Genomic DNA, 142,059 nt, shown 5'->3' with positions numbered 1-142,059 from the left:
ACAGCTCTGAAGGCTCATGGTATCTGCTGCCTGGAAGAAGGCAGAATATAAGCACTGGTCATCCACACTTATCTGAGGTCAAAATTCAGCTCTTTTCTTTCAATTGTCACACAGATAATGAGAAAAAAAAATATAGCCACAACCAGAGCAAGCAGTAAATAACAATAGGTGTCAGATTCCAGAAAGAACAATGATGGAATTTACATCTATTTCACACTGCAGCTGGCATTCCTGACTGCAGGAACTGAAACAGCCCATGAAGGTGAAGAGCCAATTTATGATTTCCTTCAGATGAAGCATCAGGGCTGGTGTTGATGAGGGGTTCAGCTCCAGCAGAGCCATCCCATCACCTGCCAGTCCCTTGGGATCCCAGCAGACCCTCCCTGATCACACAGCAGTGCTCCATCCACGTCTCATATTTGAGCAGGAGCAGCCAGTTCTGCACAGGAGAATCTGTGAAGAATGAGTAACAAAACCTTACAGAAGAGGCAGGAAAGCAAAGATTTCATTTTTCTCCTTCTTCGCGTTTCCTAAGGTAACTGTGGTTTAGCCTTTCGGTTTTCATATTTCAGGGAAGTCCTTAAGCCTAGTTCACAGCAGTCTTTATGGTGAGAGCTCATTCATCAAGAGCAAAATCTCATATGCAAAGTTCATGACAGAGTGGTGAGGTGCAAAGTTGAAAGAGAAGGAAAATAATTTTTCCCATCCCAGAAATCCTTTCAGAATTTCAGAAGCACTCTCAATCACAACAAGATGACCTTAGAAGTGGGATTTGCTTGTTGTTTGGGGGTTCTGTTTGTTTTTACAGGAGCTCAGGAAAAAAAACCAACACTCTAACATCATCATAAACGAGAATTAGGACTCTCTTGGAATGTGAAGACTTTGGGGGTTAAATCCTTCTCAGAGAAGCAGATCAGGTTAGAGCCCACCCCCCTCTAAATCCTAGCCTGAAAAGAAACATTTTATTACAGAAGTTTCACTGAAACTGGCGTGTTCCCACAAAATGTTTCAGTGGTGAGAAATAAAGAGTTCCCTAGTGTAAAGCACTGCCAAAAAATTCCCGATCATTTCTAGCCAGTGAGCGAGGAAATTTGTTATTTTGCCATCAGTGGAGAAGGAAGCTCCTGTCCCAGTGGTGCTGTAAGGTCACGCTTCATCTTGTCCCCAGCAATTTGTGTGTGCACCCACAATTCCAGGTATCTGGAATAATGTAGGGCCATTTTCCAATGCATTTCAGCAGTTTGTATTGCAAATGCCTGTATAAAAACAATAAACATGGCCAGAGAACACAGGCAGAAAGCTACAGTGACCTCTTTTCTATCCTTTTACAGCAATCTCTCTTTCCTGCATACTCTCATACACACCCTCTCATGATGTATGAAGAGACTTTGGAAATAAATCTTTCCAAAATATTTGTTCTTCAAACCTATATGCTTTTAAAAGAGAGGTGGGATCCAGATTTCACCTCTGGCACTTAGCACTTGCCTCTTGCTCATATGTTGGGAAAGGCTGGGAAAGAGAAGCTCTTACTTTGCCTGAAATTGAGTGCAAGGTGACAGCTCACTGATTTGTCAGAATTCAAACTCTTTCTGGAGGACAAACTAATCAACCCACACTAAATCCATCTTTTTCCCAAATTTCCTTTGCTATCCTCAAACAGGCAACACAACACTTGCTGTTATCCGAAAAAAGCAAGTGCTACCAGGGAGGAAAGGCACTTTATGTTACAGAGCAAAGAACTTCTCCACTGGCTGCTCTCAAACAAAATCCAGCTGAGCAAAATAAATCCTGTTTCCTCACTGAAGAAGTCCTCATGTGCTCAAAACAACCCTGAAAGAACTGAAATGCTTTATACAGTTTTTAATTAATTCTATCTAGCCACACAGCAGTCTGAGAAGCTGTGGTGTTATATATATAACCTCCTTACGTTTCACTATTTACATTGTGTTATTCTCTGGCTATTTCCCAACTTTATTCACTCACCCCAGAGATCAATTTAGGCACCAAAATAAAATATGATCTTATCTTTGCACTGCACAGAAAAGCGAAACAAAATTTCTCACGGGAGACAGGGGTTAAGGCACTGGACTGGGTGTCAGAGAAGTGGTGTTCTATTCTTGGCTCTACCACTCACTTGCTGTGGGAGCTTGTAGAGCAAGATACAGAGCAGGAATGGAGACTCCAGCCAAGAAATTTCTCCTCTGTAACTTTTCCTCTTTCATTATGCATGAGAGTGAGTTTTTCCAGCGTCCAAGCACACATCTGAAAGCTGGGGAAACACGATTCTACCAAAATACAGAACCAGCAGAGAAAGAAAATGAGTGGAAAACATCAATTACAAAGTTTTCTTGGGCACCTCTGAAGAACTGAAACAGAATCTCTACTCACACAGTGAAGATAGAGAAGAAATTCAGCCCCAGGTTCAGCAGGCACTGCTCCAAGGACTGCACTGGACCTGCACTGGCTGACTTTGTTCTGCCTTGCTGCTACTCCTTGATCTATTTGCTGCTTCAGACAAGTTTTCTGAGACAGTGAACAACAAAGAACCAGCCCAGGGGCGACAGGGCTTGCTTTGGGAATTTTTACAAAAATAGGAACCTACGCTTTGGTTTTGAAATAAGCAATCTGACTTTAAAAAGTAAAAATAGACTTTAATGGGGTATTTTTTGTTCAAAAGCCATAGCTAAGACTATATCCAGACCTGGAGTAACAAACTGCCTAAATTAAGAATGACAAACTCACAGTTAACTCCTGCTGGAAGCAGTATTTCCTTCCCCAGGAACAGACCAGGCAGTACTTCTTGCTTTAGGCAACAGTTGTGGTCTAATGCACAAAATTGAAACATTTCTCATCATTTTGTGAGACCTGAAGAAGCAGTAAACACAAAGGTCCTCACTTGGCATGGCTGGATCTTGTTCTACCATGCCAGCTAATGACTGAAGGGAGAGATTTTTGCAACTACAGGGTTCTGTGTATAAAATATAAAATGAAACTGATTTATCCTGGCCATATTTATTTTTAATTGCATAGAAAATCTGCCCACATTCTGCTTTGGGCTGTGTTCTAGATGTTCAGTGCACACTCAACTCATTTGCTGACAGTTTTACAGCTGGGTCTCAGACCCTTTAGTCTCACAGAAACAGAAAACTAATCCAGTCATAGAATATTCTTCAATATTAACCTTTTTCTTAAACTTTGTATAAGATATAAGGGAATAGTATATACCTTGTTTTAACATTTTAAGAGTCATATGAAATCAAAGTCTGACCAATAACCTCACAAAAGCAGCTGCTGTGCAGTTTCAATTCTCAAACACAGGTGACCCTGGTTCTATTGTATAATAAAATATACTGTCTTGGCCAACAAGAAGAAAATTTCTTATTCAGTCAATCCCTCAAAATGCCATGTTTTCAGAAACTTTTGGTCTGAGAGTCAGGCACACCTGGACTCTTTTAAGGAGTCCATAGAATATATCCACTCAAAAGTGATTTATTGAAAACATTAGCAGGAAATATTGGTCTCCTTACCTACAAAGTGTTTCTTTCCTCTTCCTTTTTTGATGTCAAACCTCTAATATTTCTGATTTTTCAGAGCCTGTAACAAACTGTCCCAGGCAGTTACTCAGAAAGGCAAACTAGTTTCTTGACACATGAGAAAAATCCTTCCAATTTCATACTTTTAATCTTTTTCTATATTTTAATTGCTGAAATATTATGTAACCGCAGCCTTTAATCTTTAATCTAAGTGCAAGCCACACTTGATATATATAACAATTATTTCTTAATAAAATGTAATTATAAAAAAATCAAGGCAGTCTCGGGGAATGTGCAACTGAAACTGTTAATATACCTGAGGGATTATTTCCACACTTACATATATTAGGCACTGTATAAAACACAAGATTTCTTGGGACATTATCAACAAAGGAGAATTTTTTTTTTTTAAGCCTGCTTTTTACTGATTGCATTATCAAGTTCAATTTTATTAGCTTGAATCTTCTGGGAGGGATATGATTTTAATAATGTATAAAAGGTTTGCCTGGTAGTTGGCTGTTGGCTTTTACTGGCTACTTAATGTAATCTGTAATTACTGGAGCAGCTCCTATGTTGGCCAGTGCTTTAAGGTCACTGGAAAGCTCTGCTGGGTTGTACTTGGTGTACAAGAACATCCCCCTGCTGATTGATGGCTGCACCCTATGGAAATGTTTTCATTTTGCCCTTGAAGCATTCCTTTAAGGAACACTGTCAGTACCTATCCCTCCTTGTCAAGCAGCAGCCTGGGAACAGCCCCATGACCTGCCTTGATACCAACGAGCTCCCAGAAATATCTCCTTTGGCTTTCACATTTGCTTCCCAAATCTTCAGCCAATGATGTACAGATCTCTTAGTTGTTAGAAAAGGCTCATTTAAAATGCGCAATTTACCTTGCACAAACTTTAAGATGGAAAACACTCGAAGCCCTCACCATACCTTTTTTTTGAAAGAGAAATAAAATGTTGCAGGGCATAGCTTTGATAGACTTCTACCTCTGTAAAAATTCTTCCGTCTTGTGTATTTTTTTTTCTTTAAGCTAAAAAGAAAAATCCTGATCTGAAACAGTTGGCCAGAACTTGCAGTTGAGAAAAACACTTAAAACATGATGTGAACAGGCTTCATTACAAGACTAAGCCAAATTTTAAAGTATAAAATAGATGGAACATAGATGGACAACTAAACCACTGTAGTAATCACAGCATCAGCAATTTGTGTTTATGACCCTCACTCGGACATAAACCAGCTTCTTGTCCTGGTGGTGTAAGTTTGCTGCATTAAAAATGGCATTTCTGAGGGAAAAAATCCTTATGGAAAGTCCTCATGATTGGAGAATGAAAAATCAACTTGGTAGAAAAATTAATGATATAAAAAAACTTATTAATGAGGGTTTTTTCTGTATTGCATAACAATTTTTGTACTGTCTAACACTGCTTATAGATTCTGTACATTTATTTCTCGGAAATTGTTCACTGAAAGGTTCCTGTGATGTCACAAGGAAAATCAGGAGAGTCTACCGTCATTTTTCAGAATTTGCCATCTATTTAGTCTCAAATTCACAGTGGTTGCTCTCTCTGAAAGCAATTAGAATATGGACTAATAAGTCTTAGAAATAGAAAGCTATAAAATACTTTATAAATAATATTTTTGTATTAAAAACACCAATAAAGAATCATTATCTTCACTTCCAATAAAACAAAACAAAACAGGCTCCCTGAGAGGCGTTTCAAAGAATTTTTTCAGTATCGAACATCATGGTTTAGTGAGTTGGTTACCTGTTTCCTCAGGGAAATTTATTCATTTCATGTTCACTAAAGAACCTGCTGCTCTGTGGAGTGGAGCATCCTCATCTCCAGTTCTAGCCAACAGGGACTGTGGTTTTTCTGCATCTCACAGCTCACAGGACAAGAGGACAAATTCAATTTAAACTGTAGATAAGAGCCAAAAGGATTTCTTTTCGTAATATCAAATCAACTTAGCTCTTATTGCAAGTTTAAACCTGCTGCAAGACCAACACAGGTGGAAACTAAACACATTGTCCTTCATGTCTAATGAAAGAACAGGGAATTTTAAACATAATTCTCTGTAACTGCTGAATCATTCACATATACACACCAATAAACCTCTGCCTTTGGACAAGTCTTGTGATTGTCCACTGAAAATTAATTTTGTTTTACTCATCAGCTAAGTTGCATTCTTATTATCAGAGAAAAACCCAAACACAACAAACTGCGTAACAAACCATCTAATAATTCTATATACTCCTAGCTAAGTCTGTGGGTCTATCTTTTTGCTGTAAATAAAAACAATTTTAAATCAACATTAATAGAGAAGAAAACCACTATTCAAGACATCAGTGAGAACCCCCGTTACCTGTAAGGCCACTACTGTAATCCCTGATAATTTCTTGGGAGCAGAATCAAAGGACTACAGCATGCAACTTCAATTAAAAAATCCAGCCAGAATAAATAGAGAAAACATGAAAACAGTGATTTTTCTGGCACTCGGTTTGAAAGGAAGAGTTAATACATGAAAAGATCCTATCAGCTCTGACTTGTCTGAGTTATTAATTGAACACCTTCTTGGAAACACGTAGATAAAGACGCGTACCTTAGAGAATACGAGATAAGAGTGAAAGGAAAGGGGGAGAGAAATTAGCAGTTTTGCCTGTTCACTCCCCTAATTGTCAAGCTCAGGCTGTTCAAAGCTGCCTGGAGCAGCGCAATATGGAATGGTAACGAAAGTGTGGGCAGGCGATGCAGCAGATAAAAACTTCATGATTATCCTTAAACGTACTTATCTTTAGACACAGAAGAGGCTGTAAAGCCAGCTGAACGATATAAAGCTGTTCTAAAACAAGACAAATATCTACTCCATGTGTTATAAGCAGTTCAAGCTGCTTCCTGTGATGAAAAACATGGGCTGTACGGTAGACACACTACAGCTAAGCACAATAGATCCCATGATACAGTTGTTTAAAGGAATATTAGAGTGATGAAAGAAGTGATGGAATTCTGCTCTTTAGGAGGTTCAGAACCCGCGAGAAAAAAAGTTTAAGCACAGTAAATGTTGCTGATGCGGGGAGTTTGCGAGCTAGAGGACAGTTTTATGTCCGGGCTCTCCGGAAACAATAGGGCTCGATGGCTTTTTTGCCCCGGGCAGGGGGAGAGCAGGAGAGCGCTGCTCGGCATTTCCCATCCTCCGGGATCCTTCCCACCCTGCTACACAGGATGGAGCCGAGCAGCTCAGAAGGGCACATCTGGAGTCAGCAGCAGTCCTGGGACCAAACCCCCCTCATCACTTCATTTCAGGCAGTTTTCATCCTTTCTGCCTTGTTTTGTCCCCCACGGAGAGCAGTGAAGAGCCCAACTGTACAATTCAGATAATACCAAATACAGTAAAAAGAAAAAAAACCTTATTAAAATACTAATTGCCGCACTAAAATGTTTCCTATGAAATTATCAGAGCTGCCAATATCCCATCATTAATGTACAAAAGTCTGATTATCTTTTCAATAAAAACAGAGGAATTCCAGCCTTTAAACTCGTTATCGTGGCAAACCAGAACGCGATGATAATGCACGAGAACTTCGGTTTGCAGCTGTAAAATTCCCAAAAGTCCTGTGACTTGGTTATAACTTTGTTATAGATGATTACCTTCCTCACTCACACAACTCCCACGTTCGCTTTTGGGAAACAAAGTGTATATTCCACAAAAGCAAGCAATAAATTTATTTAAATAAATGAGAAATATGGAAAGCAATTTATCCTACAACACATTGCTGTGCACTAGAAAGCCTGACGTTTGCACATCTAGTTTCAAATCATACAATGAATTTTTAGAGGCAAAAGTAAAATTCAATATCTGCAAATGCTAGTCTCTGAGACTGTTTTCCATGGGGTCAAATTGTCAAAACACTTTGCCAAGGTGAGTCCTAAACAGGATAGACAGGAAATAAAATTCTTTAATTTGTGCAAAGCTATGTTTTAATTATTTTCTCAACCAAACATAAACTGCAAATTTGAGCAACCTTGAAAGGGAATAAAAATCTAGTGTTTCTTAATCACTTCAGTTTGTCTAGAATATAAATCGAAAAATGCATTTTTAAATACTTTTTACATACACATAACAATTCATTTCAGTGCCTTCTTGTGAGGCTTAAATAACATTTTTTAAGTTTTTGCTTTGAATTGGATTCCATAACAAGAAATTATTTAAATTGCAAACGCTTCCAATTAATAGCAGTGTGTCTGCATTAAAAAAAGAAAAAAAAAAAAAAAAAGAAAAGAAAAAAAAAAAAAAACAACCAAAAAAAACCAAAAAAACCAACCCCAAAACAACCAAGTATTTGCACATAGTTTCACTTAAATTCCTCTCTTTGCACATTAGACTGAGTAATGCAGAGTTCCACCCCAGTGTTTTACAAACGAATGGCTGTTGCCATCTACCGTTGGAAGAATGGGATCAACAGCAAGAGATAACAGCACAGATGAAACGTGAGGAACAAAGGCTTCAGCAGCCTCAGAGGATCAGCTCTTCCTACTGGAATCTTTGAAATACGAAACTCAAATGACCGAAGAGAGGTAGAAAAAAAATCTTCTCCTCCTAAGCCACTGTCATTTTTAGGTCTGATCCAGCTGGGAAGCAAATAAGAACCTAAACTTTGACAACTTCATTTTGTACGGATCTGAGGGTTTGGAAGGCTTCACCCAGAACTGCGGTTACAGTTGAGTACACACAAATTTTTAAAAATTAACTAATAAATCTTAATTTTAAAATACCATTAGGCCCAAGTTACGATCACGCCTCTGCAGCCTGGAAAGTGTAAATGCAGGAGGTAAAATCCCTGTTCCAGGTGCCGGAGCTCAGCCGTGCAATGCAGAGCTCTGGCTGGAAAATGGACCTGACCCGACCCACGGGCAGGGCAGAGTCCCCCAGCATGGGACCAGGAGGCAGAGTGGTTCTCCCAGGCTCTCCTGCCAGAGGTTTAGCACTTCCTGGGGTTGGTTTTTCCAAACTTCTTTTGGATAAAACAACTTCCCAGCTTCGATGTGTTGAGCTGAATGCAGAGAACTGGGCAAAGAAAGTTACTGTATTATTACACAATCTTTGGTCCATGGTTTTTAGTATTTACAAAGATTTGATTGCATGTCTTCACTTTACCATTAAATTACCTGTGTATAAATAATTGAGACATATGCTTCTTCCGTTCCTTTTCCCGATAAATATCCTGAGATACCACATGTTGAAGGTACCCCTTGTTGAGACAATCTACAAACAGAATTAGGGTAGGGTTCTATTAATGTTTGCCAGACCTGTAGGAGGTTAAACAGCCTTTGAATTAAACCATTCTTTACTCTTTGATGATTATTTTTCCTTAAGACACTTTTTGTTGCCTCTAAGCAAGGTCAACTTGAACTGTTTTGTTAGACCCAATATCTCAGTACAGCATTAACTCTGCTCGTGCTGTTCTTACAAACTGTGTGTGCTGTCACCTCTGCCAACAGCTTTGGGAAGTGTTAAGCAGAATTCTCTGTAAGTGAAAAAACTCCAGCTTTTCTACTGGTAATTTCAAATACATGGCAAAGTGTACTTTAAAATTGTACACAAAATCACACCAACATGTGAATCTCTACTTGTCTATCCTCACAAGCCTCTTGCACTGATTTAAATCTTCCTTGGTTTGTTTGTTGTGCACTGACACATCGCATCCAACCCAAATAACCAGGATTGTGTTGAAACTAATGCAGGAAAACTAAAACCTACACTGGGAACAGATTAACGAGAGCAGTGTAAGATAAAATCCTGCTGCTTTCATGTACAGGGAGTGAAAAAGGGCAACGACTGAAAGCAGAGGTCAAGGTAGAGCCAGGAGTGGAGCACAGCTCAGGACAGCACCACAGCTGGAATCTACCCGGCTGAGACCTCATCTGGGAAATGAGCACTTGGAAATGTGGTAAATGGGGGAGGTGTGTCCGACCCCTCGAGGGCCCCAGGTCTGTCAGCTCCCAAAACACCTTCAGAGTTGTTTGCACAGCCACTGTAATGCAACCCCTCCTGCTATCCCACCCTAAAGCATGGGATATGGGATCCCCTAAAGCATTCCATCCATGGTCTGCTGATTTTTTTCTAGGTTCTCCGCAGAAGAGGATCGGTTTTCCCACAGGGACAGAAAGCTCTGGGGTGTTCAGAAACAGCACAGGAGAAGATGACCATGCCAAAGGAAGGCACACAGGAGTGCAGCGAGGCCGCTTCGTCCTAACGGGAGGACACGCAGGGCTGGGTCACCTTTGGCCAGCACTGTCCCTGTACCCAGCCTGATACAGCAAATATCGTCTGACTGACCTCAAATGACAACAATGCCCACCTTAAACAGACCTGAGCCAGCTGTGCTTCAAAGCTCAGCCTAAACATCCGCTACAGAACCTCCCGACCACTCGGTGCTGACTCCTGAGCATCTGGCACTCCACAAGTCACCCAGGATGTGCAGCCCTAAACCCCAAACTAACCGAATGGCAGCTCAGGCTGTGAACCTCAAGAATGCCCTTTCATAACTCTACTCAGCATAAGAGCTCCTCTTCTCCCAAACACAAACAGGATTTTTAAAAGATTTTGAAATTAAACAAATCTGGAGATATTAAGATGAGCACTTATATCCTAGGGACAAAACTGACTCAATGCCAGATGATACAAGATAAAGTTGCTGCTGGGGCCGGTAATTACTGCTGGCTGCCAGGTGACATTTTTTTCCTATCTGCTCTGACAAGAAACACAATATACAATTCCTTTGACACACTTGCAAATGGTTTCAAACACTTCAGGAGCGAAAGAGCTGAGAGCTTCTGTTTGCATTCCTAAAAAGCCACATTAGCACGTTTTTTGGCCTGTTTCACAGGGGCAGGTAGGGCAGCTGTGCAGGCTGCTCAGAAGCAGTAGCAAGCTGTACCTACAGCTCAATTTGTTATCCTCTCTGCAACAATGTTACATTGCAGTTTTCCTTACTTCCATAAATAGAAACAAAAGTAAATAAAGTTCTGAGTTCCTTAGCATTTTCTCTCTGCCGTGTGGATCTGCAGAGCACATACTTTTTAATGACAACAGAAACCTGTCAGTTTCAGCTTATCACCCCTTTCAGAAGGGACAGCTGAAAAATAATTTAAAATGCCACCAAACCAGATATGTTTAGAAGACTTTTTTTTCAGAGAGACAATTGTAAGTCGAGTTTCATTTGAAAAGCAATGTCCTAAGCACATGAAATATCTTGGCTCTGCATGTTTAGTTGAGAGTCTGAAATGAAGTATTTGATGCTAAGTGAAAGCTGTTGCTTGGAAACCAGATAAAACAGTGAAAACACAATCGTTTGAACTAAGAAAGAACATTACCATCAGCAGGGCCAGCACTAGTTTTAGCTGGATCAGATTTATTAAGCAAATTCAGATTCCAGTATCAGAAAGGCCCTAGATATCTTCAAGTGTGGGGGGTCGGCCTCTCCTGTTTCTGTTTATTCTGGCTGCAGAAGGTTTCTTTCAAACAGAACCAAGAAATTAAGTACCCGAGCTCACTTCCATCCTCTGTGCAAAGAAAAAAACAGAAGGCCACAAGATGGCACTGGTCAAACGCTCAGGATATTAACGGAGTCCCAATAAATGAGCACTGATGATGCTCAAGCCCAGTTTGTAGGACTGTGTCTGAGTCCCACACGTGTGCAGGTCTGGTGCACCTACTGGAGGGGCTGATGCCAGGTACAGAAATACCAAAGAGGTTTAGCTATGGTCAGAACTAACAGCAGAGGTAACTGAGCAGCCAATTCCTGCGATGGTGATGGCACAGATGGGCCCTGGGCATTCCTGCCTCAGGCAGACAATGTGCTGGGGCTCAGCACTCTGCAGGCAGGTTTGGTGCTGTGCCCTTGGAACAAAATAGGCAGGTTTGATGCCGTGCCCTGGACAAAGCAGGCATGTTTGGTGCTCTGCCTTTAGCACAAATCAGGCAGGTTTGATGCTGTGCCTTTGGCACACATTGGAGAGTTTTTCCTTCATGGCAATGCCAAAGCTTGAGCACCGGGAGAGGAATTGCTAAGGGAGGACAAGCCACAGCACCTTCCCTTCACAATCCTTGCTCCACACTGCAGAGAAGTGTGTCCCCAGCTCCCCGTGCTCTGTCTCTCACGTTTTCTTGAACTCGATGAATAAAATTCAGCATTTCTGGGCTTCCATCACGGCAGGGCTTTCCTAGATAAGATCTCGGCTGCGGGCGCATCGCATCCCTCCCACCGCCCGCACTCCGCGGGGAGCACAGACAAATCTCGGCGGGGACCGACGCTTCGGGAGCCCCGTTCGGGATCACCCCCCGGCCGGCCCAGCAGAGCCGGGGCCGCCTGCGCTCCCCGATCGCGGGGGGCCGGGCCCTCCCGGCGGGGATGGGGGTCTGGGGGTGTCGGGGCGGCGCCGGCCGCGCACTCCACTTCTCCGGGAGCTGCGGCTGCTCAGCGCCCGGCAGCGCCGCCCCTTTTTGCTCTGCTGGGGTCCCCCGGCTGCCCAGGGTGGGCGGGCCGGCCCTCTGCTCCCGGCCTCCGCCAAGGCTGACAGAGACGAACTCTTCGCGGCGGTAGTGGCGCTGAGCCTGCCGACCGCGGCCTCCACGAGGGGCGAAGGCGGGAGCATCCCCGGTTGCGGAGAAGGGACAGGGACTCCAGGGTGGGCCGGGGTGTGGATCCCCATCGCTGGCTTTTTTTGAGGCCGGAACCCTTTTCCCCTTCCACCCCCCCTTCCCCAGGGCCGCTCCCTGTGCCCGCTGAAAGTCAGCGAGTAAAACAGCGGGCGAGCGTGAGGGGCGCGACCGCCATTAGGGTTAGTTGGCCGCAGGGCCTGCCCACCCCGGCACGGGACGCAAATGTGCCGCGCTCCGTTTCTTATACCCCGTGGCCACGCCTTCCGTGTCCCCATTGGTTAGAGGGGATCCCTCCTCCGCTGCCATTGGCTGCTGCGGGGTGATGGGGCGGGGCGCGGCGGGTGGCGGGAGTTTGGAGCGCGCCGCGTGCTCGCGGGAGCGCGCCTGGAAGGGAGCGCGCCTGGAAGGGAGCGCGCCTGGAAGGGGGCGCGGCTTCCCTGCCCCGCGACCACGGGTCCAGGACGGGACCGGCGACCCTGAGCCGGGCCTAGGGCTTGCAGCGGGATTTGGGGGCTGGTGCCTGGAATTTGGGGTCTGGTCCCTGAGATCTGGGGTCTGGTGCCTGGCTTTTAGGAGCTGATGCCTGGCATTTGGGGGCTAGTGCCAGGATTTGGGGACTGATGCCTGGGATTTGGGGGCTGGTGCTAGGATTTGGGGGCTGATTCCTGGGATTTGGAGACTGGTGCCTGGGATTTGGGTGCTGGTGCCAGGATTTGGGGGCTGGTCTGTGCCTGGGATTTGGGGGCTAGTATCAGGATTTGGAGACTGGTGCCTGGCGCTTGTGAGCTTGAGCCTGCGTTCAGGTCCGTCCCGTCCCACTTGAGGATCCCTGAATGAGGAACCAAGCCATTCCTCTCCCACCATTCCCCCAAAGCAGCGCTGTGCCAGCCCCACTACGCCCCTCCTCCCCTTCCCATGCTGTGTCGGATGATGGGTTTTATTCATCTTTGCCCTGACCTCTTTTGTGCGAGGCTAGGCGGATGCTCCCTGCGGTGCTCCCTGGAGCATTCACCTCGCACCCCTCTGCTGCCTCCTGTTCCTCAGAGAGGCTTTTGTGTGTTTGCTTTTCCACCCTGAGATTTCCATGGAAAAGCAAGGCGTTAGGAGTGTGAAACAACAGTGTAGAGCTCTTAGTCTTCCCAACTTTAGTTGCCCGATTGCTCTGGTAAAGAGCCTCTTAAAAAAGCATTTTATGTCTATTCAGAAAGATGTATTCATGGACTAAGAAGGAATAAATTGTGCTAGATATTATGATTTTTACTGGAGTGCTACGGACACAGGCTTCTCCCTGCATGCTCACAGGTAGCTGTACTCTTGGGTTCTTTTCCAGGAAGTTTAAAGGAAAATCTGTTATAAAAATACATCTATTTTAGAAGCATTTCTGTGCACTGTGTTAGGCTTAGCCTCCCTGTACTCTGTCACAGTAATCTGCATGGGCTGGAAGTCACTGAGGGAAGCAAGAAGCCAAACTGAAATATTCTTAGGAGAAACTCTGACTTTCACCTCAACACCTGGGACCATGCATTCAGCTTAATTCCATGGAAGAGGCCACCAGAAAATACAAGAAAGGACTTGAGTGGAAGTCCTTATGCCAACATGATGACGATTCATTCATGATAGATTTGGAGCAGAACTTGCCAATCCCTGCCAAATCTGTGCCAAAATGAGAAGGGTGAAAGAGGCTTTCAGGACAATTAAAGCCTTGATTCTGAACCATGGAATGTGGAAAGTTTTTTCCGCATTGCTGGGATTCTTAGTCATCCCTTCCTTAAGCCTGAGGCACACACAACATAAATTTTCTTTAATGCCTTGTACAAGCAGCTCCTCAGCTCCCGTGACTTGTGAAGTGCCACTTTCAGAATCCATGCTAGGTTATCTGTGAGCTCACAGCTGTCCAAGTCAAACTGGAAAATACCAAGGGGAAAGCAGCAGCCTTCAGGAGTTGGTGTCACTGATTGTCACTGTGGGTGACACGGTGACCGAGTCTGTCACACAGCCTGTGCTGAGACCTGGAGACAGAGTGGGAGCACAGCCTGGGCTGACACACAGAGCTGGCACGGCAGCCTGCTCAGGGAAGAGCTCTGCCATTTCTTCCCCACAGACTCCCATTTCCCCAGGACATGACAATCCCTGCTTTTCTGGATAAGTACAGGAATCAAACAAAATACATGCACTTTTCCACCCCAGTCTCCATGGCAACACCAACATCTCTGGCATCTCACCAGCATCTTTGGCCGATGAATATTTGGGATGTCCCAGGTAAAGGACATTGGGAATATATCCACTTCAATTATGTGTTTTGTTTTTAAAAAAATACTGGGAATGCATTTGACCTGTTCACAATCCAGGCAACTCAGAGAAGGTTATAGGATGTATCTTTCCAGTAGTTGGAGTTTGGCTCATATTTCCTTCTGCAAAAAGTGAAAAAAACACATTCCCTTCTGTAGCTCCTCCCAAGATCTGTTATTTCAGTTCCTGGTGCACTAGAAAACCTAGGAGGACTAGTCACTTCCCCATTCTCCAGATCCAGCTCTAGGAGAGGCCTGCGGAGCAGACGCTGCCGGCTGTCACACGCTCCCTGCCCGGCTCCCAGCTTTCCCATCCGCTTGTTCACCAGGGCCCTGCCCTGCCAGCATTGCCAAATATTCCCCTTCTCCCTGAAGTTTCTGCTTCCTACTGACGCTGTCACTCCTGGTGTGCCTGGAGAGCGCCGCACTGGGGGTGACCTGCTGGTGCTGCTGGGGGACAGAAGGCGCGGGGAGGCTGCGGGTGCCGGGGGCGTTTGGCGGGGTCCGGAGGGTGCCGGTCCCGGCTGAGCGCGGGGCTCCGGGCGCTGTGCGGGGCAGGAAGGGACGCGGAGGGGACAGAGGGGATAAAGAGGGTGGGACAGCAGGGACAGGCGGGGCAGAAAGATATTAGGGGTATAAATGGAAAAGCGCTCCCAGCGGCGTTTCCGTAGTGTAGTGGTTATCACGTTCGCCTAACACGCGAAAGGTCCCCGGTTCGAAACCGGGCGGAAACACCAGCCAAGGTGGCTCTTTTTTCCTTTTTTTCCGGACCGCAGTACTACTCTCGTCTTCTCAACTTCCTTGCCAGAGTTATTTTATTTTAAGCCGCGGCGCGGCCCGGCAGGAATGTTAAACCCTTTTTACTCCTCGATTTGGCGAGCCGCTCCCGGCGCGGAGGCCGGAACTCGCGTCCCGGAAGCGGCGGCGGCGTCACCGGGACATGGCGGCCTGAGCGCAGCGCGCAGCCCTCTCTCCCCTCCGCAGGTGCGCGGGGGCCGCGGTGCTCGGGCCGGGCGGGGCCGGGGGGCGCGGGGGAACGCGGGGGCGGCGGGGCTGGGCCGGGCCGGGCCGGGCCAGGCGGGAAGGGCGCTGCGGGCGCTGCGGGCTCCGTCCCGTCCGGCGGCGGGGCCGGGCCGGGGGCGCTGCGGGGGTGCGGGTCCCGCGCCCAGTTCGCTGCCGAGGCGACCCAAACCCGAGGCCCGGGGGCCGCGCCGGCACCGAGTGGCGACCGCTCCGGACCGCCGGTGCCGGTGCCCGGCAGCAGCAACCCCGCGGGCTGAGCGTTGGCCGGTCCGAGCCTCCCGGTCCGAGCCTCCGGCCGCTCCCCGGGGCCCGGGTGTGACACGGTGTGACAAGTCCCGGGCTTAGCCGGGCTAATCCCGGGCGGGCCGGGAGCTCACGGCCTCTGCCCGCGCCCCCGCGCTCCGCCGCTGGAACCGCAGCGCCCCGGCCCGAGCAGCTGCCACCAGCTCGCTGTCCCTTGCTGCTGGCACACTGTCCTGAGTGAGCACGGGCACGTCCGGACACTCACTGCTCTGCGATCGTTAACTCTGTTAAGGGGTGAAAAAGGTGAAATCTTGTATATAAATTGATTTTTTTTTAATTTCGCAGATTTGAAAGTGTCTGCAGCGCGTTCTCAAAATGCAGTATTCCCATCACTGTGAGCACCTGCTGGAGAGGCTGAACAAGCAGCGAGAGGCCGGATTCCTCTGTGACTGCACCGTGGTCATCGGGGAATTCCAGTTCAAAGCACACAGGAATGTGCTTGCCTCCTTCAGCGAGTATTTCGGGGCCTTTTACAGAGATGCATCTGACAACAACGTTGTCTTGGATCAGACTCAAGTGAAAGCTGATGGATTCCAAAAGCTTCTGGAATTTATTTATACAGGAAACTTAAACCTTGACAGGTAATATCTAATAAAGGGGAATAGGGAAATCAACTTTGTAGTAAGGCAGAACTGGATTTTTTGTAATAAGGTCTGGAGAAACAAATAGCAGTAGATGTGGTGAATATTAATACCTTGAAGTTCATCTGTTTGTATGCTTTAAAATACTCCATGACATGTGAGTGCCAAAATAAAGGTATGTTGTCTGATATTTCACTGATTGGTAGTTGCAGTCTCCTGCTGTTTCTGTCTGCTTTGGGGGACATTAAACATCCTGCATGAATACCAGGATAGAGAAGGACAAGTGTGTGTCTGGAGGTGAATTGCAGTAGTCCTTTTTTCAAAAACACACAGAAACTGTGAATGTGGTAGAGACTTAAGTCTGAGGGATGGATGGGGATAGACACGGTTTTAAAAGTCACATTTGTTAGAATTTGCATGATCTGTTACTTAAAGTTTTATATTACATTGCCCAAAAGGAATCACAGGAAAAGTGTTTCCCCTCATTACTCCATTGATTTTGTGCCTGTTGTGCTGCTTCACATACAGTGAGGATGCATTTTTCTTTGCAGTGCCTTTTTCTCAGCAAAAGAGATTTATCTCTCATGAGGGAGGTGTGGCTACTTAGAAGTACCAAGTCCAGGATTTTAACTTCTTTCTCAATATGTGATGTCAAATGCAAGCTTAAAAACTGGCTTTTTCTACTCAAGTATGAAATCTCATACTAAACAATTTAAGTACCCAGATGCAGGGTGGCTTTTTTAATTAGCTACAGGCAGTAAGAGCAGCAAAGCTGAAGTTAGTGATTGGTCCTATGCCAATTACATATGAGCAGAGCTGTGCAGAGTTCTTGATGTCCATCTGGGACTGCAGCAGGAGAGTTTCTGGATTTTCTGAGCAGGTGGATCTCTGAAGGAGGAGGAAGGTGGAAGTACCATTCTTGCCCAGAGAGAACTGTCTGACTGTAGGTGACACCTGTCATGTTGTCCTGTGACCTTTCAGGGCATGATGCAACTGCCTGCAAAGTCTGATGTCCTCAGAGGTGGTGGATGGATAAGTGACACCAGGAGGGTACTTTGAACCCAGCACTCACACAGTACAAGATATACTGACACAGTTGTACTCCTATGGAGAGTAATTGTGGCAAGTTATTTATTGCTAGAATAAAGTTGTTTACCATGAATCTCTCTTTAAAGTACTGTAAATCCATAAATGCACTCATGGTACATATTGCCACCTTTTCCAGATCATTTTTTCCTAAACCATCAAGGCATGTGTGGCAGGAGCTGAAAAATAGAGTGTAGTGGTTTAAATGAGGACTTCCTTTTTGTTACTGGTTTCTATGTACAGCTGATACAGAATTAAGGCTATTTGCAAATCGTTTTATAAAATAAGATTAATACCTGCCACAGAAGTGTTGAGGTGAATGCACTGCTAGTGAATTACTTGAGAATTTGGCCAGAAGGTTTATGAAATGGTATTTTATGTGTTTTATTTTCCACTGTTTTATACCTTTGTGCTGTTATTCCTGAGTTGTTTGCCTGGCCTCACCACCTTACAAGTTGACTTTTAACTTACAATTCTACAAGAGGCATATAACTAAAATAAAATCCCCAATTTGAGGGTCTACAGACTCCACTAGGCACAGACCTGCAGTTCAGGAATAATTGACATTTTAGAGCCTTGTGGCACCACAGCACCGAGAAATTAAATGTTGTTGTGTGTTCTCAAAGTTACATTTTCTGATGGTATAACTCTTCTGCAGCCCTGTGTCCATTTGTGATGCAGTTGGTGCAGAACAAATGTTTGCTTTGTCCAGAATGTTTCACCCAAGTCTTGTTTCCTTGCAGCTGGAATGTTAAAGAGATTCACCAGGCTGCCGACTATCTCAAAGTAGAAGAAGTGGTCACTAAATGCAAGATCAAGATGGAGGACTTTGCTTTTATTGCTAATCCCTCTTCCACAGAGACATCCAGTATCACTGGGAATGTTGAAATGAACCAGCAGACCTGCCTCCTGACTCTCCGAGATTACAATAATCGGGAGGAGAAGGAAGATGCTGCAGCTGCAGAGCTGGTTCAACCACAGGCAAAGAAAGCAACTTCAGAAAAGAAATCTCCTCAACCCAAAAAGCGAAAGAAGAATTTCAGCCCCCTCAAAAGCACGGAGAATAAATCCCTGCAATATCAGAATGAAGTGGCTGAGAACACGTCCTTTGAGATGTTTTTAGATGCAAACAAGCTGGCCACCCACATAACAGAGCAGGCTGCCCAGGGCAGTGATAACTCAGAGCTGCAGCTGGCAGCGGTGGTGGAGAGTGAAACGCTGGCAGCACAGGATATCCTGGCCCAGACCATGGCAGCCAAACAGAAACGGGGAAAGCCTCAGCAGAGCTGTGCCCTGAAGGAGCACTGCATGTCCAACATAACCAGTGACAAGGGCACTTACCAGCTGGAGAGCTCGGGGGAGGAGCTGGACCAGAAGTTCTCCAAAGCCAAGCCAGTGTGCACCACCTGTGGGAAGGTGTTCTCCGAAGCGAGCAGCCTCCGTCGGCACATGAGGATACACAAAGGGGTGAAGCCCTACGTGTGCCAGCTCTGTGGGAAGGCCTTCACCCAGTGCAATCAGTTGAAAACACATGTAAGAACTCACACAGGTAAGCCACTGGCCATGTCTCAATGGGTTGTGAAGGCCTGGGATCACACACAGCCTGGGAGTGCAAGACTAGAAAGATTCTGACTTCTTCCTCTGGAAATTTTGTCTGCTGTCACTGTGCATGCAAGGGTAGACCCACCAGTATCCTGAGAATATGAAATGTTTCAGCATTTTTCAGTACTTAATCGTAGTTTCAATAGCTAGAGAGAACTTTATTAGTCTAAGCATCTTGATTTCAGGAAAGACTTCGGACTTAGCTGGCTGTCCTTTAGCTCTGTAGCGTGGTGGAGTGGCCAAAAACTACCATCAGGAGAGCATGAAAAACAAGCTGTACTTGATACAATAATTTCTGTTGCTTTTTTTTAAACTTCAAAACATAATATATGTTTGAGAACAAGAGTGGGGGAAAAAATCAGTCTTATAACTTGTCCCTTAGGGTTTTTAACAAAGGTAGGAGGTTGGCTGAATTACTACAAGATTTAGGATTTTATTTCATAGGTGTGCAGCTGAAATGTGTGATGGTGTTATGATCTCTGCATTCAGTAACATTACCAGGAACTTGTGTCATATCAAGCATCCAAGAGAAATCACTTAGGAGCACTTAAACGTTTTAATTCAGCATGTCTGACTTAAAAAGATGATGAACAACATATTGCTGGAGCCTGAGAAAGTGCAGGACAGAAGTCCTGTGCTTGGCTTTCCATATGTTTTGTATGTTGGAAAGCTCTGAGTAGAGGTCACAGTGTTTCCAGGAAGCTGTGAAAATGTAGATGTTGAGGAACAGCTGCAGGAGAACACCTTGTTCTTCCTGTGACCTAGGGAGAGAGTTTCAAATTCTGTCAGCCAGGGTCTAACCAAAGATTCACACATGAGGTGGAGCTTCATTGCAGAATTCAGGGACAGTGCTGGTAGGAATGCTGGCTGTACTTTGTACCTCTGAGGATATTGTCCTGGGAATTTTTGCAAGAGTGGGGAGAGAATTCCATGGTTTTGGTTGCTCAATGGCATGCTAGATGTCTAATACTTTTATTTTAGAAGTTTTTATGTGCACTCTTTATTCATGAGGTTTGATCGTGGACTGTCACAGAGTGGCGGAGGAGGAAGGCATTTTTGTACTTTCTAGGACTGCAGAGTTGCACAAACCCTCACAGGAGACAGTTCACCACTAAGAGGACATGAATAGTCAGACACTAATGAGGAATTAGGGAGCCCCTAGACTATGTTGAAGACCTGTTGCTGTTGGGACAAGCAAGAAAAAGCAGATGATTTGTTCATTTTAAATATCCAGAATGATAAACAGACATCAAAGTGTCTGAAACTGAAGTGGCAACATTGTTAAAATAATGTCCAGAAGCTGGCACTATTAAAAACATTATTACTTTTTTTTCTTTACCCAAACATAATGTGTTAAAAAATAGTCCTGTTATCCTCTGTGTTCTAGCAAATTCCACTTCAGTGGACTGATGACAGGATTTTCCAAGATGTTATTTGTAAGAAGCATTAGAACAGACACCTGAGCTTTGGTCAGGTCATGGATTGCAAAGCTTTCTTATGTAAATACAGAGAGCACAGGGGTGTTGTTTTTCACCAGGGGAGAAGCCATACAAGTGTGAACTGTGTGACAAAGGCTTTGCCCAGAAGTGCCAGCTGGTGTTCCACAGCCGGATGCACCATGGAGAGGAGAAGCCTTACAAATGTGATGTCTGCAACCTGCAATTTGCAACCTCGAGCAACCTAAAGATCCATGCCAGGTAGGCACAAGTGAGATCCTGCAAATGCTTATTCTTGGGTTTATTTAAACAGGAACATTTACTCCAGTGTGAATAAGAATTACACATGAACGTGATTTCTACTTTTCTCGTGAGACTGCTCTCTCAATGCCTAACAGGATAATTGTATGGATGTACTTGCTCATTAAGGGGGAGATCTGTGCTGGATGAATGTACAGCCTGAGTCTGGTATCCTTGTTTTAAACTTCTTGTAGCACCAAAGAGGAGAGAGTTCTGTGGTGGGAAGTGAGAGGAGTTCTCACGGCCGTCCGTCTGCGTGGGGCTTTTGGCGATTTTGGCAGGAGCAGGAACGATAATCCCACGTTAGGAATCATCATCTTACATTTCAGTACCCTAAAGCGCACAGCATGCTGAGTTCCCATGGTGGATGTCACCTGGGCAGGGTCTGTGCTTCACTTCAGCTGCCGTGGAAATCCCAGAAGTGCCGATCCCACAGGGGCCAGGCCGTGAGTTTCGCTCTGCGGGACCTCACGGCCAGCTCGGTTGTTGCCCGTTTGCCGCAGCCCAGAGCGGCAGCGGGAGGAGCAGGGCACAGAGCCGTGCCTGGCTCAGCCGTGGCCGCCGCTCGTGGCTCAGGGCTGTGTTGTTGTTGCAGGAAGCACAGCGGGGAGAAGCCGTACGTGTGTGACCGCTGCGGGCAGCGCTTTGCCCAGGCCAGCACGCTGACTTACCACGTGCGGCGGCACACCGGCGAGAAGCCCTACGTCTGTGACAGCTGCGGCAAAGCCTTCGCCGTGTCCAGCTCGCTCATCACCCACTCCCGCAAACACACAGGTACGGGCTCCTGGAGAGGGCCAACAACATGGAAATCTGCTCTGAGAGTCATCATCCAGCTCCTTCTCATGGTGTTTTTCCTTTCATTTCAGTTTCGGGAGCACTTTCTCCTCCTGTTGAACATTATCTCTGTTTCATTTTTATTTGTTCTTAATGTGTATTCTGGTTTATGTATTGAAATAACAACGTGCTTGTGTTTCCTTTAGGAGAGAAGCCATATATCTGTGGCATTTGTGAAAAGAGTTTTATTTCCTCTGGAGAGCTCAATAAACATTTTCGGTCCCATACAGGTCAGTTTTCAGACAAGCTGCTTCCTGCACTATAAGTTATAATCTACTTTTACTCTTTTGCCTTTAAAATACATTGTGTTGCTCTGTACTTGAAAGCAGAACAGTTCCTTAATTTATGTATCTTTTGATTAGCATGATGTAAAGAAAATACTCATTAATTTTTTTCATTGCCTTCAGAGTAGTATCTGTGCCACAGTGTAGGTGTTGATGTATGATCGAGGCTTTACTTTAAACGTTTGGGTCCTCTTGCTTTGTTTTAAACTATTATTCTGGAAATAATTATATTCTAATAGAGACACAGACAAAATAAGAGTTACAAAGTTCTATTTCAAAATAGAACATTGAAATCTGTTATCCTATGTCTCCAACGATATTTTTTTTCAACATCAAGATTGTTCTCACTGCCAAATCAATTTTTTTCAGGTGAAAGACCGTTTATCTGTGAAATGTGTGGAAATTCCTACACAGATATAAAAAACCTTAAGAAGCACAAAACAAAAGTTCACACAGGTGAGTTCCTTGTGCAGAGAAAGGTTAAGAAACCACATCAGCTCTTTTGCCTTCCATGCTGAATAAATATTTTTTGCTCATCCAGGTCTAAAATTGAAAAATAAATTTTGGATAGTAGTTGTTTTTAGGGCCAAAAGTATGTGTACCCAGCCTTGTTCAACACTGGCTCCATACTCCTTGTCCTCTGTCCATCCTTGTGTATTGACCATAAATCCCCTGTCATATGGAAGAGGGAATAAATGGTGTCTGTGTACATCTGGATTGGGAGGGAGAGGATGAGAAAATGAGCCATACATAAAGACAGTGTAGAATTTAGGAGGGCCCCAGTGCAGCAGGGAGCCAGTGGTGAGGGCAGAGCAGCACTGAGTGTGGAGAGGGCCTGGCAGAGCTGGAGGGGTGATCTGGGAGAGCTGCCAAGGCAGGCCAGCTCTCATGGAGAGACAGCAGGCAGCCAGGAGTGCCTCAGCACTGAAATAACAGACTTGGAGCATGCTTTGGTAGAGGAAGGATCAGATATCCGATGTGGCTGAGTCAGAGAGCCGTCCAAGAGCAGTGGCTGGCTGCATTCCAGCGGGAAGGCAGCAAGGAACCCACTAACTGGGTTTCAATTAAGAATAGAAAGTAATTTTTCAAGTGTCTGGTTAAAATCTGTAATGTGTCAGGCTGGAATGGAGTTAAGAAATGGAGTTAAGAAACTTCCAAAGAAGTTTACAGACAAATGATACTTTGTACACTGCTGTTGCAGTTAAACCAGCATGCTTGGATGTGGCTCTGATTCTGACACTTTCTGTGGAAAACCTCAAGAAAACTTTCACGATTACATTTTTTCCAAAGATCCTTTGTTCACTGTGATGTTAAAGGTTTGTTATCTTCTGTACCATGCCAAGTAGAGATCAAGTTGGAATGCATCATCCTTCCAGTTGTCACACTACAAGCAGCAGCAGATGTGATTCCCAGTGCTTACACTGTACTTACAGCTGGCCTGGCTTTGCAGCACATGGAAGCACCAATATCCCAGCTGCCCAGGCAGCCTGTGACACACCAGGTGTTGGCTCTGACAGTCATTGGAAATGGAGTTTACAGAATCTGTGAATGAGCTTTTGAACATTTCTTTCTGTTTTTTTGTTGTTTTTGTTTGTTTGTTTGTTTTTGTTGCCACAGGACCTGAAACGTCTCCTGATTCTACTGCACTAGATAATTCTTTCAACGAACAAGAATCCATTCAGAGTCAGAAAAGTCCTTTATCAGAGTCCATAGATGTGAAACCCTCTGAGATGTCTTTAGCACTTCCTCTCCCCATTGGGACTGAAGACCATCAGATGCTGCTCCCTGTGACAGGGAGCCAGTCCCCTTCATCAGAAACATTACTGAGATCTGCTGTGACTGGATATTCAGAACCTCAGTTTATTTTCCTGCAGCAGTTGTACTGACAGAGCAGTGCAGAGCCATCCAGGTAGTTTGGTAGTGAACTTGGAAATGTGTGGTAAGATGAACACAATCAAACAACCAGTCATGCTGTCTGAATTGGACTTGTTCTTTGTTTTTCTCTGTGTAAAGACATCTGTAAGGCATTTCCATTGTGCAGTGCTGAATTGTGCTAATCTGCAATCACATTTCTATTTGTGATTAACACTGATTTCCAGGAGATGATTCCGGCAACACCTGCCTTAAGAATTCTCTGTTACATATGTTAATGTACTTTGGAGTTCTCTTCCCATGTTCCTGCTGATTTGATGTGTCACAATGTCATTTGAGAACAGATATTTTAAGTCATACTTGATAGTGTAGGAAGATTGACCCAGAGGTGTAGGGAAAAATCATAATTTGGATGTATTAATAAGCCTGCACTCCAAGGTGCTAGAATGGTCCATGAAGAAGGCAGGTCAGTGCTCTGCTGAGGTGTTTGCACAGATTTGCTGCTGGCTGCCAGAGGTGCCATCTTCAGGTGGAGCCTGACCAGAGGGAAAGGTTTGAATGTATTTTCCTGACAAGGAAAGTAAAAGAGGGTTAATTTTTGTCTGAAGTGTGGCAAGTGGGAGGGTCCTAATGGCATGAATACTCCTGGGTCTTCTTTCCAACAAATTGCCTTTGTTTGTTTGTTTGTTTGTTTGAAGTGAATCCAGCATTGTTGTATTTTGTCCCAGATTTATTTTTCACGTCCCTAAAACACCCTGGGTTTGGCACACATAGCAACAAAAGGAGAGCTGGGACATGCATGTTGTAGATGAGGCGAAAAGATGCAGTGAGTTAATTAGTGAGGCATGAATCAGAGCTTCATAATCCTTTTTTTTGCTGTAGTGCTGCTTCTTGTGCTAGGTAGGAGGTACAAAAGAGGAAATAAATCCCACCCTTCACTGTGAAAATAATGAGTGAACACTACATGAGGAGGCATTAAAGAATAATACAACAGAGCAGATTGATATTCTTCCAGGCAAGGTTTTTGTAGAGTTTAACTGATTAGTTTTAATTAAAGTTTTTTGTATTGCTTTACCTCTCCTGTCACTTGTCCACAGTAACTGCACAAAACTGGTACCTAGCAAGGCCCAGGTAAAGCCAGGCTTTATTACTAGCAACAGACATATTTAAAAAGCAACATTTTAATGTCTTAAAAGGTAAAGTCATAAAAGACTAGGCGACAATAGAATTACTTTTCTACTCCATTTTGCCAGTTTGTGCCATTAACAATTGTAAGCGTTCTTTATGTAATCATCAAACAGTAATGAAACAGTCATGATACTGTACCAACAATTCATTTAAGGCTATCCTTTGTTGGTTATTTACTTGGTGCTAGCATTTATTTCCACCGATGCCTTGTGTCCAGACTCTGATAAATAGAAGAGCATAGAAGATACCTCTTAACTGATTCTGTTCTATGTGGAGTAATAATTAATCTGCACCTTAATTAAACAGACTTGTGAAAAATTTCTTGAAGGATTTCATTTAAAGAGTCTGAAAATGGTCCCTTGACTCCTGAGTGTGACTATAATTTTTTTTTCTCTTCCTACATGTTTGTATTTGTAAAGTAATAGGCCTTTTGCTGCTTTGTGTTGATTATTTTAGTATGGGGCATGTTTATAACCTGCTGCTTGGTCACATTTTGTGCTTTAATATATGGTAGATTTGCTGATGAAGCCTACCATGGCCAGCAGTAGTACAGCCATGTTCTACAGGAACATCCCTAATGCAGGAATCTCACAATGTCCTCAGTGGAGCCAATTATTGCAGGGCCTTTAATTTCTCTGCTTGTCTGTCACACAGCGCTTATGAACAGCTGATGTTCATAATGCTGGCAAAAGACAAAGGATAAAGTTCTCTGGTATTTTAGTTTTGGCATTTCCCTTTGTCTCCCCTCTTGTCTCTTTCAGCTTCTGTTGCTGGTGTAGCCCCTGAGGGATTTCTGAGCCTTGCAATTTAAGACTGAAGAACCACAAAACCGGGATCTTGACTGTGTGTAGCTTGTACTAAGCTTCTTCTTTGCTGTCTCTCTCTGAAAGTAGAGCAGAAATCTTGGGATAGGCATAGGTTTAGTCATGAATACTGAGAAAGAAAACACCATACAACTGATAACTTGCATATTTAAACAGCTTTGGAAGACAAACTAATGATATGCTGCTGATACCTGAGGAGAAGCAGCTCAGGATAAACGTATCCAGGATAAATGACTGGGAGAGAGAATAGCTCTGGAAAGAAATCTAAACAATAACTACATTCCTACATAGAAAATGCATTCCATAACAGTGTTTGTTTGGACTGGTTTTATATTTCTAAAATTATAGCTTATTACTGTATTCTTAGATTTCAGACTTTTTTAAAAAATACAGTGCTTAGATTTATACAGGATTTGTTTAGATACTTATAACAGTAACAGTTGCTTTATTAGTCATTTAGTTTTCTTTATAGACAAGAAAATATTCATTATTTTTTACAAGACAACAATTTTAACCTTTCTTAATAGAATACACAGGCTTGTAGTTTTGTCTTGGAGCAATAATTTAGTGACCTGCACTCTTGAGTCCCCATCTGAGAATCTTGATTTTTATCCCCATCTTTCGTGAAGATATCTCAGCTGCTGAGGTATGATCTCTACCAACTGTATTCATTTACTAGAATATAGATTTTAAATAAATAAATATCTATAAATATATATATATTTGTAGGTATGTTCAGGCTGTAGGTCTGGACTGTACCTTTTGCCAATAGATGCATGGAAATCTGCTGCACATGTAAGTTCTAGGCTTAAGGGTTCTGGGTTCATTTTGAAGTACAAGGCTTATAACAGTATTGGTACTTTCTGTAAGGGGTTAATATGAGAGAGCATGGAATCTTTTTAGGCATGTGTCCTTGCAAAAGAAAAGAAGGAATTTCAATAATTCTATTAAGAGTAATACAAAGAATATGACATGTTTTGTCACACTGCTGTTTCAGTCAATTTTGCACTGAAGTTGGTGCAAGTTTTGCCTGAATAGCTTATCTGCATCTCTAAATCTCTGAATTGACTGTTTGGAAGTACTTAGGTGAGAATAGCTCCTTGTATATTACCTGTTTACTTCTAAATAAGTGCCTCTGAGTGGGCACAAAGCACGTGACAACCTTTCTGAAATCACGTGCTACAAAACAATTTTCAAGTACAGACAAGTCCCAAATGAAGGATTTCAGGGCTGTGATCCGGGAGAGGCTCAATAAGCCTTGCAGAACTAAGTTCAGATAAGGACTAATTACTGATTTTTTGGTTAAATTATTTTTAAAGTATCTGCCATGTATATAGAATTTTTCCTCTGTTATTTGTATATACCTCAACTCTCAATTTTATAATCCCCTGGGAAGGGAGGGAGTTGTATATATTTAGCCTGAAGTGTTTTATGTTAGACTTTAATAAACTTGTTTTATAATTTTCCCTCACCTTGTGTCTCCTGTTTATAACTGCAAGGGGTAGCAACAAAAGCAGGAGGGAACCAGTCAGACACAACCCCTGTCCCCACTCTGGCATGAGGACCATGGGGGCCCCTGGAGCACACAGTAGGATTTGGGGACCTCTGCTGCACCTCTGCCCTGCTGGATCACTTGCCTTCATTTGCCTCCCCTCTAAAACTGGGGGGGAAAATGCTGCTTTTCAGTGAGGTCTAAAAGCTGAAAAAATGGTCTTCAGTGCAGGATTATGCTTGCTTTAGCTTCTGAATAATTCAGAAGAACATAGCAAAAAAAATCTAGCCTATGTAAATTCTCTCATTCCAAAGAACACAAGATACATCTACTAAGAATTTCAAGGTCAGAGGAAGGAAGAAATAAAAGTCTCTGGCACAGGCCTCTTTAAGCAATGCAGGGTTTTGCACAAATAATTGTTTCAGTTTGCAGGAAGCTGTTTATATGGAATTTGGTAGGAATTACTCTGCACCCCTTTCTTACAAAGGAATATCAAAGAAAATTGTAACACATGAGCTGTTTTTATGGGTGTTGTCAGTAACGAAGAGGGCTTTATGGGCTGAACAAGTTGCTGTTAAACAAGGGTTCAGATAGAGTGCAAATACTTCAAACCATACATCAGCACTTTTAGATGCTCTTTTACCTGATATATTTTGGCTGTGATATTGTTGCCATCTTATCACATCACTAAAACCAAAATACTGCTGTCGGTAGAGTTGGGTACATGTTACCACCTCAGATTAACAAATGTAATTCGTACAAGTAAATTAAGATTTAATTTGAGCAGTGAAATTAGACTGAACTTCATGTACCTGATAAGGGAAAGAAAGATACATGGGAAAAATACCTGTCTGAGTCTTGTAGTGGTGTTCCTAGCAAGAAACTCTGTCACCAGTGTGTCAGTACTGACACTATCAGAGTGTCACCTGCAATGATTCAGAGCAGCAGCACTCGGAAAAGTACCAACACAGGCTTATCTAATTATTTCAAAATTTAGGAATGCTCACAGTGTGCAGATTCTTCTCAAACCACCATGTTTGATGTATCCCCGACTTTAGTTCTCATTGTTGCATCCTTCCTGTTGAACAAGAGTTAAAATACAAGCTCCTCTCTAGAGCTGGGTGTTCACAGGGTATGGACTTTGTGCTCAGCAGGGTAACTGCAGGCTGGGAGGGCCCTGTGCAGGTGTGCAGAACAAACATACCTGCTCTGGGCTTAGCTCTAAGTCCTCTGAGGATACCAGGGGCTCTTGGAGCAAGAGCCTGAGTGTGTTGTGTTTGGGGGTGGGGGCAATGAAAATAACCCAACAAACCAACCAAACAACAACAAACCCCCACCTACACCAGCTCTCGCAACTGTCCTGTCATTTCACCTGGGGAAGAGGTGTCCAAATGTTTTCCTGTTCCTACACAGTGATAATATGGACTCAGAATAGCAGCAGTTACACTGCTGCTTCCCAGCTCTTTTTACTGAAATTACTTTCTTACATTTTTCCCCTCATGCTTTGGTCTTGTCCAAACAGTCACAGATCATTCTGGTACTTTATGCTAATATTTAACAGGCACATTTAGAGAGGCAGAGGATTGCATTAATGAAAGGCTTGGAGCAAACCTCTGCTGTCCTGTTTGGTGACTTTTTCTGTTTAGGAGCATAAATTAACTCCTGCAGGAATGAGCAGAACGAATGGAAAAAAGAAACCAGCAGATTCCACACTTCACAAAGTCTGTCCAAACCATTAAACAATGTTTAACTACCATTACATGCATATGTTGTCTTACTAATGTGTAGGAATTGCCACAGGACTAGAATGATATAAACGTTTTTGGGCAGTTTTCATGAGATGAGAAGAAATGATGGCACCACATTTGGTGGTGGTTTCTATTTGTAGTATAAGAAACAAGTATGTGCTACAATTTAATCAAAATTCCATGTATATCCCAGAAAACTGCATTCACCAGCTTTAAATTCTAGCATGGCTGTGGCTTAATGCTTAAGTTCACTTAGCTTGGTTTAAAAAAAAGTCACTATTGGAAGATCAAAAGGATGCAATTGCTAAGGAAAATGAGAGTACATGGAGAACAGTGCTAACAAATGGATTTACCCAAAGCTCTCAGCTTCAGCAGGAATCTGACTCTGCAGAATACCTGATCTGCTGCCCAGCAGCGGTCCTGGGTGTTGCTTTTGTCGGTGTGCTCTGCCTGGCTACAAACTTTTTCATAGTTACAGACTTTTAATAGACAGAACATTATCTAGCAACAAATTTTGAGTTCATTCGTTTGATATTTTCTCTCTGTTGCCATTTCAAGCAGGTGTAGATTCCTCCTAGACTGAAACCACAAAGAAATGACATGCAGCAAGTGTGGTACTGATAGAACCTATTTTACTAGAAACCAGTAAGAAACTCAGTAAGAAAGCTTTTTCTAGGAAGCTCAGGCACAGGGAGTGCTGCCTCACTCACAAATACTCGGAGATAGTGACGATTTCCAGGCTGGCGTTGGCGGCTCCGGGGGCCACGGCGTCGCAGCGCGGGGCCCAGTAGCGGTGCCTGGCCAGCCCGTGGGACAGCTGTGCCAGGAACACCTCCCCATCCACCTCGTAGGGAACCACATCAGTGCAGCCCAGCTGCAGGCGGCCCATCCCGATCAGCTCCGAGAATGCCTGGGACGAAGAACACCTGGAATTTGACACGTGGTTCTCCCTTTGGACTGCGGGGAAGGCTGTGAGACAGCACGTGGCACTCGGTCCCTTCAGTGTGCTGATCTCCAGGGAGTGTCATTCCAGCACCACCATATTATAATCACATTAAAAAACCCGAATAAATCAAGTGTCTTGTTCACTAATTGCTGTAGTCTTCCCAGCAATGGAAGGACAAATAAGAACAAACAAACCCCAGCCTTCTCAGGTGAGTTCAGAACCAAACACTTACCATGCAGGTGCTTCTATCAAGTTTGTTCCCCCAGATGTAAATATGGGAAAGTTTCACGTTGGATTGGATTGCTTGTGCAAGAGCTACAAGTCCTTTGCCAGTTATATTGTTGCTTACAATGGACAACCTAGAGAACAGAGAAAATGTGTGCCAAACCATAGAATTCCCATCTTTTAGTTAAAAATAAGAATTTAATGATGATTCAGTCTTATTATTACATATATAATACATATATAGAACTTCTTTATTTATAATACAATTATTTGTTTGTATCAAAGCCAGTCCTACTCTAATACCCTTTTCAGGTTGCCAAAGGCAGTTGGCCTCTGGATTTATTCTATTTCTCAAAGCCCTTTCCTGACTCTTGCAGCCAGGTTGTTCACTACTGAGTTCTTCAGTGTCTGTGACTTTGCTGCATGGTGGCCAGGTCTCATCTCTAGTCTGCTTTGAAGCCCAAGCCTTGGCATTTATCCAGGCTAAGCTTTGATCTTTGTGGAGTGGCAGTTATTTTTATATTAGTGAACCTGCAAGGCTTTCAGAGGCACTTCGCAGCCACCACCTCCTCAGTCTGCTACTTAAAACTAATGGCTTCAGGTAACACCTTTGATCAGCTTTTACATCCTGCCGGCAGGGGTTTAACACGGCTGCAAAAGACACCCTGATGGAGAGATTACAGCTCTTCTGGGTTCACCCGGAAGCGAACTTAAACAGAGGATTTTCTTAAGTGTTGAAGATCAGAACCAACAAATATAGTGCCTTATCCCAGCGCGGAATCTGATTATCTCAAAATTCTGAAGACCTACAGCTCTTGTTTTCATTTGTGCACCACAGGGACCTGCACTTCAAAGATGCAGAGAGAATGAAAGGATCAATTGCCTCACCCCTCACCTTCTTAGAGTGACTGTGAAAGCTGTGAGAGCTCTGAGCAGACCTGGGGCTCACCTCCAGCACCCCAGGGTGTCTCTCAGGTCTTGGAGCATCTCACACGGCAGCAGACACGGATGCTTATTAAAGAAACCCCACCCAATCTCTCACAGTTTTTTTTCCCCCAAGAAGGAAAAGTTGTCTAAAACATTTGAAACTTCCCGATTTTCCTATTTTGATCAACGTGAAGACACAGAGCTGTGATGCCATTTCAGCCACTGCAAAGTCCAAGTTTCTTACCTGCAGTCTCTGGGGAAGCTGTGCAAATACTTACACCTGCAAACTCCTGTTCCACGTTGACAAGGCCTCACTCAGGTAAAACGCTCCAACATCTTCTATTCGGTTGGCATTAAGATCCAGGATCTCCAGGGTTTGGTTCCTTTTTAGTAGCTCTCCCAAAAATTTCACACCATCACAGATTATGTTATTACTGAAAAAGAGATGCACATTTTAAATTTTTTTTAAAGTTGTTAAGAGAATGAGTTTCTAATGTGCCACATTTAATCACTCTCACCAGCTAAGGTCAAGGTATCTCAGGCTGGAGTTTTTATACAGGGCCTCACACAGTCGCTCTACACCAAAGCTTTTCATTTCATGCTTGCCCAAGTGTAGTTCCACGAGAGAAGAATTACTCCTCAACATCCGAGCTATATGAACTGTGGTCTCTTCCTAGAAACATACACTCAATTTTATTAAGCTGGGCTTTAGGATAAGATACAGTTGTGCCTCAGTAATAGGGAGATATACAACCAACTGCAAGACCTTGTCATCAATAGTAGTGTTCTATTTTGTATATTGTATAAAAATAACCACAAAACAACATCTTATGGTAAAGCTAAAAATGAAAAAATGAAAAAAAAGAAAAATACTATAGAGATATTTGCAGTTTTACAGTACTGTTTACATCCCTGCAAATATCAGTGAAGCATAGACATTTAGATTATGTCTAACCAGTTTTCCTCCCTGCTATTGCTCTTAAAAAATTGAATGTTTGAGTCAGTCTTTGCTAACATTTGGAAGTATTTTGTAATGATGCTAATTATTTCATACGAGAATTAATTAGTCAAAGCTTTTACTTGATCTTGGAGATCCTTTCCAACCTTAAAGGTTCTGTAAATTGTATGCAAAAGAAACAGGACTTCTATGGGAAAAATTATGTTCTGCCACTCAAAGGCAAAGGAAGTTTGTTCAACGATGCCCTATTTAGTTAAGAAAATAACTGAGTGAATACTGTGAGTCAAAAATAATGGAAAAACCCAGAAACCTCAGAAAATGGTACAGCTGAAGGTGCAAACGATGACAAATAGAGCCTGTGACAGGTCCAGACCAGGTCCTTACTGTTATCAATAGCAGTAGTTGAAATTGACTTCCAAAGCTGGGGTTAGGCAGATCCAGCCCAGCCTTGAAAAAGAAACAACTAAAATCTGTTCAAACTGTTACATTTACCTTTGAGAAGCGAGGAGGATGTGGCTTTCATGACAGTTTAATTCTGTTATCCTTCCATCAGGAAAACACTGATCCTGTCCCAGACACCTGAGAACTGCTGCCAGGCAGGTGACTCCACCTCTACCCAGCTCTGCAGCCAAGACTTGAGCAGCACCAGCCATGCACAGTGAGACAGCAAAACCACTCAGCCCAGCGAATATGGGAATTGCTGCAGTGTCTTTCTACTTTAGGCTCAGATAAACAGCATCCTTTGTGCTCCCCCTCGTTTGCTGCTACCCAGCATGGCTCCCTCAGTTTGCTGAACAGTGCAGGAAACTCCATGTTCTAACAGCAGAAGGAATACTTCTGTCTCCAATACCAACCCCTCTCCATTAGCCCATTATTTAACAAATGTACCAACAAATAAATTTTTAAAAATTGAACCTTCTAGTCAAACAGGGGCAGTCAGTGACTGCACAAAACTTGGCACAGAAAGAGAAAAATAATATTCCTGCAACCATTTTCTTCAGTTTGTAAAGAATTCCAGAGATCTGTGCAGTTCAGATGTCCATAAATACATCAGTATTGACTTGACTTATGCCCCTCTCTCTGAGCTGACTCCACAGTCACTCACACACCTGTTGGCTGGAGAGCAGAGGACGATTTAGGTTTATGGCTTTGAGTGATTTGTTCTGAGTCAGGGCTATGGCTGTTGCTACCAGACATTGCAAGCCCTGGAAATGAAAATGGAAAAGAAACTCTTTAGAGAAACCTGTTCAATGTATAGATCAAGCTAGCAAATTACCATTACTATTATTTCTGCCTTCATCTACTCTGAAGGGATGGGACTACAGCAGGCAGGCAACTGCTTACAGACACATAACAGATCTTCTGATACCACTGCCAACTGCCTATGGAATAGCAGAGTGAAATTAGACTAAGTAGTACAAATGACTTGGCAACTCAAAAAATAAAAAGCAAGAATAACTGATCTCAAAAATACTTGTCCATTCAATTGATCCTGTATTTTGATTTCCCTGATTTATGAGGCAAAATCAGCTTATGTGTGTTTCCCTAACATTTATCCACCAGGTAAATTGATATTTAGTATGAATTGGGCAAATTTAGATTTTTTTTTATATCCTTCTAATTTGTCCTCTTTATTATATTTACGTTACTTTTCAAGTAGACTGATCTGTACCCAAAGCCATCTCATTTTAAATCAACTCTATCAAATCACTACCAAGCACACACATACCAAGCTTTTGAATAAATCCTACACTGCCTACACTTTCCTTGTTCATGTATTCATAACACCTTCACACTTTCTGAGGGGTATTCCCCCTTCTGGCTCAGAAGCAAATCCTAAATTTCCAGGAGACAAATGTAGGCTTTTAAAAGCAATCCACAGTCCACAACCCCCTGAGTCTCCCTGTGCACTGTGGAAGAAGTCTCAGTGCCCAGCTCTAGGAGGAACCACATTGTCCAAGAGTAAATTGAGTGCTTTTCTACTCCATTCAGCACTGCTCTGCTTATGTCCTTTATGGGTCAAGCTCTGAGAGGAGCAGCAGAGCTATGGGATGAGCGACTTTCAGGGGTTACTGCACTGCACACTTTAGAAGGAAAAGATTCTCCAGGGAATGAGAAGTCATTTCTTCAACATGAATTATACAGGACTTAGCTTAACAGAAAGGAACAGCAGAAACAAACGTCAGAAAATGTGCAAGCCAAGCACTTGAATTCCTAGAGAGACACAGTGGCTCTAAAATATCCCCAGTTCTGACTTCACAGGTGCTTCATGCAATGTGCCTTTCCAAGCACACATTGCAATATTATATATTGTGTTACCTCTGGCTGTCACAAAATCAATGACAACAGATGGCATTTCCCCTTAATTAAGCACTGCAGGACCCTTGTAATACCCTTGAAAGACTTATGTCTTATTGCTGATAATTTTACTCACCACATCACAGTCTCCAAGATCCAACTTCTCTAAGGTTGAGTTAATTTTTAGCATTGAAGCAAAGAACATCCCACCTTGGTTTCCCATTTTGTTTCCAGTCATTCTCAGGTGTACAAGACTTTGATTGCTCTGGACAAAATTTAAAAAAAATAAAAATCTATTCCTTTAAGATGACCTGGAAAACAACACTGTCCTGTTTTTTCATGTGAATTCTGCTGGTCGTCACACAGAGACAAAACAACCTTTCAGAAGAATTGTGTCTAAGTGATAACACTGGCTCAGCTCTTGGCTCAGACTCCCCTCAGTGGCACCAAACATGAGTCTGCAAGAAAAAATCCTCTATTTGAAAACTTTTGTTTGTCCCAAGTTCATGAATTTCATCACACTCATGAAAATAATCCAGGCAAATATTTCTGCCTAAATTGGCATTTGAGATGCAAATTGCATTAATACTGATTTAAATCTGGTAAGCCTTGTATGAGCCCAGCACTGTATATCTACTGCAGAGCCTCAGTGTTTTGGAGGCCTGTCAAATTTAGTTAAAATCAGTTCAGGGTTCAAAGACTGTGAAGGAGGAAGAAAGAGCTCATGTGAGCCTCCTTTTACAAGCACAACAAATCTTACACACAAGCCTCATTTCCTTGGGAAACCACATTAAAAATAACAAACTTGGGTTTGTGGTGCTGCTGTAAGGCAAAGTTTTGAAAACATGTCTCAGACATCTTAAATCAAGACAAATATTGATGTCAAAGTACAGGAAAATTTAATTTAATATTTTGGGGGGGAAAGGAAAAAAATGACAGCATTATATATCCTGTAGCATAGCATTTTTCACACAGAAAAACCCAGCTGCAGTAGAAGTCCTTTTTATAGATAATTAAGTGTTAATGGCAGCACAGTGCAACTTTCTCTTGTGTGACATCTGATTTCTGAAGTGTGCCTTGGGAAACCAGGCAATCCCTGTGACACAGCAACATGCTCAATGGAGCAAAGACAGAGGCCCCTTTCAGCCAGCTCTGATGTTGGCAGCACAGCCAGTACTGGTCATCAAAAGCAGAAATATCAAAGGAGATGCCACTGCCTAAATCTGCCAGGCAAATACTCACATGGAGTGCTCCTGCTATCAGCTCTGCCCCACTTGTGCCAATGTCATTGAACATCAGGTTCAGGTACCTCAGAGTGGAGTTTTCCTTGGGAACAAACAAAGCAGGAATGAGAGTTTTTTTCCCAAAACACTGCTGTATTTTCCAATAAAGGAGATACACATACAAAACTCTGCCACTTGCAACATTTCAGGAAGTTCGTGTGTTGGAGAAGTAGTTAAAGAATGCCAAATTATGTCAGGTGATGAGGGCAAGGTATAAAATGTGTCACAGGGAGGGCACTCATGGAGCCTCAGGAACGACCAATTCCCTGGGCTTAGGCCTATAAAACCAGAGTTTATAAAATAGCTGAAAGAGGCTCTGGCACACTTGACAAAACCATTACCTCCTTTGCTGAATTGAACTGTGAGACTAAAAGCCTCATAGCTTATTCCATCTTTCTTTTCTCAGGACACTGCAGCCAAATATCCAAAGGCTTTCTACGAGAAATTTTAAATTTCCACAGAGAATACAATCTGAGGCTCTGGTAGGATGGATTGGGATGTGATAGTCAAAGTTATTGGAATTTTGCCAAACCAGCTCATTCTTGTCCCCAGTACACCATATGTAAATATTACTATAGACAAATAAATTACAAGTTGCTGAAAGATAAATATCTCTTGGCACCTGGAGGAATGTTGCCACAGTCTTTGCTCCAGTATCAGTCAATAAATTATAGGCAAGATCCAAACCTGAAAAAGATGAAGAATCAGGAATGTGACAGATGCATATCTACATTGAATTGATTTCTGAACAAAAAGAAACAAAGATGAACTAAGCCTGAAATCAACACTGATCATGTTTTCTGGTATTAACACAGCAATGTCGAACACACAGGGAAAAATCTTACCTGTGACAAAGGCAGCTTGGCCTAAAACAGAGACAAGAACTCCAAGATCATCATCTGTAACTCTTGGCACAGGCACCAGATGATTATTTCCAGCTAATTTTAACGTGAATCCTTTCGTACTTCTGCAGTAACATAAAAATGTAAGCACGTGGGGAGAAGTAAAATGATAGAAATGAATTCTCTCTCCAGATCAGAGGTGTGCCCGTGCCTGCCCTCTCTGGAGCTCTTGCACAGGGTTATCTGCTGCCACTCCTTTGGTAACACCACAATGTGATCCTGGCAGTACCTCAGCTCTGCCCTTTCTGAAGGCACTGCTCAGCTGCAAGGCCATGCTTGCACTGGAACAACCAGGATGAGGGGAAGGCAGAGGGAAATAAAGACTGTCTCAGAGGTTACCTCACCATCTTGTTTTTACTTGCTCTCTTTATTTATTTATCCTGCCCTCAGGATCAAAACCTAACACAAACCATTTCATTTTCTCAGTTTTTCCCCCCAAAGGATAATTAACTTTGGTCCCAGCACTGTCCATGAGAAGAAGCAATACTCAAACCCTTAATGAGAGAGAATTTGAGTGGTTAATATCTTGGCAGGATTCAGAACAGCTCAGGGAATTTTGACCAGCTGGAAGGTAACGGGATGCAGCTGAGGATTTTTAAACAGGAGTGAGAGACAAAAAAGAGAGTTAGGATGACTGAACACTGGGTTTGGCTTCTTTAGGGGACAGAAAGGCACCATCCTGTACATTTTTCACTTTTTTTGATTTCACTGCTTGTAAAGCTGCCCAGAAAGGATATATAGCTACAACCTTCTGCCAAGATGATGTCAAGATGAGTCAAACCAGAACTTCAGCAGTAAACGTTAAATTTGATTTGTATTTAAGCCTGAAACTGCATGAACTTTCTCATTTTTCAATTCCTCATCCTGCTACCCCATTTAAGCCTTTCAGAAGCATCTGAAGCACTCAGTTTGTTATTTCCTTACATTTCCTCATTTTTATCAGCTTCTTGAAGAACACGAGCAATGAAGGGGTTTTCAGGCTGGCTCAAATTTTGACAGGCCTGCACATAATGCAGGTGAAGATCTGGAAGAACCGACATGACCTGCTGGAAAACAAAACCAAGCGTTACTGCATCGTTTTGGCAGCCTAGCAACAAGGAGGGACCTGCATAACAATACGAGTAGACTCGGTCTGGAAGGGGTTACAACTCGTGGTTTGGAGTAACAGATACAGGAAAAGCATGAGGAAAACGGTGGGTGTGTTTTTGATGTGCTGTAGTTGGTTAGAGCACCGTGCTAATAATACCAAGGCAGGCCATTCACTTCAGAATTGAACTTGATTATTCTTGTGGGTCCCTTCCAGCTCAGCATATTCTGTAACAAACTCAGAGATAAAAGTGTCTGAGCTAACAGAGAAGTGATCCGTGGGGTAGCTGAGCCCTGCAGGCCTTACCTGAGCGATGATCACCTGTCCCCTGTCCCCAGCTCAGCCTGCGGTGAGTTCGGTAACCGGGCTGTCCCGAGCCCGTTCCCAGGGAGGCTGTCCCGAGCCCGTTCCCAGGGAGGCTGTCCCGAGCCCGTTCCCAGGGAGGGTGTCCCGAGCCCGTTCCCAGGGAGGCTGTCCCGGGCTGCCAGGAGCCCCCCGGTGTCCCCTGTGCGGGGCTGAGCCCCCGGTGCTGCCCGGACCCTGCGGACGGGGCAGGGTAGGTTCCCCACCGCACCCCAGAGCACGGAGTTGGTCTCCGAGGAGCCTTTGTAAAACTTTCCATGGTTACATGGATCAGCTGCTCCTTCAAAGAGTCCTGTGCTGGCCCTTTCCAGCAAATAAATCCCTGTCTGGTGATTTCACCACTGCCCTCCTATGCAGGAGAGGGGGGTGGGCTCCGTTTTCCCGCAGTGCAGCACTGCCAGGAGCTGCCTGTGCTGGGTCTGTCTCGTCTCTCCTGCACAAACTTCCCCCAGGTTTGAAGAATCTCCCTGACATGAGAGTGCTCAGACTGCCTGAACTGCCTGAAGAAATTCCCACATCAGCTTTGGCCTTCCCTTTCCCGTGTTTATGTGAGGAGCACCACGTTACACACTGCACCTGCATCTTCCAACCGGTTAAACAGTGTCAGGACACTAGATATGAGTGAAAAACACTTTGATGCTATTCCTAGAGGAATGTGCAGTATGAAAAATGTATTTGTTCCTTTGTTTTAATTTTTTGTCTTATTGATACCTCCCTTTTGCACAATCCAAGTTCTCCATTACAACCAAGTGTTACTTTTCCTTACCACAGTGAGAAGGGACATTCCACTGGTACACACCTGAGCCTGGGCTCCTCATTATTGCTGGCACCTCAGTATTCAGGCAGGGAGAAAAAAGCAAGAACATGGAAACACCGACCTTTGTGTTGAATCATAAAGATGGAATCCTGACTGGAGCAACTGCTGTCGTTTTTTGAATCTTTTTTTTTCTGTGTACACTGGAAAATAAGAGCTGCATTTGCACAGAATCAATATGTTACAAAGTGAGCAAAGGGCAATTTAAAAATGGATGTGATATTGTTAATGTCTTTAACTCCACGAACATTTGCTGTTCATTTGATAATGAACAATTATGCACCCTTGGGCTATGGTAAGTGGAAGAGTATTCATAGACATCCTCATTTTAGGGCTCAGAATACACTTTCCTTTTTATAAAATGCAATGCTTTTTTTTCCAAGTATTTTTTTTTCCACTGGTGAAGTTTTCTTCCTGAGGGTTGCATTTACAGAAGTAGTAATTTATACAAAAGACTCACTCACTTTTAGATTTCATTAATTTAAATTGCTTTCCCCTGCATTGTACATACAAAGAAAATGAAGAAGCAGACTAATGTTTCTGCTAAGAAATAAAATGAAACCCATAAGAAACCTTTCCAGCACAGGAAACAACATAGATGTCTTTGCCAAAATTTCCACCATACTGTGAGGTATAATGTGACATTAATGAGCAGAATATTCTGTGTTCATCTATCAACAGTAATGCAGCTCCACGGAATTTTCTTAGGAGATTTCTTCCCTAAAAACAAAATCCCAAGGATTGCTATTTAATTGACATAATATATCTTTTTAATGACTGTGTCTAGGTACTTGTGGAGGTGAAGGAACTGAAAATTTTAAATCCTTTTGCCTTTCTGAAAATAAATTCAGTATCTTTTCAAAGGAGATCTTTCTCCTGGAGTCATTAGAAAGATTATAGCTGGGACAAGATAAAGAAATTAAATGTCTGCCAGAAGACATAAGCAAATTGCAGGCAGGAGCAATAGAAGGGGCAAGATCTTGTTCTGCTGCAACATGGAAATTCCACGGACTTCAACTGCTCCCAAATGCAGGACTGAAGAGCCTCTTCAGGTACATGGTGCAGCATCAGGCCAGAACTATCAGAACAGGAATAATATCAAAGCTCAGTGTTTAAAACTCATCTTGTCTCTCTGTGTTTAGTAATGATCCCAACAATACAGTTTATAAACCTTACTTAATGCACTTTACCTCCAGAAATGATCAGTACCTTGTTTGGAAGTACAGAGTAGGATTCCAGACAGGCAGAACATAAACTTCTACCAGGACCTGCATTACCATCCAGTCTTACAGAGGTGTAAAAAGCTGCTTGAAAGTATCTCCACACTTTTGCAAAACTGTTCACGGGTGTTTTGACAATCTGCAGTTACAGCACTTTGGATGACTGTAAGCTGTCACTTCCTTAGTGGTACTGCTCATCTCGGAGATGGCCTGGTGACAGTTTGGGATGTGTCTGTGTATGACAGGCTTATTTGAAAGCAGTGGATCTGCAGGATGCAATTTCTGCCATGGTTCTGGTTCTGACACATCATAACACCTTTGTTATTAAAAATAACTATGACAAACATAATATTGCTATAATTCTTGCATACTAAGTTTATGTGCAACCATGTCTTTTCACAGCACTTGACAGACAGCTGTTTGTCCTAGACACACGATGTTTTTGTCTAGTTTTTATTCTGTTTTTATTCAGCTACCCCTTAAGCCCCTGAGTTTCATTTGCAGTGTACATAGACCATCGAGCTGGACTGGGGCCAGCCACTGTGTAGGTTCCAAATGCAGAGTGGGTGGGACCAGAACCCACTGTTTACTTTAACTGGCTGGTCAGAACTGCAGTCCTGCTCTCCCTCCCCTTACCTCAGGGAAGGTGGTGCATCCTGAAGGAGTTGTTGAGGGCAGGGTCTCTGAGACCAACTCTTCCCATAGTTCCATCTCCAAGTAGTGCTCTCTGAATCTGCATCCAGGGTATGGCACTCATTTCTGTTTGGCTCTTGATTGATACTGAAATCTCATTAATATGCTCATTGGCAGGAGAGAGCTGGGACTGCAGCAAAGTAGGACGGCTCTGTTCTGATTTTCCATTTCACTGAGTAACTGAGGCTGTTTGGATTGTTTGGAAATGTCTAATGAAATTTTTTCACCCTAAGTGAAGGCAAAGAGGAACAGAGAGAAGGATGAATCAGAACCTGCCAAGGAAGAAATCATTGGAAGAGATATTTCTGGGCAGATTGGCAGATTCACAAGACATTTAGTAGATGTGATAAAAGGAACAAAAGCTTTTTCAGTGGCACAATTGGCATGACAGAATAAGAGGGCAAAGGAGAGAGCAGGGGGCTCAGGAGCAAAGGAGAGTTTGCCAGCAGTGAGTCTGTCCTATGCTCTTGAGCTGAGAATGAGGAATCCAGCTATGAAATAAAAAGAAACCCCAACAAGAAACTAACACTGAAGTTGAGTTCAGTTAGGAAGATTGCAACAGAAAGTAGACATTAAAGGTAAACTGGAGAGAGAAGTTCAAGTGGGAAAGGATTAATTCAGGGAAATTCTCACAGAACAGACAAAAGATCAATTTCCCAGTTGGATCAAAGGTGGATTTGAGGGGGAAAGTCACATGAAGACAAGTGATAAAGAGAACAGAGGTTCGTGTGATGCTGTTAAACAGACATGATGGTGTTTCCTCATTAGAACAACTGTCCTGGCTTAAGTCACTGCTTGAAAATCTCTTTTGTTAGCCTGAAATGAAGAAGGGGCTCTTTGCTTTATTTCAGAGGTTTAGGATCCCACACAGCAATTCCCTGCTGCCCCTGACCAAGAGCCTCCAGTTCAACTCACATTTCTCAGAGCTGGGGGAGCCAAGTACTTTTCAGTGGAACTGAAAGTAGAACCAGGTAGTCCAGGGTGACTCTTACATGAAATCATGGATTAAATGATCAATAGGTATAGGCACAGCATGGTCAGCTGCTGGTTATAGCCCTGAACAGGCAAAAGCTTATGTTGGAAGGGTCACATGGACTGACAGCTGAATATTGATCAGCATCTGCAAGGGAGAACTCGCTGAGGGGGGCCTTAGCAATTCAGAAAGTGCCACAGAATGATCCTGTTGTGCCTCTCCTCCAGGAGATTGCTGCAGCATGTAGAGATCCTCAGAGCTAATTGAGCAGTACTTTATCCCTCAAGCTGCCTCAGGATTTCTCTAAGACTCCTCACTCAGTGGGCAGATCTAATATCTTTACTTCCTAAAATACCTTACCAATGAATAATCCCACTGCAGTCCTGGAGATCACGTGTGGGTTAACATGCTCCATGACACAAGGGACTGTGCCAGAATTTGGCACTTATTGATTGCTCTGTATCCAAAATGCTTGTTAAAGTAGCAGGACATATCTCTGATTTAATGTACCATAGCTTTTTCCTTGCCCCTAAGACTTGCAAAGACACCAATTAAGTGTTTCTTACCTTGATTTTATGCTGATTCTCTACACAGGACTCATCTACACTGTGAGATGGCATCAAGGGCCAGAGCAGAGGCAGACCAGCTCCTTCTGTATTCTCCTTCCTGGACTAATCTATAATGTTGAGTTGTTGGGATGGATACCAAATCTCAGTTATGATTTAATTAATTCACAAAGAGACAAAAGTTTGGAGGGAGAAGAAACTAAAATTTAAAACATGGAGGTTTCAAGTATTTTCACATTAGAGGTATTTTCTGAGGCCACATTCACACTGCCCACCCACCTGCATTAACACAACCCCAGCCCTTCTCTCCATGGCCAAACCCTCTGACCTCAGCACTGCTCTGTGGGCAGTGGCCTTGGCACTGTATTCACAGTATTCACAACATGAAGATTAAGTAGTGTAAGTATGGCCCAGAGAATCTGAAAGAATGTTATTAAATTGGTGCAGAATGTCAAATAACGGTTTTCTATAATTGTGAAACTACTTCAGGGATTATTAAAAACTTCAGTCTTCTAAGGCAGAGACACATAATGCTAGGTTCATGTGCTGCTCCCAAAAGGCCTTCCCAACACCTCCAACCTTCATCAACAGTCAAAACGAATATTTCTTTTGTTGTCTTGATTAAAGTCTTCAATTTGCTTCCTCTGGGACTCTGAAAGGGCCCATCTTTGCATGCCCAGCTCTGCCAAGGCTGGCAGCTGTGTCAGTGCTGCCAACAACTCCCTGAACCATGGCCCACAGTCCCGGCAGGACGATGGCCGGAGGCTCACATCCAGCTCTGAGAGTTCCTTGAATGCTCTTAAACCTTGGCAGAAAACAGCCCAGCCATCATCAGAGATGTTGTTATTATAACTCAAATCCAGCTTCTGCAACCTGGCTAAATGGCCATCTTGCCTCAGGGATGCTGCAAGAGATAACAGACACAAACACAACTAATAAATCCTGATAACTGCTTTAAAAGTTTCTCAGAGAGAGAATGGTATTTTAATACTTCATTTCAGCAGTCAAACAGCAAGATTTAACTCCTCCTTTTAATAAAACCACTTGGTGCTGACCTCAGAAAGACAGTTTTATAACAGCTGAAGGAGTTTAAAACACTTAAAGCACAGGCAGTTCAAAAGGAACAAAGTATTGACTTTAAAGGTTAAAAGTGTGTGGCAACCTTGCAGTCAGTTGGAAGGAGGTTACATCCAGTGCCAATTGTAAGAGGCAAACAGGCTTTACAGGGAGATTTAGAAAGAGGAAAGCAAAACTAGTTGAGGCTGCATGATTGACTACAACAGCCACCTCTCACTGTGGGAGGGCCAAATATACCCTAAAGGGGTCCTTAACATATGATTGGCAAAGGAGACACCCATCAAGAGTGATGGTCTTTAAAGTGAAAAGTATTCATACTTCACCTCACCAGATTTCACATTCCAGGGCCTTACAGTTGTCACACAGCTATTGCCAATGTCAGATACTCAAACCTCTGAGTCAGGCCCACAGAACCACAAGGATGAATATAAAATTTGCAAGTTTTTAAAAGGATCCTAGAATTTATTCCTTTATCAGGTTCCCATTTTCCAGTATTTCTTAGCAGCTGCTAAGAGATGGGTGAAAACATTTCTGGTTTAATTCTCCCCCAGTAGTCTGACTCCAGAAACCCACCTAATGGATTGGGAGCTGCTAGTGCCTGTATTCCTGGCTGTCAGCACAGACATTTTCTCTAAAGTACTGAGCTGTAAAACAGCATCTGAGCAAAATAAAACTCCTTAGAGGCAGCTTTAAATATTTGATATAAAAAACAGATGCAAACCCTACATTTTCTAAATTTTTAAATTATTAATACATAAAAGTGTGTAAAGATTCTTTGCATTTTAGCCTCTTCAGCTTTTCCACTGGGCATGTCCAGTACACACAGAAAAATGAAAGCCCTTTGTCGGAAAAGTTTTCCATGTTTTCATTTGATATATGCAAAAACATGCTCAGCCCATGGAACAAGCCCCTTCTGAATTGTGGTCTGAATGCCCTGGTTCCTTGAGTGCTAATAAATACCATGTTATACTTACTTAAAAGTGCCAAATCTTCAGCCACCAGGTTACAGCTGCTCAGTCTAAACACTTGAATCTCCGTTGCAAGCTTTAGTGCTCCCAAAAGCAGCTTTAGGTTCCCACCAACGCACTTATTCCAAGAAAGGTCTAATATCTCCAGTTCAGGAAGGTGAAGGGCAGCCTCAGCTGAAAAGATTAAGATCAGCAACTTCTGCTTACTAAGAGAAAACAACATGGCCTCAACAGACACCTCACCTGCAATTCACCCGTAAGTAGGGTCCTAACAGCCTGATTGCTTGTGCTTAGAATGAATTCTTTTATCCCAATAAAAGTCAGACAAAAGAAAATAAGAAGGCTCTGCCTATAGAATCTATCAGGACTCTATGGAGAGGAGTTTTTGTCTTTCTATTCACGGTATTGCCTTGGCCTTGTCACACTGAACTAATTTAATTTAACAGCTTGCTTTTAAACCATTTTATGTCAATTTAAAGACAGCAAATTTTTTTTGCTGTGAACCCACTATTTAAGGTGAGATGCTCTGTATCTTTTGGCAGCTCTTATTTCCACTCTTACATAACTGTAGTGATATAAACATAATACTCTTTCTGGACCTCTGACCAGCTTAGCTTGCTACTCCTTCTGCTGGAGACAGTCAAGTCTTACTCCAGGTTTAATGTCATGAATAAACAGTATGAAATACAAGTGCACAAAACACAGTAACTGAGAGATCCCTCTGTACTAAGATTTCATGTGCCATATGGAACACCTATCAAAGGCCACTAATCCACAGAGATTTGCAATAAGTAGGCAAGAGGCTGAATTTACATATCCTGGGTTAGATTGGACTTTTCTTCACTGTGCAGTATCTTTTCTATCACTACAGTCATTTCCTCCATTGCTCCATGCTGAACTCTACCCCAAAAAGTTTCTACTGAAATTTTCATCTGCAGTGAGGTGAAAAACCCTTAGTCAAAACTTTACCCACTGAGTGAAGTGTAACATCCAGACTATGATTACAGCATAACATAAAATTATGTTTTTCTTTTTTCCCCAAAATTAAGGAGTATGTAAAAGCTCACTATCAGACATAAGACTAAGAGAACTTCATCCTCTCAGGTATAGTAGAGGAAGTCATATAATTCTCTTCCCGTGCAGCCTGGCCCCACAAAGCACTGGTTTCATCACAGGCTTTTTCACTCTGGACCTGAGGTATAATGTAACCGTGATCCTTGGAGTTCAGCCAAAGAAGGGAATGCTTTGTCCTGCAGGGATACACAGAGAATGGGCACATTTTAAAGAAAAATTCCTACCTAGTGATGAAAGGGACTCTTCACCTAAGCCACAGTTGCTGATGGTCACAGATCTCAGCTTCGGTAAAAACCTGAGCCTGCCCAGAAGAGGATCTGATGAGAGTCCTACATTTTTATTCGAGGATAAATTCAGCTCTTGAAGACTGGAAAGTAAAGGTATCACCTGGGCTACAAAAACATGAAATATTTATTAGACAGTCACTGATCCATAACAAATGTGTAGTTGTATATTTGCCTGACATAATTTCTTGTCTTTATAAATCAATCCAAAAGTCAAGGCCAAGTTTTTACACACAAGTTCATGGTGAGTCATGTTTTAGGCCATAAATAGCCCTGTCATTTTCAGTAAAACTGTTTCAGAAGTTAGGTATTCCATACTATGTGGAAGATTGTGAGAACATGGCTTCCTGGAAATTTTCTCAGTGAAACAGGGAATTTCCAAATGTCTTCTTTGCTAACTGAAACTTCTTTGTCTTAATGTTCTATTATAAAATAAATTAAAAATAAATCATGATTGATATTGATAATACTGAGTATTTCTTAAAGCTTCAGTCATGTTCTTTGCCATGGAAAATAGCATGTGGGCAATATGGGCTTTGAGTCATGGGATTTTTTGTTGTCGTTAAGAGTAAAAACAAAGTTATGATAACAAAGAGAGAAAAATAAGCTGTCTCACAAATTGATTGGTAAATGCCTTTTTCTTCATAGTAGTGCTTATAGCTGCATCAATTCAAAGTGGAGAAAGCACACAGCAGCAGCAATGCAAGATCTCCTAAAATCACCCTTTACTTGGTGTGCAGCTCACCAAGGCAGTTTTAAGCAGTTATATTTCCATGCACATACCCACCATGGATCCATCCAACTTAATACCACTGGGGGAACTGTCCCTGGATATTTCCTAAATTATTGATTATCCAAAAAAAGCAGTGCTTGATGACAGTTCCCACATTCCCATTGTGGGTCTGAATCACAGAAATTCAGGTCCTTAGTTCCACATGAGATTAGACACTCTGAGATTTCCTTTGGTTAAGCAAAAAAACCCATTCCATATTGATCAAGAAATCTCTCCCCCACACTACATTTTCAGAGCTGCCTAATGAAAAAAGTACTGAAATCAGCTCTTCTGCCAGGCAGAACCTTTTATGTCTTTGAGATATTTTCAGAAGGCAAAACTGAGATCCTTAATTAATTTCCTCGATGTGTCCTTACACAAAACAGTCATGTCCTCTTCTGTGACACAGCACTGGTGAAGATCAAGGACTTCCAGATTTTTCAAGCTGGCCAAATGAGCTGTTGAGGCTTTAAAGCCACCACCAATCTCTCTGTTACACGAGATGTCTAATTTCCTTAGCTCTGCAAGGTGCTGTAAAGCAGTGTCTGAAATGGAAAAGGGAACAGGCTGGTCACTGGCTGCCACAACAGCCCAGGTCAGGGCTTTGGCATCTATTTACTTCAACGTCAAAGTTTGCACAAGGTAGTGCAGGCAAAGCTCCTGGCTAAGCTTCAGTGTATAATCACAGCAGACACACAGTAATGCAGCAAAGCCTCCCTGTCCATGCAGCTCCATTCTTCTCTGGGAGAGCAGGTGAAGGTGAGGCCAGCTCATCCCCCACATCCAGTCAATCCTCAGCCTTTTGCAGGAATTACTGCTGGATGTGCTCATTAATGCCACTTGTTTTGCCACCTCCACTAGGGAGAGACACAGATAACAAGCCCATTTCGTGTGGCTTCACTGGACGCTCTTTCACTGATAATGGTGAATTTGGGTTTCCTTTGGAAAAAAGGATTAGCTTGTTAGAAGTTAGCTGGTCTGTCTGTGTCCTTGTCTAGGTTCTGTCTGGGGAAAGAGGAAGCATGTCCAGGGAGCCACAGCCCTGAGAGGTGTCTCAGATAAATGGCGTGGAGGGTGACTCTCCCCACTGACTTTCACAAGCTTGAGCTCAGGGCAGATAAATTCAGCTCCTGCTGAAAGGCCCTGTAGTCTTTTACCAATCCTCAAACAGCAAATAATGATTGCCCATTAATACTGCCAAACCATCAGCAAAATCCCACCTCATTGCCTTTCCTAAATGGTTTTCAGATGTACAATTTATTCAGAATGAAAGTTTTCTGAACATAAAGTCTAACCTAAGCCCTGGAGGCTGTCTTGCTTTAATCCACACATGTGCAAGTTTAACTCTTTCAAGCCTGGCACATTTTTCAGATCCTGAGCAATAACCTTCATGCTGCAGCCAATGTTTTTGTTGATAGAGAGATCTAATACTTCGAGGTTTGGGATCACATTTAGAAGTTCAGCTGGGAAAAAAAAAAAGAAAAGAAAACTAGAATTGGTAATTGACTAGAATACATAAAGATGAACCCTAGAAAAATACAGCACCATAATAAACAGGAAGACGTGGCCAGGGTTTGCCTGTCAGTGTGGTTTAGACTTGCTAAGTTCCTGTTCTACCTAAACAACACAGTAAAATAAATAATGGATAGGAATCAAGAAAATCTGTGAAAACATTTATAAAAATTAAAAAATACAAGGACTCTTAGAGAAAAAGACAGAGGAATAAAAGGCAGAAATACAAAGGGAAAGAAAATTTTCTAAAGAAAATACATAGGGATGTCTGTTACATATGGATCTCCTCCTGCAGTGGAGATGAGAGCCATGGGGCTTCTCTTTTCTGAGCAAACACCTTTCAAAACAAACAATGAGATAAAAAGACCACACAGGATTAAGCTGCTATGATCAGAGGACAGTAGGGAAAGTTGGTCAGTGGTTGCCAACTCAGCCTAAATTCCCAATCCTCAGACCTTCTTTACAATCCCATAGCTAATTACATATTCAGCTGCTTAATTTTAAGCAATTAGTGTTGGAAATTCTGGCACACATTTTTTGCTGAAGGTCTCAAAGGATCCAGAAACCCTGGACCACTGAGGCAGCCAGACTGTGGTTTAGGTCTTCTCAACTCTCCCTCATGTGATTAGAGAGAAAAACTTTCTTCTTTGGAAGAAAGTGCATTAAATCCCCACATCATAAATACTGTTATAATGCAGAGCTTGAAATAACTTCTCACTGATACTGAGCTCAATACAGCCATTATCTAATCCTGATAAGTTCATTTTTGTGCAGCATTCTCAGTCCAGCTCAATGGACACACATACCAAGGGATTCTCCATCCTTTGCTGTCAGGTTACAGTCCGTAATTTTCAGGCATTTTAATTTGCATCCTTCCTGAAGTTTTTTTGTCAGCAGTGATAGTTTTCCACCTATGTTGCTGTTCCACGATAAATCCAGTTCTTCAAGTTGAGAAACAATTTCAAATGCTTCTCCTGCAACAAAAGTCTAGAATGATTCATTCCATGTATCAATTTCAGTGCAAACAAAAACACAGGTTTAGTATATATTAAAGAGGAAGGTTAGCTACTTAATACTCAGATTACTTTATGATTAATGTCTTCCCAGGAAAATTGCAAAATAAATGAATTATTGTTTCTGCAGCAATGTTGTATAATATCTTACATTGTCTAAGGAGCAACATAGATCACAAGTCATTGTCACAGTGCACACAAACCTGAAATTTATTCAGGTTCCCAAACTCTCATCAGGCTGTTTGGCCCATGCTGGGACCAGGAAGTCCAGTCTAGAGGGAAATCAATACAAGTGACAAGTCTGAATTTACTGTCCTGTAGAGTTCTGCTCTGTTTTATTTGGCAAATTTCCATCATCCTCTGTGCTATGTCCACAGGTCATTTTGGAGGGAATGAAAGAATTCTTCTCACAACTATTTCTGAAATATGAAAGTTTCATTTCTGACAGGAATTTCTGACTCACTTCATAAGAAACCAAGATGAGCATTGTTTTGACTCTAACTAACTTTCCTATGATTTCAAGGCAGACAGAACTGACTTTTACTATATTCAGAAAAATCAGCCTTTTTGAGACTTGACACACCTGGTGATGTGAACTGTGTTAGTGCTTATTTGAAATACTAACATCCACTGTAAAATCCAGCTTCCTAACTTCCTTTGAAGAGGGGGGAGGCAGAGCATATTTACATAAACTCATTTCCAAGAAAGATCAATTAATCAGACCATATGCAAAAGCAATTTCAAAGTGTCATACACAATTTTTTGATTTAAAGTCTAATAATTGAGAATTCTATTTTAATAGTAACATCTTTCCATGTCTATGTGGTTTTTTCATAATTAATTTTTCACAAAAGATCTATAATAGAAAAATAATTATTTCCTTAAGGGAATATCCGGGATTGAGAGGAAAGAACATGTCTTAACTTTTATTTTTGCATTTATTTTAAATTATTGCCTCAGTGTTGAATATTGAGCAATGCTCTACAGTTGAGAAGTGCAGCATAGCCTGTTTCTGTTTGACATGTGAACTATAGATTTCCAGACACGTTTTCCTCCCAGAAGATAAATAAAGGAATATAACTCCAGGAATGGTTTTTTTTATCACATCTCACAGTCAAGCTCTGAGCAACCACATAGAATAGGTTGATATTATGGTTATATTTCAGACATTGATTTCTAAGCAGGATGTGCTGAGTCCACAAGAGGCCACATTTCTGCAGAGAGATGTGGACAAGGTCACACAGCTAGGATTGGCCTAAATACACAAGCTGCTTTCAAAATCACAGGCAAAATCAATGCAAACTGACTGTTGCCATTCCACGTGTCAAAGGCATCACATTTTGACTGGAAATTCAAGTTCTCAGATCAATTTTGTGTCTATCCCAGCAGAAACTAAACCAGACTGGGAAGGAAGCAGCGCTGAAGGACCTGGAAGAATAAATCAATTGGAAAAATAACAATAAAACTCAGAAAAAAACTCCAAATCTATGAGAAGAGTTGGAAAAAGAATTTTGAATTTGAAAAAATACTAGAAAATTATATACAGATTTCACACTCATCAGAAACAGAGCAGTTATTTTCACCAGCTTTTGTAGAGATGCTTATTTCCTCCCCAAGAGATTGCATGACTCGCTTTTGATCTACCATCATATATGTCATTTTATTTCTGAACCTTTCCTGGAAAAGGCTTGCATATGAATGGCATAAACAAACCCCAGCTTTATAACTCAGACTCATTTTAGAACTTACAAAATAAGTAACTTTTATAATTCTTAATTGATGATGATTGCCTTTCTTTTAAATACAAACCATAGATCCACTCCAGAGTAAACTCCAGGCCCAGAGGTGAGTCTGTGCCAGAACCTGAACGGGCAACAGCACCTTAAAAACCTTTACATGTCATACTTTGCAGAATACAGGCACTCCAAGCAAAGAAGCAAGGAAAGGAATAAGGTTCTCTTAGACTTGAAAAAACGCCAAGTCACAAAGCTCTGAGGCAGCACTGCTGGTTTTAAGTCTTCTCCCCAAAGACCATTGGGGTTTTCATGATGAGCCCTCACCTGTCCTGCAGCTCCAAGACCTAAGCTGACCCAATTGTGATTGACACTGCTACTAGGCAAAAAAATAGTAATCCAAATTAAAAATATTCTTTCCTGAAAATATGACTGGATTCTCTTCCCTTCTGAGTGTGAAAGCTTCACACCCAGAGGAATTAACTCTGCAGAGCTACCTAAAGGTGTAAAGCCACCCAAAAACCCAAGTTTCTACTGTTTCACAGCAGGAGTTTACTTTGCCCAGTGTGGAAGCAGCAGGAGTAGGATGTAGGAAGAGATGAAATGGATTACATTAGCCCCAAGCTGTCTGGAAGTAAATGTAAATGAAATCCTGTACCTAAGGAGATGACATCCTCAGCTGTCAGCCTGCAGTTGTTAAGTCGAAGGACTTTTAACAGGTTCACATGATGAAGATGGACAGTGAGAATTTTCAAAGTCCCTCCAACACAACTATTCCAGGACAGGCTGATCTCTTCCAACTCTGGGAGAAACGGCAGTAAAGAAGCTGTAAGGAAAGAAAAGAAAAAACTTTTAGTTTTGCATGTTTCTGCACACCGTGGATATCAATACATCTTAATATCGATATGTTTTCTACAACCAATACAGAATTATAAAGCCATGACAATTTGTACCTCACTTTTCTTATCTGTATCTTGAGTTTAAGGATATTCATCTGCTTCACAGACTTGTATGATTTCTATATTGATACATATTACATAATTTATATAATTTATTAATTGATATTTCTCAGGGATGTGGGACCATTAGATAAAATGTTAATATGGCCTGCATAAAAGAAAGGGAAGGGAAAAGAGGAGAGAGAATAATAGAACTGGTAAATAAAAATTAAATAAATACATGAAGTGATTAGTTGAATAAAATGTGCATTTACCCAGTTCTGTTATATCTGCTGCACTTAGTGCACAATTATTTAGATCCAGATTCTTGCTGTTGGGTTTCTTTCCCAGTTTCTCCATGAACTGGTTAAATCTCTGCTCACCAGATGGTGTCTCTGCTTCAGAAGTGAGATGTGAAAGTCCATCTGAGCAACAAAGAAATAGGGCCCTGGTTACCTCTGCTAATAAACACAAGGTGTAAAACCTCCCTGAGGCTGCCAGGTGAAGACTTTAGGAAATGAATTAAATCTGTCAATAAAGCAAGCTCTATTTTTCATCAATGTGGACCAACAACTTGACTGATAAGATTGCTATAGATCAAATCAGTACAAAGCTCCTGCTGCATTTTCATACATCTGTATAAGGTAGTTCCTGCTTTTCTGGGCTTTGCAAAGCAAATAATTACAGAAAATAGTAATCGACTCTCAGTAGCTGCCCTCATATCATTTACTCAAACTGACCCAGAATTCTTAGGACAAAGGATGGGGTTCTAAGCTTCACCTTCCATCTCCTTTTGAAAAATAGTTCAATTTTGTCTGGAGTGGATGTAAAGAGTATTCTTGTGTGTGCAAAATAACATCCATGAGGGATTCTCATTCCCTTCCCCTCCCCCTGCCCAGTGCCAAGTGATAGGAAACATCTGCTCCTGCTGTGTTCAGACTGCTTTAGCAGGACAGCAGGACACAGACCCATCTTAAACACAACAAGACAAGTTACTGCTCAAAGCTTGGCTCTGAAACCAAATAAGCTCAGGAACTAATGAGCTGACTTCAGCACTGACTCTCACATTGCAGACCAACAGAGTAGTCACCCAAAAGCTTTACCTTTCCTCAGCAAGATGGATCTAACTCCTTGCTTAGCACCTATCAAATCACAGGGTACATCCTTGATAATGTTCCAATCAGAAGTAAATCCTGGCAAGAGGATAATCCTGGCAAGAGGTAGCAAATATAGGATTTTGGCTAGCAAGGAAACAGCTGATTTTCTATGAAATTAAAATATATACACATACACATGTGTTTCATTGTTGTACCAGCATTACCTTCTGCAGAGAGATTTTGCTTTTCACTCTGATCATCAGCTCCAGCATTGTTTACTTCTGTTTCTTCAATTTCCCTTCTGTCTTTGCCTTCAGAGTTCCCAAAGTCAAAGCCTTTGAAGAATTGTTTGAGGGCTGAAGGCTGCTCTTTCCTTTCTTCAGGAACACACTTCTTTCCTTGGAACTGTTTTATAACAAAGTCAAATGGGGAGCTCTTTGGGTTGTCCTCTTCATGTCTATCCTGGCAGTTCTGGTCATCTTTTAGGGGATCAGCAGACAGAATTAGATTTAGTAATGTTTACTCTTGCTTAACTTTTTTCATGATGGCAGATGCACTGAGAATTTGCCACTGTTGCCTCCACCCAACCGTATATCATAGCCACCATACAGGTGTTCAAGAGCAGAGCACTTACAATCACAAAAAGCTAAGGCACTGTTTAAAATCTGGCATTAATGTGTTGTCGTAGCTGTATTCCTTAGAAATACAAAAATTATACAAACCAATGTACCTCGATGTACATGCACAGCTACTGAGCTGCAGAGCAATCCTGCTTTCCCTGGCTGTGATTTCCTGCTGTAGAGACATTATTTTAAACAAAGAACATACCTGTCTTTTCCATGGGTGCACCTCTGGATCCCTTTCACACTCGTCAGTTTTTACAGCACTTTCAGGGTTTGTGGGATAGGTGAGCAGTGACATGCAAACAAAACCTCACTCCTTTCCTTTATAGGAACTTTCCGTGCAGATTTCTTTTACAAATTTCTGTCTTCATCAGTTTGACAGCAGCAGCTCTGCACAAGATGTGGGCTCTTTCCTGATGCCTCTATTCCTCTGTACTCTATCCCAAAGTCTGCCGTTCCTGGGGCTGAGATCATGTCCCAGCTTAGATCCGATCTCAAGGCAGAAATCAGGAAGTGGCAGCAAAATCTTCGCTACTGCTCCCAAACCACTGCATGTCCCTGAGACAGCTGCTGTTAGAAGAGGCTGAGTCACCGCAGAGATCAGATTACAAGAGTACCTGAAGAAAAGCTCTTTGTTTTCCCACCCCTTTTGTCCATACTGGCCAGCAATAGTGCTGGAGGCTGAGCAGAGCCCTGCTGTCAGCTGGATGTTGCACAGCTCTTAAGAAAAAGGGAGGACGGACATTCCTGATCATTTTAACAGGAGACACAAGAGGAGAAGTCACAATCATCTTCTGGGCAACACCATGATACAACATTACAATACAATCAATCATTGGACACATCTTATATATACCTCAAACTCCAGTACACCTTTCTTTTGTCTGTCTGTCCTAAAGTCAGATTTCCTCAATGGTGAACATCACAATTTCTGTCTTAACCATACTCATGGCCATTTATGCTGAATCTCTTTAGCCTTGGTAATCTTTTTCAGTCTATGAGGTCTTCCCTATCTCAGGCTAAACCAGCCAAACCCTTCTTCCCTCATGTGGCAAACTCTCCATTTCCCTTGTCATTTCCTGCTCACCTTTGTCTGCACCTGGTGCAATATAATTTATACTTCCTTAAGTACAAGGAACCATCCATGGGTCTGTACACACTAAGGACATATGCAAACTGGAGTGATGTTGGTGGGGAATGATAAAGTTGGTAAACAAAACGTACAATTCCTTTGCAAGCAGCTGAGCAGACACCAGCCTGAGGACAGGTTTGAAACTAGGCAAAGGATTCAGACAGGGTGGAACGAGGCACAGGGTGCTGCAAGGAGTCAACAGGGTAAGATGAGAAGAAAAACTTAAAGTGAACGTCATAAAAATCCTCTTGCCCATGAGAGATACCATGCTGGGAAACATGTACAGCAGTTAGAAATACACAAAACCATCGTGATCAATCATCTTTCTCTGTAGGAAAGGAGGGCACACTTCTATTCCCAAACAGAAAAGATGTCCAAGGTTGCTTTAGAGTTTTCTGACACCAGGAGTGGCTGTCCTGTCTCCGTTTCTGAAATCAGCATCTTGCTACAGACCTATATCTGTATCAGGAATTTGTGCTAATTCATGTGTCCAGGCATCTCAGCTATGCAGATGATGGAAAATCCCAGCATTTCTGTTGGTAAATAACTGAATTTGACAGTTATTTGCTTGTGCTTAACAACAGAGTGACTGGGAACGAAGCAGACACCAAGCAACTCGTGTTTGTGAACACGTCCCAGGCTCTCCTGGCCCAAGACTTCTCAATGCCCACGGCAGTTCAATGAGAACGTGGAATGGAAATAATTGATAATCTCTGTCCTGTGAAAATGGGGAAATCCTTAAGCATGTCAAGCACCAATTACAGTGGTTAGGCTGGGCTAACTCACATGAATCTGACATCAGTATTTCAGTTGATGTGCTGCCAATTCAGTTGTTCTTTCACCACTTGAGGCTGTTGAATGACAGTGACAATACCCCAAGGCACTATGACAGTGTCTCTGTAATCCAGTGAGAAGGGAAACACAGTGACCTGGTCTTCTCTTCCTAAAAAGCAAATCTTTACCTTTTCTAACATCAGCCATGAGGGAAGAGGTAACAACAGGATTATCCCCCAAAAAGCAGGATGACAAGAGCAAGGTGGCTGCACTAGGCTGTAAACATGAGCAGCACTTTGCAATAGGCCCAGGCTGTGCTGTGAACATGTGATATATCACGACAGCCAGGCCCAGCTATGCCCTGTTAGCTGCTCTGTCCCTCTCCTCCCTGCCACACTTCTGAACAGGTGTCCTGCTCCTGCCTGTCAGAGCCCTGTGTCTGCTTCCTGCAGCATGTCATGGACAGCACAGGGCAGGCTTAGCTTTTGGAGTTTAAAAATAATAGACGCCTTCCCCTTTCTATCCAGTTAAATGGCCTGTGACCATCTGCCAAGTGCTCAGTGTCACACTTGTTTATATCTACTCTTCCCTCTGTCTAGACCTGGGGCAAGGTTAGGAACAGAACCAATTTTGGAACAAAATAGTTTAAGTTGCATCCCACACAGCATCCATCGGGGAGAGATTAATGTGGATTTTTGTACTTTGCCTCATTGTGACTCCTTAATCCGGCATATATTCCAAAGAAATAATGCCATTAGAGGATTAGTGCCACAAGTTCATTTGAAAAAAAGGATTTGCAAACACTGAAATCCTATATTCTATGTGCTTAATCACTGAGTATCATTTTGGGGATTTCCTCTCCCTTTAGTAGTGTCTCTTTCAATGAAACCCAAGCAAATCAGCAACTCTGTTTTGGATGGCCCTTATTATCCACTAAAGGAAAACAAACCCTCAAGCATCTGGTTAAAATAATACAGAGTCTAAACGCACTGGACTAAACCATCCTTGCTGTCATACGATCACAGTTACATCAGGGAGGCAATCTGCCCAATATTTATATAGAATGTAATGATTTGGGATATTTATCTGTTAGAGATTTTTGATAATCTGAGTCCTGCAGCACTTAATAACATTGTGACCCTTGTTTGCTCCCACAGCAGTTCCCTTCCCCAGCTTTGCCTCTGCAGGATTCTCTTGCTTGGCTGGATTTGTTTGGGGCAGTTGCACGAAGCAAGAAATTGGTGGGGCTGGAAAAATGTTCATTGCCCCATGGTTGACTGTGGCAGTTCCAGGTGTCACTCTTGGGCCCAGAACACACGTGCCAGGAGCTGCTGCCATGGGAAGAGTGGCCTGGTCCAGCACCAGGTTTGCTGCCCTCATCTTTCCCAGCCACATGCATCAAACCATGCTCTCCACAGTTTTCTCCATCCTCTCTCTCCTGCTCTGTCCCTTCCATTCATCCTTGGACTTTGACCACTCATAACTGAGGCAGGGGAATTCAGCCTTGCCCACAGCTGGGAATCCCTCAGCTGGCACTGATGCTGTGTTGCTTGTGTCAAATATCTGCGTCACCCACGAAATTGATGTTGACTTTCTTCATAGCCAGGTGATCCACAGAGCCACAGGGATTTGCTTTAGGACCAGACAAAATCCTTCAGAAGAGACTGCACACACAATGGGCTGGAAGGACCATTCCCCAGGGAATGCCTGCCTGACCTGCACACTTCGCAGGACAAGGCCAGGTTCAAGGCCAGGTTGGATGGGGCTTGGAGCAGCCTGGGAGAGTGGAAGGTGTTCCTGCCCATGGCAAAGGGCTGGAACTGGCTGACTTTAAAGTCCTTTTGAACCCAAACCATTCTGGGATTCTGTGACAGTCCTGCATGAACTGGTTGTGTGCAGAGCTGTGTGACAGCCCCTGTTGTCACTGATTTATAATAGCTGTAAGAATTCCAGACTTTGCATATTCCAGCATGAGCAGCTAAACACAAACAGTAGAACTCTAAACCATATTCTTTTTTTCTAAACCAGAATTTACATTACCTCCTATTAAATAGTAGTGATAATAAGTAGATTTTTCCAACTACTAAGTAATATTGAATATGCATTTTGAATTCCACAAAAATAAAGACTTCTAGATCTATTGCAGCATATATACATTCATACACACAGTGCAGACCCTTCTAACACTCAAGATATCAAGTTACTCCTTTTAAAATGGAGCTACACAAATGCAAACTTAACTTTCAGTCTCTATTACAATAAACTAGACTGATAGAGAAGATTTTCAGTCTGGAAAATTCTTTTTGGTTGAACTTCTGCCAGGATTAATCCCCTTTCAGTTAATCATTTACATGAATGGGCAATCTGCAGAGTTCATGCAAGGCCTGCAGCAAACTATATTAATTACTAGAAACCTAATTCCAAATCAACAGAGTCATAGGATCAGTGTTACCTCCATACGGTACCATCTGGTACAATGGAGCTGGATATTTCAGTAGAACTCCCCATTGCGTTCTGTGGAACCTCAGTCTGAGTGTATGTTGCTTAAGTGTGTGTAACAAGTTTATGCAGCTATAGGAACTGGTTATAAAGCATTTTTAGGGTCATCCTTAATGACAGCATCCAATCCCTGTATTCTAGCTGCTGCTTCAAAAGTTAATTCAAAACAGAGTATTTATTCAACACATTTCTTTTTGAATGTGATACCAGTGATCTCATAGCTTGCCTTTCTCCATTCAAAAATTCCCTAAATCCATATAAAAGGTAATGAAAAAATCATTAAACAAGCAAATGTGTAAATGTCTACCATAAAATGCTTTCATTAAAAGTATTATGTGTACAGTGATTTGCTTCACTACTTATTACTCCAGTTTAAAAGCTATGTCCAGAAATTCCATAAATGACAGGAACATGGCACAGTGCAGCTTCCATTTATATTTAATTTTACCAATACATTTGCTCTTTCAGCAAATGGCCAGTTTGAAAGTTCTGACCAAAACCTATCAGTCTCATTTTGCACCATGTTAGCCAAACAAAAATTCAGGTGTTTGAAACATCAGCTTGTATGTTTTTATATTCAGACCTTCTAAACCATTTGGATCCAATGTCACATAAAACCAAGTATTTTTTCCACAAACAGCGTTTGGTCAATTGACTTTCCAAAGGAATTTTCAAGGGTTAGCCATATTTCATCCCTGAGGTTCAATCGTTGGCTTTTGGAATTGAGATCAGGCACACTAAGCAAAATTGAGTAGCTTCAGTTTTGCCCAAGGTTTGGCTCCAGTTCTCCCTGATTAATTCCCGGACTTCCCTTGGGAATGTGTGTAATCCACCAAGTGTCTCCAAATTCTCTCAAGAACAGCAGTAAATATAATGACTTTCCACTAAACAACCAATCATGTTGCAACTCGTTCCCTTTGCAGTATCTGCTGACCTTGTCAGTGTGAATTTAGTACAGGAGAACACCAAAAGTGTTCTTTTCCGTGTCCTGCAACTCAGGAAGGAGCAAAATCATCTACCCTGACATCAAGAGTTTGGGGAAAAAATTAACTCCCAAGGAGTGTTCCTGCTTGAAGGACATTCTGCACCGCCAGTCCACTACAGTGACACACACAGATTTGCCTATTTCCTTCTCTGGTTGTTTTTCAATCCCTTGTGGACCAAGACCCCACTTGTAAGGCAGTGTGTCACTGTAAAGTCTGGTGTTTGTTTCTAATCCTAGGACACAGCTTCTGTTCAAGCTCATTCTTGAACTGGTCTCAGACTTCCTAACCCACCCATCAGACCACCCCCTCTTCACTTTGCTTGTGGCAACTCTGCTCTTCTAGATTAAACCCTTCTGGGGGAAACATGGAAGGCAGTGAGGTTTAGCTAAAGAATCTGATATGTCTAAACACAGAATTCATGTTGGAAAAAGACAGGCTGACCTCTGATAAATAAGCCATTTATCAAGTTCTTTATCAGTTCACTTCATGATATATCTCCATTAAAGTGGAGATAAGTAGATTTTTATCTTGCTCCAGTAAACATGATAAGAAGAAACAGGGGTTATCACTCTTTCACAGATTCCTCACTTAGGACAGACAGTGTTTAGAAAGAATGGATTAAAACCTGCTTAGGCTCTAGTTTAGCTTCTACAAATCCATTCTAGCACTGCATTTTGATAACCAACATAATTCTTGAACTGTCTATTAATTATTAGACAATTATTAATTATTAGACAATAAAATTGTCTAGTACAACTTTTACCTTCTATTTTTGAAGACTATAAATCCCATAAGCTGATCTATGTCTGCCATTGATTTTGTCAAACGGGAACAAAAGGGTACTTCCTGGTACTTGAGGAATTGAGAAAGATGAGTAACAGTTGACATTTCTTTGGATATTAATTGAGAGAATTTCCTTGTTCTTAATTCATCTTTAGACACATACCCAAACTGCCCAAAACTCATTAATTTCTTCTGTTCATAAAGAATTTCCTACATGTCTCTCTCTCCCTCCTTTGATGCTTTGCCATTTTTCCAAAGGTGAAGACACCCAGCAGGAAGAGGAATGCTGAGGGACACACAGACCACTGTGAGATACAGAAATGCACTCGTGCCTGATGCCTACAACATCCAGTCAAGAACAACTTACTCTTCTCTGGAGCTTTTCACAGTTCACTACAGAACACAGCAATCCTGCTCCTGTGCCAGAATCCAAAGGCTACATGCTAGAGATCTTGCAAAGCAGTGTCTATCTCTCCAAACTTCCCTCATTAGGTAAAACAGGAAAAAAATAAGTATATCACCTTATTATATTGCTGGGTTTGTTTCTACCTCAGGATGTAATTTATGAATTACAAGTGATGAAGGATTAACTAACATCCCATCAGTTGACACAGATATTGGAAGACACTAACATTTCCAAACTTGCCATTTCTAGGCATTGGTTCTGAGAGTCAACTCCTGGCCAGTGAGAATTAAAGAGTAAATTGCCGGCTTGAGCAGTATAACCAACTGATCCCTGTGTTAGCCTCACAATATGCTTAACAGGATTTCCACCTTGCAGTTCCCCCCAATCCCATCGGATACACAGCTCTGGGATATCACACTTCTAGGATAACTCCTTGCCAACTCAAAAGTGCACCCTTTCTAAAAATCAGTATAAATCGGAGACACAACAGGGGAGAGCAAAGCAATTCCAAACCCTGTCTTGTATTTCTTGTTGGAACAGGAAGATTTTAAGTGAATGCATCAAGCATCTTAAAAGCTAACAACGGCTTAGCAGGTTAAATGTGAAATAGGTTTATCAGCTCAGTGTAGTGCTCTTCATGTAATTATGTTTTTACAGCCTGGTTAGGGGATGGTATTGGAGAAGAGCTTGTGATGTCAGAGTGGGGTGGGCTTAGGAGCAGGGATGAGAGCTAATCAAGACAAGTTCAGTTTGTATTTAAAGTAAAGTCAGTGTTAGTTAAGGCAGTTTTTGACATGTTAATCTTGATGTGTTTTAAAACCTGCCAAACACATTACTGAGGCAGCCTGGAAGGAAGACTCATAGAGAAGGGACACACTCTTGGACGTTCATGGTGGCCTCATTGTACCCAAAACTAAGGTCTGCACGGTAGATGTAAGTATACATGAAATAAAAAGTACTGGGTTTTTAATGTAAATGGTCATGAAACACCTGTTAAGTAATAGCAAAAGGTGTGTGATTTTTCAGATTAAATAGGGAAGACTCATCTCACAGCAGAAATGGAGAAGATCAGAGCAAACTTGTTTGTGGCGACTTTATTTAAGAGCAACACTCAAGTGCACAGAGTAAAGTTAGGAATAGGCAGGGTGAGATAGAAAAAGTAAAATATATAATTAACTCTATTCTGATTTCTCAGCAATCTGCTATAGGTTTCTTATGGGTAAATAATTCTGCATATTCAGGTGCAAATACCGTACTTCTTATGACATAACTTGATATTTTTAGAAATATTTAAAGATCTGTTTCACAAACGGAGGATTTTACTTTGGGAAGGCTTATCTTTGCATACTCAGTATTTTTCTAGAAAACTTTGGATTCAGATGGCATTTCTTGTTATATATAAATTCTTGTTATGTATAAATGTTTCCCTGTCTTGTCTATCCATAACAAATATTCTTAAAAGCTAAGTGGTTGTTAATATATTTATCTTAATCGTTGTGCTAATTTTTCTTTTAAAGTAAAACAGAAAAATCTCAATATTTTATAGTTATTTCCTGGTGCAGTGGATTTTCCAAAACAGTGTGCAATCAGAATTAATCAAGGCCATCATCAAAAGATATATTTGGCTGCTTTAGTCTGATGTACTTACATTAGATTTACCCAGTGAAAATTTCGGCTATATGTGTGTAGGCATCATAACAAACTTCAGTGCTGGCAGCTTTATGGAACACCAATGCACACAGTGGGATAAATTTTTTAAAATATCATAAGGTAGTGAGGGTTCCTTACATTATCTGACTATGTGGGCAGAATTAGCATTAGACTGAGGAAGGCTTGGGACTATTACATTGTCTTTGGAGTGAAAAATTCAAGTTCCTTAGTTAGAGAACATGTGACTTTCCAGACCTCCACAGTGCAGCAGAATATGGAAAGAGTAAGAGAGGGAGGCAAATCTAACTCAGGTAATTCTCTCGTGGTCTGATCCTTCAAACTGGAACTGAAGATGTTCAGCCAGTTTGAGATGCTGATTTCTGAGCGTGTTCACAGGGTCAGGTGTGCAGCTTCACATGCTAATCTCATAAGGAGACGTTGTTTGTATTAAAACCTGTGAGTTCATACATGAATTTGGATAATAATAGTGGGTTTAGTATCTGACATCTGTGACAAATATATGTATTCTAACATACCTGCAAATATTTTTTAAGATGTGTATGTGCTGTATTTTGCTTTGTAATAAAGAAACCCGACTTGAAATGGTTAATGATGGAAACTCACATCATCTTGATTTACCTTAGTGGTGAAAGACTCATCAAATGTAGGATTCTGGAAAATCCCAAGGATACTGCTGCAGTATTTAATATCCTAACTGAAAAGGGCAGGTACCAATGATTCAGTACAAATTTTCTAGATTCAAACTCCTAGTTAGCCAGTTAAGTTAAAGAATTCCTAAATTAAAATAGTTTTAAACAGTCTATCTAAAACTTGTTCCTCTTCCCACTACCTGGTTACTTTTGGCACTGAGAGAGTTGTTATTTGCACTGACATTTCATGTAAAAGCACGACACGAATCCCACTAAAATTGAACTGCATTTCATTTGGAAAAATCAGCTTGGCTCTCCAATGATCAAAATGCTTTCTGTCCCATGGTTTCAATTTCCAGTATTCACAAATAAAATTAAAAAGCAACACATTTCTTTTTAATGCTTTAAAAGTAATAATTATCAAAAAGTAAAAAATACAGAGTTTAGTTTCCTTTTAAATGATCCCACTTTTGCCATATTTTGCAATCTCTAGGCTTCTGAAAGTCAAAGAGGATAATGTTTCAAGTGGCATCCCTAATCATGAAATAAATCCACAAGGAAAACAAATGACATCATGCTTTTATCTCTATATATATAACTGATGTAATAGGAAGACCCATCCCTTGTAAACATCTCCCTGTGCCAGTTTGCCAGGATCCAGGGTGGGTGCTCAGTGTTCTGTGACTGCCTGCACACACTTTCTCCACTATTTTCATTAGTTCTTGCTTAGTTATTGCACTTAGTTTTTAATAGAACTTGTTAAAGCTCTCAGAGTGATCCCAGAGGAACCTTTGGGTGCTGCCACAAACACAAATAAATCTCAGCACTGTGGTTGTGCAGGGACCAGTCCCGTGGTCACAGCGCCGAGCTGAGAGGCAGAAGCGCCCAGCGCGGTTCCCACCTCAGCTGCTGTCTGTCCTGGATCTCTGTGCCTCCAGTGCCACATCAAACAGCAGGAATTCAGCTCCTTTTTCCTTCACCGTCTGTCTCTGCCCTCGCTGGGTGTTTGTGCTCAGCACAAAGCATCTCCACCTCCGGGTTTAGCCCATGCCTCAGGCTGAGTGCTTGCCTTAGGGGCACACAGGAATAAATCTTCCCTTGCCCGCAGCCATTCCAAGGGGAACAAGATGAGCTTTTGTTATGAGGCCAGCTTAGTTCCTGAAGGATTGAGTTTGCCAGCACTAAACCTTGCTGAGAACAGCATGTTTAAAAAAGAGTGACTTTCTGCTCACAATTGTACCAATCAGCTGGCTCAAGAACGGGCAGATCCGTGTGTCCCAGTCGGTGTGAAGGCATGCAACACAAACTGCTGGCTGACACACACAGTATAAATATAGTTATTTTCCTTTCTTTAGGGAATGTATCGTTCTCAATCCAGTTTTAGGATTACACTCTAATCTCAGTCTCTGAGCAGTCTGTGCCCACATATCTAGGATTAGAATTTAGACCCACCCACAGTCTCTCCAATGGCACCTTACTCCAACTAAGAATATATATTTCTTGCTCCTGTATGACATAACGATAGCATAATTGATTTTTTCCTTTCCAAAAGTTATTTATTTTGCTAACTGTGGATTCTGGAACAAGTACAATCTCTAGTTTTATGACCCTCAGCATAGACTCAAAGCAAGAACCCTCAATCCTATAACTAATAACATTAAGACTACTAAAAATATTGGCATATTTATCTATTTTTATATATTTCTCAAGCAATCAGGTCAGCTTTTTCTAAAAGGGAAGCCAATGGAAATGCAAATGAGATTATGAATGTCTTCATTCATATGTTTCACACATAAGCATGAATACATGTTCATATTGCATGTTTGACTGATTTAGCTGACACAAATTTACACGAGCATTTTAAACAATATTCAGCTTCTTCCAGTCTGTGGACACTGCTGTAGTTCACTAAATGTTGACTTTAAAGAATGCTAATTCCATGTGTTTGATGTAAATAAAAGCAATATTTGTAAATGAAATCTCAACACATTTAACTCAAATACAAGTATTCCAACAAGTCTATATTATATATGACTAAACTGTATTTTGCCAATGCAATTGATAACATCAACACCTAGACTGCTACAGACATTTTGAAACTGTTGCATGATTAGATTTGCAAATGCTTCTGGTTCATGAAGTTCGTGTCTTGCCACTTCTCATCTAATAAATTGAGACAGAATTAGTCCTGGGTGAGTGGTTCTGCCTGCTGCCAAGAAGGGTTTGCTAAGGGTAAGACTCTAAAGGTAGAGATTAACTTGTCTTCATCCCTGTAATGTGCTGTACAGCCAGGATTTGTGCAATAGGATCAGAGCAGAGCCATATATGAATCTAACACTGGACAGCTGGTGTGTATGAATTTATATGAACCCTGATGCCAGATTTTGAGCTACTCTCAAATCCCAGCTAATAAATGTATCAGAACTGTACTTTCTCTGCTCCCTCACAGATCCTCCTCTGCTGGTGTGGCTTCTAACAATGGATTTGTTATGGAAAATAGTATGAACCTAAACACTAACCTAAATTTGACCCGCAGGTCAGAATCCCAGCTAAGTAACTGAAAAAGGTGTTTTTCCAAATGGAATAACATGGATTAGTCAGGTTCAGTACCTCCACCTGACACAGAGTTACATACAAATCTTTACATTAGGTTATTAAGCTATTTATCCCACCTGATCATTTCAATACTTCACTAATAGGAAATTCAGGGAAATAAAGAAGTCATTTAACACAGATAACACACATACAAAACACGTCCTTTAAATTAAGTTTGAACCATACAGAGATTTTGGCATTCAACTTGCAGAAAGAGGTTAGAATTCTGGTGGAAATAATATCTCAACTTTATATCACAAATACCAGAGTTATTTTTATGTCTCTGAGAAGAAATTCAGGGTAAGTTAGATAGGATTGATTGGAAAACCAATGAAAAAAACCAGAATGATTTCATGAAGCAACTTCACTGAAAACCTCATTAAGGAATCAAACCTTTCTTTTGGCTTATGATAATTCAAAAACTGGGTCAGTGGAAGCAGTAAGCTACAGCTTTAGTGGACCAAAGAACTTTTAAATCATATTATTCCATGAGTTTTTCAATACTGTATTTTTCCCATGTGAAGCCAAAAGACCATACTGTCTGCCTTTGCAAGGATAAATTGTTTATCTGATGCCCATTGTCTGAAATGGTAGTCTGTGAATCTTGGTCATCTGGTGGATAATAATTATCAGTAAATATGGATAACTTTGCTGTAGATTATGCTGTAATCAGTACCCTACATTCTGGGAAAATGCCAACATTTAAAAGAAAACCTTATATTTAAATTGAAGTTGTAAAGAAAGTTCTTACATAGTTTCTGCTTCATCTCTGAAAGGAGGTAGTGTGAGACTGCCTGTCAACAGCCACTGTATCATCCTTCACATCCAACACAAAATCCAGACTTATTTTGGGAACTGCACCAACTACACAGAGAACACCACAGTGATACTGGTGCTACTGGTTTCTAACCACTTACTGCTGCTTGCTTTTGGATAGATGTCTGTCAGAACAGACAGGGTATATGGGATCCCACAGGAGGGATTTGGGCCAGAACAGATGGCTCTTTTCCCAACAGGTTTTCCACGATTCTACAATTTAAAGTTGCATCATATAATTTTAGTCGCCAGTGTGATTTTAGGGGAAGTGTAGAAGTTCTAGGAAGGCCTGATGAAGAAAGTGTCTTTTACTTGTATGTCTTTTTCCCACACAGGGACATTTCTCCAGAAAAAAAATGCATATTTACAACTTTGATTTAAATAGGAGACTGACACATTCTAGCAATTCCTAAAATGCAAAAGTGGTACAACTTTTCAGTCATCTGAGAGAAAAAAAGGTGTCACTATTAAAGCTCACTATTTTTTTCCTGATTTACTAGAATTAAAAGGTTAAAATCTCTTGGGTCTTTTTTCCATTATGGCTATCTGAACATTTGATGGTTTCCTTGCACCTTCATATCACAGAATCACAGAACAATTTGGAATGGAAGGGACCTTCAAGGCCACCTAGTCCCATCCCCCTGCAATAAGCACTGACATCTTCAGGTAGACCAGGTTTCTCTAGTCAGGTGCACCTGACCAAGGCCAAAGGCCAGGCTGTAAGAAGGGCAGCATGAAGTTTAACATTTCAGTTTGTTTTGCAGAGTATTCCGTACAGAGTATCTATCCAAGAAAGAAAAACAACTAAATAGCTCACTGAATAATATGGTATGGCAAATACCATCATCCCAGTTTCCACCTATATTTTGAGCAGCTGAAAAGTTTAGTCCAGCACTAAATCGCTTTAGTACTGAGCTTTAAAATGCTTTAGCAGCTCAGAAGCACTTTGGCAGCTCAAATTCTCTTCATGAGGCACCCAGCATCCTAAATCGCTTTAAGTCTAAAGTATCTTAAAAAAAAAGGCAAATGGAAACATATCCAGCAGCACATGTTCAGATAAAAATGTCAAGAACAAAGGCTGTGGTGCTGGTCTGGGATTTGACAGACTTGTCTGCTGCCAGGGAGACCTGAATCTCTTGGCCAACAAAGAATCCAACGTCTACACTTACAAATGTAAAGCACTTTTTATTTTGAGGGAACACCAGTGGTATGATCTAAGTTCAGCCTCTACTTTCAGTATAAATGGCTGAAATGACTCACTTGTTTACCTTTTGGCAAACTCATTTTGAGACCAAATATCTCCCTCATACAGTAAATTCCTTAAGCACATGAATTAGATTGATATCTATCACTTAAATTATTTTAAGCTCATCAATAGCTCAAAGGCAATAAAAGAAGTTATAATGATAAATCTAATTTATAAATGGTTTGGACATTGAAACACAGGACTTTGCTTTTATCTCATTTTTTGGATGAGGAACAATGCTCCTGTCTTTGCATTTGCCTCACTGTTACCTCTACCAAATGCTGGTTGGACTCTTGGAGCTGTAACTCTCTATCTGCACGATGAGAACATTTCAGTGTTACATTTTCTTCTTTCAGAAGACAGAAAGAATCCATTTTATCAGAGATAAATGGGGATGGAATTTCAACTCATTACTTAAAAAAAATTAAAATCTAATCATTTGCTGTGCAAGTCTAGTGTGAGATCAATGTACAGATGTTCCTGCTGCTGCCTTTGGAGCCAGCCTGCTCCCTCTGCCAACACCTCAATTCAAATTATTCTATACAGGGCAGCTTTTTAACATCCAGGCTCTGGGTTACAGGACTTGTTTCCTTTACAGTTATTAATTATGTATATATTAATTACATGTATTAATTTATAATTAATCTGAATCTTACTGGTTTTATCACTGTTATCATCGCCACAAAACACGTCCTTTTACCTTTTTTACTTCTATTTGGCAGCCTTAAAGGACTGATGATTTGGAACATAATTTCTACCATTTCTTTCCATCTACTTCACTTAATTTACAGTAGACAGGGCTCCAAATGATTACAATTCTGAAATTAAACTAAAGACACCTGCCTTCCTAAGTATGAGCACATAACTGCTCTCAGACACACGTAGGGCTGAAGGCAAAGGCTTGGGCTTAATTACCTCTTTTTAAGCAGGTGTTATTTTCCAGCATCCTGATTTTCCTTGCATTGTAGGATCCAAGGACACTGAAAAATTCAGTGTAAGCAAGGGCAATATTTGCATTGTTGTGAAAACCCACAAGCATGGAAGGGTCCAGCTGTGACTGGCAGGACCACCTGGGAAACAACCTGCATAACCGTCTCTGTTTCTCGTTTTTTTAATTTCTTATTCCCCTCTTTGATGCTCCTGCTTCAGTTCTGTGCATCAGCAGTTGTTGCTGTGTCCCTGCAGCATGACTCCCCGGGAGCACATGAGGAAGATGTCCATCCTGGGGGAACAGGGAACACTGGAGGAAAAGCACCTGTACCGGCTGGCAGGCGGCATGGCAGCAGGAGGTGAGCAGCAAGAAACTGCACGCGTGGTTATAGCACTGCTGGCATCTACAACCTACAAGAAACAGCCAGCAGCAGGTTTGAGGTCTTTAAAAGGTATTTCCAATTTATCTTAGAAGTAACTGCAGAAACATTTTGCTTAATGTAATTAAAAATTAACAAAGAGTGCTCTTGGAATTCAGTATTTGATTAAGACATGTTGAGCATCTGGAAGACAAGTAAATGTCACACAAGAACTCAAACAAAAGCCATAGTTGGACATTATGATGTTCTGGCTCAACATTGTGGGCTTTCTTTTCTAGAGCTGCTTTCTTATGGCAATGCAGGTTCCACCTAGTATGATTTTTCTCGAAACTGTATTCCAAATTAAAACCCTGTAAAGCAGAGTACTCAACATCCACAGCTATCTTCTGTTTCATAGTGTTATGTAAATTATTATTCATTGTAATTTGTCCTTTGATACACTTGACTGAGCACATCCTATTTATTTTTCCTGCAGTTTTATTGAATAAATCTACATTATTTAAACGAAGTAGTTCAGGTGGCAGTGAAAACATGTTTTCAGTTGCTCCTATTAGGGAAAAAAAGCTATGATCTGCACTAGAGGAAACAAAACAAAACGTTTTTTTGTGGTAAGGTCGTAACGCAGCCAGAATCGCTTCCTAACTGACCCCACTGACAGCAGAACTGTGTGTGCTTTGTGTCAGAACTGCGGCAGCGGCAGGAGATGCTAATGAGGAACCAGCTGATGGCAGTAAACCCGCAGCTGATGGGCCCGGGCCAGCAGAGGATGCAGGCGATCCCCGCCCAGTTCGAGCCGCGACTGGTGGACAGGTACTGGGCACCAATTTTCTGTTCCTGCACTGCAGTTAATCACTCTGTGTGTGCTGCCCCTGAGGTTGTAAAGATCATTGGTTATTCTTAACTAAACAATATCCTCTGCATATCTGAATGGTCTTTTTTTTTCTCTCAGAGATCTGCTACCTTCAACTGAAATGATGGCCTCAGCTGACCCCAGACAAATCCACATAGCATCCCACTTGGGATCCACAGTCCCACAGCACCCCAACATGCCAAACCTCTTGTCCAACCGTGTCTACCCAGGCCCAGGTAACAAAGCACCCTCTGTACCCTGAAAAGTGAGACCGTGTGGATCAGAGAGCCAACTGCACCAGCTAGTTTTCCACGTTTATTGGTAGTGTCAATAAAAGTATGTTTTATTTTATTTAGAAAAAGTCTCACTAAAAGAAGGCACCCTGCTTACCAGAGATTCCAAACTGTCCTGGTTGAGATCTAAGCATGTCCATTCTATAGTTCTCAGAGTCTGTCGTATGTTTTTGTTCCCTCATTTTCTTTTTGTACTTTCCAAGCATCTTCCCACCCAAACAAAAGGCTATAGCTAAAAAAATAGCTCATCAACAACACTTTTATACTACATTTTACTCTTCCTCTTATATGAGCATTGGCTGCTTTATACTGATCATATTCTCTAATGGTAATACCACATGCCACTTAATTCATGTAGGGCACATACAAGTCTTTTTTAATAAAGGCTCAAAATTACAGGGCAGACCTCCAAGGGGAAGGCTTGACATCACAACTATGGCACTCATGTCATGCTGCACAAAAATTTGCACATTCTTTATACTAAGTGAGCTTAAGAGTCTCTTTCAGATGAGTGAATGTATTTTCAATGTCACATCAATACAACAAGAAAAAATTCTGATTTCAGCTTCTTTCCTCGCCTTAAAATGGATCTCAAATAAGAGTCCCTCAAGAGGAAATGTAATTTAAAACTACACAGCCTCCAGGCTGAAAGCAGTCTTGAAGGAGCAGGTTTGCTTTGCTCAACTGATGGCTATTCTTTTCTGAGCAGTTATATGTACTTCAAAGGCATTAGTCACCAAATAAAACCACCCTGCTGTCTCCTTCCTTTGTGGTGAATGGCAGTTATTCCTCACTACAAACCTGCTCCTGAAAACACCTGATGATGGACTTCGTGTTCTTTCTACATATTCCAACCAAAACAATGACAACAAATAGGATTTAACTTGAAATCCTATTACCTTCCTGGTGAAGCCCAGAGTTGAAGACTCACAGTTTTTAAAGTGTCTCTGCATTGTTTAGGGGGTTGTGCATTTGCATGAGGAAACAAGTAAATTTTAAAGATTTCTTTTTCCTCCTCCTCTTTAAGGATACAGCTTTCTGCAACCAGAATCCATGGAAGCTGTGGCCAGAAGACAAGAACTGGTTCAAAAGCAAAATATTGCCAGGTAATCATTAGCAAGCTTTGCTCTGAGGTGCATGCCAGGATTAAAGTAGCAAAGTGATTGAGATTGTTTTTCAAGTCACCCAGAGAATCAGAGAGCCCTTGAGTATCAATTAAGGCCTGAAGCTACCAACTTTCTGCTTGCCCTATTTTGCTTTTATTCTTAAAAGAATGTAACAAAAATAAACAAACCCTTTAGCTTGGTTAAGGAAAAGAACAAGCTAGAGCCACAACCCGTGAACTGTGGATCCAAACACCCTGAAGTTACAAAAGTTCAGAAAAAAATTCAAACTTTACAGCTGTGTGATATCACACACAGCCCTTTAAGCCTGTAGCTGGCCCTTGGGATGAGCGGCTGTGTCTCCACCCTACCAGGCTGGACAGCTTTTCTAGTTTGACCAAAGAGTTGAAATATCAGAGTGACTGTAGAAAGCCCAGTTATTTGTACCAGTTTCAGTGTAGTCAGTAGCTGGTTAAGAAACGACCAGTGCCCTCCCTCATGGCCACACCATTCCCACAGAGGAACTCTAACCTCAGCCACTTCACCACTGGGCTGCACTACTCAGTGGTAGTGCCCCTCACACAGAGACTAAGAGGAAAGAACAGCCAAGTTCTGTATATTCATCTGAAAAGAATTATGATGGATGTGTTTTACACACAGGCAAAAGCCCTGAGAGAAATAAGTGAAATAACTAGCAGCAAACATGGCCATCTCATACACCCAGAGCCACATCAAAGCTGGTCCTATCTGTTCAGACTCTTCCCTTAGCCCACCAAACAGTAAAACTCCAGCATGAAACAGCTCACCTACACCTTAAAAACATTTTACCCCAGTTTTTTGTCACCCTGGCAATTTCCAGGTTACTGCAGCATAGGTCACATTTAGGGCTGCATTTGCTCCTTTCAGCTGTTCCAGAAATCAGGAGTTGACAATTTCTTGCACTTGGTGCAGCTGTGCTGCTGAGCACCTGGTGCTCAAATCCTTGTCCTCCAAGGGACTCTGCCTCATCCCAAAGCTCTGTTTGCTGGTCCTGACAGGAACAGACTATCTCAGCTGGAGGAGGAGGAGGCAGGAATGTAGTGTTTTCTGCTGTTTACTGCCACCTCAAGAACTGGATGGGAGTAATGATAATCGGGAAAAACGTACAAGGACACGGTACATAGACAAAACACTTCCTTTGTATCTCTGAAAGCAGAAAATCAATATGTTGGAGGTTGCTTCAAAGATGAAAAGAGGGCAGAGAAAAAGCCCTGAATGGTGTGATCAAATAATTCCTCCTCATATGAAAAGTCTGTATAGATAGCTTTTGCCCAAAGTGCTTTCCTGACAATTTTACACTCTCCTGAATATCAGGCTCTCTGTGACCTGTTATATACTCATTGCAGTGTTAAGAAAGCTATCTTGATGCACTTTAAAGTGCTTTACTTCACAGGCAATTTTCCAACTATTCAGAAATCCCACTGAAAGCTCCTCTAGGAGCTCTACCTTTCTGTTTGATCACTGGCCTGGCTCCAGAAAAAACTGATACCAGCAAAGGTTGGTACAGCAGAGACAAATAAAATTCTACTTGTATTCTCTGTATCCCACTGGCAAGCCCTCCCATCCACTTTGACAGAAGCAGGAAGCTGGCATAGACTCTGGAGCATTCATCCAGAAGGAAGGAGATCAGTTGAACACTTCCCACCAGGATCTCACCCTTTCACAGTCTTAGAACCATGCTCAGGTGCCAGGTACTGTGGAGGGTTACCCAAGAGATTTAGCATTAGCTTACTCTGAATAGATGCACAGGTTCCATAGATAATATAATTCTTGTTCTTTATAATTTGAAATATTGGAATTTTGCAGTTTTCAGTACAAATTTCTGAGTGATAATATAAATCAATTATTTTCTTTAGTCTTCAACCCTTATGACTCTGGAGACTATTTTCCAAATGTGAATATAATCCCCATGCCTGGAATGCCAATATGCAAATTGGCAATTTTGGCACTTTTTTTGTCTGAAGTATTTTCCAGAGCCATCACATGTAAGATAGTTTTTCCCTTTCTTTTAGCTTACTATCTGTTATCTGACAGCACATTAAATACAGCCAGGTTTGCCATTCCATCTGCAGTTTGTTCCCTCTCACACCCAGCAATGTAGTGGAAAGACAAAACAAGCAGTACTCTTGCTTATTCGTTTATCTGAGGTTTTTTTGCTGCTGTAAAGAAAAAAAAGGTGATGAAGGGACCAAGCTGCCCTAACTGCTCATGCTCTGTGTGTCTCTTAGAATGGAAATGGAGATGAATGCTATTTTTCAGCAAAAGGAAATGGAGAAAGCCCATCGGAAAGGACTCCTGGGCCTGGAAGCCCCTTTCCTTTACCACGGGATGCCAGCGAGTCCCATTGCTTTCCGTGGCAGGCACAGACTGCCCGAAGGGCACCTTGCCAACGACCTGTATGTGCATCGTACCAGCCTGGATGAAATCCACGGCAACACCATGCTCATGGCAAGCAGCCCATATCCACCAGTCACCACACTGCAAAGGGAGAGGGGGCGCCGCCCCGGGAGGAGAGCTGGAAATCACAAAACTGCCGAGGGCAGTGCCAACGGCACAAAGAACCAGGCAGATGACAAATCCACGGACTCTGCCTCAGCTGCAGTGGATGATGAGAAAGAAGACAAGAAAGAAGTAGAGGTGGAGACATCAAACAAACACGAGCAAAGCAAAAACCAGACTGAGCCATCTGCAGTTGCCAAGAACTGCAAAGAGTTTGAACAAAGCTTGAGAAAAAACTGTGCTACTCATGAAATTCCTACTGAAACCACCAGCTGCAGCAACACAAATGAAAAGGAAGCCAACAGCTCCTGTGCTGCTTTTGATGACAAGTACCTGTACCCTTCTGCAATCCCATTCTCAGCATTACCATATGGATTTCCAGTGCCCAACAACCCATTGCTACCTTCAGGTTTGTCAGATCTCCAGATTACAGTTAGAGTGACATGATATAATCTGGTTTTATGGATTTGGTCTCTCAATTCTTCCCTCTGTTTTAAGTGAATTTTTGATATGGTAGAATCATTGCAACTAAAAGTAGAATTCTAATGCTGCAAAAGTAATATCTGTATTCAGTTCTTGTTTTAAAAAGGAATTACAATTAAAATAAACAAAATTGCTGAATGAAGCTGGGAGTTAGCTCTCTTCAGTCCACAACTTTTCTGTATGTCCTAACTCACAGTAGGCACTATGGACTAGCAAAGGCTTGGATCTGTTCTACTGAAATATTAGTCAAACTAAAGTAACAGTAAAGTCTAAAGAAGAAAAAGCACTGGACAATGCACTCATTAGAGGAAGTCCTGCAGCATGATTTGTACGTGTAGTGATTGGTAGGTACAGTGCCAGTAGTAAACAAAAGAAGCCACCAAAAAAAACCCTTCAGAACCAGGTTCTGCTCATTACCTGGTGATTTTGTGTCTAAGACTCCTGTATCTACAAGTGACTACATCCTGCTGTTAATATATTAGATTCTGAAATGTGTAAAATTCTCATGATAACAATAATTTCCTCCCGATTTGCCGGAAAAATTCTACCAAGATAATTGCTGTGTTTCCTTCTCAAAGGAGCTCATGGCCTGATCCTGAATGGAGAAGACATTTCCTCCATTGAAGACATTCGCAAATGGACAGTTGATGATGTGCACAACTTCATTGTCAGCCTCCCAGGCTGCTCAGATTATGCCCAGGTGATTATAAACATTCACCACATTTTCGTGACTTTAGGACCATCTAGATTTAAATGTCAGCAAGCAAATGTAAATGTGGGAGGGTAGTCAATTGTCCCAAAATTATAATAGTAATTTTCTTTGTGCAGTTAGTATTTCTTCTTTTTTATTGTTTATGCCTCAGGATTAAGCATGAAAAATAACAATCAAAGTCTATTTTAGCACACTATGACGTGTTTTATCATTTCATCAGATATTTAAAGACCACGCCATTGATGGAGAAACCCTTCCACTGCTAACAGAGGAACATCTCCTGGATACAATGGGATTAAAACTTGGACCAGCATTAAAAATCCGCTCTCAGGTATGATCATTAAATGTATGCCAAGACGGTGAGTCACAGAGACGTGAAAGTGCCAGAAGATGACAGGAGGGAATTTTTCCAAACTGAAGCATTTTTTTTCACTGGTAAGGTAACTTCCACAATATTAGGAGAAAATAAATTACTCCAGCAAAGCTTTCTTTTGCTTCCTTGTTACCTCAGCACACAGGGAGACAGTAAGGAATATGATGGAATATGAAGGAATACATTTTTCAGGAACAGACTGTCCCTCTCTGTTTGCAATTTTCTGCCCTTAATTTCATGCACTAATATCAACTCTCTGTGTGTTTCTGTTGTTGCTGGCTCTTTTCCTTTTCTTTAACCCCTTGTACTCTCTCACTCTTCTCTCATTCCAACCACTTGCCCCACTCCTGGCTGGAAATTTGCCTCCCCTCTGTCCCTGGGTGCTGCTGCACTGTGGGAGCAGGAGGATCCTGCTGTCAGGCCCAACATTCCTAAGTTGGCTATTGACAAGCTCCTTCCATAACCTAGGCCTAGAAAAATATAAGAGAGTGAAAATGGAAAAGTTTTTTTTTCCACAAGAATATTTGAGATGCCTGGGATGTCTCTAGTATTGCTGCACCAGAGTCAGGCTTGATGTTTAATGGCTTTAACGGCAAGAAATAATTGCTGCAATTTTGCCTTTGTCTTTAAAGGTGTCCCGACGCCTGGGCAACGTGTTCTATATGATGAATGTCCCTCTGTCCGTGCCCCTGCCTCCTGCTCCAGGGAAACCCTCGGAGCAGCCCTCTGACATGGCCTCCCCGCTGCACTGCAACAGCAGTGGTGACACACTGGACAGTCCCTGCTCCCAGGACCCAGAAACCTCCCAAGCAGTGGAACAGATCGTTTCAGAAAGCAGGGAAAATCCATGTGACACAGCTGGATCCCAGGCTGACTTCCAGATGATTGCTTTCCAGAAGAGTTGAGCTAAGTCCAGAACATAACATGTTTTTAATAATCCAGGACCCTCTAGTTACAAAGTGTTTGAGAAGAAGCTACAGCCTGAAACCTCTGTAAGGCTGGGGCTGAAGGAAATTAACTGCCAATGCAGCATGAGGAAGTGCAGTGTCTGAAAGGCATTCAGAAATGCAGCTACAGGTTAGTGCAATTACTTTCAAGTGCAATTCATTGAAAATAATACCAGTAGAGTTAACAGGTAAATGGAATCTTTCATTGAAGTCCAGGGTTATCACTGAAAGCTGTCAGAGACTCAGAGTTCACACTGAGAAACTACATGGAAAAGCCACAGCTTCCAAACATAGCTGACTTCTGATTCTGTTGAACAAAATTTATATAGAACATTCATATGAAATTCATTGGGACAGTATGGAACTGCCTACAGAATATAGAGAAATATACCCCAGAGTCAGCAATTTGAGTTAATCCATTGCTACTCCAGAACTAAGCCTTTCTAAGTGCCTGGCAAGGGTATACAGCTCATAAAGATACACAGATTGAACATGAAAATACCATGCGTGACAGCAATTTTAATTATTCCAAAGCATTCTTATCACCAGAGCTGGAATTTGCTTTTCGTGACTTCGAGCTGAGATGAGTCACCAGCCTCTGCCACGAAGGCCAGTCACTGGGACAGTGACATTCCCTGCAGGCAGCAGGCTCAAAGCCACCTGGTTCCTGCCAGCCTCTGCCAGAAAACCCTTCACATTGGCTCACCTGGGCAAACCATGGAAAGCCCTTCCCTCAGCAGCACGTTCAGTGTTCTTCACTTTGAAAGAGGCCATCAGTCTAGCCTGAGAGCTCCCCTTTCTCTGGAAAAATATGGTTTCCCCTCACTTCTGCTACTGATGAGTCATTATCTCACAGCAAACAAGGACATGAAATAGAGCTTTTAGCTAAGGACAAATCCCCAGCATTTATTGTGATTCCTGTATGACTTATCCTTGTTCCCTTTTTAGGGGTTTGGTCCCACATGGGTTTTCCATGCAGACTTTGGAAGTCAGTACACTTCCACTCTCCTCCCTCAAGAACTCTACTCCAATGGACACACAAATATCTTTGACAAAATCAAGTTCTGTAAATTGAGGGTTGATAGATCGTGGACCTGCTGTATGTTGCTACTTTAGATTCTCTCCCCTTAGTTTAATCTGTATGGCCTCAAGTACTGAAACCCCAAGAGGTATGAAGTTGTTTAGATGGTGAATGGCTAAATACAAGGAGGGGAAGTATTTCCATATTCTATTATTTTACTTTAGTCAGAAATAAATTGTTTTATGTCTTTGTTATATTTTTCCACTAGATAATGTGTGATTAGATGTCTGCAGCAGCAACTTCAGACATCCATCTTACCATACTTTGCAGCCTTTGGAAAAATGGCAAATATCTATATTCTTTATAGCATATGAACCAATTTCTAACTTATCTTTTGTACAACTGACAATCATGTTGACAGTGTCACCTACCTGATTAAACTGAGTTAATGACTTGGTTTTCTAATGGCATCCTACCTCCTCTCTGTGTGAAATATTCGACTGAATCCACATGAAACCTTCTCCACCCTGGAAGAGGAATCTCTTGACACTGTTCACGGGAGTCATGCCACGAGATGTCGCTGCGAAGCCACTCGCTCACCTGCTGTCCCTCCGAAGGGAAACGCAGCACACCTGAAGTACCGGGGGCATGTTAAGGGCAACCATATGAAGAAACTTGACTTGTTTTCTAAAGTAACAGAGAAAAGCTTGACTTCAAGTCCCATATGCCAAGGAGGAAGGATTGAAATGCGGTTCTGAAGAGTGTGATTATTTTTGTAAATAGGTCAGACATGAACAATGCCAAAAGCTGAGAAAGTTGGGATGCAACGTGTGCAGTCTTGTATTACTCCTACAATTAAAAAAAACCCCACCATGCATATGATCCTTTGCACATACTGGGCTCTTTTTCCCAAAATGACAAAAGGACTTACTTCATACTTCCTGTAGTGGGGGAGATGTACTGCAGCAGCCAAAATGCAATAAACCCTGAACGGTAAACAGCCGTGAAGTGAAATAGGAAGGAAATGGATTTACCTAAACAGACATAATAGATTCTATTTCTGATGGAGGAAATACCACTGGTAATGAATGTTTCCTCTCCTACAAACACTTCAGAGAAAATCAAAATAAAAGGTAAAATTAATTAATTTTACAGAATTACTGGTTCTACAGAATCAGTATTCAGACCAAAATTTCGAGAGGTTGATGTGTTTTCAGAAATTGTTTATATGTAAACATTGAGACCTTACTAATTCTCATGTTCTTTTCGGACATTTCTTGTTTACTCCAGCTGCAAGGGGGTTCAGGTAGCAATCACAAATACCTAAGAAGGCTGGCAGAACTCTGCTTCCTAATAACTTTCTGGTGCCTGTGCCACCATTGCATTCATTTTTTCTGCAATGCAACTAAAATCCCGATGGGATGCAGATGATGTGTTGTAATACACGTTGCATCATTGTAAATGTTTCATTTAACATCTATTGCTGTTTTACTCCATAGCAGTGATGCAGTTAATGAAGAAGAGAATTTTTAATGCGGTGTTGTAGAAGTTCCTGATTTTGTCTGTATCTACACTAAATGTGTGGGCTCCTAGGGGCAGAGACTTCAATTTTTAATTTTGTTTTTTTAATAGGGTCAATGTTAAAGACAAGATTAATAAAAAGGTAAGAAGAAACATAAGAAACATATGGCAAAATGGTCCTGTATCATAAATAACAGATTTAGGAAAATCCTGAAGAAGAAGAAATGGTTTGTCTTTCCTACAACAACCTGGGTTTCTGGCCTCATGTAGGCTGCAGATGATGATGATGATAATGATGATGATGATATGGAGTACAAACTCACACGGACCTAAATAGATAATTCTCTGATCAATTTCCCAGCTGAAAAATCTCTAAAAAATGCTATAAACACAAAAGTAATGCAGAATTCACACCAGGTCCAAGTCAGACAGTTACTTTAATCCAGCACACAAACAAAAGAACAGGCACATAGGTTCACAAGGTGATGGCATTTCAAACTGACCCACATCCATGCTACAGCCACTTTATAAAACTTTATATTCTAAGACTTTATACAATTGTGAATCCGTCACAGAACAGGTTTCAAAATGATAAATTATCCTTTGAGTGTGAAACAGGAAAAATAACCTGCTCTGTTTTTTAAAATCACCTCTACTATTTAAGCTCTCTATAAATTTCTTGTATTTTCAACTTTCCAACTACCCTCATACAATGTAGATTGGTTGTGCAGTGTTTTGAGTCACCTTTAACATCAGAAACTTTACAGAAAATCATCCAAAACTAGATATAGCTCTTGTTTTGGTACCTTGCCATGGTAATGTTCTACCTAAGCCCTTTATTATTCACTGGAAAATAACAAGTCTACTTTATGAGGCTGAGTGTTCATAGAATTACAGAATGGTTTGAGTTGAAAGGGACCTTAAAGATCATCCAGTTCCAAACCCCTGTGTTCATCAGGGTTCAGCTGCCTCTGATAGTTGGTTTTGATTAGCTCTTCATGCTATCATAAATAGCTGTAGCTTTATTGCTATGGCAATTTCAGTATAATAATACATGCTATACTGAGAAAAAAGCTCACTTCTTTCTCATTTGTTTAGGCTTTGGGGGGTTATTGCAGTTGCCAGGCTCCTTTCTTTCTTTGGGAAGGCTTTGCTCTTCCTATCACCTGTACTGAGGCCAGAAGAACTACTTTGTTGATTTGGCTCTTATGCTGTTCTTTCCTTTACCCCAGTCTGGTTTTTCCAGACAGACATTAGTTCTACAACTATCCCCACGCTCTTCAAAAACCACCAATTTCCCAGTGGGTAAGGATGCAAATCTTTAATTCAGTCCAGAGTAAAGAAGAACCTGTTGTCTATGCTGTATGGAAAATTATGCAGTATTTTTCCCTATAGCACAGCAAAGACATGAATAGACGTTTTGATTTATCAACACTTAAAACCACATATAGCATCTGTGTGTGTGAATTACTGACATAAAGATCAACCAACCAAAATGGCAAAACAGAAAAAGCATCACTGACCATGGAAAAGAAGAAAGCACCAAACCAACTTGGTTCTTTGCTGCAGCCTTAGCTCATCAGCCAATCTTTGCTGATTATCTTTCAGTTCCAAGGTTCCAACAGCTTTGCTAGAGGAGCATTGTGCAGCTGGGATTCATGGGACTCCAGCAATCCCTGAACACTCTGCACTGGAAGATGGTCTATAAAGCACTCACTGGCTTCTAGTTCAACCTGTTAAATGGAGGGATGTAAACTCAAGACTTGCATCCTTACATAAAAAATATTTTAAACTCAAACACTTGTAATCTTAACAACAATTTTATGATTTTATAAAACAATAACAGGTAGGTTTTTTAAGGCTATACCTTAACTATTGTAATTCTTACCTTCCCCTCCTGCCACTGGCAAAAACAGAGATATAAGCAAGCCTTTTTTATACAGACTTTTCCCCAAAATCTCATCCGGTTCTTCCAGAAAATGTACTGATGTATTTATCATTTATGTGTGTTACATCCTCACTGACTCCAGCATGGTCTGATTGACAGTGGTCTTTTGAAAGAGCTCATGTGCCAGCCCATATCAGGAGAGACGTATCCAGTTACTCCACAGTTACTGCTTAAATGAAATTATATTCTTCCAGTGAACAAAGTCGGTATTAGAAATTGGTGCAAATAATTACAGAAGAACCACAGAAATTCTTTTTTAGTACAATTAGGATTTTTGTCAGTTATACTTACCTAATAATTCTGGGTTGCATAGAAATGTAAAGGAACTCACAAGAGTGCAAGTATTTAAGAACATTCTTAGTGAAAGATAATTATGGAGATTTGTCTAATAAACCTTTGTTGTTCTGCTAAATTAAAAGCTAAGTGGCTAACTAAATATTTATAAGCTTTTGAGATGGAAGTGACTCAGGATATGTCTACACTGGAATATGTTTCTGAGTTGTGACTCATGTATTTGTGGGTGGATTTTATCTGAACTTGTCTTGACAGTATGTGATGCTGTGCAGTACAAGGCCCATGTTCTTTATATTCTGAGCCCATTCAGTTGAAGCTGACTGGATGAAAAGGAAGGTCACTCCAGAGCCTGCAGCATGCTCCCATCTGTAGATAATTGAGTTAATGGTTTCTAACAGACTGCAGGGGAAATGCCTTCCTTCCTTCCTTCCTTCCTTCCTTCCTTCCTTCCCTCCTTCCCTCCCACCTTCCTTCCCGCCTTCCTTCCTTCCTTCCTTCCCTCCTTCCCTCCTTCCCTCCCACCTTCCTTCCCGCCTTCCTTCCTTCCCACCTTCCTTCCTTCCTTCCTGTGTGTATTCTCCCCTCCCTCCTCCCAAATCCAGAAAGATTATCTGTGTGTCCAGACTAAAAGTTTCTTGCAAGTTTGTTTGTTCAGAACTGACACTTGCTTTGACTTTGAATTTCTCTCCAGTCTGTTTTGCAGAAGGCCCTGTGACTCCCCAGGTAATTGGTGACATGCCTGCCAGTAATTCCATTGCCAGCATGTGGCCTTGTCTTTCTGGTGTAGCTGTAGCTGTGGTAATCCCACATCATTTTCTGGATCCAGGATGACTGAACCCAAAGCAGTGAGACATAGCACAAAGGCCAATAAATTGACAGGAATAAGTGAATGTAAGGGTATAAGAAAATAAGTACCAGAAAGAGTGAAACACCATCTAATTCAGTGTCCTGCCCCAGGGGCCAAGAGAAGATACCTAAATCAGAGCACAGGAATAAAGCAATAATGAATTCAGAACAATTCCTTTATTTCCAGGGTCCTATCTCACAGATCAACTGAGGTGATGTCTGTATTTAATGGTACCTCATGATTTTTTTTTGTATTTTTTGTTCCATCAATGTATCCAGCTGGTTTTTGAGCCAAGCTTCCAGCATCCATTCTGCTGTGTTAGATCACACAGCTGGGGTAAAGAGGAAAAAGAAGTTAATGAAATGCTGTTGGTTTGGCTTCAGTTGAAAGAGGAAACCACTCCACTTGTATGCAACATCCTTCTCAACAGTAACTCTGAATCTACAATAATCACAATGGCAGTTGGCCCTTTATGGGCTGTGTCTTCACTGCCTGGTGCTGCAATGCTTCTTTCTGCAGCCTGCCCTACAGCTGTGGGGGACAGACAGACATTAACCTTAAACACAAACTGTTTGAACCTTCACTTCTACTCCATGGCTTTCTTGGAATTCAGCCACTTGCTTCTCTCCTGCTCTGCCATTCTGGTGACTGAAAATAAACTTGTTCCATGTGTGACTCAGTCATGATCTGCTCTGTACTCCAGAGTGATAGAAATTCACCATCCAGTGCCTTACACATTCCCTTGCCCATTTTCCATCCCTCAGACCTTTCTTAGAGATCTGCTTGAAGTAATGGGTTTTCTCCCTGTGCTGCTCCATGCCCAACTGTCCTAGGAAGAGCTCCTGCAATTTAGCGTTTCACAAAGATGAATTACAATTTCTGTAGGAAATAAATAAATAAATAAATAAACCAGCTATCCAAGGTGCTTTTCTGCCAGCAAATAGCTTGATGTACTGCAGATAACATATTATGCCAAAAAACACCCTGTAAAATGAAGAGCTGAGCATTAAAGGTGGGTTTGTGAATCAGCAATAGATTCAGAGACAGAGTGCATGGAGGAGTGAGACCTAAGACCTTAAAAGTCCCCAAAAGTAGAAGTATGAGGGATGATGACCCATTGCACCCTTCAGGAGAAGGCCAGAGTGCATCTCCCATAGAGCAGGGAGAGCTTCACAGCTGTGCCTGTGCAGGGAGAGCAGAGGGGTCAGAGCTGCACCGTGCCAAAGCCCTTACTGCAGCCATCGTGTATTATTAGCAATCTGTAAGTTACAGATGGCTGAAACTTCTTCTGCAAGAAAGCCTCCATGTCAGATGTGTTTTTAAGTTACTGTAAGTCAAGCACATGAAATAACTGTTAAAATTATTGCCAACTTAAAGCATGTATTTTTTAATAAATGCACTCTGCCTGCTTTTTACGAGGCATTGTTTTATTGTAACCATAAAAACTTCAATTCCCTCTACCTAGAAGTTCATCTCTTGAATTACACTTTTCTAGTTCACTCACTCTGCAGTCAGTCAGCTTAATTTATAACTTGTATGGATTTTCTGCCCAGCAACAGCAAAAGGAAAACATTCAACAGAAAAAGATGTCGTACCAGAAAGAGCACAAAACCTGGCACTGAAACTGAGGGGCAAATACACTGCTGGAAGCGGTTTTAGGTTCTTATTTGCCCAATTTTCAATCTGAGAGTTCCAAATCGTAGGAACAGAAAGAGCAGCAAGATTTGAGGGGACTGGACAAGACAATGCAGCACTGCACATACTTTTCCATCCCAAAGTGCCAGGGTGTGGTTTGGAAACACAGAGCCAGAATAAATGATTATAGCTTTGCTAACTCCAGTGATCTCATAGCACAAGTATGTGGGACAACCTCTGGCAAAAGGCCCTTCTGCTTTATATAGGTTGCTTTCTGAATCTAACTCTGTAAGTATATGAGGTCTGAGCAATGAGTCTGTTTAAATAAGTACCAGTTAACAAAGATGCTGTATTGAGCATCTTTAAGGCCTTACAATTTAAGTGTATCAAAACTTAAAACACAGACTTTCACAGCCAGAGCTGGAGCAAGGTGAAGGGCTGATGGGGGAGAGGGGCTGAGGGGCTCCTTTCAGTGGTGCGCTGTGACAGGACAAAGAGCAATGGCCATAAAATAAAACACAAGGAGTTCCACCTCAACGTGAGGATTAATTTCTTCACATTGACGGTGGCAGAGCACTCGAACAGACTGTCCAGGTAGGTTGTGAAGTCTCCCTCAGTAGAGACATTCCAAACTCACATGGACACATTCCTGTCACCTGCTCTGGGTGACCGTGCCTTGGCAGAGGAGTTGGACTGGATGATCTCCAGGGGTCCCTTCCGGCTCTAACAATCCAGAGCTTCTGTGAAGGGAGGGCGGTGAGGGGGGGTCGCTGAGGGGCTGAGGAACCGAGGGGAGGCAGTGAGGGCTGAGGGGCTGGTACGGGCTCAGGGAGGTAGTGGGGGTCTGAGGAGGGATTAGGGCTGAGGGAGGTGCAGAGGCGAGATGAAGAGAATGAGGGACCGAGTCGGGCACTGCAGGGCGGTGATGGAGCGAGGGGCTGAGGGAGGGATGAGGCGCTGAGGGACCAAGGCGGGTCTCTGAGGGGCTGAGGGAGGGAGAGAGACACTGAGGGGTCGAGGAGGGTCGCTGAGGCACGGAGAGGGACCGAGGCGGGTCGCCGAGGGGCAGAGGCACAGACAGGGACGGTGAGGGACCGACCCGGGTCGCTGAAGCGCTGAGGGACGGTGAAGGACCGGGGTGGGTCACTGAGGGGCGGCGATGGGCGGTGAGGGACAGTGAAGGAACCGAGGCGGGTCGTTGAAGCGCTGAGGGACGGTGAGGGACCAGGGCGGGTCGCTGACGGACGGCGAGAGACTGGATCGGGTCGCTGAGGGACGGCGAGGAACCGGGCGGGTCGCTGAGGGGCGGGGGGCGGCGATGGGCGGAGGCGCTGCGGGCGCGCCCCCTCCCCGCCCCTCCGCCCGCTCCCGCCGCCTCTCGCGAGGCCGCCGGCCCCCCCCGCGCGCGTCACCGGCGGAGCGGAGGGCGACAACATGGCGGAGCGGCGGCGGCACAGGAAGCGCGTCCAGGTACTCAAGACTCCCCCTCCTCTCTATCTCTCCCTCCCCGCCCGGTGGTTCCCCTTCTCCCTGCTTAGAGCGGCTTCCCCCGCGGCCTTCCCGCCTCACGCTGTTGCGGGGAGGCGGCTGCGGGTGGCCCGCGGTGAGCGAGGAGAGCGCCCCAGTCTTGGGGCACCGGGAGCTCCTCAGGCCGGGGCCGGAGCCCGGGCTGGAAGGTTCTCCTTAAAATTTTCTACCAGATTTGCAAACGCTGTGAAAACAGAGCGGGGAAGCTCAAGTAGGAGCGTTTCGGGGCTGAGGGCGGCCGGCGGGGCCCCCGGCACATCGGAGGCGCCCCCGCTTCATCCCCATGGGCTCTGCGCCCTCAGAAGTTCTTCTTCTCTCCATGTCCAAAATATGACATTTGGAGCTGTTCTCTATTTTTAATCGCCGAGTTGTACTCAGAATCTCCTCCGTTATCAGTGTCGAACAATAGCTTAGTGCGGGTAACACCAAAACACCCGGGAGCTGCACCTTCACCCAGCGTGTCCGGCCCAGGATCGTAAGCAGAAGATGTGGGACAGATGGTAAAAGCATCTTAAAAGCAAACATGCCCCAGCCAGGAAATGATGCGGGAAGGAAAGGAAATTTGTGTCTGGAAAACATAAACAAACAGGCACGCCTATAAATAGACCTAATCAGCTTTGAGATCGTGTTAAAATGTAGTGATAATTGTGTGGTGGCACTGAGGGGCAAACTGAGGGCTGCTTCGGTGTTTTCACTTACCTGGGAGCCTGATGTGTTGAGGTGCAATTTTTACAGGGAGTTTTACGGAGTTTTTAATGCATGTTTTGGGCGTACTTACAGTATCAGTGACCTTAAAGCTCGTTACTGTTATGTGTTATCAACAGCCTAAAGAGTGTTTGTTTGGGGTTTATTGCTCTGCTGTAAGAGCAGATAATATTCACGGGAAAGATCACAGAGCCATTCAACAATGCTTGCTTCATATGTCACCCTTCTGCTTGGCTGCCCTCTCTCCTTTCTCATCCTTCTCTTTCCCAGCCCACTTTCCCTTCCCCCAGGAAGATGGAGATCTACCTGTGCCTGTAAAGGTTCCTTTTTTCCCTTTAATTTGAAGTAGCGAGTCAGGGGGAGAAATGCAAGGAGTAATTAATCAAAATCTTGTTGAACGAGTCCTGTCCATCACAGCATTCAATGAATTACTGCAAAAAATCACAGAATTATTTTCTTTTTGAGATTTTTATAGACTGTCCCTTTCCAAGGATGACAACAGCTCAATAAAGCACCTGTCAAACCCAATTTAAACGTAATCTAATGTTTGTATAACACCCAGGGCTGTGGTCTTGCAGGCAGTTAAGCACATACCTAATTTCCAGCCTGTTAGCAGTAAAAGTGTTTCCCAGATTGTTAGTAATTAAATCGATGTCTGGGTTTTAACACTTAAGGTCGTGGCCTGAATTTGTGACATAATGATGCAGATAAATGTATCTTCATAGGTTCCTAGTGTAGGTCAACAGCAATGGGAAGAGAGTGGACAAAGAATACTGGTGAATGCCCAAGGGGTGTTCTTAATTGGTCAGTGAATGAAACAACTCATATTTTTCTTGGTAGTTGGTTTTGGGTTTCATTTTTCTTAAGCTTTTTGAACTTTACTGGCATATTTGCAGTATTATTATCACGTTTTCCTGGCTCATGCTGCAAGTGTCTTCTTTTAAAATGAAGTGTGGGATTTTTATTCGTAGGTGCTTCAAGTGTTTTAGCAGTGTGTATGTAATTTAAAATTATATTTGCCCCCTAAAGAGATTATTTATCATAGTGCATACAAGTCTAACATCTGAATACCCCGTTGTCATTAAACAGAGCTGTATTTCTTGACAGGAGTGAGAAGTTGGTGAATTTAGCTGTGGAAGAGGCTGATGTAATGTAGTTCAGTTAGAAAAACCATGGGCACAGAACCTGGGTTTGGAATTAATTTTTGTAGGATTTAATGCCTGCCATCAAGTTAGAATCGTGGTAGTTAGGTCAGATAGCTGGACATTAAAAAATGCTCAAAAGTAGTTCAAAGTTCTGTCTAGCCTGCTCCATGTTTTCCATCGGAAGCAGTCACAGGAAGGATCTGGTTTATGGAATGCACTTTCATCAAAAGTCATGTTGCCCAATATGTGTTGCATAGCTTAGACTCTTCCTCTGAAAGTTACAAAAGTTGCAAAAATTTTAACCTCAGAAGTTTGAACGAAGGTATTTCAGAGGTAAAATTCTCCAAGTGTCATTCCTTATGGTAATTTAACTGTAGTCAACACGGAGATGAATTCAGACATGCTGTAGTGAAGAGAGGCTGGTCTGTAGGATGGAGATTGCTTACCCAGTGGCTCCCATGTGATTCAAATGTCTGAAATCAAGAATGCTTGCTGTGTATAAAGGACTTACTGACAGAAAAACAACACATGTTGTCTAATGGCTAGTTTAATCTTTTTATTTTAGACAAAATACATCTCAAAAGATGGGATATGGCTTTGAATGCCTGTTACTCCAGCAACCTGATCAAAGCTATTTCATGTCTTGGAACTATATTTTTTTCCATATGTATCCTGAAATATTCACTTAACCACAAAATGTTCAGTGTTGTTTCCTTTGACAGGCATTGGGCCGGCTAACACGTGGCACTGTGCTGGCAGCTCTGCAGTTTTGACTGTTAAATAGGCATTAAGTTTTCATTACTTTGGCTGCTTTCCACATGCACAGTTTTAGTCTGCCCGTGTCAGGTTTTGGGCTGATCTTTGCGTTGGGATTAACAGCGCTCGTGTCGAACCTTGTTGCTATGTCCTGCACTCCAGAAATGTTAATTAATGCACATAAATACTGCTCCTGAAAAGAGAGAAAACAGCTCCTGGGCAGTTTGGGAGTCAATGTCTCACTGCAAATTGATGGCTGAGGTGGCATCAGTGCCATTAATGACAGGTACTTTCCTGTTGACTTTTTTCCTTTGATTCAAGCTCTGAGATTCTCATGATGCAGGACATCTACTAATCATTAACTTTATTAATGACATAACTAATCATTACAATTAACTGTTGTAGCTCACAATTGGGTCCTTTCATGATTTGGATTCTGCTGGAAGGAAAATGCAACAGCTGCATTGCTGCTCCTGTGCTGCAGTTTTGTGTGAGTGACTCTGAAAAGGATCTGCAGAAAGGAGAACGCAATGGTTTTCCAGTAATGCATATTTTAGTCCAGCTTGCCCATTTGGCTTTATTTTCTTCATAAATTGTAGTAAAGATGAGTGGGATGATAACAAAGGAAAATAGTTAAATTACGTCTGTCTTTGAAAGCTGAGTGGTGTCAGCTGATAGAGGAGGAAGAAACAAAGATCAAGGGAACAAAAAAAAGTGGGAAAATGGGAATTAAAAGTAGCAGCCTGAGTTGTCATTAAACAAGAGAAAGTCTTTTGGAAATCTTGAGTTACATTTTTGGAGGTGGGAAGGGAAAAAGTCAAAACAGCTGGCCTGGGGCTGGAAGTGAAATGAAGCTGGTGTGTTTTGGCTTCAGAATACTGTACATTGCTCCTTGGATCTGTTTTTGAACTCTGTATGTTTGCAGAGTTCTGTATGTTTTGCTCAAAAAAAATTAGCAATAGTTGAAAAGAAAGAGGGAAGAAAACAGATACTTCTGTTTTCATAGGATATATACTGGACTGAAAAACATCTGCTAATCTTTTCTTGTAAAGAAAAGTTAATGTTTTGTGGCCAGCACATGGCCACGGTAATCCAGAAGAACTGGTTTCTCCACATGGCTCTGCCACAGTTTCTTTTAAGAGACCTGGGGCAGTGCTTGCACTGGTCATCAGTCGAGCAAGTTTATGTTTGCTAGTCACTGAAGCAAACAGGGATGTCCAAACACCCTGATGTGTTTGTTTCCCCCTACCCACTCCAGTCGTGCCAATTTGTGTGCTTTGTCTTTGGCACGGTGGTTTATTTTAGGCAAAGTACAAATATCTCAGCAGCACCCGGTCCCCTGCCACAGAACTTCCACTCTGAGGTCCTGACAGTCAACAGGGAAAGGAAAAAGACAATCTTGCAGTTCTGCCCAAGCTGTGATGTGCTCAGCACTTTCACAGAACAGAAGGCTAATGCAGTTGTAGTGTCTTTATAATGAGGAGAGGTGTGTTGAATGGAACCTGTGTCATTTTTGATGTAGCCTCTCAGCTTGAAAAACAGGCACCACATGATAAATGTGCTTAAATTTCTTATTTTCCTTATCTGAAAACTGTATAAACTATTAGGCTTCAGCAGTTTGCTTTGAGGGATGGTGTTCTGAAAATCCAAGAGCATAGAAATCAACTAGATACTTGTTTCATTGAAATAAAAGAGTTTTGATGACCCCTTTGAAACAGAGAAGCTTAAATCCTTGTAATGCATTTGGCTGCACACGTAATAACTTGTCTTGCTAGTGACACTCATCATTTACTTACTTCTGATTTTCCAGAAACCCTGGTTATGTTACCAGGTTGTGGAAGGAAATTTCCTGTCTTGGTCATACCCATCTTCTTGCAGCTGTGACACAAGGAGGGAATTTTCAAACCGGAAATGTGCTCTGCCCTTTTGTCATCCACTGAGTGTTCCAGGAGTAGGAAAACCTGAATAAGTCATGCTTGGGTAGAGCTGAGGGGGGGAGAAGGAAGCTCATGGGCACACTCAGATGTTATTTGTGATGTGTTCAGGCCTGTCTGGTGCTGCAGTCCCAGCTGGAGACTGAATTAAGTGGGAACTACATCCATGCATTGAAGTCCAGAAGGGACTGTGCTGTACTTTGATTTGGAAGATAATGGTAAATTTGATTAGGACTTTTGCTTCACTTTAGTGAGTCTGGAAGGTCCCTGGGTTTGATTGTCCTTTTATGAATTCATATAGGGCAGAATTGTGATTGAGAATTATTCTTAAAAATTTAAAATGTCTTTGCATTTCTAGCAAGTCACTAGGCTGAACACTGCTTTTCCTGTCAGTAGGTGGAGTTCTTCTGTCTAGACAAGTAAGAAATTGGGTTTGATTTTATTTTTAATGACCAGAGTCTGTAATTTACCAGAAATTGTAAATCTCTAAATTTTACATGCTGTCTAGTGACAACATGAGCTACTTTTAAAACTGAACACAAAATTTGGTTGTATTGCAACTTTTAAGTTTTACCCAGGGTAATGAACTTGCCATTGCTTTGGTTGATTTCATTTATTGATGGAATATATTATTTTCTGTCAGTCATCTATTTTCATATTTTAACAGAATCCTCTCTCTGCAAACAAAGGATTGAAAATAGGATGAAAAATGGGGATTAAATTGCAGGGGACACTTTCTCAGAATGGGCTCAGTTAAACCGTCTCTCTCACTGGGAAGCTTTTTTTGTTTGTGCTATTATGAAACTGTCCCTCATGGACAAAGCAATAGAGAGAAAGGAGCAATAAAAAAAATCTCCTGGTGCCAGCCCCTGCCTGTGTAGTGCATCACATGACCCAGCAGGATCATAAATATTTTACGAAGAAGGAGAAAAACCACCTTAGCAGAGGAATTAACACTGATGTGAATATCTGCAGTTTCTCTGGCTGTTTTAACTGTCCGTGCTGTGAAGAACATTCGCCCTGTGAATTGTTCCAAATTTCAGGTACTGACAGGAATTACTAGAAAAGCAGTGTTTCACACACAGTTGCTGCCTGCAGTCCCCAGTCTCCTGGTGCCTTATCCCACATGACTATGATGGGACACAGTCACTTGTTTTATTTCAGTGCATTGGAAGCCCTTTTGTTCCTGTTCAATTACTCTGGTACCAAGTTTGGTGGTTTGGTTTGATTTGCAGTTACCAGTACAACTGCACCATGTAGGAGGACCTGAAATCACAGAACATAAATCACTTGCAAACATGCACTGTCAGGGAATAGTTTTCTTATCTGATGTTCAATACAGATTTTTAAAATTTAAAAATAAAAGGATTGAACATGCAGAAGGAGGTAATATCCATTTGAGGACTGTTAGGATCATCTGGCCTAATTTGGGCAGATGTTTTTGAAACTACCTGGTAAATGAGCATATTTCTGCTTTCATATGGAAGATTTAGACTTTTTTAAAAAGTCTCAGAACTAACGACTATGGAGTCTTTTGGTCATTTGGATACCCCTTGTGTCTATATTATTCTCTTCAAAATTCTTCTCAGATAGGAAAAGCAACAATCTCCTCTAGAAGGATACTCATTAACCAGTTGGTTTTGAAAGTTAGCTGTTCAAACTGTTGAAAATTAACAAATCTTACCATCTGAAGCTTTTATTCTGGTGTAACCACATGTATTTGACCTTGCATTTCCATTTAACATGCTGCTTGTGATATTGTAATTATACATCTTAAGAGCAGTAATGGAAGTTGTATATGTTTATTGACCTTTAGGAAAATTAGGTCTTTAAATAGACTCTGAAACTTTTATTCCTGTAAATGACCAATCTGATTTGTGGTTTATATAATCTATTTCTTCAGGTAACATGAGAGGAACAGGTACAGAAAAGGCACTGCAGTGTGGAAAGCTGTCCTGGTGTTTCTGTGTTACTGATCCACAAGTAGCAGGGGGTGTTGGAGAATTACACCTTATGGATTAGAAGAATTTACAGAAAAGAATTTTGAGGAAGTTAGCATAAGTCAGTTTAATATCCCAACCTATGTTTTTTTCAGATATGTTTTTGTGAAGCAGGAACATTAGAAAGTTCTTCCATTCCCTGCTTGCAAATATTAGATCTTAATTTGCATAACTGAAAATGGCCATCTCCATCCTTCTGCCTTACACATCTCAGAGTTCTGTTACCTCTCTGCAAGGTGGAAGAAGCACAGAATTCGTGAATGTGTGCAGACTAAGGGCTCCCTTCCCATAAAACATTGGTTTTGATGTTTATATTTCATCCTGTTATGTTTTCATGCTGATGTTCTACTCTGTAGATTGGAAGAATCTCCTCAAGGCTACTCTAAAGTCTCATTCTGTAGTTGTGCAATATGCAAAGAAATTTTCTAGCCTAATCTTTCAGCTTCAACATGGTTTTCTCCTTGTCGTGTGAAATCTGCGCTGCTCTGTGTTCTGTCAGAGTGCCTACATTGCTGTCATTTCATACACACTCATTCCTCACCCTGCTTTTCCTTTGTTCCCAGCTTCACAACTGTTTCCGTCCCAGCTGTGTGCCTTAAAGCAGCTCCCCATGAGCTACTTTCCTCCTAGGCCTTCCTTTAGTTTGCTCTTTCTACAGATCTGCTAACCTTAACTTCATCTAACTTGAGATTTGCTACTTTTTTGCTTCATGTAGACAGAAAGTTCTCAGGAAAAAATACTTTACCTATTTTCACGTCCTTTATATTTTATTTGTTATTTACATATTGCCATGAAATAATGAAAACTTTGCAATATCTGATATTTTAAGCCCAAATGGGTGATTTTCTTATGTGTTTAAAACTGTATTAATAATTTTTGACTTTTCCCACTGTAGGAAGTTGGTGAGCCATTCAAGGAGGAGAAGGCTGTTGCTAAATATTTGCGCTTCAACTGTCCAACAAAATCCACCAACATGATGGGCCACCGAGTAGATTATTTTATTGGTAGGGTTGCTTTTAACCAGAGAAGTCTGGTTTCTTCTAACATTGCACTTGGAGGGTGGGAGAGGCTGTTTTATTTTTATTAATGGTATTTTATCTAATAAGTACTGATCTTACAGTTTGGTTTTGAAAACTTATCTAGGTATTAGGAAGCCATAAAATTAATCTCACTAGCCTGGAGTAAATGCAATAAACTTCTCACTCTGTGATTTTAAGGTGTATGATGTCAAGAGGAATATTTCAGAATAGTGACTAGTCTTACTCAAAAGATTGAAAGGATGTGGAACTTCACCTGAACAGACTGGTCATTGTGGTTCAAGGAATGTAGACTACATGTTAAAAATAATGTTAATTTTAATGCATTTTTAATTCAATTTTTTTCCTCTAGCTTCAAAAGCTGTGGATTGCCTCCTGGATTCTAAATGGGCAAAGGCAAAGAAAGGAGAGGAGGCTCTCTTTACAACCCGAGAGTCTGTAGTTGATTACTGCAACAGGTATGACCCAGGCTACTTCTTCAGTGTCATTAATGGCTGTAGTTGTCCAGATGTCACAGTTATTTAGGAACCAATGCAGCTTGGGCTTCGTGCATCCTAAAACATCAGTGCTTGTATGCAAAAACAATCATATTGTATTTATATTGATGAGTTTGAGAGTGGAAATGATGTAGTTTCATTATTTTTCTTCCCAAAATTCACTCAGGCTTTCACTGCACTGCTTGGGGCAGCAAGGTGAAGCAAAGAAGTTTCCTGAGTTTTGACGATATTCGAAGTTAGTAGGGTCAGAGCACTCAAATCTCTCTGTCCCTGCTGTCTGAGGAGCAGAATTCTGTACTGATCTCCCTGTTGAGAATTCAGCTGTGCTCCTTTCAAGGATGTTTCTAGTTGGTGACAACCTTGAGAATAGCAAGTACTACATCCTGGTGCCCTGCTGGCCATGTATTTATATCTTTATATCTCCATACATAAATAGATAATATATGCACTTGCAATAAGGTCTGTTTGTACCTGACAGGAAGGCATAGGTACCACAGTCTCAACAGAGCAGTTCTGTTCAGTGTGCATCACTTACCAGTGATCTCGATCAGCTGTATGTCCACTTCCTTATTTTTGCTATGAAATATGCTGACATGAACTTGAAAATAAATATTGCAGGAATTGCACTAATGGGAAAGATAATTAAATGGATCTGGTGGCTTGCTGTATCCTACATCTGGTGTGTTCATTTATATCTGCAAAATGGTGCCTCAAAAAAGTACAGTTTTTTACCCAGTTTTGAACAGATGAACCAAAAAAAGCAAAGCAACAGGCAAGATACAGGATAAGTAGGTCTGGTGTGTGTAGCTGTAAATAGAGCAGATGATGGTGACCTTGCCTTTCAGTCATGCTGGTCATGATTATGTTAGAGAGATGATCTAGAGTGGTATCTAATAACATAATTGAATATAAATGTTGTTGTCACAACTGCACTTAAATGAATCATTTAACTTTCCTCGTTTTAAGACTCCTGAAAAAGCAGTTCTTTCATCGAGCATTGAAAGTGATGAAAATGAAACCCGACAAGGATACAAAGAAAGAAAAGGAAAAAGGAAAGGCTGAGAGCGGGAAAGAAGAGGAGAAAAAGAGCAAGAAGGAAAGTGGCAAAGATGAAAAAACTAAGAAGGAGAAAGAAAAGGAAAAGAAAAAGGATGGTGAAAAAGATGAGTGTAAGAAGGTAAATACTTTGTGTAAGAGAAGAGACAAAGTTGTAACTAATACATCAACAGATTATTAAGATTGCACTGGCTCAAAAGTTCGTTATTCTAAAATATGCCTTATTTTTTTTTCCTGTTTTCATCTCTAAAATATGCTGCTTTTTTTGTTACCTTTTGAATTGGTGTTATTTTGGTCTAGATCAAAAAAGAGGCTTCTATTGGCCTTTGTGTGTGTATGCACCTTGTCATCTTTTAATGTGGGCTGAGTTCATCAAAACCTGTTTCTCTCCAGTGGCAGCAGGCAGGGAGGCTGTGTACATCAGCTACCATGGAATGACACATGTGCAGCTGCACCAGTGAAACAAACAATTTTGCAGTGTTTGGTAACAGGAATGTTTGGAATGTCACATTTGGTATTTGGGGTCTGTAACTGGCTGTGTAACAGTGCTCCATGACTGCCTGCATCCTGCTTCCTTGCACTTGAGCTTAAACTACTGCTGCTGTACAGGTTTTAATGTGGTTTGAGTTTGTTTTCACTCCTGATTGGTTTTATTACTCATTTATTATTAGCAGAACAGAATTTCTAAAAATCTTGGGAAACGCAGGAGAAACTTGATCAGTGAATGTTTCTTCTACATGCACTGGTCTGAATCAGTGAGAGTTAGTAGGATAGTGGTTCAAAGTTACTTCCCATTCAGACATTCCTAAGTGAAATAATGCCACATCTGGTGAGAGTTACAGTCTTGTCTACAAAGGTCTGGGTGTCAGAAGAAACCTAAGTGGAGAATAAAAGAATTATAAACAGAACAATCCCACTGCAGTCCCAGCCCAGTGTAAGATTACCCAACTCCTGAGGTACTGCAAAATGCTGATTATGAAATTAGCAAACTCCCTCAATCTTCTGTCAGGGGAGGTACATTATTAAATGTATGTTAATTTTTAAACTAATCATTATTTATTGAACAGGTATTTAGTGCATTATGTAAGCCAGTGGGTAGGAACTTGAATGAAACACAGGACCAAAATCACAAAGTTAATTTCTCATAACGAAGTAAGCAAAGAGAAGCAAACAGGAGACAGAGAAGAGGAAGCATGAGATCCAAAAAGAGATTGAGGAGGACAAAGAATAAATGGGCAGAAACTGATTCTGACAGGATGTCCATTTGGTAAATATGGCACTAAAATAGCAATTCTAACAAAGTCAGTGATGGTGAAGTGTTGTTCCCTGTTCTTGATCCCTGTACAGACTTCCTGTTAATACCAACCCAGCTTTGCTAGGCATTTGATGACACAGTCATCCTGAAGTCATAGTCTAATCCTTAGACAATAAAAATGAGATTTCTCTTTATTTATAATTTTCCTTGATTTTTGAGGTACCCAGCTGGCAATAAATAAGAACAGGAGGAAGTAAAATATCTTTACTTGAAAAAAAAACAAAAAAAAATGTGAACATGATGTTAAGCTTGTGAAAAGTAATCAGATTAAATATATTAACAGATACTATAAATTAAATAAAAATATATTATAAAAATAATGTACAATGTTAAATACATCAATTAAAACATTAAATTTTTGTAATTTTTATATATAATGATTTTTATGTGTCTTTTTAATATATAATAATTTTTATATATACTATATTAGGTATAGATAAAGTATTTATGTTTGTCCTCAGGATGACACCCCAGGAACACCCAAGAAAAAGGAAACTAAGAGGAAATTTAAACTTGAGCCTCATGAAGACCAAGTTTTCTTGGATGGAAATGAGGTAAGATTTATAGGTGCTTTTCAACTTGGGGTGTCACCATGCTATTGTCAGACAACAGTTTAATTTACTGGATTTCTGCAAACTCCTTCTTGACACATTGAAAGAAAAATTAATGGCAATGTGATGGCTTATCTTGAAACCAGATTTTGAGATACTTCAGGGAGGTTAAAGACAGGTAAATAGGGGACAGTAACTTTAAAAAAATCGCAAAGAAAACTTCCTTACCAGTAGTTGAGGTGTTGGTGGCCATGAGGGGAAATGTTTGTCCTCAGGGTGGACTCAGGGCCTGGTGCAGCTGACCCTGCCTGGGACAGGAGAGTGGGACAGAGACTCCTCAGGTCCTTCCAGCCCAACTTATCCCACAGCCACTGCCATGCCAAAATTGTGCTAAGCCAAACAAGCCTTCCAGGACACCGTGTTCAGTTGCAGGAGGGGAAATAAAAAATATCTGCCTGGCTTTGTAATCTGAGCAGACAGGTGACCCTATGGCATTCCTGAATGCTCATCCTTTACCACTGAAATTGAGGCCTTAAATACTTCTGTGTGATTTGCTGTTCTGGAAGACAAAGAATTTGATTATTTACCAACTCTGTAATGTACAGAGTCACATTTGTGCTTCTCAAGTTTGGGATAAGTGGTAAGTTCTGCTGTACTGTGTTGATGCTGTGTGTGGCTGTACTGGAGTCTCCCCCAGGATTCTTGTGTTCCTTTGGTTCTAAAATATACATGGCAGCAAATTCTGTAAATAAATCACTCATGCAGAAAATGTGTTTCCCCTTTGTATCTTGATTTTACCTTTCTCAGTTCTTCTACACTTGCTTTGCTCTGTTTCACCCCATCTCACATGGAATCACACCCAGCTCTGATCCTACCTGTCATCTTTACATGAAGTGCCCATTTCAAATGAAGCTGCAGCACAGTATCTGCAATATCACAGTATCTACTGCTTGTCTTAACATCAGTTACTTCTCTGTTTATTTATGAGCTAACACTTTTAAACAACTGTAATTCACAAGAGCTTTTTTTAAGTATTAGCTAATTTAGAGCCAATTCTCCTGGATTGGAGTTTGCATTGGGTTTTTCCCTTTCCTTAATTTTTTTGCACTTACAAACACTGGTTATCACACATTTATTGCCCAGTCTTCAGCTTGCTTGGGCTCACAGAACAGCTGACTGGCAGCAGCTGCACCTGAACACAGTTAACTTTGGCACCCTGTGAGAAGCAGAATGTTAAATGTTTATTGCATCACATGGAAGCACCAGTGCCTTCCAGGTGCCCTTATGGTAGTTGGTATTGACACATCTGTAATGAGGGTTGCTGCTTTCTAGTAATCAGCAGCTTCTTTTCACAGTTAGAAGCTCAGATTCAAACTGTTCAGTTTGCTATGCAAAGAAAAAAATATAGATTTTTCTAGTTCAGAAAATCCTGTACTTTATCAAGAAGTTTTTCACTTATGGCTGAGCAGCTCAGATTCAAATGGATCCACAGTTCTCACACAAACGTTTGTCTCTGAGACTTGCAGCTGTAGATAGAGAGGTAACAGTGCTGTGGGACAGAGGGTACAGTGCCACTGATCTGAGCCCAGCACAGGGCCTGCAGTGAGCATTCCAGCTGCATCTTTTGTTCCAGGTGTTCAGTCTGGTTATTTTCTCTTCAAAGCTCACAGGACTTTTTGTTTCCACTTGGTGGACTTGGGAAACCTCTTACTTTTTTTCTTTTTTTTTTTTGCTTCATGATGAACAACATTAATGAATAAAGAAAGATACAACCAAACCTTGATTCAGTGATATTTCAGAATCTTTCATTTTCCCATCAGTTCTGCTGTCCGATTGTTTTCCTCAGGATTGCATCACCTGTCAGTTACCCTTCCTAGGAATCACGACCCCTTGCCCTGCCCGGGTGCTGACCAGAAGGCCTTTTGTTCAGCACCAAGCATTGCAGCCTGGCAGTGAGTGTTTGGGTGAGGGAATACAGGAGATGTTTATCAGAGAGTTTGTTCTGAGTGTAAACCATGTCATTTCTGTTGTTAGGTCTATGTGTGGATCTATGACCCCGTTCACTTTAAAACTTTTGCCATGGGACTTGTACTTGGTAAGTCAGAGTAGACAGAAGTTGTTTATTTCTGTTGCCTTAAGCTAACCATGAGTAGTTGTCCAGTGGGCACATGTGGGTTATGTAAAATTATGAAATATGTTATGAATGATACATTTCTGATCCTAGAACTTGTATATGTGTAGAATAAGACAAATCAGCTAATTTTATTTTTTTAATCTAAAATAGTACAGATGTTACTTAATCTAAGGCACTTTGAATGAGCAGTAAGCCTGGAACCTTTGTACATGTACCAGGAAAAACTAACGATACTCCCCATGCCTCTGTCCTGCCCTCCCTGCTCAGTGATTGCCGTTATAGCCGCGACCCTGTTCCCGCTCTGGCCAGCCGAGATGCGCGTCGGTGTTTATTACCTCAGCGTGGGCGCCGGCTGCTTTGTCGCCAGTATTCTGCTCCTCGCCGTGGGTGAGTGTCGGCAGGCGGGGTCTGAGAGGCCAGAGGCACAGCCCAGCTCTTCCCGAGCTCGGGGCTGGGCGGTGCCGCTTCCCGGGACGTTGTTCAGCCTCAGCCGGGCGGACCCTGAGCGTGCTTCCCTCCGGCCAGCGGGTGTCACAGTTGTGCCACGGGAAGAGAGCTCGCTCAGGCTCGTGTCACCTCTTGGTGTTTCCTGTGTAGTGCAGATTGGTTTACTACCTCTGCTCGAGCAAAAAAGTGCATAACAAAGCCAGAACTGCACACAGAAATATATTAGAGGCGAGAATGGTGTCACCAGGATTTTAAAGCTTTCTGTGGCAGAGGAGTTAAGAGCTAAATCAGAGATAAGATCCGTGGTTAGTGAGGTGGAGGAGACATGATAAGAACAAACTACTCCACGGTGCTATTGTGGAATGAGGGGTTCCCCCAACAATCCCCAGTCCCTGGCTGGTGGTCGGCATTAGCAGTGAACAGCTCTTAGAGCGTGGTTGTACACTCTGTGTGTCTGTAACAAAATCCAAACTTTCCCTTGCTTTCACACAGCTCGCTGCATCCTTTTCCTTATCATCTGGCTCATCACTGGAGGAAGGCATCACTTCTGGTTCTTGCCAAACCTTACAGCAGATGTGGGATTCATTGACTCCTTCAGGCCCCTGTACACACACGAATACAAAGGACCAAAAGCAGACTTAAAGAAAGAGGAAAAAGCAGAATCCAAAAAGCAGCAAAAATACGACAGCGAGGAGAAATCAGATAGTGAGAAGAAGGAAGAGGAGGATGGAAAAACAGAAGCCACAAGGAACTCGGGAACAGACGGCTCAGGAGGAGAGCGACATTCAGACACTGACAGTGACAGGCGCGAAGATGACAGGTCCCAGCACAGTAGTGGCAATGGAAACGACTTTGAAATGATCACAAAAGAGGAACTGGAACAGCAAACAGATGAAGGGGATTGTGAGGAGGAAGAGGAGGAAGATACCGAAAGTGGGCCTTCACATGGAAAATCATAACTCACTGTGGTTTGGGACTAAGTATGTGCAAATGGTTGGATTTTCTTTGTTGGCTGATCACCAAAACATAAACCGTACAGTAGCATCTTTGTTTGCTGAAATATCTGTGTTACCAAACAGTTTTATATCTAGTTCCTTCATTTTTTTTAACCATTAACTTGATTACCCGGTACTATGTTAATCATTAATATCCATTTACGGAAGTTTTATCAATTTGACAAGTTTTTTATTGATTGATAGATTGCCCCGATTGTCCTCAAACATACCGAAAGACATCATTTTCTGGTACTTACATAACTGGTCAATTAGTTCAGCTTCTCAAACTTGCTTTTGTAAACCAGGTAAAAGTTGAATGACCAAATCTCAGATTATTCCTAGTTATCCTCATCTGATAGTTAGGTAAAGCCCTTCTTAGCCCACAGCCTTCTTGATATTTTTCTTGATTTTGTTTTCAAAAGATTGTGAGAATTTTCCTGAGAAAATTAGTTTTAGCAGAAGTATTTGCTGACAGTAGAGGAGCTGGTAGTGCTGAATTTGGCTGCAGTGTTCTCTGTTTCTCCAGCCTGTGTGCCAGCAACTGAGGAAATCCAAATGGTTTTGTGCATCCAGTGCAGAGAGAGATGTCATCTCCAGCAGGTGAAGAAAGCAGCATGGTTTGGAAGTGATGGCTGTTTTCTTTCTCCTGCTCCATCATAATTTAAAAAAAAATGTATTCTGTACATAATTTACAAATAAAGCAAACCATTTACTTTAACTGCTACTTATTATTTAGAGATTTGATCCAGCATTCAGTTTGTATTATTGAAGCCATGTTGTGGTGTATCTATCAGAGAAATGCAAGTGGAGAGGACCTCACAGAGTATTTGTGTATGATCGGTAGCTGTTCCACAGAAGCTTTAGTTTTGTGCCAACATTCCATGTATTTGAGTAAATTGATCTTTATTAAATGAAAGCAAACACCAGAGCTGTATGGATGCCTTAATGTTAAACCTCTCTGTGCTCCAGACCTGGAGTAGTTTTAGGCTGAAGAGGCAGGAGAGTGTTGGTGTGCTCCCAAAGCTGGGTGGCTCCGAGCTGATGTGAAGTGACCATTAATAACTTTCTGTAAATCCCTGGAGGAGCCAGTGCTGTGTCTCCTGCACGTCCCTTCCCGCTGCCTCTGTGGAGGATGGACTCGAGGTCTTGGCTGACTGAGCATGGAAGAAGTTACAACTCAGCCTCTTTCCTCTCAAGGACTTTATATATTTGATTGTCTTCCCAGCCCATTCAGAGAAGATGAGGGTAAGAGAATTTTTTTTCCTATCCTAAATTGCTTCCCATCCTTCCGACGGCATTTGGGATGAAGATACCAATTTTTCAGATTGTGCAAATATATACATCATCATGGGTGCATTGATAAACAATTCATGGATATGGTGTATTTGCTTCTTAAATCCTGAATAGTTACTCCATAAAGAAACAGATAAATTGGATCACTTTTTTATTAATATAGCAAAAAAATTAAAGGACCCATTAACTAAAGAGATTGACTCCTGGCCACTTGTGTGTTATCAGTGATTAAAAGAGCTAACAAAGTCCTGTTTGTACCTCTGAGTGGGGTGTGTACAATGTGATGGGGAGAGCAGAGCCTGCACTGGGGCATCACAGGGCAGCCAAGCCCTGGACAAGGGACGTTTAAAATTTAATGCAGTGGGTTTCAGTTTTTTCAACTACATTTCCTCCTCCAAGTGAAATAACATTTCCAGGGCTGTGCTGAGCAAATCAAGTGGAAATAGTCAAATAAAAACTAATGTTGCCATCTGCTTCCTGTTCAGGGGGTGTATGCCACGTGGTAGTACTGCCCACCTGGGGACAGGTGTCTGGGTCTCAGAATTAACCATCAGACACTTGTGCTGTCACCTTAACAGAGTTCCAGGCTCCTGCAGCTTAGAAATTGAATTGGCCTTAAGTCCTCACTTGGTCTGCTGTGAACAGCTCTCATCTCTGAGGTGGGGTAAGAAGGATCTGGTCAGTGGTTAAGGAAAGAACTTCATGACTCATTACTCTAAGCTTGTTTTCCTAGAAATATCCCCCAAATACTTCTGAAGCATTTTGGAATAACGTAATGAAAGAAGTGATTACAACATGCCAGTAATAGCAAAATTATGAGTGGAGTTAAGGTACACAACAAACACTTCCAGTCCAAAGAGGAAATCACAAAAGGACTTGGCCATCTTTAGATTTTTGTATCAGGCATTTCAAAGTTTTTCTTAATGATTTTGATTTTTAACTAGGGTCTAGGATGACCTCATGAGAACAAATGTACATATTCTTAGTGAAAAATTATTCAAATAACTACACTACTAAAATGTCCTTCCTGCAATAAAATTTTATAGTGGTCTTATTGATATTCCTCCTAGTATAATTTTCTGAGTTTTTTTTTCTTTGGAGGAAGATATGATTTCTCCTATATATTCTTTTAAATTAAATAATTACTGGTAAAACACAAATGAATATTAATGCAAATCAGTATTTAGCAGAGATATTACACCCAAGTGTGCTCTGCTCTGGTACGGATACAGTAACCTCAGCTCACCTGTTGGGTTCTGGGGTCCTTAAACAGCCAGATCTTCTCTAGCAATTAAGAAGCAAGTAAAAATTATTTGATGAACTTGCTTATTTCTCTATCTGTAGAAAAGTTACAGTAGCAGGGGGATGGTAAGCAATTTTCAAACACTAAAGTTTGTTCATAGCAGCAGATCAGGGGGAGAATTTATGTTCCTCTACTGTGGATCATGCAGCAGATTTTTCTGGTGTTGTATATAAACAATAGGAGATAGATAGATAGATGATAGTTCATTTAGGCCTTTTTCTGTATGAAATAACACTGGCTGAAGTTCACTGAGCATTGTACTGCAGGAAGAAGGGCAGATAAGACTGGAGAATGTCTCAGTTCCTCAGTTCACTCTCATTACACTTTCCTAGGACTCATGAGGGGTGGCAGAAGCTTCTGCCCCATGGAAACACGAAATGTAGACAATGTAAACATGAAGTGTAGAAATGGAAAACACCTCCCAGGCTTGGCTTTTATGTTCCTGCCTGCAACCCCTGGCAGTTCTCACAGTGGCACTGAGCCCTCAGAGCCTTGCCAGGTTCTCTGCAGCTCCTCTGAGGATGCAATTCTTTCCTAACAGATTCACAGGGACAGCAAAGCAATGCTCCAGCCTCACAGCTGGCATGAAAAGCCCTGGGCAACAGAGAAACATCCTCTTCCAGCTGCAGGTGATTGACTGGCAGCAGTTGGACGTCCTGCCAGAATCCCTCCTGGACCTGTTGGCAGAATCAGTTCAAGTGAACTCAGCTTACAGAACAATCCCATTTCCTCTCCTGTGCCCTGCCCTGTGCCTCCCTCAGGCAGGTGCTGAGCTGGGCACCCCTTGCAGTATTCATGCCAAAATTTCTATATCCCACTCCAAACATGAGCACTTTACAAAATAAAATACACCTAAAAAACACCTGGAAAAAATACCACTGTGGAAAATGTAAGTCTCAGTTTGTGCACCCCTGTTTCAATCCCTGGAGAGGACAAAGATCAGCTTCACGTTCACTGGGTGTCCCAAAGCCTAAAAGAGCTTTTGGTTCCCAATGGGCATGACTGTACATGACAGCCCTGCTGTTCGTAACAGGGACTGATCACTGCTCCTTCCCCTCCCTCTCGTCCCCAAAATTTGCCTTATCCTGACTTAGATCAAATTTTCCAATAGGAAAGTTCTATATGTATTATTTCCTTGAGTTCTAGAAAGCTTGTATTTGCCTTACTTATATTGGAGTCTAAACTCTACATAAATTCAGAGTAGATCCACAGATTTGACCCACTACAAAACCAGAGCAGGAGACAGATTCTGGAGATAATTTCCTGCTCACACTCAGTGCTCAGGACCTGAATGTCTTCCCACTGCTCCTTCTGCCCTTTCCCAGCTATTCCTTTCCCTGCTGCTGTGGAAAGGGAGGGCTGTATCCCTGACACCTTGGCTGACATTTCATCCAGCTACTTCTCATACATTTTTAAAACCAAACCTTGAATCAGGCATGTTTGAACACCATTCTTTGTAACACTCTTTGTACAAGAAAGTCTGTATCAAGCATTTCCCAGGATCCAAAGCAGCTGAAATGCAACTTCTCTGGTTTTCAAGCAAGGTTTAGCACAGACAATCGTGCTGGACTCACCTTTTCTTTAGAATGAGGCAGCTCTTCTTAGGAATTACAGTCTGTCCTGGGAAACAGTCTCCACTTACTCACCAGCACTGCTGTGATAGATGAGTTGACTTTTAAATACAGCAGAGATGGATCAATTCTCTTGGACACCTTTAGCGAAGGAGTTGGTGACATTTAACTCTGCTGAGCCAGGCTGACCCCCAGCTCACTCCAGGGCATTCCTCGGGCTGCTGAGGTATTTTGTCTAAATGAGAAGGACTCACCCATTTGATTCTCAACCTTTCTGATCAACCCCTCTCTATAGAATCAGAATCAAACAGGAGATTTTTAGCTCTTCTATTACTGTCAGGATAAGCTGATGTTTGCAAAACACTCAGATGCAAGGCCTAGGACACTGGTTTCTAACAAACTTCTTCAAGTCCAAGGTACTGGATTGTTGAGCATCATTTATTATTGATTCTGACCAAGGGAGTGAGAGCAGAGTGGTGTGAGGTGGTCCAAGGCACTGTGCCCTTCTCACGCAGAGCGCAAGGAGAAGGGTGAAACAATCCTGTCAGTGTAAGTGAACTGAGACTGAAGCAGCTGCTGAATGTTTTCAATAGACTTCCTGGTAATGGCTGGTACAATTTCATTAGGGCTTCTCATTTTATTTAATAAAGCATTGGATTATTTTATTTGTAATTCAGAAACAGGTGCAGGAAAACAAAAGGCACATTTCCTGATAGTGTCCACAAAGAGTCCATTACTGCCTGGCTGACACAGAGGCATTCTCTTTGCCATGTGTATTTTCTTTTTTGTATGTAAAAATAATGATCACAGAAAAAAATTGTTTTGTGATAAAAGATTTCTGAGAGGGGAATTACTTTAGAGTTAGCAACAGCACTGTGCAAACAGTTTCACTGAAAGTTGAAGTAAAGAGGGAACAGTACTGGGTAAACACCGATCCTGCTTCTGATAAAGATCAAAGATTTTCTGCAGGTGGTAACAACCATTAATCCTCGTCATGTACAACAGAAGGCAAACACAGGAAAGGTTCCGTTTGTGATCCCTGAAGTCCCCTGGAGCCTGGATCTAGTGGGGGATGGAGGTGCTTAGGAGAGAGACACTCAGGCACTTTATCTTTGCTAATCAATAAAAACACAGAGCAGAGCCCCAGGTTACTCTCACTGGCCCTCACAGTAAATTCTTATTTTCTCTGTCTGACACGTGAGTGTTCAACCAGCAATTAGGCTGTTTGTAGGGAGTCAGAAGATGGAGTTTTGAATTCTTCACACTGAGGGTGAGATTGAAATTACATTTCTCCCCTTTTTAGCTTAGTTTTAAATGAAAGTGCCACAACAGAATTTGCTTAAATTGAAATCTAGTGAGAAGCAGTAAGATATTAAAAGGTTACAAAAGATTTTTAGCTCTGCTTTGGTGTTTGTGAGCAACACAAAGAGAGTCTGATCACACCCTGCACTCCACGTTGGCTTCTGTCTTAGTTTTGTGTTAAAATGACCAGTAAACCACGAACTGGGTTTTTTAATTACTGGTTCATGTAATTTAATTTCATGCAGTTTTTAGGGCTGTGCTTGTGCCAACTTTCTTCCAGTTCCTTGAAAAACTGTTTGTGTCAAAGACAAAAACTCATTAACACTGCAGTGACATCATGAGCAGCAGGAGAGGTTACAACTTTCCTTGCTTACACCTTGCAGTGACAGCACACAGCAGGGACACAAACCAAGGAAACACCAAGGCTGACACCAGCTCTGCATCTCTGGATTTTCACTGAAAAAGCAGAATTAGAATTGTGGAAAAAGTTGCCTTCAACTTAAAATAACTATGGAAGTGTGCTTCTTCTCAACAAGATCTTCCTAAAAACAAACTTGATTCTTTTAAGATGAGCACCTCAAATGATTGAAATGAGGATCCATCACATATTGTCTGTGCTTTTAAAGGATTCTCGAAAAATAAAATATCTTGCAAATGGGACATTGGTCAAGCATTTTCTTCTTTAAAAGTAAAGTTAATTAAAAATAAAGTTGGTTAAATATTTTACTGATTATATATTCTATTAGTTAAATATTCTATTAAAATTATAAAATCTTCATAAACTTGGTCTCCGAGCCATGCAGCTTTTCAGGACCAGCAGCTCCACAACCACTGGCCATTGCAAAACTCGGGTTGCTAATCCAGTGCTGACAAGGCACAAACCCTAACAGGGCATTAAACAGGCTCAGCTGAGTTACACCCAGTTAAAGGCACAGCCAGGGAAAAGGGAAGGATGCAAGCAAGGCTGTTAGACTGGCACTCACCTCACAGACAGACGTGTTCCAGAGAACACTCCATGGGGACATTCCACTGCCCCTGGCTGTGGGGACCATTCTCCTCCAGAGTGAGTCACCCCCAGCCCCTGGCTGGGAATGGGAATGCTCATAATCATTTGTGCAGGAGTTCACAGTCTGCAGCTTTCCCCACACGTGACACTAAAATGCATAAAAATGCATTTATCTCCTGTCTTTGCCCAAGTGGCTTGAGGTGTCCAAGATGACAACATAAATTGCTTGAAACACACAGAGGTGAGGTTCAAATTTACTCCTCTGCTCAACACAATAAAGGGACATGTGGCAATGAGCTTCTAAAGAACAGCACATCTCAAACAGGAAGAGCGGGGGAAAGTAAAGACTCAGCTCTAACTGCAGAGGAAGCACAGCCCACACTCCTTGAAAAGGAGTTGTATTCATGTTCTGCACCTACCCCTGTCTGAAGGAAACCTCCTGCCCTCATTCAGGCAGCAGCAACATGCAGGGACTCTGCTGGTCCCTATGCTGTTCCTCAGTGACTTCAGAGGCTGCAGTGCCCCATGGGGCTGCAGTGCTGACCTCCAGCACAGCAGGGAGGACAGGGTAGAGCCCAACACCTGTTCAGTGAGGACACTTTGTTCAATTACTGCTTCTTTCAGAAAATTATCAAGTTAGATTTGAAATTACAGGTGGTCTTTTTCTTGTTCCTTTTCCCTACAATGCTACTCTTTCCATTAAGTTGAACAACAGAATCCAAAATGTGAGCAACCAACAGCAGGAAACAGCCCTGAAGAAGGAAGGAAGCCTCTATGCAAATATCCTAGACAACACGGAACCACTGCATGATCTTTTAACAGACAGTTTTTAGAAGAGATTCTCTGTATTATTTTATATACCACTCTCCTCAAAGAGAGGTGCTTGTCAAGTACCTGCAAGTTTTCCTGTGAAGGAAGAGGCAGTCCTTATCCAACATGGAGTGAGCAGCTCCTGACTCACCAAGGACCTGCCAGCACCAAGCCCTGCATTTGATTTCCAGGATATCCCATCTTGTACCATCATTTCTCTGGGATAGAAGATGAAATAGAGCATTCAGGAGCAGAAAACAAGAGTAATCAGTGAGTTAAAACCAAACTTTCAAACAAGCACAAGGTGTTGGAGGGAAAGGGAAGCTGAGAAGTAACTACAGCATGAACAAAGGATGTAATGTGGGCAGAACTGCGCTCTGTGGGCCCTGCTGTGGAACACCTCCAGAAGGCTCACTGAGCACAGAGTTGACACAGTCTGGAGGTCACACACTCATTGGAATTTTTATCAGCAGAAAAATTGCCTAAACTTTCCCGGTCCCTTCCTGGTTCCTCATTCCCACCATCCAGGCATCTCCTCACACAGGGCTGTGCAGCAGTTTCTGCAGTCAGAAATAGAGACATGAGCAGAAACAAACCCAGATATCCAAACAGTTCATTTGCTCCCACCAGGAAAATCACTCTCATTGTGTTGCTCTGGGTTTGAACTAAGAAGAAAACTACCATGAAAGAATCAGTATTCAGATACTTGTGGGAGGACTGGGTGCTCTCAGAAAGTGCAATACTTCTGTCAGGTGTAAACATTTTCTTACTATACTCCAATTTGTGCAACAGTCCTAATAAACACTGTGTGGATAAGTAACTATCATGAATGCTGCTGACGATTGCTTTCAGCTGTCAGGTTTTACAGAATACTGATCTTGTTTTTCAATAAAAAAACCTACACACGTCACATATTTAGAACTCAAAATATTTATCTGCCACTTTTATAAGAATCTGGGCATCCCACTGTGCTGCACTTGGTGCTGGGGTACCATGAGGCTGCTTCACCATGCAACCTGTTCCCCAGGGCACTTATTTTGTGTTATATGTACTGTGTGTCATGTGTGCTGTGTGTGTTATATGTGTTATTCATGTTTATGTGTGCTATATGTTATGTATTACATGTTATGTGTCATGTGTGTTCCATGTTTCCTTAACAGCTGTTATATGTTCTATATCGTCTGTTCCATGTGTTCCATGTGCTGTATGTGTTATATACGTTACGTGGTACCTGTGTTTTGCCCTGTTTCCCCCGACACGAGCCCGCACCGTCGCTCCCCGCCCGCCCGGTCCCGCCCGGTCCCGCCCGGTCCCCGCGCTGGGGCGGGCGGAGGTGGCGGCTCCGCCGGGCGGGAGCGCGGAGCGGCGGCCGCAGGTGGGTGCCGGGGCTGGGCGGGGGGAGCCCGGGTGTCCCCTCGGAGCCCCCCGGGCTGCCTCCCTGGCTCTGGCTCCGAAGAGGAGCAGGAACCCGCCGGGAGCACCGGGCGCAGCGGCGGAGCCCGGCCGGGAGCGGCCGGGACGAGGAGCGGGAGGCGCCGGCAGCCGCGGGGTCCTCTGTGCGCAGGATGGGGGCTGTGCCCACACGGCCCAGCACAGGTGATTCCGCCTTACAATACTATTATTATTATTATCATCATCATCATCTTACTGAACGAGACCCTGTTTGCGTGCAGGCTCCCTCCTTTCTGCGTACACAAGTGCAGCGTCCAGTACCGGAAGACAAAACACACCGGAATTCAGCCGTACGGTAAAGACAGATCAGGCTTCAGAGGATGCACTCGAGCAAATGAAGAGTGAAGCAGCCAGCCCAGGTAGGCTTGTAAACCAACTCCATGGATGCTTCTCAGGTTGTGCTGCCAAGGACTTGTAGTTGCTGTAATTCTGCTCTCAGGACACACTAGCTCAAATGTGCAGTAACACAAATGTTCACTGGCTCTGGCAAACCCGTCATAAAATGCAGATGTCTGCTTAAATTTAAGCAATTTGCTGTTAACACAGAGCCTAAGAGTCAGTTCCTTTTTACAGCTGCCTTGGCTCTTCAGCTCTTCTTTGCTCTCACTGGGATCATAGACACCATTGTGCTTCTTTAAGGAGAGAGAAAATCAGATAAAACTGATTAGATAAAGCTGTCTTGCTCACATACACAGAGCCACCCTATATTGGCTTTCCTTAGGAATTAACACTTGGAAAAGAGTTATCATAAAGAAACCTGTGGAAGTCTGAAGGGAAAACCAGCTGAAGTCTCTGTCATTGTAGCCTAGAGATGAACAAAAAAGCCCAATTCAATAATGAAGCCCTTGTGCTTTGGATTGCCTTGGAGTTCCAAGATTTTTGTAGCAAAAAAAAAGGAGGTAATGCTTGAAAAAGCTTGATGCTTTTTCTGCTTAGGATATTAGTGCAGTCTCAAATTCCTACAGATTCTATGAGCATAATGAACTGTGATGCAGCACCTCCTACAGTGTCTTGTACGATTTCTGTCCTGTAATTTTTTCAGAAAATGCAGGAGCTCTGAAACCTCCATCCCTCTGCCCAGCTGGACAAAAGGACCTCTCCATGCCTTCTAAAGGGAAGGAACATAGTCAACCTTATTTCCTAAACCTTTCCTCGGGTCATTAGCTAGAAAAATAAATTATGTTGACCTTCTAACTCTCAAGAACGTAATTCAAAGAAAACAAAATTTAGGCAGTTGTTGATAATTTAATGATGAGTTAGTGAAGCTCTTTATTCTTCATTAAGGGGCCTGAAAAATTCAGACAAATTGGGTAGTTGCTACGATGGAACTAGTTGGTAGAGCTATACAGAAATACATTTTTACAAATGTTTTTATCTTTTCAGAGATGAAGCACTGCACTCTGTGACTTTTTTTTTTTTTTGCTGTCTTCACCACTGGAGGATGGCTGCCAGACTCTGTGAAAATGGTTCTGCTCAGTACCACTGCACCCACACCAACCAACCTCTTGAAATCAGCTACACGTTAGTCCTGATTATGCTTGGAAAAGTCTTCCTTGATTTCTTCATGTTGCAAATCAAGCCAAAGCCTGTGAAAGTCAGTTTTATGGGATACTTTTGCATTTCAGTGGCACTTCTCGATTTCACAGTGCTGCTGAGTATCTGTTTCATTTTCTGTTTTGAGGATTTTGCACTCTGGGGCATGCGATTCACAGAGTACCATATCTGCCTCTTCACTCAGATCACTTCTCTGACCTATGGGATTTTGCCTTACCCAGTGTATCTTGTGGCTACTCTGGATTATTACACCAGCATCTCCCAAACATCCCAATTCCCTACAAGAGCTCGGAAGTTACTTTATGTATTTGCTGTGGTGTTTATATGGATTTCTGTGATTTTTTGCACTCTCCAAGTTCCTGCTGTCTCTGAAGAGCTGGAAATGCACAATAGAGTTTCCCCTTCCCAGTGCCCTCTCTCTGGCAGCCTGCAGAGCTACTCGGTGTCGTGTGCCATGGTGCTGCTGCTGGGCACGGCTCTGCTGGCTCGCTGGAAGGAGGTGACAACCATGCTGCTGTCTGCCAGGCTCCTCTTCTTTTCCAGCCAGCCGGTGCTGATGTTCCCCTACATACCTAACAACAACACCACTTGCTTTAAGTGGCAGCTCTTGAGCAGGCTCCTCCTGTGTTTCCTTGGCACTTGGGCACCGTTTGTTGTTCTCCAGGTCGTGGTTCTGCTGCTGGGTGTGCAGATCCCAGCCTATGTGGAGATGAACGTGCCCTGGCTGTACTTCATCAACAGCTTTCTCCTGGCTGCAGCCTACTGGTGCCGGTGCCACGATGTGGAGCTGACAGAGGAGGGGTGGTGCACAGACCCCTTTGTCAGCTGGAAATTCTGCTTTGTGCCCTTCAACAATGAAAGCACAGAGCCAGCTCATAAGCCAGGCACAGTAATTGTCATCTGTTAATGAGCTGTCCGCTGCAAAGGCTGCAGAGAAGCAGAACACTGATGTAGCCGGGTCCTTTCAGACAACACAAGGAAACTTCTCCAGAGCTTCATTCCAAGGAAACAAGTCCAGTGTCCAGCAACACTTCAGTGAATATCGCACTGGAGTGCAGGACACCGGCAGCAAGCACTGCACGGCCAAGGAATTCAATTTCAAATTACATGTTTTAAAAAAACACTGCTTACATAGGACAAATTTTCAGTTGAACTTCATGTTTCTGACTAGAATTCTACACTTCCTTTAAGTGGAATTACCTCATGTTTTACAGTACAAAATGCAATAAAGTCTTCAAGGCTGGAGTTACATACAGATGTTGACCTAAGGTTCAAATGACTCTTTGAAGTGTATTTTGTTGTTAAAATGTGGATTTTTGTCAGTTTGACGGAAAGGGTTGCTGTCTGTTCAACAAGAAATAACTTATTTTAGTTGAAATTACAACTCCTACAGAAATAGAAACTTTATATAGTACAAAACCAGTGCAAGATGTGCAAATTCCATAACCACAGGAGAGATGCTGTTTCGTTGTTTCTTTGCTGCTGCTCCTCTGAGGTACATGAACATATTAAAAATTAAATAATTACAGCAACAAGCATCAAGGTTAGCTGCTATACATAAATACATGCCCGAAGTTAAAGAATGGTTTAAATTAAAATATAGCTTATTTTGAAGCGAAAATACTTTAAAATAATTAAATATGAAGTGGGACTACTTTAGCAGGGGAAGAATTAGTCACGCTTCTAGCAAAAATACGCTCAATTTTCAAATTCTTATGAGTTTTACAATGGACTTACACAAAATCAAATTAAGAGAAATAAATGATACACAACCAAAGCAGACAAATGAAATTAGCATTTATTTCTGAAGCACTAAACTCACAATACAATATTGTATTGAAAGAGAAACTAAGTAAATGATGCTGTAGGTTGGTTAATTGTCCCCCAGACCCACAGGGAACAACGATTTCACACAAGAATACCCATTAAGAAAACTCTGCAGATAACAAAAGGTGCAATTACAAGCAAGTTTAAGCAGCATAGTATAAGGTGCTTTGTTTCAGCATTTGTAGGATGGATTTGCCCATTAACAGACAGATTGAAGAAATGTCACTTTTACAGATCATAACATATGAGAGAATCTAAAATTCATTCACATGCTAGTTGGTAATGGGAAAGTGCTTCTTAAAAAAATTATTCACAAAGATCATACTTTTACATAGTTCATGGTGTGCTCTTCAACCGTAAAATTTAAATTTTGGGAAATCATTTATTATATATCAATTATAGAGATAGATTTAATTGCAGAATTTAATACTATATGGGTTAAATTTTCTTATAAAAGAATATTCCAGTATTTCACTCCATAAGAATACACAATCACATCTCAATCATAAATTAATCTTTGATTTCAGAAACATATAAAAATCCAATTACTTTAATTTATTACTTCACCCCACATAGTGCTTCTTTCACCCACAGTCTGTGGTAAATTTCTTTGAGGTTTCTGTGATGCAATCAAAATGGGACAAGCATTTTTCAGCAGTAGAAAATGGTTTTGGGGGAAACCTGTTTAAAAGGCCATCAAAAGGACAGTAAATGATTGAAAACTGGATTTTAAAACTAGTGCAATAAGAGGAGGCAATGCTTAGCAACATAGTTTGAAGTGTTTGGCACGACAAATCATTTCATTTTTTATGCTGGAAAATACTTGGTACTTGGAGGAAATTCTATTTCCATGTTAAAGGTAGGAAAGCACATGCAATGTTAACTGGAAAAACAACCCTAAGTAATCACTCCCTGCTCTCTCAAGCTGTAATTGCTGTTATTTAGTGCTGGAGATGCTATAGAATAAACCATGGCTAAACACAGGGCTTTGACACAGCATTTCTTCAGGTTTTATAGAAACTGGACACCCACGGAAATGGGGCTGACAAAATATTTACAAAACCTAATTCCATTTAAAAATCAGCAAATACATGAAATAGAGGAATGCACCAGGCATTTCAGAATCATGAAATAACTAATCCCTACAGACTCAGCAGGCAGGGGGAAATTCCTCTTTTAAAGTTCGTTCCACACCAGATGAAGGCAAAGCTATTTTCAAGTTCATTTCAGGTGTTTTGCATGATAAGTCTCACCCTTCTGAATCACTAACATGCACAGAACTGGAACTGCAACCAGTTGGGTGAGGCTGCTAACATGTTTTATTTATCAGTATGGTTCAGCTTCCCAAGCCCTAATTAAAGTTTACACAATCCTGTCTGCCCTAACATGCCAGAATTCCTGTAGCTGCTGCAGTGCTCATAGAGCCACTTGAAGTTTTTAACATTTTTTACAGGGAATCCACAACATGCAGCCAAAGGAAATATTAATGAATTGATGTTACATTACTGTATTACTTGTCAAATTTGTTCTTTCTTTTTGTGCAAAAGTGCCAAAGAGCATCAGCTTTTAGGCTGCCACCTCCATCGAGGAGGCAGCAGTGGCACTACAGGTCTCCACCAGCATCCAACTGTGGTGCCTGAGCCTGCCAAGTGACTATTTTAAAATGTATTAATGGTGACTCTCTCTGCAAGCCCACTTTTATCCTTGGCATTCATGGAAGGAGACATCAGCTGTGCAGTGATCTCCATCCTACTGCCTTCCTAACAATTGTGTCTTTTCCTCTGTGCAATTTTTTTTTTTTTTTACCTGGTGCTTCTGGGCAGTCCCAACACTGGTGCCTGTACCATACCTCTCTAGAACAGGGTGACAGTTTCACTGCCAAAGAGGACAGAAGCTCTGCCAGGAAGGTGGAAATATCTGAAATAAAAGAACTACAGATAACCACTTCTAATTTCCTCTGTACAGCACTTCTTGTGCTGTGCCAGCAACTAACGGCCTTACACTATTCAAATACCTTATGGTGCTTAATTCTTATAAGATTATTTGAGATTAATGCTAACAGCTAAGTTGTTAACCCTTTATAGGAGACTTCTGTGCTTTTCTCATTTAAAGAATCTCTTACAAATCAACATTGATTTTAATAAGATATTCTATGTGTTTTCAACTCTAAACAGAATATTTGGCACTCAATGATAAAACCCTTCATCTTTACACACATCTTTCCTGGTCAGTACTGGCTTGTTTATTCTATAACACAAAGACTACTTGGAAAGGGAGTTGGGTGTGCAGAATCCCTCATTGTTCTTTCCAAAAGTGAATTTGCAAAAAGCTGCCAGAGGATGGAAGCATCCTGGCTGGGTAGTGGAGGACAACACAAGCCTCCACAGGCTGCCCAGGATTCACCCACAAAGCAGATCTACCTCATGAATCAAAGACATTTGTGCTTCAAGTCTAATCCCATTATCAGCACAGATACCTTGGTTATTACCCAGCAACAACACCACAAGCCTGTCAACAACCTTATGTACCAAAGCATTGCTTCATAAACACAATTAGAATGCTCCTTCAGTGTTACGTATTGCACTTAAACAGTGTTTATGATCACAATTCGATGAATGCACAATTGTGCTCAAGTTACAATTACTTCTAGATGGAAAAAGTCTTTTAAAATATCATTTTTCTAGCTCCTTACTGTACAGAGTCACTTGGATAATTCAACAGGAATACTTGCTGGAAGTTTAAAGAATTTTAACTTGAGATCTGTTCATAACACTGGCTCCCAGAACTGCACCTCAGAAAAGTTAAATCCATAGCTACAAAAGCTGGACTATGAGCTTACTCTATACCTGCAATTACCAGCATATTCACATCACTGAACTTTGCTTTTTCCCTTCCACTTTGCTGTAAGAGATCAGAAAATACTATGCAACCTTCAAATGAATGAGCAGGTGTTACATGCAGAGGTTACACAAACCTACACAGCAGTTTAGGATGGGGTGTTGAGCACATGTGGAAGTGCTGATCATGAGACCCAGGGGATAAAGCAGGACACAAAATGTTCCAGCTCCCAAGAGAGCAAAATGCCATGCTCAGAAATTGAGTGGGGAAAGAAATGTCAGATTTCCAAAGAGATGAAGATGGTAAAAACAAACCAGGCTGATTCTCATGGATTAGGGTAATGTGTGCTCACTGCCTTGGTGCTCAGTGTCCCAGGCCCTGACTCCATCAGCTCAGACCAGGGACAGCTTCCTGTAAAAGCTTCCTGAAAAACCCACACAGCTGGCACCTGTCTGGAGCATCACGATTTGCAAAGCCATCCAGGGGATGTAACTACACAGAACCTTTCAGGTCTAAATAAACTCTCATGACTAAAGGCAAATGCTTTTAAAATTAAGTTAATTTAGGCTCATCTTAAATGAACTAAGCATTAAATGAATTTGAAATTTCTTTCTCCTCACAGTATTTCTTGTCTGAGACTACAGCTCACTATGCAAGAGTGACTTGAAAACTAATTCCCTATGAACAATTAACACTTTACACTGAAATTATTAATTGATAGATCTGCTCATACCTGTTCCACTCAGCACTGAACAGGAACAGTGTATTTAAAACAAAATACTCTAAAAATACTCTATTAGCTTCTGTCCATCTCTAATAAACTAATTTAGGTGAATATTAAAGAACTATCCTAAATTGATTGTTTTGCACAGTCATTATCTGCAGCCTAAAACAATCAATGAGAAAATACCTGGTTAATGATGACAAATACATTTCTAAGTATATGCTAACAGGACATCTCTATACAATACTGGTGAGAAAATGACCCTGCAAGCTTTTATACATGCTGAGTTTTAATATGAGCAGTCTCAGTACAATCAGAAGAACTCATGTTATAAATTATAGGGATGTCTCATTATTTGCAAAACCAGGACTCAACACAGCTGTCACTGAATTCTTTGATCACTCAGAGCTGTAGATTTGTCACTGTGTAAGAAATCTGTTGAGCTCTTGAGGTGGAAGTTTCTGCATGGATATTGTGATATTAGAATGAGAATATCCATCTGAAACTGGCATTAGTTGTAGCTGCCATGCCAGGCAGTGACACACCACACCCAGCCCAGTCTCACAACAAACTGCTATTCAAATTATACTTCAGTGGTTTTGTACCACTTATTTATTTCCTTACACTTCAAGATACAGAAATGATGCAAAAGCTATCTCAGATCTGCCCAAACAGTTGGTTTTATCCCATCATTTCCTCTTCCTGCCACATCTGCAGTTACAAAGGACTCCATCTGTTCTGTCCAAAAGGCTGGATTCCTTTTTGGACAAAGCACAGGTGGAAGCCAGGGATTAAATACCAGCTTTCACAGGAAAGAAATGAGGAAATGGATGCTTGCAGGACATTAATCTTCTATTTGAAATGTCCCGTTGACAAAAATCTAGCAAACGCTTTACCCTGCATCAAGAACTTCATTTCTGGAAAAAACATGATAAGTTAATGGGTAAAGAATGGATTTACAATGCAGCCTGTTTAAAAACCCTTCAGACATTCTGGTGAGCCAAAACAACTGGCACTTGAAGTCAGTGGAGGTAGCCAAGCTTCCTCAGGGGAATGCCCTGCTCCTGCTGCAAAGCAGGGATGCTGAGTGACATGAGCCAGGTGGATCAGGGGAGGCTGCACACCGATCTTGATCATTCATGTGCAATTCTTTAAAACCCCAAACAAACCCTGACGCTGAGACAAGTGTCACAGTTCTGTTCTACTGGATGAAACCTTGACAGCCACCTTCAGCCCAGTGCTCTGCAAAACGGCCTTGCCCTGAGCTAATGCTGCAGTTTTCATTAAGGAGTAGGTAGGACGGAGAGTGGTGGAGAAAAAGGAAGGGAAAAAGCCATGGAATGTATCTCCCTTCTGAGCTATTCCTATAGAAGCTGAAATACTGCAAACATTACTGTGAGGGGTAGCCTGCAACACCGTAAGTCTCAATACAGAAAGCAAAATCTCAGGAAATAAAGAGAATAAAAAATATTTCTTGTCACATCCTGTGAGAACAAGTGTTAAAATACAATTAAAATCTTTAATACTTCTTTTGCAAGAGGATACGGCCAAACGTATGGGAAAGCCATGGAAAATGGTAGTATAAGCCTGGGAAAACCTCCCCTACCTGTACAGCAAGTGGCCAGTATGTAAAATGGTTCTGGAGGACTGTTACTCTAAGTATTATATTGCTTTTTTGAGCAAATTCTTAAGCTTCCCAAGTAGACTTCAGTTGCACTTGGAAATTTTCCAGCCTATTTTCAGATTCAAGTGTGAATTTTTTAAAAGTTGATTTTATTGACACAACTACACTGGCAAACACTCCCACACAAGTGCACTTCCATCAGTACAGGTTGGTATAGCTGTGTCTGCTTTTAAGTTCCAGTTAATAGCCAAAATCACTGAAGAAGAAAAACTTTCAATATGCACAAGAACCACATTCTAAGCTGTTGCATACATGAATATTTAAAGCATAACTCATTATCTGCGGCTCTCCCAAACCCACAGGGAATGTTACATACCAGACAAACAGGACCAGATGTGCCTTACTGGAGTCTGCTCTGAGCTCCTGGCACCTGGCAGTGATTATGGCTGAACTGGACACAAACACTAGCTGGAGAAGCTCTCCTGAAAGCTGTCTAATAAAGCAAAATTAAAGCAGCCATGAAATTCTCATGCATGTAACACTGATTAACTACAGGTCTAAATAAGACCCCTAAGTCCACATTTTCTAGTACACCTTAAGCCATTATCAAACCACATTTATGTATCCCTACTTTTTACATTGCCTAAGAACAGTACAATCAGAAGACAGATTAAAAATTAGCCAGTGAGATTTCTGTATAAAAATAATAAAACTTTAAGACAAAAGCCAAAGGATAAATATCTAAGATATCTTTAGTCTTCAGTTAGCTCATCAAAACGGAACATATCCTTTAGAACATATGTTACAGATATGCTACACTGTGTATCTTACAGAAATGCTACAAATGGGAACCCACTGTCTCCATCATTTGAATGTCTTTCAAATGAATGTTAGCAAGCGTTGAAACTTCAACTAAGAAGTTTATTTTACAACAGTAACTGAAAACAGAAAAAAAAACAAATTAGAAAGTGCTTAGCGACTTCCCTCCAAAATAAACCCAGGCATCAATTCATCCTCTAAAGCTTTGGTGCCGTTTGGATAAAGGCTCTCACCACATACCAGCGTGCAACTGCAATGTGTTGTCCTAACTTGCAGCTTCAGTGGTTAATGAAAACGTTAATAACATCTGCTATTAGCAAGCTCAAACTGTTGGAATTAAGAACAATGATTCTAACGTCGATCTCCAGAAGGTAATGGTAGAAAATCAGTTAATGGAAACAAAGCAATAGTCTAATTAAAGGAAAATGAAGCACAGATTTTTCTGTAATCCAAATTTACTCTTTAAGGTCATCAGTTAAATAATATACATATTCATCTGTCTATCACAAACCTGCCTTTTAGCCAGTGTATGTGCATTAACTCCTTTTGATCTAGGGCAGCAGTTCTCAAACTTTAGGTCAGTTCCTCTTCTCTTCAGAAATACTGTACAGCCCCCTGAATACCTCCCTACACAACCATATATTATGCAGTGATTTGCATAAAATACAAAAAAAATACATTATTTGCAGACACATACACATACTTAATTCAAATATACACAATGACTATCAGCACACATACCCTTCTTTCCCTAAACAAGAGCTTAGGGATCCAGGTCTGTACATAAGGGGAGTGGAGCTGCAAAAGGGAGGGAACAGAAGGACAAAATACATCAAAGAGCATCCGTACACAGGTGGTGGGGAAGAAGAGGCCAAGAAGATGCTGCTGCCTCAGAGCCCAGGCAGCTTCCAAGAGCATCAGTAACTGGAGAAATGTATTTGTTCCACAGAGTGTGAGAGAGGGAAGATGGAGGGGGACACTAAAATCCCACCATCTGGGTCTGCAGCATCCAAGACAAAATCTCCTGCCAGAGGGACAATGCAGGGCCCTTGGATATTCCTCCCAGGGTTGCCAATGTGGACATTCCTCCTGCTGACCTGCAGCTCCAGGCTCCCTCATGGCAGCAGCAGCTGCTCCTGCACAAGCTGAGGGGGCTCACTGCTCCTTCCTCAGAGTACTGCAAATGCAGCTCACACTGGCCACTGGACAAGGAAAAGGTGCTTTGAAGCTTCCAGTGAGGCAATGGGGATGCACTACAGGGAAAGGCATGTTAGAAGAGGTATCAAGAAGAACATCCGAGCTATGCTGTCCCTTCTCTACCTCCAGTCTCTAAAGCAGTTTGTCTCAACATGATCTGGTCCTGGCTGCAGTTTTCAGCCCCTCACACCCAGGCATTTGGGAACCTGAACCCTGAGTGCTCACATACTTCCTCAGGGTCCACTCTGAACCCTCATTTGAGAACTGCTGGTCTAGCTTAACTAGCAGCATGTGAAACTACAAACCTAACACTTAATGCCCCCTTAGTGCATAGCAGCATTCAAAGAGTAAAGTAACATGTGCTTCAGTTACCTCTGGCAGGAGTGTCAGTAGCCTGATCATGAGGATTTTGATGAGACATCTACATGGTTTATAGAATTTTACAGACTTCAAGAAAATACTATAGTGGCAGAGATGAAGGTAAGCCTACATGAGGAAAACCAGCTGCCAACCCACCCCTTACAAACAATTTGCTCAAGACTAAAACAAACTCAGAGAGCACAACTAAATGCATAGCATTTTACTGGTACTAGTGCTTCCACAGGGCCTGTGGACACTTCTGTTAGTTCAGTCCAAACACTGCTGTATGTGGGAAAAATCTTTCAGAATACAGCAACACAATTTAAATGGTGTCTAGACTGGGGTGGGGACTGGGGTGTTAACCATAACTCATAAGATGAAGTACATGTTGGGGTATATCTAACCTACCACAGCATATTTCACTTCATGTTTTCCCATGAAAAAGTTCAACTCAAAGCATTACTCAGGCTTTACTATAAACCTATTAGTTGTTGAAAACTACAGAGGACACCTGGTATAATCAAAGGAACATTTTAAAGTCTTTACGTGGGGAAAGCCCCACCTACTTAACAAAACATCACAGTAACACTCATGCCACAGTGAAGATGTTGGCATATTACTGTTGGTTCTGTCACTGAGAAACTGTTGTTTAAACCTTCATGTTCACCTCCTAGGATTCTTTCAAGGAATTGATACGTGCACAGATTTTCAATGCAGGTCCAAGCTTAATATTCATTGCACTCATAAGGTGATCCTCCTTCAACAAGAGGAGAGCCTGTCCATCAATTTCTTGTGCTCTAAATTCATCTGCAATATCTTGACAACCTAAAGGCAATAAAAAAATATGATTACTGGTTTAGAAATGTCCATTATTAGATCCAATCATTTTGTCCACATCAGAGCTTTTCAGCTACACATTTCCCAGTGCTCATCCCTTTAGCTTGTTGAATCTAAATTACATACAAGAGTTCAGTATTATTATGGGAATTCTGAAATAATACGAAAGTAATTTTTACTACAGCCTCTAATTACACCGTATTTATTGGAGAACTACTTACTGGGAATTTCAAGTCCCAGTAAAGACAATTTTCATTTCATTAAGAGGAACAACCTCTCATCATTGGAAGAGATTGGGAAAACAGCACTGAAATTGCAATCAGGAACATAATTCAAGTGGGTTCTTTCCAGCAATAAAAAGATACTATTATCTAATTCTATAAAAGACAACTATATTATACTGCTATGTGCAGTGAGAACATCCAAATAGCTAGCATTTCCAAAAGGAGTTAATTCCATCTGTGTGTTACACCACTAAGGTAAGGAAACGAAGTTTTGATGTATGGGCTTTGGCACAACCATTTCATGAAGATATTTATATCATTAGTTATCAGAGTGAATATTCTACACACAGCAGAAACTCACTTCACAAGTGCAACTTTAAAGTGGTTGGACCCTTTTTTTCCATGTTAAACTCCTTTTCTCAACATGAAATACTAGTCTCAGGTTAGTGAAGATCACAACATATAAAAAAGATTCAACATGGGTTGGACTGTCCCAAATAACGGAGGGCCCCTTTCCACTGAAGAACCCCATGGAAATAAACGTTCCTCCAAAGATGTTCTGGACATGTGCTGAGCAGAATCAGCCAGTTGTGTCTGGCTCTATGGCAGCTCTGCTAGATGGATAAATGTCTTCTAACAACATCCATGAGAGCACTCATTGTCAGTTGTTTATTTGAAGCTTCTTTACCCCAGCCATGTTTTTAATGGGGTTTTTTAACACATTTGTGTTCTCAATCCAGCTGTCTCTCCATCTGTCTCACAGCCTTTCAGACACACTTGAATTTGTGCTCCACTTTCCATTCCTGATTTCAATTATTCCTCAAGTAAGCTTATTTTTTGGCATTTTTACATTTTCTCTTTTTAAAAAGTACACTGTTATAGAGATATGAAATTACTGTGAAGAACTTTTCTACCTAGATGACAGCAACTAATTCCCTTGTGTGTTCAGATTTAAATTCCATAAAGAATAGATAGCCTAATTTCCTGGAATAGATAGCTTAATTTCCTGATGGATTTACAAATGTGTACAAGGCAAATGGAAAGGAAACGTGGAAGGAAGTATCAACGCCCAAACCTGAATTCATTTGAATTATTACCGTGTGAGGGTTGTAATATTCAAGGTTGGAAAAAGCTAACTTTTCACAAAGAATAAAGGACTAATTATTTCTTAATGATTTGCCAAACAGACCTCATGCAACAATTAGCACTGACATGATCACAAAGCTTTTCTTATTAAAGTGCTGACAATAGATAGAAGATCTTTAAGTCAAGTATTGAGTATTTCTGGGAAAGGTATCATAGCATGTCTGATTTGAGACCTGAACATTGTGATTGACCACACCATTTACAAAGAATCTGAGAGATCAGGAGAAGTTCTTACATTTAGGAACAAAATTGGTCCTATTGGAATAGGAAACTGGAAGTTTGTTGTTGCCAGTTTTTTCCTTTAAGCAATTTCCATGCAACTTCTTAAATATTTTTTATCAAATTCATTTTTGGAAAAGCAGAGGATGGATGTTGAAGGCATTGCAGCTCCCTTATCCAAGCACATCTGGGTATATTCTCAAGTACTTTTGCAATTGCTTGTGCAATAACTTGGCCAAAAAAAAAAGGGTGGGAAACGGGTGAAAGGTCATTTATCTTGCAACTGAAGAAAGAAAGGAGAACAATTCTGCTCAGCTTAAGCTGTTCTGTCTCTTCCCCCAGAAGAAGCAGCTAACAGTGCAAGTGTCCTGGACATCAACTTCTCCAAAAGGCTCCAGAGGAACTCAGGAAAAGCCTGACAAGGACACAAGTCCACTTCAACTACAGACTGCAGAAAGCTGTAAATGAAAACAGATGTCCCTAATGTTTATGGAAAAGTGACAAATCACCATCTCCTACAGCACAGCAGATGGTCTGCACAGAGTAGATATATAAGTATGCACCAAGTAGATATATAATATAAAATGCCATATGGAAACTAGCTATATTATTTCCAGCATTAACTAATCTTGGAAGTATATGATAAAATATTTTTTCAAGAGAGTGACTTGAGAATATACCGAAAAGAATGAACCCCAAAATTACCAAAAAGCCCAAATGCAGCAATGTAGCAATAAAATTTCTGGCAGGTTGTGAATATAACTTTATATATCTATTGAACTTTTTTTAAAAAGAAGTATTTGATAAACTAGGCATTCATATGGAGAGGAATGAGTAACTATAATAAATTTTCATTACATACAAATAAATGTAAGTTTGTTTAAAACCAAAGATCTCCTTCTTTATAAAATACAAAAAACGAAACCAGATCCAGCAGCTGATGAAATATTGTAAAAGTAATGGTTTCAAAACAGAAACTACATTTTAAGAATCAAATTTTTGGTTTCATACTTGCAAGTGAATTGTGTTTATGTGGCACTTCAATTATTCTAGCACAGAACTACCATTTATTGAGAGCCCATGATTAGTTATTGAATTAACTAGAGCCTCAAATCCATGAAAACAGCAACTGAAAACAGCAGTGACAGAGCTACACTCCGTAACACAGCTCAAGTACAGAAACAGGAATGATCACATCCCAAACCTAAGGAGCTTTGCTTGTTTCTACAGTCATCACTGCAGGTTCTCAGAAGCAGACAGTGTTACTGAATTGTAATAAACTATCAGAAGAAAGTCAAGGATTGCTTTTACTGATTTTAGACATCTCTTATTCAATTCTTTTCCTGACCTACTAAAAAAGACTGCCTGTCATAATGCATGTGTATGACTTAGGAGTGAAGATATATTCCTTACAGGTTAATGGTTTAATGGGATTTAGAAAAAAATGGTATAACATTCCAGAAAAAGCAGAAAATCAGGAACAAATGTAGCCTGGGTTTTAATGGATAAGTATGGTATGACTGCTACTGTGGAGATCTGTGGACACACACACATTTAGAGAGCTAGGAAATTACAGCTTGAGAATTCTTTCTGAGGCCTGAACTTCTCCTGCCTCTCAGGTCCATTCCCAGATTGATAAATTGACTATGGCTTCAGTTAGGAAGGAAGTCTCCCAAGATGATAATATGGTGAAAAACAGAATGGAATTCATAATAAAGATTAACACCTGGTGTTTTTCCCGTGGGACACATCCTGACATACTGTCCCATGGATGTTTTTCCCAATTGTCCAGTGAGCTACTGTCCTGTCTTAGCTGCATGTAACATGCTTTAAATACGGGCTGTCTGTACAATAAAGTTGCCATTTTTTCCCTAAAGAGGTTCATGTGTGTTGCTCTTCTTGCTCTCTCTCTCTCTCTCTCTCTTTCTAACGCAGTAACCACAGAGATCTGCCTTGTTATCTGTAGGGGTTACAGTGTCTGATCAGATAAAATGGCATCCTTGGGAAAAGGTAGGGACTGAAGCTTTAAAGGTTATGATAGTTAGGAAATGATAAATGTCAAATAACCTGAAGATGACATAAAGGTAACTGAATATTGAGCTAAAGGAAAGGCTTGTGAACAAGGAAAAACCAGATTATTTTTTTCTGAGAACAAACTAAGACTAACAGTATGCAGAGTTTCTAGGCAGAAGATCTGAGCAAAGCTATGCAAAATAAATTTTAACTTTAGAGCAGAAACTTGCTTATTCTTTTTTAATGACTTGTCTCATTACAGGTCTTTCAAACTTTTCAGTTGTATCCAGGGAAGTAACACTGTTCTTGCTTTTTCTGTTGAATAAGCAGCAAGGGAGGAAGGAAGAGAAGAAGGAACAAGTGAGGAGGGAAGAGAAGAAAGCAGCGTAACAGGGAGGAAGTGTGTCTGATCTCTCTACTGACCTCTTGAGAGAAGTCAGACTGAAGGAAGGAACAGCTCTAATCTCCATCAGCTGGGATGCAACAGCAGAAGTGGGACTAGTTCTATCAACATGGGATTTGTGCTGAAGGAACAAGCAAGAGGAAAGAAATCACATTCCAGTCTCTATCACCAGCTAACACTGCTGCTGTTACCACACCACCTCCTCATCACAGTGCTGCTATAAAACAAGGAGCTTCACTGTTAAAATCAACAGAGAACAAGTTATTGCCCACTCCATACCAGGCAGAGAATGTATAAAGGCCCAAACTTCATCGACAGTCCACACTGAGGGGTCAGTTTGCACCACTGGTAACAGGTCGATGCTCTCTGGCATTTTCCGCATCCTCAGCTCCCGAAGCTCCCGCTCCCTCTCGCTCTGCCTCCGCAGGCGCGTGGTCATGGCCGTTGGAACTGCGTCTTCATGAGGAGCCAGATCTTCTTCTGCAGATGGATAAGTAATTGGAAGCTGGAAAACGCAGTAACTACAGTATTAGGCTTTATTTGCAATTCCCAAAGCAGTGCCATAGTGTAAAGCAAATATTTCACAGACCTGTCTAAGAAAATGATCTCGTGACGCCCCCTCAGGGCCGCTCGGCCGACGCCCGCGTCGCCCAAGGCTTTGGCTATCTGACTTCCGATTCCAACGACTGGTCTTGTCTGATGGAAACAGCCCAAATTTCTTAGTGCAACTAAGGCTGTGCCTAAAGAAGTAAGATATATTCAATCATGCACTAGTAGTTTTTTTGGACTGAATTCAATCAAGTAACCATAAAATCACAGTGTTGTAGAAATGCTGCTTAATTACAACAACAGCTGTCACAGAAATACAGGAGAAAGGTATCTCAAAGGCCGTTTAATCAAAACCCTCATCTCGCTGTGGGATCAAGTATATCAAGATTACCCCTGGAAGATATCTGTCCTTCCCATTCTTAAAATTTCTCCATGATAGAAATATTTTGCATTTTATAGCATAGTACAGTTCTGCTCTGAAATGTCCACTAAAAACCTAAAATCACATTGTATTTTCTGGTTCCATTTTCTCTACCTAGCTGATACCTACCCAAGGAGAATATAGGCAAAAAATCCCCTGTTAAGATTAAAGGACTAAATCTCTAAGATTATTTTGCTGGTGATATCCCAAGAATCAAAAATATATATTCCCACTACCTAAATGGAAATGTAGCAGAGATATGAGAAAGGTCATGTCCAGACACTGATGTTAAAAAAGAGCTAAGTGACAACTAGAAATGGGAAACCATTCCCCATTTCTAAAACTTACAGTACTAAACATCAACTTTCCAGTTGTTATAATGGAAGACATTGCATTCAGATGTTGACTGCAAATTCTTACTCTCATAACCAGGGGAGATTAATCCATTAACCAGATAAACAATAACTACATAGAGTTACCTTTTGGCACAGGATGTGGAGCAGAATCTTTTTGACCGCAGAAACTTATTGGGATACCCCATTTTTCCACAAAATTCACACTTCAGAAGATCATTTTCAATTTCATCCAGTCCCTCTAAAGAAGGAATGAGGAATAAAGTCAGTTTTAATAAACAAAATTATGTTCACATCTCTCACCTCAAGCAGGCAAAAGATCTTCAAATATTAAACATGTTCAATTAAATACTTTGATTAACAGACAATTATGCAAAACTAAGCAAGGCATAGATTTCATTCTGTCTGGAAAAGATCTTGAGCAAACTGAACCTTAATGAACCTTCAATTAAGTTATTCAATGAACTTAATCAGCTTTTTGTTGAATTTCAAGCCATCCATGAGCAGATCTGCCCCCAAACATAGCAAGCAATTAAAAAAGAAGGGCTACATTACTCATGAATTGCTTCATAAAGAGTTCATTAAGAAAACCAGGCCTTCTACAGTCTAAATGCAACCTCTCCTGTAATGACATAATAAATTAACCTTTTAAAGTACTTTCTTTGAATAAGCAGCTGCTACAACCAAAGGGACTTGTGAAAGCAAAGAAAACACTGAATCTTGAATATATATAACTTTTAATCTATGAAGAAGATAAGCTGCATGTGTAAAGAAAAGGATTATGGCATCTGCAGATTTACATCTTATTGTTACAGAGTATTTCTCTTTATTGGTGAGGGGAGATGGCCTTTTCCTGCTCTACAAAAAGCACTAATGCAGCAGAGATAGAAATACTGAGAAGGGTATTTGAAGGGTGTTTCTACCACACACACAATCATACCCTGCTTTACTACCAGAAAATCAAATCTCCTCTACTCCTGTGCACATGGATGTGTCTCCATGTTGGATGTTTCCTACTAGCTCATCTAATGAGTAGTTACAAATTCTCTACATAAACCTAACACCAGCAGTCAGGAACAATAACTAACCAGTAACACTATGAGCGTTTGGATAATTCCACAAAACAGACAGTCTAGTGTTAATACTGAAAAGAAAACTGAATTAACATCTAATGAAACAAATTAAGGACAAAGTAACTGCTGCAAAGAGTTTTGATATGGAAGAGGGAATAGAACTATTCTAAGAGAACGAAAGAAAGAGTTGCATTAAGACTAAATTGAAGCACATCACCAAACACAGCTCTGGTGTAATAAGGATAAAAGCCGTGGGAAAGAAAACCCAGGAGTGGCTAAAAAATTCTGAACTTTCAAATCTTAGATGAATTTATAGAAAAACATGTGTTTGCAGAATAACTTGGTTTTTCTGTTAGGCCACAGTTTGATTCCAATTTCATAGGACACAGAACTGGAGAGCGGAAATGATTATTTAAATTAAAACTACAAACCTTCTGCAATCATATCCTCTATCTCTGTGTCTGATGAGTTGTCTGCATGTTTTGTGTTCTGCAAGTCTGATTCAACACACACCACACTCATGATCTGACCCTCCACCAGCAATCTCTTCTCTGCAGGCTGTTCCACCAGCAAAGACGAACGACTGACCTAGTGCAATAAAAGAAAAGCAACGGTGAGTAATTAACATTATTCACAACAAGGAATAATTAAAAACAGTATTTGTGACTTAAGAGTTGTAACTGAGAAGATGATCAGTTTCTACTTCATATCAATGAAGCGTAATTATATTGTGCCAAAGCTCATTTCTCAAACAAATTAAGACTCACTCCTGCTCTGCAGAGCTTGCAATTATATTTAACAAAGGAAGAAACACATTATATCTACAGAAATGAAGGAATGGGAAAATGAGATACGTGTTAAATTAGTAAGGCAGGTTTTTAAATTGTCAGTTTGTGATTTAAAATTTTCAACAGTAATTCTTATCAGACACAGCACTAATTACACCTAGCCCAGTTAAGAGCTTGCCAGTGCTTGAAACAACAAATTGTAACATTTTAGAATTTTAACACAGACTCAGCTCTGAGATTTAAATTAAGGTATCACTTAAATTGAGGGATCTAGGAGGCAGACAAATGTAAAAAAGTTATTCCAAATGGTAGCCTAAACACACTCTCTGTAGTTATCTCCAAATATAGCCTACGACTCACCAATCAGTGAAGAAAAAGTCAAAACCAACATCTGAAACATAATTCAAGATCTAAATACCTACTAGCCACAAATAACATCATGCTTACAAAGAGTTAATTTCAAATATGAGTAGTAAAAAATTCCTAGCAACTTTTAGACTTACAGGGAACGGCTCCAACCCCTCCTGAATCACAAAGCCTTCGATGACGTGGGTCAGGATCTGAGGTTTAACAATAGCCTGTGGAGGTTTATTTTCTAGGCTGGGAATGCTATTGGGCATGGATGTGCTGTTGCTCCTTGTTGTTGCAGCCGGAAGCAAAAGAGGTGGTGGTGGAATAGAGACATGGGAAGGATCAGATGGAGATTTAATTACTGAGGCACTGACTGATGATGTCACTGAAGGCAGTCCCCCATGTTCTGCAAAAAATAAAAAAAAAAACATGTTATGTTTTATCACTTATGTCCAACCATTGGCTCAGAATCTGGAAGTAAGAGGTGATAAATCCCCAAGACTCATCTCTGCACCCATCAACCCCTAACACAGGCTCTTCCCTAGGCTTTATAGATTTCACTTATAAAACCAGATGGTTTATCTCAGACTATTCCACAAACCCCCTCCGCATGCAAACATTTTCCTTTATTCTGTACCTGCTAACTACAAACACAATTGGCCATTAATTACTTACACAAATCACAAAACCAAAAGCTACCTTAGTTTGACATTTTTTTCCTCACCTGACAAAGGATCTTCTGAATTAAGAGCCTCTCCATGGCCCAAGGTTATGGCTGGTGGGGACAAAGTGGGTGGTGTAGGTGTTCTTGCCATGTGGACACAATCTGAGTCCTCGGGCATCTCCCCTTCACACACATTCTCCACTTGGCAAATCTGCATCCAACAAACTATTGCTTTAGAGAGATTTCCATTCTATCTTAACACCTTAAAAGAGTTGCATAAATACAGGTTTAAAAATAAATTACCAGTTCAAATATGTTAATATTTTAATAAAATACTAGTTCCCAAAATGCATACCAAACAATGTAACTCTGAGGACATCACAATATCTATGACAGTAAAATTGAAGTATTTTGTTACAAACAGCAATACATAAAGAAGCACAGTTCTCCAATCAAACAGAGCAGAGGACTTGACTTTTTCAGTATCTTTTGTGTATAGTTTACTGTTATTCTTAATTGCACATACATTTGATGTTATTTATATACATCTGCAAAATGCAAGTTTAATGACACGTCTGCAAATTTTTCTATCTTATACAGTAGTGTAATCAAGCTGAGTATTTCAGAAGAGTACACCAAGACTTAGAGGTGTAACTTAATCAAGCATTAGTGGTTATAAGAGATTTTAAAGTCTTTCCCTCGAAAGTATTGAAATAAATTTACATCAATTCCTGACAGTCAGTTTAGCAGATTAAAATGTATAACACCACCCTGTCAAAAGCAAACCTGGCTCCTACTCTTTTGCCCAATTTTTCCATGAAATACCAGAGTTGAGATTACCCTTTTAAAATAAATTAAAAATGAGCAGCACACCTCCTTCCTTAACGTGTTGACAGCCTCAAAAAAGCCTACAAGAGCTGCTGATTTCTTTTGCTCAACTTAATCTCATTAGCATTTTACCACTAAAACCCTGCAATGCCATCTTAAACATCAGCCATATTTGCATATTGTTTGATTTTCCCGTACTTGATTTTAATCCAGTGATTGAAGGCAAAACCTTCAATTACAAACTGCAGGCATCTGAGACAAACACTGAACCAAATTAAATGGTGGTGACGGGAATTGCCAAAATAGCGTCAAAATTCCCCTATTCTTTTATGAAGAGGGTATTTTTAATGGTAATACAAAAGTAATAATCCAGAAACCTATCATCTTATCTATCATTTATCATCTTAATAACCTGATATGCACTTTCCACCTAGTATAGATTGTTCTCCTAATCAAAATCTAGTTGTATTGAGGTAAAAGTTTACAGTACTCATGTCATATTTACAAAAATTCTTTATGTAAGCATTGCCATATATTTACTTACTTTTTTCAACTTCAAAAACATTGTAACTTCATTAAGAAACAAGATTTTAGATCTTAAATTTACACTTCCACGATTCCTGGTTGATATTCTTGACTAAAGACCCATTACAAAAAGCCAACAAAAGAACCCCAAACCAAAACATGAAATGGAAGAAAAACGTTTATTGTTTTCTTAAAACTCAGTTCTGTCATAAATAGGTTTCTTGTCCTCTGACTAGCACCTGATTTAGGTCCCTCTGAAGTCAATGGGCCAGAGTCACAGCTCTAGAGAAGCCCAAGGAAAGAATAAAGGATGCAATGTTATCACTCACCGCTGGAGTTTCAATCGGAACTGACGGCTGCACCTGCAGATTTACTGCGACCGTCTGTGGCGGTGGAAGAGTTTGAAATGGCAGCTGGACCAAAGCCTCTGCAGCAGGAAGTTCTTCCCCAGAAACCAAAGTGTTTTGAACCAAAACCTGGCCCTGGGACAGAATTTCAGGCTGCACTTGTAAAGACTGCACAGACTGCAGGGGCAGCGGTTGAATCTGGGTTGAGGATGCCGAGAGCTGAGGCGGAGCTGCCAGAGGGATGGGAGCGGATTGCACGGCCGGATACTGCTGGTGTGGCGTGGAGGACACGAGCTGCTGGCCCGGGGAAACCAAGCTGGGCGGTTCCACGGCCCCGATGTGCACGGCGGGCGAGGGCGGGAGCGGCAAGTGCGGCGGGAGGCTGAGCCCCTGCGATGGCCGCACGGGGTTGGCGGCAGCCGCCTGGGGAGCGGCCGGCTCGGGCTGCAGGGCCGCCGGCACCAGCGAGCTGGCCTGGGACTGGATAAGGGCTTGAGGGTGAATAATTATGGTGGGTGACTGACTCGGGGAGTGCGACGGCGGCGGGGACACCACCACGGACTGCTGAGCTGACTGGGATGGGGTAGGAGAGAGCGTGAGAGGCGGAGGATGGATGTGGATAGGGGAGCAGTGGGACTGGACGGTGCTGGGAGCCGGGGGCAGCGCATGGCTGGGGAGGGGCAGGCAGTGTTGGGATGGAGGCGGCTCCTGGCCCGGAGGAGTCTGGAGTGCAATGGGCTGGACTTGCTGCTGCTGCTGCTGCAGGATCAGCTGATGATGGGAAATCTTTGGAGGTGGCGAATGAAGTGGGATCTGCTGATGTTTTACTAGAGAATGAGGTTGCAATGGAGAATATGAAGCTGTGAAGGAAGAGAAAAAAAGTGACAATTAGTATTTACTTCTTCAAGTCCTGAAAATATTATAAAATACAAATACCTCAAAAATGCTCACTTTAAAGATCAGCACTTTTTTTTTTTAACACTGCCAGTATTTGTTTAAAAATATCTTCTTTGACAGCACACAGAACACAACAACAATTTATTAGGGGAGTGTTTCAATTTCCAAAGCAAAATGCAGCAATGAATAAATAAATATAGTCATACTTTTTACATGTATGTACTTTCTATAAAGAAGTATCTAAACTTTTTTTTTTTTGCTTTAGGTTTAAGATTATTGTTGAATCAGCCTTATTTAAGAATTTCACACAACTTCAAATGTATTTAACCTTTGCTTTGAAGCAGACTGGAAGAGAAATGATAAGCACAACAGGATTTGCTGATAACTGTTAAGTTAAACTTTAGATAATACTATGTTAAGAAACTAAATAAAACTCCAAGAGTTTAGTATAAATTTAAACCATTGAAAGCATTTGCCTGAACTTGAACACAGCAACTGAGAGGCACAATCCTAAAAATAGTGCAGCTTCCAGAGAAATCACATCACCTTTAAGTGAACCAGTGACTCACCAGTTATTTCTTACAGCACACACACGTGTTTTCCTCCACATGCAAACCTCTTCTTGCTTTGTCCTGTCCACTTGAGAAACAGCTCATTTATGTAGGTTTTTTATTTGTTCTGCTACTAAGGGTGGGTTTTCTCTTACCAATGAGAGTTCTGAGAGCCTTAGGGCTCAATACATCCAGCATGTCTGCCTCCAAGCCCCACTCTTTCTCTAAAAGCTGTCATTAAGCCAAGCTACATTCCACAGAATTCAGACCAACTGTCTAGACTACCGTCACTTTTTCAAAATAAGAAAGCTAAGATGCAAATATGCTGCATGCAGTGTAAGTGCCTCTCTAACCAAGTGCAGGCTATTTGGATTTATCTCAGGACAAAATACTAAAATTCTGAGCATTGTTACCTATGGGTTTATAAAAATACTTGCTATAAGAACATTCTCATGACACAGACAATACAGAAAAAAAGAAATAAACCACCAATACAATGGATTTAGACGGAAGCAAGAAGCTTGAGGTGGTTTCAGCCCATATTTTGCTGCCCAGAAATGGGATGACATGTCCTGACAACAAACATACAGAGACACCAGGAATGAGAATCATGTTTGTGCTGTGACTAAACAGGGTATTGCAGTTCCTATATTGTGCTTGTGTTGTGATTTAAGAACATTCCTGCCTCTGCTTAATCAAAATCCTGTGCAACATCCAATACCAACAAATAAGTGAATTTACTAATAAAATATGAACTCTGTTCATGTGGAATATCTATAATAATTTGGTCAGAGAGCACTGCACTCTGGCAGAACTGTGACATACAAATTAGTTTCTGTAGCTCCACATTCACCCCACCTGGTGTAATCAAGTGGTGTATGCTGGATGTCCGTGTGACCGGCGTGCTCCGACACTCTGGAGCGGGGCTCTCGCCTTTCCTATTGCTCTCTGAGGGATCTGCCTGGCTGCCCTTGGAGCTGCTGACAGCTTTGCTGGGGCACAGGGACTGACTTTGACTGCTGCTCTTTGGTGGGCCATTCTGGGAACTTGACAACACACCCAGCTTCTGACTGCGCAACGTCAAGTTCTGAACCTGGGAAATGAGCAAAACATGAAAAGACCCAAACATTATAAAGAGCTATGATAACTATCAGGCAAAAACAGCAAAAAAACCCCCATTTTGTAATGCTTCTCATCCCATGTGATAACAAGAAGCTAAAAATCTGCATATCAAAGTATCTTTAAAGCCTTAAAATTTAGAGAACGATAGGGATCTTTATTTCAGTGATAAATACAGAAGTCTTTTTTCCCTTACTGGATTTTTAAAATAAATGGAAATTATTAATTTGAATTAAAACTTTCATTTTTCTCTTTTATTGCACCTTCCAAGTAAGTGACACAAGGCATCTTAAGCAAACTTTTATATTTACAGACACTGCAGAAGTGCAGTGGTCTGTGAGTGAGCTTCCAGACATCAACATAAACCAGAGCCTCAGGGTGGTCAGTGGAACCAGAGTCTTCTCTGCTATCTGTGTGTTAACAAAACTGAGACCTTTGGTTCTATATTAACCTCTAAATTAACCAATATTAACCTCCCTTCTCATCATGACACCTCCAATGTCACAGGAAACAAAAGGTTTGCTTTCTGAAATGTAAATCAGTCAGGGATAATTTTCACTGAAGTCTGTTATACCGCAGCCAGATTTTGTATATAATGATCCCAGATCTCCAATCCTACGTGCTGAGCTAAAGCTTCATTTTCAAGGATAATGCCTACCCTTGTAGCACTAATTTACATCATCTTTTACATGAAAAAGAGGACTAATTATTATCACCATTCCCTATGTTGATTACATAATCCTTTCCTCGCTCAACAGTTAGTACCTGTGTAATGAACAGCCAGTTTACATTTCACTTCTCACTGTGTGTCACCATAGGGCACATTTAAACCCAAGACAACAGTGCTCGCTTCCTCCCTGGCATGCAGGAGGCATTTACTGCCATCCTGCCCCAGCAAGGACAAATCCTTCAGCACACCTCCTCAGGTAAGGTGACTCAGCTGGAGTTTGGCAGAGCCACCCCAGCAGCTCATCTGCTTTCTGGTCTGGGGTGAAAGTAGAGCAAGAAAAACTAAAGCGCAACATTTCCTTACTTTTCAGTTTTGTCCCACTCGACGGAGCAGACCTTTAGTAAGTTTACACAAGCTCACCTGAGTAGCTGCAGACTGACAGGAAGATGAGGAGGATGAGGAGACAACAGGAATGTCAGACTGGACAGCAGCCACAGTGGTCGCAGGAGTGAAAATAAGCTGGTAAGAAAAAAATGCAGTAACAGACTGAAATTTTTAAAACCTGTGAAAGAAATGTAGTATCTTAAAGAGATACATAACTTACACTTACTGATGTACAGCTTCTAAGATTTACTTTTTTACTTTTAGATTAATTTATTTAAAGAACTATTTATCATAGTAATTTTAGTAAATAAAGGAAATAATAAAGAATAGAAACAAAGAAAACAAAAGAGAATAATGTAAACCAAATATAATAACATATTTGTTCTGCATACTGAGAAAAATCTTTGAGATAAATAAACACATGAACTTTCATACAAACACTTAAGAGGACTTACCTTCAATACAGCAAATTAGTGAAAAAAAAGAGCAGCCCAATATTTACTATATTCAAGAAAGAGAGCTCAGATCTTCCAATAAGGACAGCAAAGCCAAAGTTTGCAAGGACTGTAATCAAAACTTACCATCTGAGCTCGCAGATACATTTGAGCCTGGCTTGCACTCAGGGTGGGAGAGGTGCTGCCCAGCAACATCGTCTGTTGGGTGATGCTGCTGCTGGTGGTGTTGGAGGTCTGAGAACGGCTTATTATCTGTGCAGGTGTAGGAGAGGTGGAGAGGTTAATCTAAGGAAACAAAAATATTGCTTCTGTCATGGAAATTCCATCACCCTAGAGTCTAAAGCCAGAAAGCCCTTGACAAAAATGGCAGGGGCAGTTGGAATCTCTGAACTGTGAAGATACCAAAAATATATTGAGCCAATCATCACAAAATTGGATTCTGGCAAGATTGTACGTTTTTATTCTTAAACTGCAAGCAACCACTTTGCAATAAATAATAATAAGCAGTTACAAGTATAAACAACGATATGAAGTCTGAAAAATATGCCTCACAGAAATACACATTTACTGAGTATGTAGAATGAGATTTCAATATTTTAAGAATAACACCTGAACTTTAATAAAGATCTTTAAATGTTTATATTAACTGCCTGGACTGGGATCTTCTATTATCAACCTGATCAGGACACCTCTTTGTGCCACCACTTATGGACTTTCAATCTTCATTTCACATAGGCACGCTGAATAATGACTGAAGACTAAAACTTTCTCCAGTTTCATATTAAATGCTCCTCAAGAACCACTCTTTAGCATCTTCTTTAAAAAGGAAGCTGTTTTGTCTTTGCTTTTTCTTTTTTTCTCTAACCAGTCTAACAGAGTTAAGTGCCCAGCTCTTTTTCATCACTTACTTAAAAGATTTCCTTGAAAAACTCCAGTCCAATTATTTTGTTAGTTTAACATCAGACATCTTAATAGACTTTCCCTCCAAAATTTAATGAATAAATGGTTTTACTTCTAATAGCTGTAAGCCAAGCCAAGCTATGAGAGCTTAAAAAAATACACAGTTAAATCACTGAAGCTATGCACTGGACTCATGAAGAGCTTGAGGGTGTGATTAATAAGCAGGATGTCTGTAGGACTAACAAATCCTACTTCAGACAACTCTAAAACTGTACAGAAGATACTGTGCATGTCTGACAATGGCACTTAAAGAAATACAGCATGAACTGAACACAGAGCCGCTCACAACTGAAACCTGAGCACATGCCTAGAATATGGGAAGTGAAACTGCAAAAATGATGAATGATAAAAGATGATAACCAATAAATAATGAATGCTATAAACATTTAATCAGTTTCTTAGATATACGTGAGCATTGACTTGGATTCTTTAGATTTAGTGCTATTTAATCCCTGATACACAGTTATGATTTCCACCTACAGTAGTGCCCTGCATTAAGAAACTAATGTAGAAAATCCAATAAAAAATCATGTGAAAGATGAGAGCTCAGGGAGTGATTTCTGCAGGAGTTTGAACAGCCACTGGTGCTTGTGGAGTGAGCAGCTGCCCCTCAGAGCACCAAGAGGGGTTCTGGGACTGGGGAAGCCAACACTGGCCACCAATAATCACACAGAGCACCCAGCACTTACTACAGAGTCATTATACTCCTGTTCATTGCAACTGTAGTATTAATTTCAATATAAACTGAAATGCTATTAATATTTTCTATTTTTCTCTGTAGCCATACAACAACCAAGCAGGGTTGGGAATGGAGGGAGGGCTTGGTGCAGTTACGTACCGAGGTCTGCGACATGCTTGACTGCTGAGTGACACTCCCAGTGGGGGAAGTACATTGCCTCCCACCTGACAGGCTTGCCTAAATAGCAAGAATATTTGTCAAATAGTGAAATCAGAAAGTGCTTAAGTGATGTTCATTTTATTGCATAAACCATCAGAAACAGCCCTCTCTACCTTCACCTTTGTCTGAGTTAACAGTGAGATGCTTTACTCAGTGGAAATAGTTTTCAGCAAAGTGCACTCTGCACTATGGAATGGTACATGCAAGGTGCTAAATTCCTTGGAGTCCTACCAAATTTCAGGCATCTAATTCTTTCAGATCAAGACTTGAAGAAAAATGATCAGAGGCAAAGTCTGCCAAACTGCTAATGATGGAGCTAAGTGACCACCTCACTACCTGTGGTGCTCAGAACTTAAAATGAGGTATCATAAAAAACCTGTCATTATTAAAACTCACATCATAATTTTGTTGTGATTAGAATCTTCTAAAAATAAACTCTATAAATGCTGTAAAGAACAGCCTCATATTCTGGAATGGTAACTTATGTATGCATATCTAGTGTCTATCACAGGATACTATTCCAGCCCTTCAGATGAATAACAGGGACAGTGATTTAGGTTTCTGTATGAAAAGAATGAGAACTTCTCAGCCTTTTCCAACCTGATTTTCTTTGCTCTGTCTCAGTAACTGTATATCCACATAGAAATCCATCACAACAACAACAAAAAAACCCCAAATCAACATATTACAATAATCTAATGAAAAAGGTATAGAAGAAAAAGCCAGGAGCAAAAATGAGTCAGTCCAGTTCTGAGACCAAACAGACATATCCCTGAGGTCTTTAACTCCATTTCACATTTTTCTGTGTAAAATCATTAACAACAACTTCTCTCTGCAAGATCAAATTCTCAATCCAAGTCCAACTGAGGTCAAAGGAAATCTTGCCACTGCTTTAATTCAAAACGGGTCTCCTCCAGTGATCACTGATGTTAAAAGCTGTGTTTCAGATATGAAATGTCATTTACCTCCTGCATTTTCACACTCAGGGTTAAAATTTAATTTTGCCATTACTCATAATGCAGCCAGATGTGAGGCAAAACACACTAAGATGCCAGATGTTCATTATTTTTTATTTCACTAAGATACAATGCCATTCATTGCTTCCCCCACCAACTTTTAGAGAAAATCACGGGATGAGGATTGAAGTAGTCTATTTTTAATATTTATTTTATTACTTTTATTTTGATGATTTACATGATGCATTAGAATGTATGCAATAAAGCATGGAATGGTTGCCTACTGGAGCATCTATACCACTGGACAAAATCCTCCGAACAGTTTGGAGGATGATAACAGTATCATTAAAATATAACAGTGAATTATCACAAGGCATTAAGCTCAGGCACTTAAGCTGTTATTATATTTTACAATGACTGTAGCCCTGCTCTAGATAATACACAATTCCTTTTCGGCAATCTTCACTCTCACCTGTGGAACAGTTGCCAGACTCTGAAATTGGGTACTGCTTAAGTGCTGCTGCTGCAGAGCAGCAGTCTGCAGCATCAGATGCTGCTGTTGGGCTGCATACATCTGCTGGAGGTACTGAGCAGCTGAGCTAGGAGGACGATGCAAGGCCTGCTGAATAACCTGTGATGAATCAGTAGGTAATTAATTACAATAGCAAAGTACTCACCATGGTGACATGATGTTGAAGTTTACCCTTACAAGGAAATAAAACCAAATAAATGTTTCACACCAATTATGTAATACTGAACTTGCTCCCTCACTGTTCTTGACCAAGTCACAGAGTACTGTCAGCATCAATATATTCACATTCCCAAGGACAGCCTGACAATACAGCATCATCCCCAACACTTCATCTCAGCCTTTCAGCTGCCTGTCAACACATTCTACATCATGTTCTGCTTTTTGACAGATCAGTGTGTGAGAAACCCAATTATCAAACACAACAGAATGGACTGTACAGAGTTCAAGGAGACCTAATTTCAACAACAGCAAGAGTGCTGGATCCCAAGTAGCACTTACACCCACTCAAATACCTTGGATCCCTCTAGTCAACACTGCTCAAACAAACAGCTTTATTTTGCAAAGGTTTATGTTAATAAACTGCACCCTCAGCAAATGGTGAACAGACCAAACTTTCTACCATAGCATTTCCCCTTTCCTTAGTTAGGAGACCAGCCTACCCTGAACTATCCTTACATAGTCTGAGACCCTCTAGTAAACACCTCCTAAAAACCAGCCAGCCAGCTATTGAGAAAGACAACAGCAATTAAGAATGAAATGTTAATTCTGTGTAAAGCACTGCACAATGCCTGTGTTTAGAGCTCTGTACAGGACAGGGAGGAAGCCCCCAGAGCCCAGTACCTGGACAGCATGTCTGTCAGAGCCGCTGTAGACGGAGATCTGCGGCAGCGGCGTGCGGGAGGTGGAGGTGGTGGTGACAGTCGTGGTGGATGCAGAACATGTTGTTGTGTTGGGTTCATTCTCCATAGCTGTGCAGCGTTCGTCCAGCCTGGCAGGAGTGACACAGAAGTGGTTCAAAAGCAATGCCAGAACATGCTGATTTTAATGCAAAAAAAAACCAAAAACGTTTTGCTGAGACAGAAAAAGGGACAATTTTCAAAAGGTAAGTTTCACAGAATCACGGAATGGTTTCGGTTGGAGGGACCTTAAAGATCATCTCATCCCACTCCCTCTCATGGCAAGGTCACCTTTCAATACACCAGGTTGCTTCAAGCCTCATCCAACGTGGCCCTGAACACTTGCAGAGATGGAGCAGCCACAACCTTTGTGGGTAACCTGTGCCAGGGCCTCACCAACCCCATAGTAAAGTATTTATTTTCATATCTAATCTTAGTTTATAGCATTTGCTATTACTTGATACACTCTCTTGAGAGATCTAGTTATAATTTTTTAAGATACATCAAAAGTAGCAATAAAGAACCAATTTAGGAATACATCCAAAATTTCCAGCCAACGACACAGGACCAGTACCACCCTCCTCACCCCCACAGCCCAGCACTGAAAATGCTGGCTGACCCTGGACGCTGAGCAAAACCTGCAAAAATCACCAGTGAAATGCTCTGTTTGGAGAGAGAGAGAAAGGATAGAGGAAAAAAATCCTTCTAATAGCAATACCACACACAATATAGCAGGAACCAAGGAAGAAACTACCTATTTAAGCACCTCAAATGATCCTCCACAGTCTTATGAGACTTCCCTCTGCTGCAGAGCACAAAATGTCATCTATATAACTGAAATGAATCACAAATCTCAATATATGTTATGGGGGTGTTTACTGCAGTTTCCTTTTCAGTCTTTGTATTATGATTAACAGGAAATCACATAGTAGCTGTTTATTGCTTTCCAAAGGATGCCAAAAAAAGGGAGGGTTGAGAAGATGTGTTTCCTTCTTACCATAAAGAGGGGCTCAGAGAAATCATCAGAGTGAGCTGCAATGTACTAGAAAAAAAGCAGCTTTGCCAAGTTCCTAACAAATCGCCCATTGGATGCTGCATCAAACGGGAATATAATCAGGAGTTTCAACTCACACAGCTGGAAGCAGAACAGGACACTGCGAGGCTGCCACCCTCACCTCCCAAAACACGACTACTCTGCAAGCAGAGGGATGCACATGATGCTGCAGCTCCTGAGCACCTGCAACAACTAAACTGTAACACACACAGAGTCACCTAAAGACCTCTTGCCTACCCTTGTACTGGATACTTGCCATCAAAGAAAATTCGTGGCGATCAAGGATGCTTTAAAAGCAGAGATTCCTGCCATTAGAACTGAAGAAAAAATATGATTTGTTGTTAAAAATGGAGGTCTGTTGTGCATTACTGATGCCACTTGTACATCAGGGCACAAGTTAACACACAGGGGTTCCCTCTCCAACTGCAATGATCCCAGCATAATTTCTAAAACCACTTTACATTAATTTCACATAACGAAAAGTATCTTAAAAAAATCCTGCAGTCCAGTCCTCCAGTGGACATTAAAAGCACCTCAAAATATTTACACCGGCAACTTGTTTAGCTAGTTTTTGCAGAGTTATGCAACCAGTTAAATTAGCTTAAAACAATATTGGACGTCTAATTTCCTTCGTTCTCGGCCACGGTTTTGGTGTGTTTTAAGCAAGATGTGCAACATATTCCACTTAGTAACTATTCCATCACAAGTTTACTTCATGAGACTGTTAATCCTGCTGCTCAAAATTACTTAAAAAACAATATTATCATTGCTCAGGTTGTTCTCACAAAAGATGTACAATGAAAAAAAGGATGTACAGTAAGGAGCTCCTGAATTTTAGCTCAGCATCTCCATCTCTCCTCTGACACCTCACCTCACACAGGAATTAGACGCTAACTTGTAAGAAAATTAATTTTGTTTAATGATGAAGACCTTGCAATGATGTTCCCTGAGCAACTTTAACTCAAAACAATCTCTGTAACGCAGTTTTAAAAAACACAAATGTGAAACAACCACTACGCTTTTAAGTGAGCCCGAAATACAAAGCACAACAGAAAACTACATTGAAAATATGTATTTATTCAAGCAGTAACAGTACAAGACGCCACATAACTTCAAGTTACATTGTGCATAAGATGAATTTTCCAAAGTTTTCTTTCTTTATATTTTTCTTGGTCAAAGCAACAACCTGAAGTAAAAAAATACCCGCTATTCTATACCAATTAACAAACTACCCTCACAGTGGACACATTAACGTCATTATTCATGTTTTGGAAAGTTTTGGCAAATGCCATGGTAATAATAAATCCTGCTGACAACCCACAACCATCGGTAACCACATGGTTTATTTTTTTTTTTTCAATTCACAACCTCTCCCTGCAACTCCAAGGGGACAAACCACAAAAAACCCAAACTAAATAAACATTTCCTCCAAGCCTAACCCCTACAGGCATTCCGGTATTTGACAGAGGGCTCCGAAATAATAATAAAATGATAATAATAACGAAGGTACGCTCTGTGGGAATACACCCCACAACATGCGGAGTACCGGCACCGCGCTGAGCGACCCCGGTGCCCCCTCACCGGCCGCCCCCCACCCAGGCCAGGCTGACCCACCCTGAGCCCCCGCATCGCCCAGCCCGGCCCCGCCACCGCCCCCTCAGGAGACCAAAGGCAGGCGGGCTGGAGGGGCCGGCCCGGCGCCGGGGCGCGGTCAGGGCGCGGGTTCCCCGCCCCCGCGGCCCGGCCGGGGCCCCGCGGCTGCCGCTGCCCGCGCTCCGCGCGCCCCGCCGGGACACTCGCCTGGGACGCGCCGCTCAAGGCGCCGCCGCCGCCGCCATTTTCTCGCCTCCCTCACGGGGGAGGTGCCGCGCGCGCGCGGGGCACGGGTGCCGCCGCGCACGTGACGGGGCCCGCCGCCATGTTGGCGGCGCCCGTGAGGGGCAGGGGCTGAGGGCGAGCGGCGGCGGGGCTGGGGGATTGAAATATGCGGTATTTTCAGCTCAAATAACCTATTGACTTCTATGTGTAACAAAACAGCGAGCCTCTTTTAAGTGCCTCCTACATTTAGCAGCTGTTGCTCAGATACTGTCAGCAGTGCATCCATCCTATCTTAGTGTGAGAGTCCCACCTTTACTTTCTGAGGTTCTGCTTGCTTCCTTCCACCCTTCCCCACTCTCCAGCTCAAAGCACTGTGCGCATATGAGTTATAGTAATTACCTCTGGTCTCCCTTGCACCTACAAATCTTTGTACTATAAGTACAGGAAGCCTGTATTTGGATAATTATGGGAGGAGCCTTCAGGCTAAATCCTTTGTGACTCCCACGCCTGACAGAGTTCAAGAAATGTCTGGACAATACACGCAGGAACATGGTGTGGCTCTCGGAGATGTTCTGTGGAGGGCTAAAAGTTGGACTTGATGATCTCGATATTTCTTAGGCCATCACCACAAGAGCCAGGCTGGGGGATCCCCATGGAAGGGTCAGGGATGTGGGGGCCACACTGGGGGTATCCAAGAATAGACTTTTGAAATTCCATTTGGAATGGAAGTCCATTTGATGCACACTGCACAGAGAGGTGGTAGAACCCCCATGCCTGGAGGTGTACAAGGAACAACTGGACATGACATTCTGTGCTCTGTTCTGGTTGACAAGGTGGAGTTTCATCAAAAGTTGGGAGTCAATGATCTTGGAGGTCTTTTCCAGCCTAAATGATTATTTCGTTCTAAGAAGGGGGAGAGGAAATTGCCAGATACCTAACAGCTAGTTGGGATAGCTAAATTCTTCGCAAAGACAAGCGTCTAACAAATCTCAAATGCCTGCCAAGGCATTAGAGATGAGCTTAAACTGTTGACAGGTGAAGCAGTTGCAGTGAGCACAGGTAGGATACCTGTGACAAGTAGTGACAATTCCACAAGTCTAACGAGGATGCCACACCGGCTCTCTTGGAGACACCTTTAAGCACTGGAGGGGGCTCTAAGGTTTCCCTGGAGCCTTGCCGTCTCTAGGCTGAACAACCTCTCAAGTCTGTCTCCAGAGCAGAGGAACTCCAATTCTTGGACCCTCTCCTTTGCCTCCTCTGGACTCACTCCAGCAGCAACACGTTCTTCTTCTGTGGATGGACCAGACCTCAGAGCAGGACCACAGCACTGCAGGTGCTCAGTATGAGGTGGAGAATCCCCTGCTGCCCACGCTGGGGATCAGTCCCATCCGTACTTGGGAAGAATAAGTTTTCCTCCTTGGCTCCCTATCAGGGGAGCCACCCGCGGCTGAAGCATCCCACAGCCCGCACTCCGCTCCCGCCGCGCCGGCGCCACATCCACCCCGCCGCCCGCAGCCCCGCCATGCTTCG

The 142,059-nt window shown here is 41.7% G+C and overlaps 7 protein-coding genes and 1 non-coding gene across 21 annotated transcripts; 5 read left to right on the top strand and 3 right to left on the bottom strand.

The window, feature by feature from the left end:
• The first annotated feature begins 15,149 nt into the window (after positions 1-15,149).
• TRNAV-AAC (transfer RNA valine (anticodon AAC)) lies at positions 15,150-15,222 on the top strand. Its single transcript has one exon. It is a non-coding gene; the product is annotated as a tRNA-Val (tRNA).
• Positions 15,223-15,322: 100 nt separating this feature from the next.
• On the top strand, positions 15,323-27,292 carry MYNN (myoneurin). Of its 3 annotated transcripts, none has more exons than XR_015805784.1 (9): positions 15,323-15,472; positions 16,100-16,395; positions 18,225-19,030; positions 20,621-20,780; positions 21,415-21,593; positions 21,800-21,883; positions 22,307-22,393; positions 23,555-23,876; positions 25,759-27,292. XR_015805784.1 is itself a non-coding variant. In XM_088171037.1 (9 exons), exons 2-8 carry the CDS (start codon positions 16,130-16,132, stop codon positions 23,821-23,823), a joined length of 1,851 nt encoding a protein of 616 aa, XP_088027163.1. In that variant the 5' UTR covers positions 15,323-15,472; positions 16,100-16,129; the 3' UTR covers positions 23,824-23,846; positions 25,759-27,292. The 3 variants fall into 3 exon arrangements, 2 of the variants coding, with proteins under 2 accessions (XP_088027163.1, XP_014742571.1); XM_088171037.1 differs by having other exon boundaries at positions 23,555-23,846; XM_014887085.2 differs by having other exon boundaries at positions 23,555-27,292.
• Positions 27,293-29,676: 2,384 nt separating this feature from the next.
• On the bottom strand, positions 29,677-38,796 carry LRRC34 (leucine rich repeat containing 34). 4 transcript variants are annotated; one of them, XM_088171039.1, is made up of 11 exons: positions 37,994-38,794; positions 37,525-37,646; positions 36,544-36,665; positions 36,321-36,385; positions 35,658-35,741; positions 34,552-34,680; positions 33,227-33,322; positions 31,678-31,832; positions 31,438-31,593; positions 30,240-30,366; positions 29,677-29,971 (listed from the first exon to the last, which is right to left on the bottom strand). In XM_088171039.1, the coding sequence occupies exons 2-11, from the start codon at positions 37,638-37,640 to the stop codon at positions 29,768-29,770; spliced, it is 1,254 nt and encodes a 417-aa protein (XP_088027165.1). In that variant the 5' UTR covers positions 37,641-37,646; positions 37,994-38,794; the 3' UTR covers positions 29,677-29,767. The 4 variants fall into 4 exon arrangements, with proteins under 4 accessions (XP_088027165.1, XP_088027166.1, XP_088027167.1 ...); XM_088171040.1 differs by having other exon boundaries at positions 37,525-37,643; positions 37,994-38,117; XM_088171041.1 differs by having other exon boundaries at positions 29,805-30,068; positions 37,994-38,796.
• A 4,104-nt stretch (positions 38,797-42,900) lies between these two features.
• On the bottom strand, positions 42,901-53,625 carry LRRC31 (leucine rich repeat containing 31). Of its 2 annotated transcripts, XM_014887086.2 has the most exons (10): positions 53,613-53,625; positions 53,009-53,263; positions 51,963-52,112; positions 51,408-51,575; positions 48,810-48,977; positions 47,787-47,954; positions 46,869-47,036; positions 45,660-45,827; positions 44,368-44,535; positions 42,901-43,220 (listed from the first exon to the last, which is right to left on the bottom strand). In XM_014887086.2, exons 1-10 carry the CDS (start codon positions 53,623-53,625, stop codon positions 42,901-42,903), a joined length of 1,746 nt encoding a protein of 581 aa, XP_014742572.2. The 2 variants fall into 2 exon arrangements, with proteins under 2 accessions (XP_014742572.2, XP_088027164.1); XM_088171038.1 differs by lacking the exon at positions 53,009-53,263.
• A 14,505-nt stretch (positions 53,626-68,130) lies between these two features.
• Positions 68,131-75,511, top strand: SAMD7 (sterile alpha motif domain containing 7). The gene is made up of 8 exons (XM_014887054.2): positions 68,131-68,233; positions 68,938-69,064; positions 69,204-69,340; positions 70,425-70,503; positions 72,768-73,447; positions 74,100-74,221; positions 74,454-74,564; positions 75,239-75,511. The coding sequence occupies exons 1-8, from the start codon at positions 68,131-68,133 to the stop codon at positions 75,509-75,511; spliced, it is 1,632 nt and encodes a 543-aa protein (XP_014742540.1).
• Positions 75,512-84,198: 8,687 nt separating this feature from the next.
• Positions 84,199-99,844, top strand: SEC62 (SEC62 preprotein translocation factor). Its single transcript, XM_014887091.2, has 8 exons — positions 84,199-84,289; positions 91,782-91,890; positions 92,276-92,381; positions 93,387-93,597; positions 95,253-95,345; positions 97,377-97,437; positions 97,744-97,863; positions 98,416-99,844. Exons 1-8 carry the CDS (start codon positions 84,254-84,256, stop codon positions 98,880-98,882), a joined length of 1,203 nt encoding a protein of 400 aa, XP_014742577.1. The 5' UTR covers positions 84,199-84,253; the 3' UTR covers positions 98,883-99,844.
• A 7,740-nt stretch (positions 99,845-107,584) lies between these two features.
• On the top strand, positions 107,585-112,792 carry GPR160 (G protein-coupled receptor 160). The gene is made up of 3 exons (XM_014887083.2): positions 107,585-107,799; positions 107,877-108,014; positions 109,039-112,792. Exon 3 carries the CDS (start codon positions 109,097-109,099, stop codon positions 110,114-110,116), a length of 1,020 nt encoding a protein of 339 aa, XP_014742569.1. The 5' UTR covers positions 107,585-107,799; positions 107,877-108,014; positions 109,039-109,096; the 3' UTR covers positions 110,117-112,792.
• PHC3 (polyhomeotic homolog 3) lies at positions 110,990-140,564 on the bottom strand. Of its 8 annotated transcripts, XR_015805785.1 has the most exons (16): positions 140,512-140,564; positions 137,602-137,749; positions 136,702-136,860; positions 135,214-135,291; positions 133,542-133,700; positions 132,997-133,095; positions 131,646-131,880; positions 129,322-130,199; positions 127,700-127,850; positions 127,128-127,381; positions 126,268-126,424; positions 124,890-125,004; positions 124,030-124,180; positions 123,720-123,945; positions 123,461-123,561; positions 119,286-119,423 (listed from the first exon to the last, which is right to left on the bottom strand). XR_015805785.1 is itself a non-coding variant. In XM_014887076.2 (15 exons), the coding sequence occupies exons 2-15, from the start codon at positions 137,725-137,727 to the stop codon at positions 119,269-119,271; spliced, it is 2,943 nt and encodes a 980-aa protein (XP_014742562.1). In that variant the 5' UTR covers positions 137,728-137,749; positions 140,512-140,564; the 3' UTR covers positions 110,990-119,268. The 8 variants fall into 8 exon arrangements, 7 of the variants coding, with proteins under 7 accessions (XP_014742562.1, XP_088027173.1, XP_088027174.1 ...); XM_014887076.2 differs by lacking the exon at positions 123,461-123,561 and having other exon boundaries at positions 110,990-119,423; XM_088171047.1 differs by lacking the exon at positions 123,461-123,561 and having other exon boundaries at positions 110,990-119,423; positions 133,542-133,667.
• Between the last annotated feature and the right edge of the window lie 1,495 nt (positions 140,565-142,059).

This window comes from Sturnus vulgaris, chromosome 10 (assembly GCF_052056855.1).
Source record: "Sturnus vulgaris isolate bStuVul1 chromosome 10, bStuVul1.hap1, whole genome shotgun sequence".
NCBI lineage: Eukaryota > Metazoa > Chordata > Aves > Passeriformes > Sturnidae > Sturnus > Sturnus vulgaris.
This window is presented reverse-complemented; position numbering and strand designations above follow the sequence as displayed.

What these genes read in the sequence shown, in the direction of transcription:
- SAMD7 (XM_014887054.2), top strand. Translation starts at nt 68,131, where the DNA reads ATGACTCCCCGGGAGCACATGAGGAAGATGTCCATCCTGGGGGAACAG. An exon ending in AGGCGGCATGGCAGCAGGAG is followed by an intron (nt 68,234 to 68,937) that starts GTGAGCAGCAAG and finishes GCTTTGTGTCAG; the next exon opens with AACTGCGGCAGCGGCAGGAG. An exon ending in CATTAAAAATCCGCTCTCAG is followed by an intron (nt 74,565 to 75,238) that starts GTATGATCATTA and finishes TTGTCTTTAAAG; the next exon opens with GTGTCCCGACGCCTGGGCAA.
- MYNN (XM_088171037.1), top strand. Translation starts at nt 16,130, where the DNA reads ATGCAGTATTCCCATCACTGTGAGCACCTGCTGGAGAGGCTGAACAAG. An exon ending in AACCTAAAGATCCATGCCAG is followed by an intron (nt 20,781 to 21,414) that starts GTAGGCACAAGT and finishes TTGTTGTTGCAG; the next exon opens with GAAGCACAGCGGGGAGAAGC. An exon ending in CCACTCCCGCAAACACACAG is followed by an intron (nt 21,594 to 21,799) that starts GTACGGGCTCCT and finishes TGTTTCCTTTAG; the next exon opens with GAGAGAAGCCATATATCTGT.
- PHC3 (XM_014887076.2), bottom strand. Translation starts at nt 137,727, where the DNA reads ATGGAGAATGAACCCAACACAACAACATGTTCTGCATCCACCACGACT. An exon ending in GTCTGGCAACTGTTCCACAG is followed by an intron (nt 135,292 to 136,701) that starts GTGAGAGTGAAG and finishes CTTGCTATTTAG; the next exon opens with GCAAGCCTGTCAGGTGGGAG. An exon ending in ACACCACTTGATTACACCAG is followed by an intron (nt 130,200 to 131,645) that starts GTGGGGTGAATG and finishes CTTCCTTCACAG; the next exon opens with CTTCATATTCTCCATTGCAA.
- GPR160 (XM_014887083.2), top strand. Translation starts at nt 109,097, where the DNA reads ATGGCTGCCAGACTCTGTGAAAATGGTTCTGCTCAGTACCACTGCACC.
- SEC62 (XM_014887091.2), top strand. Translation starts at nt 84,254, where the DNA reads ATGGCGGAGCGGCGGCGGCACAGGAAGCGCGTCCAG. An exon ending in CCGAGTAGATTATTTTATTG is followed by an intron (nt 91,891 to 92,275) that starts GTAGGGTTGCTT and finishes TTTTTCCTCTAG; the next exon opens with CTTCAAAAGCTGTGGATTGC. An exon ending in TATTCTGCTCCTCGCCGTGG is followed by an intron (nt 97,864 to 98,415) that starts GTGAGTGTCGGC and finishes GCTTTCACACAG; the next exon opens with CTCGCTGCATCCTTTTCCTT.
- LRRC34 (XM_088171039.1), bottom strand. Translation starts at nt 37,640, where the DNA reads ATGTCGGTTCTTCCAGATCTTCACCTGCATTATGTGCAGGCCTGTCAA. An exon ending in CCAAGCTGCCTTTGTCACAG is followed by an intron (nt 36,386 to 36,543) that starts GTAAGATTTTTC and finishes CATCTTTTTCAG; the next exon opens with GTTTGGATCTTGCCTATAAT. An exon ending in AGATACCTTGACCTTAGCTG is followed by an intron (nt 31,594 to 31,677) that starts GTGAGAGTGATT and finishes TCTCTTTTTCAG; the next exon opens with TAATAACATAATCTGTGATG.
- LRRC31 (XM_014887086.2), bottom strand. An exon ending in GCAAAATCTCTCTGCAGAAG is followed by an intron (nt 52,113 to 53,008) that starts GTAATGCTGGTA and finishes TTTGTTGCTCAG; the next exon opens with ATGGACTTTCACATCTCACT. An exon ending in AGCAGATATAACAGAACTGG is followed by an intron (nt 51,576 to 51,962) that starts GTAAATGCACAT and finishes CTTTCCTTACAG; the next exon opens with CTTCTTTACTGCCGTTTCTC.